Below are 144,179 nucleotides of genomic sequence, written 5' to 3'. Positions count from 1 at the left end.
ATCAATAATTTGTGAATAGTCATGTTGGTACTGGTCGAAGGGTTAAGTGTTCTGCACACCAGGGGCAGATCTTTTGGGACTGGAACTCTTAGTCAACTGTTAGGAACCTGATCCCCTCTGATGCGTCTTTTCAAAGTACATGCTGCATGTCAGATCTCTGCAACAGAAGCAATGGAGCCTTATTAGCTCAGGGATTTAAAACCTGCTCTAAGAAATGTAACAATATATTTTGGTTAAAAAGTGAAGGAAAGATAGTAGTAATATGAAAGGGATTTTTATGTACTGGGCTAAATGTGATCTTCCTACAATTTTCCTGTTTGCCACCATTTTCCTTTTTCATATGAGCTATTAGATTACTACTCCCCTGCAGATATACAGTGAAGCAAGAGTATGGCAACAATAACAGGGACTTGATTTTGAAAAATATAAGTGAATTCTGTGGCCTCATCTGATACTGGCTAAATCCAGCTGAGGCCAGTGACAGCAAAGACATAGAAATCACCTCCTAGTCTTTTGGAATGACCTTTTAGAAGCTCTCAGAGCACTGTTTTTTTTACCTAGTATGAAAATCACCTTTAAAAACAATAGATTACACTCTTAGTTCATGCCATGCTATATAGAAGGGCTGCTAAATCAGCATGAGAGAACATCAAATCATTGATTTCAGTATCCTGTCTTCACAAAGCAATGGAAGAAATAGATGGTAATGCCAGAAGACACTGAATAAGTTTTGTACATTTTTAAATTTTAGTTATGTCCATATTCCTCAGCTGCACCCAGGTTAAAAAGAAAAGAAAAACAATTCATGGCGGTGCAGGATGACACTTCATATGGAACCTGCTCCCTAAATTTCTGTGCATTATTTGGGAGAAGGGGGATCCATCTTGCAGGATGAAGTTCACCTGCTTTGAGCAAATTTCATGTACAATCATAAAATCATAGGATGGTTTTTGCTGGAAGGAACCTTAAAGATCATCCAGTTCCAATCTCCCTACCTTGGGTAGGGACATATTTCACTAGACCAGATTGCCCTGAGCTCCATCCAACCTGGCCAGGAACGCTTCCAGGGCTGGGGCATCCACAGTTTCTCTGGGCAGTCAGTTCCAGTACCTCACCACACAGTAAAGAATTTTCTCCTTATATCGAATCTAAACCTACTCGTTTTCAGTTTGAAGCCATTTTCCCCTTGTCCTATCACAACAGTCCCTCTCCGTCTTTCTGGTAGGGTCCCTTTAGGTACTGGAAGGCCACAACAATAAGGCCACACCAAAACCTTCTGTTCTCCAGGCTGAGCAATCCCAATTCTCTCTGCCTTTCCCTGTAGGAGAGGTGCTCCATCCCTCTGATCATCTTCAAGGCCCTCCTCTGGAGTCACTGCAGCAGCTCCCTGTCCCTGCTGTGCTGGCGCCCAGAGCTGGTGCAGCCCTGCAGTGGCTCTCAGCAGAGCAGAGCAGAGGGGCAGAATCCCCTCCCTGGCCCTGCTGCCCACGCTGCTCTGGCTGCAGCCCAGGACACGTTTGGCTCTCTGGGCTGGCAGTGCCCATGGTGCCTCATGTGCAGCCTCTCAGCCAGCAGCACCCCCAAGTCCCTCTGGGCAGGGCTGCCCTGGGGCTGCTCATCCCCAGCCTGTGCTGAGACTGGGGCGTGCCCCAACCCAGGAGCAGCACCAGCACCTGCTCTTGTTAAACCTCAGGAGATTGCCATGGGCCCGCCTTGAGCTGTGCTGTAATGGCAGCAAGGACAGAGATGTCAGGCAGCATGGTGTCCTCCAACTCCTCCTGTTTGCATGCTGCGTGCGTTGGGGTAAAAAGGCACCTCAGCTGGGCTGTGTGAGCTTCCTAGAGGCACACCCCTTCATTTCTTTGAGTTATTTCCTTTGTGTTTCCCTGTTGACTTCTGTTACCCCAGGAGTCCCTGGGTGGCCTCCATAAAACTGCAAGTGGGCTGCAACGTGGCTAGCATAATTTGTGTGGACTCTCACAGGAAATGAAAACATCCAAAATACACACCACTTGTTTGCTGCTTGATAATCAGCTGGTTTTGCTTGTACTTAAACATCCTGTATCAGGGCAGTTTAAATAACTGTCATCATTCATCTATAGCCACTATTAAACCTCAGCAAACACAGTCACTGTAACCCTTTGTCCTTTACTTTTTTTTGTTTTTAAAATCAACTTGGCATGGCATACAACTGAGCAAGCATGCCCCATACATGATACAAAAGGAAGGACAGTTTTGAAAATTTTTGTATTCAAACAAAGAGTTACATATTTAGAAAACCAATTCATGACCAAGGCTTTTATTTATCTAAAATGATATTTTGAATGAGTAAAAAGATATAAATAGTGTCTTCATTAGCTTTCCATCATTAAGAGTATACAATTAGTATTGGAAGACTTAGAGTCATATTATAACAGGTAAAATATATAGCTGTCTTTTTTTTTTTGGTTTGCTATAATTTCATAGGTTGCCATAGATCTACTAATTGTGTGTTGTCTTCTGTAAGACCTCAGAGAACAACTTTACTGTTTTAGAAGACCCAATCTCTGACTTTTAGAGGAAGTTTGCATGAGCAGACTTTTATCCACAATTTTTAAGTGTATAAATATGCACATCTAAGTTGCACTGCTTTCATATAAAACTAATTGATTTGTAAATGCAGTACAATATTAGAGGCATATGTCCCAGATTTTTATCCACATTTCATTTATACACATAGGCACTGGCAATAGAAAAGGCACTGGTCTTTAGGAAAGGTGGCTCTTCCTGGTTGGCAAGCAAGGCCGCTAGGGCGCATTCAAATGTAAATATTTATGGCTATTTTGGCCACCTCAAATGCACTAAAGAATGGAGTTCTATTTCCAGATAGTCCCACTTTAAAATTCTCCCTTTAAAATGTATACCAGGACTTGTTTTGGTAGTTTTTAGCACTGATTTGGAGCCTTTAAGCCTGTGCATAAAATGCTAAAGTCTAAAATTGTATTTTCACAATTGTCATTGATGAAAAAAATAAATGTAATTTTAATAGGGTGTAATCAGTGATTTTGAGGTGGCTTGTCTTTACCCCTTCCACTTTAAGCCTTCAGAGTCAGCATAGCCACAAAGTTTTCTGAAGTCAAATTTTTCAAGAAAAATGCTAGTTGATAGTTAATTACCTGGTCACTGCTGAATATCTGTAATACAGAGAATGAGTTCCTTTTTGCACACAAAATGGAAGAAGTTATTTGACCTTTGAGGTGACTGTTGATCTTTGGCTCTCCATTGTCAGTCTTCACCTCCAATGACCTCCAATGTCAATGATGCTAATACAAAGGGAAGCCAGCAGAATTTCAGAAAACTGGTACTATCTTTGTAATATTTTGTAGGCAGCATTGCCATTATTACATTAATTTGTGCTACTGCTGCCAGATAAAAAGAGAGTTTTGGCTTCAGTGAATACAATTGCAAAATTCCTGTTTTATCCTGGATGAGGTAACACTTTGACTGAACTGCCTATTCGCAGTTTCACAGGCAGTGACGCCAAAAAAAAAAAAAAAAGCTCTGACAGTCTGCAAGTTCTGCCCTCTTTACACCCTTTCTAGCCAAGATTGCTTAGTGTTATAAAGAATTGCCATAATCCCAGAAGCTGCTGACAGAAATACGTTATTGAAACAAGAACCTTTGCAGGCTATACCTTATCATTAGGAAAGTGTCTTTTGTGGGTCATTCAGTGGATTTTCAGTAGTTTTCTTTAGGGTTCTCTGTGGCTTCATTTCTAGCATGTTCACTGAGGCTGAGCACAACCAAGAATATCTTGATGGCAAGTTTAAATTTTCCATTCTTTACTTTTCTTCTGTATTCTAATTAGATCATCTCAATTATTAATTCTGTTCCCATAATGGACTTTTACATTTGCAAACTTCTACCACACATACCAGTCCCTTTAGAGCTTCTCGTAGCCAGATTCTGTATTTTTAGCAGTTTGAATCTTACTGTAATTCCAGATATTCAGTCATATATGTTGCCATTCCTGGACTTACTCCATCATGTCTTCAAGATGGCATGCATCCATTGATTACAAATTGAAATGAAGTTCATAATGTTATTAAAAATGGCCCACTTTAACTTCTTCTTGTTTTATTGATGCCCCACAATGGGACTTGAGAGAAGAGTTTCATTTACAGATAGCTATGTGCTGGTCAGCCAAATATCAAAAATGACAACTGAATTTCAGCTGGCCTTTTGGTATTTTTACTACTGCTCTAGTTCAGCTCTCTGTATCTGTAATCAACAGACCACTCACTCACTAAGGGCTGAGAAATATGCATTTAACTGTTTTGCTGAATTCTGGCCTTAGGCAACAGCTCAAGTTAATCTCAAATTACTCAAAAAGGAGGTGGGAGATTTTCCTTCTATATAAAGTGAAAATTTAAGAGTTGTGTTTCACTTTCTTTTGTTAATTGCTACTCCACAATAATTTTCAGAAAAGTATTTAGAAATCATTCTTAAGAGATAGGACACAAGACAAGGGGGACTCATTAGTTGTTTTGTTTCTATTTTAGGACTGCAAGAATACCTTGAAAAATATTTGGAAGAGAAGACGCCGGCTCTGATTTTAGTACCTGTGGTGGATTTACCTGACAAAGATGTTATTCATATAACATGCTGGCTAAGCTAGCAGTTTAAAGGAGATGAGTTGATATCAAAACATGCATACATTCCATCTAGGAGAGAACAAAGAAAAGAGCTGATACTAACTCCGTTGGATATGTTCATGAAGCAATATTGTTTGATTTAAGCAAAGCCATATTACCTTGTTAATGATGCCTCATGATATGTGACAGAGTCGGGTTTGTATGAAGAATAAAGCTTTCTTTTAAAAATAATGTACTTTTGTCTGACTTGTTTTTAGATGTATGCAGGTTAAAGTAGGTGGCCTCTGGGAGATGCAGTTGGTGTGATCACATTGGTTCTCTGTTTGATATATTTAGGTCTGGTTACACCAATTATACACCAATTATAACTTTATATCATTTGGATGGAGGTGAAACTAGAATATTACCTCCAATACTGTTTTAAGGACTGTATTCCTTTCAATTCTATGTTGAATTTACTCACTTCGGGCCAACTCATGAAAACCTTATTTGTGGCCAGATTTTAACCATTTCCAGCACTGAGGAAGAATTATTCAGAGTGGTATTTAGGATGCACATTTTACTGAAACAAATAATGGAAATGATGGCCAGACAGCAGGATTTACCACCTTGCTTTCTAATCCAGGAGTATTTTTGTGTTTTATATCTGGTAGACAGGTGTTATTAAAGAGCTACCAACATTCAGGTGACTACCAGCTACCAGTATTGACAGCTGTCATAGACCCCAGGCTTCAGTTTTCACCAGAAAATCAACAGGAGTTTTAGCACTGCTTTCACTAAAACAGGCTCAGACACACAGGTGAAGCACCTGTCAATTGCATTACCACTGATACTTTACTCATTAGATAAGGTCAGTACAGAAAAGAAAGCCTTTTGGACTTTGCTTGAAGCAGTAATGCAAGAAAAATCTTACTTTCAAACAAAGGTTATAGAATTAAATCTTCAAGAACAAGTGTCAAACCTTTGCCTTGCCTATATTCTGCATCTGTATATTCTCACTGCTTCTCTTCCACAGTGTGAGCACTGGAGGTAGGAGACCAGCACTCCAAGTTATCCTTCTCTGTCCTCAGCATATATCTGAGATACCCCCACAAAAGTTAACTGTATGGCAGGACATTCACATTGAGGTGACAACAAGGTGGACTTATTACTCCAATTTCATTTTCTTACGCACTCTCAGAAATGCACTTGGCAGCACCTGATATAAAACAAGAGACTAAAGATAAGAGGATCTTCCTCTCTTAGAACTTCTACATGCCCAGCATACTATGCTGATCAGTGCTTGAAATTAGAAACTGTTAAATGTTATTGTTCTTTACAATTGCTTACTAATATAGCAAAGCTGCCATCTTCTTTAGTAAGAATTCCTTTTTTCACAGATGTTTAAATGTTTTTGAAATGGGCAATGCAAAGAGTTTTTTATATAACAGTGTACAAAAAGATGGTTGTATTAAATTTCGTAAGGAAAAAGGGATGAGTGTATTAACAATACATTAGTTGATTAGTATTCAGGATCATTTTTAGGTTAGACTTAAACACATTTCATCCTTTCCCACGATCAGAAAAGGACTTGCTAATACCTGGATGTGCCTGGTTTATTTGAATTCTACTTTTTTAAAAGGCTAAATCACTTTCTCACTTCTCCCTGCAACTACCAGTATTTTATTTCTCTCAGTGCGGAGTGTCCATGGGCCAGAGACACGATGGACTGTAAGAGAAGAAGAGAAGATGGACTTTCAGAGAGATAAGGATGAAGCTTATTTTTCCATTGATGCATATGGAAACCAAAGAGATGGCATAAGTTTCACTGAGTCTCCTGGAGCAGTCATTTTTTTTCACCATGAGTTTAAAAAGATACTGAAACATGTTGATCTTAGCTTTTGTACTGTACTGGATATTTTAAGGCAGCAGGATATTTGCTTCTAAAGAAAACAGCTTTTCCTGTAAGTCTTCCTACAAGATTCATGACTCCAGCTAGCCTGCTTATTTTCTCATTAGAGCTGCATTGAGAAATGGTAACAGAATGGATTGGTCTGAAAAACAGTGTGATCTTTTGTTTTTCTCTCATCTGAAAGCAAAACCTTTTCCTTTTTTGAGAGAGGGAGAAATAGAACTTCAACAGGTTTAAATTGTGAATACATAAAAAAGAACAGTTTGCTGGCTTTTTCTCCTAGAGAGACTTCAAGCAGTTTCTGAGTGGTGTGAATGACTGAAACTATAAGCTCGGTGTACACTATTTTAAGTATGATCAAGGCCATTTGTGCAACATTTATATGCAAAGTAGGTGAGAAAAGTGTGCCATAGAGAGGCCTAAGACTTTTATAATAGAGAGAAAAAGCACAATTTATCTGCCTTAAGCTGCTGTACTTTCATCAGAACTACTGGGTCCTACTATGAATAAGATGTTCAGCAGAGCTTTTTTTGACTTTCTTTGTCACAACGCTGAAGATGTGAGGTGGGGACAGGGGTACAGACATCCACACACACAGACATACACGTGGTTTAGTGAAAAGAGGGAAAGACATCAATACTCAAAATTTATAGGTACAGGGCTGGTTTTTTGTGGTTTTTATTGTGGGTTTTTTCCCACAGAAAGGTCAGTGGAGTGATTACCCCAGCAAGTTTTAATCTTGAGACTATAAATTCCTATATGTGCTAAGACACCAGTTTTGAGGACTTTGTATGCATACAAATTCTTATGTTTCTCTGATTTTTATTAAGCCTGCAGGAAAATGTTTTGTATGCTTATTATGACACAAAATGTTGGCTTATTCCAGCAGCCCTTATGTAATGGGTGGAAAAATGTCTTTAAAAATGTAACCCAAAGTTTTAATTTTTTGTTTCTGTGCTTAACAACTGTTAGAATATGTCTTGCAAATCTTCTCTACTTCCTTTTTTTTTTTTTCAAAAAGTAATCTATGTCCTGTTATAGTTCTCTGTGCCCATAAAATTTTGTCTCCTGCCTCCTTTTAAAAGTCTCTGTATATCAATTTCTTTAATTGCTTGAAAGTATGACCAAATGGCTCTGTAAGACCAAAACTGATTTAGTAACTTTGTGCTGTACTCATTTCAAAACCCAGTGATGGCAACAGTACTAGTGAGCCTTTACAATGCACATGAGTAAGCTGCTATAAAGGCACCAGAGCTGATCTTCCTAAATAGATTTTAAAATGACATTGAGATATTTTAAAAAGAGATTATTTAATTTTTTTCCCTGTGAGTTTTATAGTTAGGTAGTTCAGGAGCTGATTTGTTACACCAGATAGCATGGATGCATCTTTCCTCTTAGCCTTCAGAAGTGCAATGAGAACTGGAAGCAGGATGTCTCCTGAGTATTAGAGAGGTAATCTGAAGGAGCTCTTCTTTTTCAAGGACATCCTGTTCAATCCATTATCTCCTGTCTATGTGCAGAGCCTAGTCTATCAAAAGACAGTGACTGAACAAAAATTTTATTTCAAATAAATGAGTGCATTGGTTTAATAAAAGATTTCTACTGCATGGTGTAAAAGTTCTATAAATGAACACTGAAATCCTAAAATACAGAAACTTTTCATGTGTCCAAGTTAAATCTTTGTTATTTCTTTCAGGATGGCTTTCCTGAAGCAAACATAGTTTGTTCTCTCTATTAAAGTAAAACTGTTCTGAGCTCTCTGAGTACTAACTGGCACTTATTATTTAAGTAACCTGCTTTCACTATTATAAATGTCTGGCATAGAGAATACATATTAAGAATACTTGACAATTTACTAATTTATGATCTTTTTACTTGTATTTTAATATTTCTGGCAAGCCAGCCTGTGTTGATGTATTAGACAAACATTCAAAATACAGACTTGAGATCTTGAAAGCTTCTTTTTTCAACTATCATCTGAACACTGAATATTTTTGACCTATTTTAAATTTTAATTTTAAAAAACAGACTGGGTACCTGTGAATTGAACTCATATGTTACATGCAAGTGCCCTTTTACTGATGATTCACTGCTCACAATTTTTTGGATTTGACTTCTGTTGGATTAATTCATGACTAGGGTTTGCCTGTGATTTCCTGCTTTTATAATTTTTTAGAGCACTGCCTGCTTTTTCCCTACATTCTCTGTCTGGTTGTTCTGAGGCTCTTGGCACAGGTTATTTCACTGGCCATAGGTCTCTTTGCCATTACTTTGGCTCTCCATTTCACTTGCAATGTTTAAAAAACATTTGTTGGATATTTCTGCTCATCCTCCATCTCCTATTATATAGCTATTTTGTCACTGTATCAATCCCTAAATTATTTCAAAATGCTGTTTGCATGATTTAACAGGGTTGATGAGACTGCCCACATTACAAGAGGACAAACTCAAAATAGATCAGATTTCACATTTGCCTTTCCCAGCTTTCAGAAATTCCTCTCTGAATTATAAAGATCCCCAGTTCGGAATAAAACAATGATTCAGAACAAAAAGACAAGCTGAACTAAAAACAATGGTTCTGAACAAAAAGACAAGCCATGAACAAGCTGACAGCTGCCCTTATCTAGTAACCTGTTAGGGCACATATTCAAGTGAGGAGCCAAAGATTGGGACCAACTCCACCCCTTTTCTGGGAAAGTTTAAGCATATCCATTAGATTTCTTATGCCTTTATTTCCATATTTGTATGTTTTCTCACCCTTGTAAAGGTGTTAGCAAAGGGATGCTATGTTGTAGTCATACAACCTGCAATAACAAAAAGTTTAGACTGAGTGAGCAGCACACGAGTGTGAAAGCAATGTTGTAGTGGGAACCAGAACGAATGTGATCACAGACAGAAATTTGCATGAGCACAATCTGGAAAGCTTTTCTCCCAGCACACTGCCTGCAGCAGTCTCAGATCACAGAGTCTATAATACATCTAGTAGCATTAATGATGCATTTTACAGCAGGATTCATCCCCGCTGATCCTGAAGTGCTTTACAGGTCCGTCACATAAAATTTTCTTGGTCCATCACTGGGACAGCTGCACATGGGGCCTCCCCTGCCCAGCATGAGTAGGCAGGTCTCAGGTTATGCTGCTGGGAGAAGAGCTCCTCCACTCTCCACAGTCCCCAAGTAGGGGAATTTGCTTTGGCAGAAGAAGCAGTTTTCAACCTCAAAGGCACATCACCTGCCAGCCAGAGTTACTACTTTCTGTTACTCATGAGATTCGTTCTACTTTAGATTTTGCCATGATAGAGGGAGAAATTCTCTCTTCTGAGCTCTGTCTCTATTGTCTTCCTGCAACTCCTGCTACTGGTAGCTGTTGACTGGTACTGGTACTGGTACTGTCTTACCATAACATCCTTCATACATCACATTATTGCCATACCCTCACTTCACAAGAAAGACACAGTTTGTCTTAGCTAGAACTTGAAGCTATTGCATTAGGAGTGCAAACTCATGCAAGCATTGCTTCCCCTTCACTGAGACCCATGGGTTTGTTGGTGGCTGCCTTGACATTAGTTTATTTTGTTGCTTATAAAAGACCAGAGGCCCAGAAGGAAGAAATACATTTCTCAGATGTTAGAGTTATCTCTTGGAACAAAGTTCAGTCCTACTCCCACACATACCCAACCGTTCAGCAGCAAGACCCAGATACATGCAAATGTAGAGCCTTTTGGAACTGAACCAAATTACCACAGCTCCAGATCTGTTAAGGTTCACAGCAGGAGGTGTTAAAGGATATGAAATAATAGAAAGGAAACACAGACAGAAGTTATTGCCAAAGGAATGGTATTACTAGGAACTGGTGGGGAAGTCAAGCTAAAAAGGCAAACAACAGGTCTAGGGACCTAAGGGGTTTATTCTTTATTTATGGGATGTCTTTGAAGGAAAGGACCCTGGACTGCCTTCTCACTACTACTAGTTCTTACTATAAAAGATTAATGAATGAAGAACAAAGAGGAATAAATAGAGTTGCCAGGAAAGAGATCCAGAAGTGAACTTTAAAATGCATCTCTCATCCCTTCAACAAGGTAAATGCTTTGACTCCTCTAACAGCGTGCTTTGTCTGGGTCTGAAGGGGAGGATGCCTGAAATGAGGGTAATACGCAAGAGAGGCCACCAGCTGTGCACCATGTTAAGGGATATTTCTCCTGGGTACTGCCACCAGCAATGTGGTTAATAGGTCTTGACTGGAGAGTGTAGCTCATAAATGTGTGTCTCATCTGTACCCTTGATCAAGGTGCTACAGTGTACCCAGATGTTGATTCAGGATTCATCTTCATTGTTATGGATCTTGTATAAAACTAACTATTTAAATACTGAAAGTCTGAGTATCTTGTGTTGCAGCTCAGATTAGGCAAGCCAAATGTGATTCTCTTAATGCTGCAGTCCCCAGTGCAGACAAAAAGCTTTCTCAGGTTGAGATCCTGCCACTCACGTAATTATTTAGAGAAAGACAGCTCCAATACTTCAACTCCAGTACTTCACAAGAGGAATGGAAACATTAGGAAAAGTTTTTTCTTTGATGTAGAATATGCTGCCACTTTTTTGTTATTAAAATAGGAGCTAACTTTAAATAAATAAAATTTCGCCTGGAGGCGTCTGAAAACTAATGTTGTGTTTTGACAGTGTCATTTTTCTGATTCCTGAAGGCATTATGTGAGTTAGCTCAGGACTTCAGCATGATTTTTCTTCTATGGTACATACTATGAATTAGTTTTTCAGCTCTGGATTTTATTTGATTTCTCTCTCACACACAGGCAGAGTCACATCACTATGCAACTTTCCTACTTGACAGTCACCCCCCAAAGTTGGGTTTTCCCCTTTTTAATGAACAGGTGGATCAACCCCCTGTAAAGGAAGCAAAAGAGAGGATATAGCAAAGTGGAGGCAGCTACCGCTATTTCTTATCAGAAAAAATGGATGGAAATCAATCATCTTTGAAAACAAACTAAGAAAATTAACAAAGGTCACACAAAACCCCCAAAAGACAGAATTTTTGTTTAAAGAACCCCACACTACCTTCACATGCAAACTGCATGTAATGCTTTTTTAATTGGGTTTGTAGGTTTGTATTCCTCGAATTTCTGCTTTTCTTTAAAGGATATTGATATAAGAATGACATAGGATTTTGAGAACAAGTAGGCAGTGTTTAAATAACAGCTGATTTGAGACCCCCTGTCTTTGATGACAATTTATGGCCCTCTTAAAAAAAAAAAAAAGGAAGAAGTCATTTAGGTGTATTCTCAACTAGAAAACTCAGGTAATGTGTGCTTAGTGGGAGAAAAAGGATTGCTAACAGCACCATGTGTCTCACAGCATAAAGTGCAACCCTAAAATTGCACGTTTCTGAGCATTCTCAATGTGCTGTGAGCAATTCCATACACTGTATTTCAAACACTGAGTGCCCACACTAATATGTACATATATCAAGAGTGGCTACAGTTTTTGCTACATGATTTCAGGAGACAAAAAGAGCTGGCCAATGGACTTCAATTCCACGGTACAACTGTCAGAGTATTTTATTTTCTATTTGAATGCAAGTAAAATGGTTTTTAAATGGTTTGGGGGTTGGGTTTTTTTGGTGGGGTGTTTTTTGGGGTTTTTTTGTTGGTTGGTTTGGTTTTGTTTTTCTTTTGGTCATGGTTGTATTTCGCCCCCCCCAAAAGAAGTATTTCTTTTCTATTGAAAAGGGCAGATTTTCTGTTCAGATTCCTTTCTTTCCGTGGAATTATCCTGAAGCATTGAACCATAGAAAATTTTCTGTTGCAGAACTTGTTGCAATTTACATATTTTAAAATGTTTAGTTGGAATACCTAATTCTATTTAAAAGATACTTTGAGACACATTATTTCAAGAGAGAAAAAAAAAAGATAAAAACTTTCTCTCTGGTGTAAACAGAGTTCAGAGGTGTGAGCAGAATCCTCAAGAGCTCTTACATTCTGATGTTGACATTGAACCTTGCAACAGCAACAAGTTATACATTTATGATCTCTTCTGTCCTGTAAAACGAGGACAGCAGTAATGGGTATGGATTGGATTGTTCTGAAGACTCTCTTTTAGGCAGTGACAGGAATACAGTGAGGCATCCTGTGAGTGGCACATACTGTGGGAAAGGAGAACATTCCCAATGCTCTTTATGCCCACAGTTCATGAGGTAACTTTGAGTCATGAGTGAGTTGTGGCAGACACTTTTTTAAAATACAACACTGAGAATTTTTTTCACTTGCTTTCTGGTCCACATGCAGAGTCGAGGATGGGTGGGAATGCTGTTGCAGGTCAGGTGCAGACTGGCACAGGAGGCCAGGCTTGTCTCCTGTAAAGCTGCAGGGTCACTGTTGAGATTCTGCACTGGAGAGCTGTGTTGTGTAGCATGGGCATTCTTTGTCTCCTAGAGCTACTCCCTCATTGTCATGGATTTCTCTTCAAAACTAGAAAGCCTTGGGTTTAATACCACTGAGATTTTTAGAATATTACTTCTCCACAGAAGCTGCAGAGTTAAGAACTGCAAACAGGGCGGGAGGATTGAGAAAACTGCTTTTTCTCTTCTATCATCAGACATTGTATGCCCTTTGGTCTTCTTCCTCTGTTACCTCTGTGTTTCTCTTCTCTCCTTTCTTTCCCCCTCTTTAGGGTTCCTATTCCTCTTTATTTTATTTAATTTTATTTAATTTAATTTTATTTTATTTTATTTTATTTTATTTTATTTTATTTTATTTTATTTTATTCTCTCACTCCCTGGTACTGTCGTAAAAAGTTCAGTGTGTGTTAAACAAAAGGAAAGCTCCATGTGAACTCTACATTTGCATTCATGACTAAGGACCTTAGAAATCCAAGTTACGATGAAGATCATAAGCAAGACAGCACACAGAAAAAAATGCTGAAACTTGCACCTGGTACCATTGGCATCAGATATATTTAGAAATACAAACTGTAAAGTTTCATAGTTCCAAGGCAAGGTGAGACCAAGCCTTACATTGTACCCAGGTGTCAGCTGCATCTCAACAATGTGACTTGGTAGTGAAACACCATCTGCTGCCTTTACCAAGCCCCACATACTTCTTTCAAAATGACCAAAGTGACTGGGAACTTTGAACAATTTATATTTTGACTGAGTGGAATTTGTGCTCCCTAGTCATGTAAGGACAGACCTACAAAAAGTTTCTTGGGAAGGTAGTATTTTATGATCTGGTAGATTGAACCAAGATTTCCAAAGTTTAGCAAAGCAGACTATATAGATAAAATATAAAGTCAATCTACTGAAAAAAGTGTTAGAAAAATCCTCACTATTCCTTGTCCCTTTTTCCCATGTGATGAAAGGCTTTAAAGGAGATGCACCACGAGTGCCATGCCACTTAGTCTGAATGTTGAAGCCCAGCATATCTTCTAAAAATCTGCACCTTTGCACGGTTGCTCAAAGAGGAACTGATTCCTTCAGTGGTGAAACGCCAGAACAGGCTTCGCAGAGAGGTGGCTCTGTGTGCCAGTGTCCAGGAGGAATGTGGACACTGTGCTCAAGATCACCGTGCTTTGCCTTGCGGCCGCCCTGCGGCGCTCAGGCACCGGGGCCGGCCCTGCATGTCCCCCCGACGGGAGCGGCCGTGCCCTTGTGCCCGGCTCTGCCCCGCTCTGCTGACTCCCTGGGCGCTTTCAGAGCACTGTGCTACTCTGGACCTGTGTTCCGACGTAAGGATTTTCCTAAGAACACGACGGGTCACACGCTTTACAAGTTACAAATCCCGCTGGGGAGCCTTTGTCACCGCTCCCAGGCACAGGTATGCCTGTCGCGGCAGCGGACACCGGCTGCTGGAACTGACCGCATTTTTTAATCTCACGCTCTCCCCTGAAATGGAGAGGCGGTAAAGGCGCGTCCGAGCACGCCGCAGAGCAGCCCTCGAAGAAGGGGCACAGAAAAGGGGCTTTGGTCTCTCTGCTTCCCCTCCCGCGTCCCTCCCGCCCGGGCCTCGGCAGCCGCCGCCATTCCGCGGGCAATGCTGCCCCCGCCCGTCCGCGCCGCGCAACAGCACGGGGCCGCCCGCGGGCCGCCGCAGGGCCGCGCCGGGGCCAGGGCCGGGGCCGGGGCCGGGGCCGGGGCCGGGGCCGGGGCCGGGGCCGGGGCCGGGGCCGGGGCCGGGGCCGGGGCCGGGGCCGGGGCCGGGGCCGGGGCCGGGGCCGGGGTGTGCCGCCATGGTGGCCCCACGGGCCGGCCTGCAGCGCCCCGAGCCCCAGAGCTCTGCTCTCACTCTGCAGTTGTGCAGAAACGGGGCACAGTAGTTACAATTAGTAATAGTAGTAGGTATGGTTCCCGGTTGATGCATGAAGTGTTATGGACGGCAAACATACACACACACCCCTCTTACCACACCATTTGCTGCTTTGCAAACTTGAGGGTTTATTTAAGTCAGTTTTGTGTTTCCCGACCTAGAACTATAAATACAAGAATTACATTCCCAGCAAATACCGAGAGATACAAGTATAATGTATCAACCAGGAGGGAGAGAGAATGAGGCTGCAGCATGAAGTGGTGCCAAAGGGAGAGTTAAAAAGCAGGAAGAGAAGAGAAGTCTGCTCTGCTTTAGACTTTCCAAACCCCTTCTGTCGGCTGCTTTCTCATGCTGCAGTTCTTCCATATGCTCCCTACACCCACCAACACACCCACCTACACACACTCACAATTTACCAACATACTTCATGTCTTTGCTGAATTAAATTCCACACCATCATTCAAATAAAATAAAATAAACAGCTGTTTTCTTTCCACCAAAACCTAATGTTTTCTGACTTGCTGCTTGCGAAGCATTTGAAAGAAGCAGGCTGCTGAAGCTGCTTTAGTACTGGCACATTGTGACACTGCACACAGGGCCAGGGCTGGACCTGGACACTCACCTGTGCTCCTAGAACCACTCTGCTTAGGAAGGGGGCCCTTCCCAGGAGCAAGGACTTAGAAGCTGAGCAAAAAGGAGTAGACTGTCCTAGAAGTCACTGAGATTCCAGAAAATGCTTTGGTTGAGTCTCTGGGCCTGATAAATAGAATATTCAAAGCAGCACAGACAGGCAGGGCACTGCAGAACTACATCACAGGTATTTATTTCACAGCCTCTCTTCCTGTGGGAGAAGTACATCTCCAAGAATGCAGACACCAGAGACTGGCTGGCATTTACCCTACCTGTGTCATTGTCTGTGTTAGCTCCCAACTGATTTTGCAGCTGAAGTTTGAAAGCCCTGTGTACAAACAAACAGTAGGAAGGCAGGGCCCTGAAAGAGTTGTCAACAGGATCCTGTTAGCAGACATTCCTGTGGTTTGTCTGCCGTGGACAAATGTTCATCTATGGAGGTCAAAAGGTTGAAAGCAAGACAACCAGCTCAAGTGGCCACATCAATATGTATGTAAGTATGACTCTGCCTTACCCCTCCTTTCTGACTGTTCCAACATAGTTGTCCTAACAGTTCTGGCAGGAACAGCTCTCTCAGATCATTGATTGTGTTGGTTACAGCTGCAGGAGCAAGGTTGCTGCCCTGTACAGGTGGAAAGCAGATGGAAGAACACTATCTAGCTCAGAGCTGACTTATCAGCCAGCAGAATCCAAAAACCAAGATAATACGCCTGGTTTTTCCATAAAGCACTTTATAAGACACAAATCACATTCTTTAAATCAGCTGTATCAATATGCTAGGATATTGTGTAACCAAGCCAGCAAGAGCAACTGAAGGACTCAGATGCTTTGCTCTCAGCTCAGTGCAATTCAGAAGTCATAGATAGTCAAGAATACTCTCCTCATACTAAACACCCAAGCCAGGTTGGACCTGGCACAAAACCCAACCCAGAGAAGACACAGCACACTCCTCTCTTATTGTGCAGTACAGTTCACTGGGATACAGGACAACTATAACCAGAAGCATTTAAAATGCATGTAAAACCAGAAGAGCAGAAGGGGTTTGAATCTGTATTAGTTGTTGGCATCAATCACTGACCTAGTTAAGTTTCTGGTTCATGATGTAAGTTTTCATCTGTCCATCCAGTCTTGAGTGCTTTGCATCACTGCTGTTATTGGTTACAGCTCTATACCTAGAGAGGTGGAGCAGCAGCCAGTGGTAGAGGATAGGATGCTAAACAGAAGATATTTAATCTCCATCTCATCACAGATCAAATCAGAACTGTCCTCTGATAGAAGCAGCCGAGGCACAGCTTAGCTGTAAGAAGAGTCTTTAGGCTTTTCTTGCCTTAAATATCTTTCTTTTCTTCCTCTGCAGATGTGCTAAGGAACACCAGGGCTCAGGGGAAATCTGTGATGCTCTTATAGGATTTGTGAGATAAATTTTTCTGAAAGTGGCACATGTTGTCCTATCTCTTTTGGTTCTAAGTCAGGCTACATCTCAGTGAACTGTTAGGACTAGAATCCAAAGAAATACCTGATCCTGTTGTCTACCTTAGACATCAAAACCCCTACTCATCCTTATATTGTCACTTTCCAGTTCATGAGAGAAATTGTTTGCCTCAGATGGGCTTTCCCATCTACTTTTTATAGCTCATTTACAGAGCTACCCTCCTGATTCTCTGTGTTGCTGGTGCCAAGCAGCTCTCCCAGAAGCCTTTGAGAAGGACAACAGGAAATTACTTCCAGCAACTAAACTAAATAGGAGAAATGAGTTATTTTAATCCTTTGCTCTAAGGACAAAGACATATGTTCCACTACAGCTGTGAAATGATGAACTCAGCTGGGAAGAAGAGCATTCCTATAAAGTTCATCAATTGCTCTGATGAGTACACAGTAAGATAATGCAGGTCACATTGGTAGGATCTTGTCATGCTGTTGATTAACAATTGACAATGACTGTTGAGCACAAGAAGAACCGTGTTCGTAGGAAAACCCAAAAACAACTAGCCGTGGTTGGTATTGAAAGACTATTGCCTTTTTTTTTTTCTTTTTTTTTTTTTTTTTTTTTATGGTTTTTAAGTGTATTTCAACATCTGGGCTCCCTTTCAGGAATGATCAGTGGCTAATTACACAAGGAACAAAAAAAAATCAAATAATTTTTCTTTCTCTGCTTGTTCTCTCAGTCTTTTCTATTTCAGATACAATCTCCTCAGTACAAAAAAAAAAAAAAAAAAAAAAAGAAAAAAAAAAAAAAAACAAAAAAAAACAAACCAACAAAAACCCCAAGTATCAAACTGTCAGTGTTACTCCTCTTTTCTTATGAAAGCCTCCTTTTCCTTGAGAGATACTACATTGACATTGGGCTGACCTTTTTCTAATACTGATTTACCTGCAAGAATTCATTCCCTGAGGTACAGTAAAATTGCTAACAAAATATGCTTTCCTGATATTAGTGAGATGTTTAGATGTATGCTTATACATTTTGATCAAGGCACCGGCTCTAAAGCTGGAGGAGAACAGTGGTGAAATCTACTGGTTTACTGGTTATGGATACCTTAAAAAAGGGAATGTACCAGGAAGAAAAAGAAAAATGAAGTTGTGGGTAGAAGAGGAGGAGAAACAGACAAGGTAATCTAAATTAAAAGGGAGCAACAAAAGAAAAAATGGAAATGCCAGAAACTACTTTTTTTACCTTGTCAAAGCCACTATTCTTCCTCAACTTGTAGGTGGGGTCAGGCAATGAGTGTTGAGTATGAGGAATTGTACTACCAGGTGAAATGAAAAGAGCCATATTTTGAAATCAGTATTTTCGCTCTTCCATTTTTTTCCTGTTTTCCAGCAGTACCAGTTGTATTCACAATTTATGAGTATGTAGGTTCACTGTAGCTACTGTGCTGGGTCTCAGAGATACTGAGAGTTACTTTATTGCTATATAGTATAGCAATAGCATAGCTATAGCTGTCTTTTTGACTTTGTGGCTAAAACAGTGTTGATAACACACCAGTGTTTTGGCTACTGCTAAGTCCTGCTTGCACAGCATCAAGGCTTTTTCTTTTTCCCAGCTCTGTCCCCCAGCAAGTAGGCAGGACATGGGCATGAAGTTGGGAGGGAACACAGGGGACAGCTGACCTGAAGTGGCCAAAGGGATGATCCATACCATGTGGTGCTGTGCTCAGCAATAAAAGCTGAGGTAAAAGGCAAAGGGGAGATTGTTCAAAGGTGGCTGCTGATTTGGCATCAGTCTTCTTGTTGGAGGTGGTGAGTGATTACCTTTGCATCACTTGATATCACATATTTTTTCCTCACCTATTAAATTATTTTTGCTTTGACCCATGAGTTTTCTCACTTTTGTTGTTCCTGTTTTCTCTGCCATCTCACTGGGGAGAGAGGAAAAATGAGTGAGCAGCTGTGTGGGTGGTGTGGTGCTTGGCTGTTGACCGGGGTCAACCCACCACAGCAACACTAACAAAATTTCATAAAGTCAGTCAAAAAGCCTTGAAATTACTCAAATTCCTCCTTTACACAACATATTCTGACAATCATACAAGCTGCAACATCTTCAGATCCTTCAGTTATCTTCTCAGTTTTGGTTCTATTATCCCTCTCATATAAATCAATTTGTCACGGCAGGAAGAGAACTTTGCATAGTTTTGGCTACAGGAGGACTCAAGGAAAAGAAACCTCTTAGAACAGGTCTTCTGGCATGGACATTAATCTGTATCATTTGTGGAAGAAGCCTTGGAACATGGTGCCTCAGGCCTCTTTTTACTTGAGACACGAGAAAAGTACCTAGTGAAAACTAACAGCAGGAAGCACTCTGCCTCAGGACTGATGACAATAAGGGGTAAAAGAGAAAAAGAGAAAAACTCTCAGCACTCCTTCCCTGTGAATTGGGAACCTGATTTTGGCAGCTCTGCAGGCTCAGAGCTCTGCTAAGATGTGTTCTCTCTTAATATTTTAATGAGCTGAACAAATGACAGTCCCAGCTGAGTACTTGTCTTTGTTGCTGTTGCTAAGCAAAACAATGGTAAAAAAAGCTCCTTTTTCATCTTCTAAATCATAAAAACAACCAAACCATTTGTTTGATATGTGTAGAAATTCATTCTACCTCTATGCCAGCTCAACCCACACACCTCAGTTCAGTCTTTCGTGGTTTTTTATACATCCTTGATCAATTTCTCTAACACATGCCATGACACATCCCGATTTGATTGTCATGCACATCCTATATATCCTTATGGCCACACAGAGTCCATTCAGTTTGTCCTATTCATCTGGGCTCCATCACAGCTCATGGCATTATAGATCAATGCAGGTTTCTGTTCTCTGGATTGGCTGAGTATCTTGCCTTGCTGGTTTTAGAGTTCAGCGATGGCATAAAAGATGATGGCATATTTTTGCATTCTTTCTCTCTTTCCTTCTCCAGTAACTTCCTGCTTTCCTAAAAAAGCTGTTGTTTTTGTTTGTTTTTTTTTTTTTTCCAATTAAGAAATGTTCCAGACTCCCTTCTCTTCATTATATATTTATCAAATAAATTTTTGTATTTCTAATTGTTTCTTTCTCTTTCCTTTCACTCTTACATTTTCTTTAGCCATCTGTCTACATTTCCTTAGCCATGCGAGTTTTAATACACGGGTAGTTTAAAGAAGTTCTAGTCTCACATACATTTTGGTGGGGCCTGATACCCTACTCTTCAATAACTTGTCTTTGCAAAATGTGCCTTGTGATAAAAAGTTTTATCTAATGTGATATTAAACCATTTTGTCTGTAATATGAGTAAGGAAGTTCCTACTTAAAGCATCAGTGAATGGTAACTATCCCTTTCTGATCAATGCTAATCTCTGATCCTGAGCCCTGACCTGTAAGACACAGTTGACAAGCATGTTGGGGAGCTACAGATAACAGTTCCAGTTTGAATGATGAGGGCAAAATAAGCAAGTGATTATTAGCCCTTCAAAGGCCATCGGTAATAGATTTGCACAAAAAGAGGGGAAGTTTCTACCTTTTGGTGATACTGTCTGACATAAGTGCTTTCATGGCTAACAAAGATGCTGAAAAAAGGTCAGTAAGTAGGAGAAAATATTTTCAGTCATACTGAGTGTTTAGCTTTGATGACTCTTCCTTTGACTATGGAGTTCAACATTACAATTGTGCTACTCCCAGGTTTTTAATATAATGAGATTACTATAAAAACACTACCATCAAAACAAACAAGCTCTTAACATAGATAATTTTTCAAGTTCCAGTACAGCAGCATTTCCTTATCCTTCATGACGGAGAACTCTAAGCACTCCTGAGCTCACTGTCAAGGAGCACTTCAAGGGAAGACTGCTGAATCTCAAAAGTGTTTTCTGTGCTCACCACAGTTACCTCTTTGTCTGTCTGCTGGGCACAAATCTTGAGCAAGGTACAATGCTCTACCTCAATTTCAGCAGCCTTTTGCTCTCATCTCGGTAATCTACACCTTTCAAGTGCAGTTAACCGATTACACACGGAAAAGGAATCTAATAAATCATGTAGGCACACTCTAAAGGATTTTCATGCATTCCTTTCCTATGTAAATGGTCTGTAACTTTTTCATGAATCAGGCCCGCAGACTCTTTATTTCACATTTCCATCCTCCTTTCCCTGTAGAATTGCAATTTAAATGATCCTTAAACTTTTGAAGACAATTAAAGGTTAGCTTTGCATATCAGTGACCTACCTGCAATTCCCCTGTAAAGCTCTGATAAATGTACGTTTGATCTACACCTGCCTGATTTCAAGAAGTGTTTCCATGCTGCTCTGAACTCTAGGTAGGGTTGAAAAATAGACTCAGAAGGCACCACAAAATTGCCACCACTTCTTGAAAGCTTCACACTCTTCAAGGACACCATTGTGGATTGCCATGATTTTTGACTTCATTTGAGTTTTGAACAACACATAAACAATTAAAAGGGTTGGGACTGCCTTGCCAGAAAGATTTAAAGGATGTTCAGAAAATACTTTTCATTGGTTATGTGTTGTTTTTCTTACATCAAGCCATAACAATATTTTGTTAGAAATGGTATAGCCTTTATTCCCAGAAGCAGCAATGGAGACATAACTGTGACTGCCTCAGCAGCCCCCTCAACACAAAACCTGTGACTTCTATATTGCAGCAGCCCCATCAGACATGATCTGTGTGGGTTCTTAGAGGAAATGAAGGCTGCCTGACAGCTTGGAATGACCATGTGTGACTTGATCAAAGGTGGAGTAAGATCTACCAAACTGTAGGGACTCAGCACCTAACTAGATTTCGAGTGAATTGTGAAATATTTGAACAAGATTCTTTTCCTTCCTTTTCAGCCCTTTCCAACTTCCTCCCTCTGGAAAAGCACTTTAATACATAGAATATAAATTAACAGAATATAAATCAACTCCAAAAGAGTTGATACACATTGAGAAAATATTGTTGCACAGCATGACTGGACAATTTTGTTCCATTCGGGACAGATTCAAAACACGAAAATTACTGTAATATTGGAGGGTGGAATAGCTCCAAACTCTTTCAGCTTTGTCTGGAACAGACACAGCTTACTATTGTCTTACACAATGACTAAATATAAATATTATAAAATATTTATAAATAATGAGTGCCAAATTGATCACATTGTGGAGTTTTACTGGAACATGTAATTCCTGTTACTAACATGGCATTTATAAATTTTTTACTACTGATCACTTAAGATAGTCATATGTCCATATAGGTTGTCTTATTAAAAAAAACATTAATGAGGAGATGGAAACAGCTTTTTGATTTATTCAAAATCTCTGAGACTGTTTCTGCCAGTGTGTGTGCTGATAAATGTTAGGTTAACTGTTTCTCTGTTTGTTTAACATTCTCCTGAGGAGGACTGGATGTGATTTAAGCATTCTCGTATATTTAAAGCACAGCATTAATATCTAGTCTGTGGTGGGAAAGACAAGGAAAGGCCACAGGTGGCACAGGCACTATTTCACAGTGAATAAAAACCTTATTTGCATCACAAAGTACCACTGGTCTTGAAAATCTTGATTTAGGAAAATGTGTTGTGGAAATTAAATTCTGCATTGCAAGACTAACAACCTAATAGGATTTTGTTTAATAACAGCCTAATATCTGTTTTCCACCTTTTTTTTTTTTGCCTGGGTTTGCATGCAGCTCAGTATACAGCAGCTTTTTCTTAAAGGAAGAAGAAAATTTTTACAACATCCTCAATACACAGAGAGGCACACATTCACACTTGCATCCTTTCAAGCTATTTTCTAGAACAGTCAGTAATACAGATGTGAGGAATCAGGCCTCAGTTGAGATCCCAGTTGCATCCCTGTTTTACAGAGAACATTTGGAATTGCTAAAGTAATTCAAATTCTGAGATTTTTGCCTTATTGTCATGAATATTTGAATATTTGTTATGCCTTGTCTGCATTTGATGGGTATCCAATTGAAATGTAGAAAGCTGAATCCATATGACAGAGAGCCTCATTTTTCTCACTACAGACAGACTGAAAGTAAAAAATTACTAGAGAAAGCCCACTAGATCAAGTAATCCTAGTAAGGTTATGCAAAGGTGTTTGGTGCTCTGGTTTTTTTAGATCAACCATTATAGAAGAAATGCTATCATTGAGAATCAACTATGGAAAACCCAGACTGTTAGAACTTCATTAAATACTTGGTGAAAAGAGCTGATGAAGACTGCTCTAAGTTTTGATTCACCTGCAATTGCCAAAAAACCATGCATCAGGCTTCAAGGGAAGTGCTCTCTCAGAAGGACTTAGATTATCTAAAAGCTGTTAGGTTTTCTTTGGGTGAAATGATGAAGTTGACTACCAAATATGTTTAGTTTTGGATGAGCTGGCTCTGAGGTTGCAGATGTTACAGAAAATGTAACATATTCCCTTCTGAATTACCTTTCATATAATGTAGTGCCTGGTGTGAATAAGTGAGATTACCCTGAGATTTAAATTCCAAAAACTGAGTCTGTTTGTCCATAAATTCAAATAACTTTTGGTCTTTGAGCCCACAGGCTAACTAAAGTTTTCAAAAGAAAGTCAGAGATTCAGCCCTGCAATGCTTTTATCACCAGACATACAGCTGCCCTTATGGCAGTTTCCTGCACTTTCACCTGACTACAAAAAAAATCATCTGACTAAAGAAGCCAAGATTATTTTTTTCAGATAATCTCCTGAAAAAATTGACAACTTTTGGTCCTTTAATATCTTCAATTTGGGATGCTAGTCAGTGTCAGCCTCTAGTAGCTGAATAACTACTCTCAGGTTGTCATTCTCTGGAGTTCAGCGTGAAATATTAGGGCAAATTCAAGTCATGAACAAGAATCCCTAGAAGAGCCTTATTTCTCCTAAAATATTGATTCACACTTCTAGATTATTATTATTATTGTTGTTGTTGTCGTTGTTGTTATTTAACTGAGAGATCTGCCAAAGAAAAACCAGAAAATTTCTGTAATGTTAGCACTGTCATGTTTTTATTTGACACAGTAAAATGTTCATGAAACACAAAAATTAAATCATCTTTCATTGCAATATACTTAATCAGAATATTATGTTATGTCCAACTACACATTGCTTGTAAAGTCTCTTTGCCAAAAGTTCTTTAGAAGTAGAAAGGCAGAGATGACATAACAGAAATAGTTGATAACCTGATGATCCTGTTTATCAAAGCTCTCTGTTTCTCCAGTTTTCTTTCTTCCTCACTTTAGTTGGGTGAGACCAACACTTGTCACTTGCAGATTTAACTGCTTTGGACATTTCTGAATAGGGTATGTTATTGGGGGGTTTATGTCAGTCTTAATTAGTCTGCTTTCAGGTTTGCTGGTAAGTCTAATCATACCACTGTCAAGATACTGTTCTGCTTAACAGGTGCTAAAATGTATCAGGCTGACAACTACTATTGTCACTGAGTCCTTTCTGTGCTTTTGAAGTAAACAGAGATAATTACTTATTATTATTTTCCTAAAGTTTCACAAAGTGAAAATCACAAGGACAGCAATATGTATTTGTTCTGTGCTTTGAAACCTAGGCCTTACTGGCCAACATGCTGATTTCATACAGTCAGTAACACACTGGGATTCATGGCAAACAACCAGCTGCAGCGGTGCAACCACATAAAATATTGCATTTCAGGAGATACAGGAAAAATTCAAGATAGGAAAATTAGAAATGGATCCCCAAAGACATTCAGGGGTTGCAACCAAGTCCAATGAACTATATTAAAAGTGAATCTAATATAAAGGAGTCCAAGGTCTGAACACTCTAAAATTTGTCATGCAATGGGTTAAGCAAAGCTCTCAACTCCAACATAAACACTGGGGACAGCTTTTCCTCTGAGTCAGACAATGAAGAAAGTTTGCCAATATGGAAACAAACCAGAAATGCCACACTGAGGGAGGAGAATTTATGTAGTGGTTTCCTACCATCTCTGGCAAACAGACAACAAAAGAACCTTTGATCTTCTGTGGGGATCTATGGACATTTGCCACTCAGGTATACCTTGGAGTTTTTTGTACTTATAATTTGGGAAAAAAGAATCTGTTGGAGAATGCACATTTAGATGGCATTAAATGATTCAGTTGGATGCTAACATTTGACAGGAGCTCTACATTTTTAACTCCTGAAATAGTAGTTTTCATCTTCTTTCTTTTCTGCATAAGCCACTCCTGAAAACAAGCAAACATGCCCTATTGTTTGTTCTTGCTGCTCTGTCGTCAGCTTCAGCTGGCAGCCATTGCTTCTTGCCTGGGAAGAGATAATAAGCAATAGGTATCCATCCAGCTCCTTCTGGAATGCAGGATGATTTATACGGAGATTACTGTGCCATACAGAGATTTCAATACCACAGTCATTACTACAGTACACAAACTTTGGTCTGCAGTGCATTAAGCAACATATTCCAATATCTCTGTATGAGCTTCATCAGTGATGTACAGCTGGAGTGCCTTGTTCATAGCCTGCTGGTTAGGTGAAATTTGTGACAGCAATTCAGTTACTGATGTATGTCCTTCTCATTCCTTGCTCTTTTAAATAAGGATCAAAACATGGACAGGTTGTCCTGGCAACTGCTCAAAGGATCAAACAATTCCTTTCCCAGGTACAAGCATATGAGGTGATAAGAATTGCTGTGTGGGTCATACACTGAACCTATCTGCTGGTGACCATATTCTTTACCTCCTTTTGCCCTCAGCAAATGGGGTTTCTTCAGACAATTTAAAACACATGCTTTCAATATAGGGCAGGGATATGCAGGAGTTTTTATGAGCGGGATCAGAGTGCAGTGATTAACTATTTTTGTAGTACTGTAAACATACAGAGTTCTCTCTGTTCATCCTAGGATAGGTAACAATGCAATTTAAACACAATGCAGCCCAATGAAAGGGATGAAAGAAACAAAACATGGGGCAGTTGGAAGAGGGCAGAGGTTGTAGCATTGTATCTACATGGTTAGCAAAGGCAAGCATGTAAATGTAAATTTCACAAGGTAAATTTATGAGAATAGAAATAAAATAAAAATAAAATAGAATGAAATAAAATGAAATAAAATAAATAAAAAAATAAATCTGTGTCTTTTATATAATGGAATTTAGTAATAATGATAATAGGTCATGTTATCATTATTAAGAGGTCTCCGTAGTACACCAAATGAAGTTACCCTTGCTGTCAGAATGTCCAATTCAGAAGGAATAAAAGTTAACAACTGATCAAATCAAATTAAAATAGAGAATCCCCAGCATACCCTTTCATCATGCTTTAATGGCATGTAAAAAGCACGTACTTAGATAACCAAGTGAATCTGAGCAAATCTTTATGCACAGATGTCATGGACAAGGACTTACCTCAGCTTCTTACAATATTCTTTTGAAGAGTTGCAAATCTAAAACTAAATCCAAATGCATAATTACTTAGGGATTCTATATCCAGAGAGCAGACTTGGATAATTTGTGAAAGCAAAACCAGTCCAGCATATAAGAAATCTTTGAATTGTACATCCCATTTAAGGGTACACATAAGCTTGTATATGAAGAAAAATATCCAGCTGAACAGTCAAATAAAAAGGGGCAGTAAAGCTAGCCTTTTCTTGAAGCAATGCCTGAGGGAATCTAAGGGAATTGGCTTTGTGGAATTATCTAGAAGGTGGATTCAGAGCATACAGTTATCATTCCAAAATATTCCTCTCTCATGGAATTAAATTTTGTGAATTCATCTTTATTTCTCTGCTAAAAAACAAACTATGTATGTTACTCTCCTCTCCCAGCTTCAAAATCCGGGAGGTTGTTTCTGTCCTCATTAGAGTCTCTCTGAGTTTTGCTCTTAACCTCTAAAAGAATAAGACTTGATTGTCATACTACTTCAGGGGACTCTGAAAATTCAGAGTTGCTAGTCCACTTGTATATGTAAATTACATAAATCATTGATTTATATGGAATTGAGAGGAAGGAGATGCTTGTGATTTTGCTAGGTAGAGAATCAAGGCCTATGTAATTGTCAGCTCTCAGACTTATAAAATTAAAAGAAAAACAAACCCCTTCAGAATGGCATGAGTAAGCAGTTCATCATCATTCTGCAAACTGGTACCTTTATGGGTTTTGCTCTTTTTCTTTTCCACCCCCACTGTTCTTAATAATTCAGTACCTTCTTTCTTTAATCATATTATTAAAGGCAATAGACTGATGATTCATTTTGCTTTCTTTGCTCTCTCAGTGATGTCCATTAATAAAGACTTACTTTTCAGCACCATTGACTCAGTTATCTAAATTATTTTTTTGGTTGAGCAGTTCAGTGTATCAAACTTTTTTCTCACTGTAGCAACTACATATAGCTCAGATTAGAGTTTCATGTTGATTTCCTCTTGGAGAATGTGCATGAAATAGATTGTACTTTAAAATGCCAGAAGTGGCAAAAGCAGGACTAAAGAAGGTGTTGCTAAAAAGACAACAATAATTCCTCTTGCTATAGCAGTTTACATTTGTTCTTCTTTACATTTCGAATGAGTAAAAGACTTTTGAAAATCTCATTTCCTGCTGGTTAGGGTATTGGCCCAAGGCACCAAAGTCAGATATGTATTTTCTGCCTTTTGCACTCAGCACAGAGTATTAGTCCCTGGCCACTCTAAATCAGAGAAAAAATGGATTTTAATGTCTTTCCCACCCAAAGCCTGTACACTAAATCATCACCTCCAGAAGACCTCATGTAAATGTTCAAAGACATAATGCATATTAATAATATTTACTTCACAGAAAATTTTTGAGATACTTCATTTGTGTCAGTGATTTCCCATTGCCTTATTTGTCCTGACTCTCAGGAAACCTGGGTTTCTTGTTGGATATGTTGGTATCGCTCACCTTCATTTTCTCCTACTCTTTTGCTCTCCTATGACCCTCAAATTCATAATGCCTCCTTCAACTGTTTTCACAATTGATCCTACTATCCTTTCCTACTCCTATTTCCTAATAAAAATATTTTTTAAAGATTTAATTAGTTTCTATCTTTCATGTAATCCAGTAAACAGATGTATTTGTTTCTACCCGAATACTTGAAAAGAAATGGTCTGATAAATTCTCTTAATTGTGCTTCATATGACATTGTACAATGTTATTTTCTTTCTTAAGCCTGCATTCATAGACTTCTGCATAATGTTCATATCACTGATTCAAACTCTCCACTGTAGATGAATATTGGCAAACCTGTCAGTCCCAAAAAAAGAAAAAAATATTTCTGTGAAATAATGTTACTTTTGAGGAAAAATATTTTCTTCACTTCAATACAGTATGTTGGGATGATGGAAAAAGCTTTTTCCATTTGAAGCCTGTGATCATCTGGTGGTTAAATTCCTAGGAATATCTGTATAGTTCAGATAAATTCTGTAGGATCGGTGTAAAGCACTTATCAGAGACAAGAGTAGAAACTTTATTGAGTACAAAAGAGTACAAATTAGTAGAAATTATAAAACAAAAATGGAACATGAAATTTACAATAAAATGTGACTACTATTTGGCACATGGAAAGGATCTTTACTGTCTATTTTGTTGCTATGGAGATATACAGAAAAAGCTTTGAATGCATCCAGAAGTAATAGAAATTCCTTGACTTGAGACCTGGTATACCACCACCTGTAGCTATGGGACTCAGCAAAGTCTGCAGAATGGGACTTTGGGAGAATTGACAGAAGTTATTGTATTTTCTCCAGAGAGCAGGAATCTTTGTCCCTAGGCATGATGCAACACCAAGTACAATAGTGTTTCAGCACTGCACAAATAATAACAAATTTTGTTTTAAAGCATTTTTTTGATCAAGAAAATATTTGATCTCTCAATTTTTCAGAAACAAACCAAAGCACAGCAGAACTCTGAAAGTCATATTTTTCTCAGTAGTTGACAATGAAACCATTTTTATGTGGGAGATGAATGGTATTTCCCACTAGGGAAACCTTGGGGTAGCCTCATCTTGTAAACAACTACATATGGGAGCAAGACCATCCTTTAAATGACTAATTTGTAATGAAAAAGAAATTTTTAGCGAACAGACTGAGAAATGTCACTCAGATCCTTAGCACCTATCTTATTAAAAACTAGATTGGCAATGCTAAGTTTTCAGTGTATCCCCTTATTGGTCCTTAATTTCAATAATGTAGAGCTGATTTCCTCCTCATTAGTGCTGGATCTTATTGTACAGTAGAGGTAATAAATACAGTATTTTTTCATTTAACAGCACAGAAAATCATGTGCTTATTATCAAACTCAGTCCAGACCATATAACCCCAATGTTCCATATCCTGAAATCTTCAGTACCATTCTCTACTGAAAAAATTGAGATGAAAAGTGTTTTGACAATGTTTGACTAACGATTTTAAGTAACTTTTATTAAATATTTTCTGAACTTTAATTTCTATAGAATACTTGGAAAAAGAGTTTAATTTTTGAAATATCAATTCCATAACTTCTGAATTAGTGAAGGCACCCTAGGTAAAATTGGAGGCACTTCACAGAGTGAATGCATTCCCAATCACCTCTTCACAGCACAACAAGCTCCTCTCTACAAAAACTTCTACTCAAGATTAAAGACTAGACATGATGCTGCTTATTTGAACTCAAATGTATCAGCAGAAAAAGCAAAGTATATGAAAAAAGGAACAAAATCTGAGGTAGATACAAGCTTGCAGACTTGCATTTACCAGTACTTTGAGAGCAGCCTCAGGCCCCTGCTCCAAGGGATTTCTGTCTGTTCTCAAGGCACCACAGACACAGTGCACCTGCATAATCATGGTTTAGATTGTTGAGAAAAGAGTTGCATGAGAAAAAACTGGAAGAAGGGGCTGCTCGAGCCCTCCTTTCTCAGAAGCTGCTTTCAATTCCCTGTTCTTTCACTTGATCCCTGCCAAGGGTCCTTGGCCATGCCTGGCCATGCACCCCAGTCATCCAGCCTTGATCCTGACTCACTGACTCGCTTTCACAGCTTGGACATGCACTTGTCTGACCACCACAGATTTGTCTGGCAACCCCTGGACTGTTGGCTGACCCTCATTGCCATCACCAGACTTGCTGTCCTCTGCTTTGGGTTTTATGGGACTGGACCCTTTGTTAGTGCAATCACAGCCCTGCACCTGCCTTTGGTCACCCTTGGCTCCCTTTTCCTTAGAGAACATCCCGCTCTTGCTGATCTCAGACAATATCTTCAAATGCCATAAGAAATCATAACCCACACACAAAAAATGAGAGAAAAAAATACAAGACAAACGCAGCAATGGATAAAAATCCTTTGCAGGTCACTTTAGGCATTACTTTTTTGGCAGAAACCAATTTGAGTATTTATTGCCAAGTTAAAACCCATTCAAAGCGCAGGTCAAAATGGAAACACTGACCCTTGCCTACTGCAGGGCTAGTGATCATCACCCCTGTCTAAGTACTTGTAAGCTGCTTGCAATAAAAAAACCTCTTAGCTTCAGCCCTCCAAGTGTCAGCCCTCTGTACTGGTTAATATTATCGAGGGAATCCTTGCCTGACAGAAAGTAATTTAGGATCCATTAAATATGATTACTTGGCCTTGAAAATGATGGATATTGAACAGAATTATAGGATCACTTTACAAAAGAAAGGTCTCTTTTACATCCTTTCTTGTGGGGCATTAAATAAAGTCTGAGAAAACTCCTAAGGGATTTCTGGCATTTATGGGTTACATTTATGAAAAGAAGGATTGATATTCATATTAAAAACTCTAAAAATTTAACAGGGTGATGTGGTAAGCACATGGACAGCTGAGACATGTCTAAAAAGTGAGTGACATGTTCACCAACTGTTTTCGTTGTTTCAGTTATATTAGAGATATGAAAAGTGCCTTTAATTTCAGACTAATCTTTCATGTACTTTATTGGAATATTAACCCCAAGTGGTTTCCTAAGTTCCCCATACTTCTCACTACATCTCTGTTTTTAACTGAAGTATTTATGCCAGAGGCTTTCAAAATTCTTAGGTCACTGTTTTCATCAATGTCCTTTCCTAGCCATATGTTGAAAGGGAACTGTATAGAGTTATATAGAGACTTGATATGTTTGTCCTGCTTTAACCTAACTGAAATCTATTCCTAAGAACATATTTTAGGTACATGGGAGATTTAACCTCTTCATTACTAAGTCATCTGCCTAAAGTTCAAAAATACAATGAAAATAGACAGTTTGATCTTCCTCATAACTAAAATTTTAAACTTTCAAAATATTTTTTTTTCATTTTTATTTTTCCATGAGAAGGTGAACTGGCTGACTTATCCTACTGAGAAAGTAGGAAATGTGGCTCCCAAAAATAGAAAAAAAATGGTTTTGGGTGGCTCCCCCTGAAAAAAAAAATCCTTCTCAAGAATCAAGGAGACAATGGAAAAAAAATTAAGAGAAGATAATAAGGAATAATTAGGTCTACTGCTGTGATCTTCCTCATCTCATTGTTTCCCATAAGAAGCTGCCTTAGAAACCACAGCATCCTGAAATCCCAATCCTCACTCTGATTATTCTCTATAGATAATGGTTCAACTTACAAACAGAAATTCCAAACACTTTATACCTGAATCTTCATCATTAACCATAAGGCAGCAAATTCGTCACAAAGACAAAATGCACATTCTTCATCTACTTCATAGCCATAAACACAACCACAGTTTGGGCACAGCACAAGGCATGGCCCACTGACAAATCTTGGCTTGTGCACTTTCTGTTTTGAGATAAGGAGGAGGTGTAATATATCTTTGAGCTTCAAGCCAGAATTGTCAAGGAATTCCCTGCCAAACTGATTTTTGATTGCAGTGTGTATGTTGAGCATATATTCAGACATTGCAAGACTGGATGTGTACTTTGAACCATTCGCATACACTGGCATTTAAATGTTAGGGTTTTTAAAAATATTAATATATCCACTCAATGACATTTAATCACCCCTCTGGTTTTTTAGATCTGACTGTATGAAGTACACAATGGAAGCAAGTCCAACCCCTTCCAGAGGCAGCCTTTCTGTCACTTCATGTAATGTGGGGTCGCTTGTACCTGTGTAAACATGGCACAATATTTTATGGGACTACATACAGTGTTTTCATTTACACTGACAACAGCTGCTACATGCACAGAGCTGGGGAGATCTCAGGATATCTCAGCTTTTCCAGCAAAGTAGGTTAACTCTGAGCTGTTTTCTTTTAACTAGCAAAACAGCAACAATCAGCAGCTTCATGCCTCAGGCACACATCACATACAGACACATGGGTTTAAATTCCAGTTTTGCCAGTTGCAGAGCACAGCAGTGAAGTGGGATTTTTCCACATCCCCTATGAATGTCTTAGCTATTTCTTTGTTCAGGAAGAGGGGCAGTCTCACTTTCCAGTTTCAGTCAGGAAAAACACATGCTTGACATAAGATAACTTCACCAAAAATGGTTGTGTTAAAACTGATAGATGGGTCAAAAAATAGTTTTAGTGAATGAGTATTTTCTAATTAAAAGGTGGTTTCTTCAGGCAGTTCTCGACTAGTTCCACTAATGTAAGCTTTGCACAAATTTTGGTGAATTTATAATACATTAAAAAAATTAATTAAATTTATATAAAAAATATTTCCTGAGGTATCACTATCATTTCATAATCCTCAGCATGAAAACTGACGCAGCACTTAACCTCTCCCTTTTTGAAAGGAATTTATGGTTACATATCTGAGAATATTTAGAAACATACAAAGTTTCTTTTTTGTTTATTTTTTTTTCTAGTACATAACTGGAATCCTCTTGGAGATAATGATACCTGAAAAGTTCTATCAGCTAAGCATAATAGGAGATGTAGAGGTAAAAAAAAGATATGTGGTTTTAAAGAAAGGAGCACTAGTCAGCCTTTGATCATGATACTAAAAATCTTTATTAACAATGTTCCAATGTATGGAAGTGCACATAAAAATATTTTTTTAATTATGCATAATCTAATTATTCCTCAGACAGCAATCTTAAGTAGCCAGACTAAGTCAGAAACGCATTTTTATGGTGGCAACATAAACGCTGTCAAAACAGGAGCTCATAGTGGAAATGCTAACACAACCTTCGCACTTCAAGTGCAAAGCCTATAATCAAATTTAAAAACTATTTTATCTCATCCATTATGTGTATTGTCACAAGCTGGTTATTCAACAGGAAAATGGATGGTGACAGCCTGCAAGCAGAAGAAATGAGGATCAATTTATGCTGTTTGTTGTATGTATTTTGTAAGTTTTAAGAACAAAATACATTACACATATTTCAGTCTTGTATTTTTTAATAATAAATACTGTTCACTGATGCTGCAGCAATCCAGCAAGTTGTGTTGCAGTATAGATTTTCTCATACATCTTTGCCTTCTCAGTACTGGAAGTGAATATAATGAGAAGTTACAGTACCCAGGCTGGAGAGAACATTTCATTCTGTGAGAGAGTTTAGAAATGTGTCCTTTACTTCACCTGAGTGCATCAAAACAGTATCCTAAGTTTTGTAGTTTCATGCTCTTCCAGGGTTACACATACCTTTAAAATTTGCCAGGTTTTTTCTGAGGGTTAAATGATTTGTAACATCAGGTCTCATCATGCTGTAGATGTGTGGACATATGTACCTAAACATCTTTCCTTTGCATTTCCGTGATTGCCCTGCACTGCAGTGTTTTAAAAACAGTGCTGAATGCCACAGTCATACATCACAATGTTCTGCTGTTACTGCATGCATTGCTGGATTTATGATGTCATGCACTGCTGGACCCCTATCAGAAAATGACAGAATTTCAGACCAGGAATGAAACTAAACAGTTTCTATAACTTCTCTTGTTTCATTCTATCATTTTTCTTTTGCTGTTTTTCTTTCTGCTAGGTACTGGCAGGTGGCCTACAGATCTGTTATTCCTTATGGTGATTAATATAGATAGACTCCTGAACAAATATCTGAAGTTGTGCTGGGACATTAAAACAAAGATGCTGAAGATATGAATGAAGACATGGCTCAGCAAATATTGAGTGAAACTGAGAGGAATCCTATGGTCCACTCAGACAAAAACATAGGATGGTGCAAGACTGGGAAGAGCAGTAAAGCCATTATGAATTGGCCAACATTGACTAGTGCTGATTAGCAGGTAATTACAGCTTTTTTGTTAACCAATCATTCATCTTGAAATTAAGATGTTTATGACTACTGAGTGATCATCTTTTTCTCTAATTCATAAACCTAAACATAAGGGTAAAACATAAGAGGTTCTGTGGTCACTGGTTTTCCAAAAAGAGCTAAGGCAAGAAATGGGATACAGGGAACCATTTTCCTTTCCCTCCAGTAGTCAGCATTCAGTAACAGAAACAAAACCTTCTCTTTGGACTGGTGCTTTGGTTTCTAATCTTTTTATATATTGTACTGATCTCTGCCAGATGACTTTTAGGTCCTGGGATGGTTTACTTTATCTATTCATTGGTGGACCTTCTACAGGGTTTAAAGTCTCATCTTTTTGAAGCTTTTAAGTTGTTACTATACAAAAGATGAATGGAAAAGGTGTAGAAAAAAGTACCATGTAAACTCAGAATTATAGGATGGTAAAATTCATTATAGGATGTGGAATGCTTTTGCTGGATCAAAGACAGACCCTACACAGTGAAGCACCTTCAGCTTTTGACTTACTGAAACAAGAGTTTTAATGGAAAGCTACCAAACTCAGACCACTGAGCCCAGGAAGTTGTTCATAGTATTATTTGCTTTCTGACTTAGGGTTAAAGCAAAAGTTGGAAACTAAAGAATGCATCAGGGTTTTCAGAATAACTGTGCAGTGGTGATCACACTGCAGGGCAGATGAAGTATCAGAGTGAGTTTTGAAGGCAAATGCATCATTTATCCATACTGTTTGACTGTTTAAACCTTTCAGGGTTAGCTGTGGGCAGCACGTTCAGTACAACTAGCAAGAAAGTGTCTTCTTCTTCTGGCTAACTCAAGAAAGTACATTAGGTGAAGACATGTCCTGGAAATTCATGCCTAAGCCTAGCAGCTTACTTATGCCATCAGACTGTGTGCTGGTATCAGATGAATGATGTCAAGCAAAAAAAGTAGTTTGGACTTTGTCCTAGAAAAGACCCAACATACCCACTAGGGCAAGGATAGACAGGGGTGGTGAACAGATGAAATTCAGTTTGTCATAAATGGAAACACAACATAACATATGGTAAAAGGTAGACAATCTATGGGAGTAAGGGATGGGACTCTGAAAAATCAGCATTTCCTCTCTCTCCAATGAAAGGGGAAATAGACAGATGTAGACTGTTATAGTTAAAGGTGTTACACTCTCATTACAGTTCTGGAGTAGTCAAGGAGACACAAGTAAATGTGTAGGCTGACATGAGTATCCACAATGCATTTCAATAACTAGAGGTCTTAGGGGGTGTGTAGAATTTACCAATTTTCTGTTTTCTTGTTTTTATTACTCATGTAAAGGTAATTTAAAGCTGAAGTTGGAAGGGTAAAGCACTGTGAGATAGAAAATATCTTTTACCTTAATATCCAATCCTTATGCAAAATATCTAGCCTTAGAAGCCAAAAGTATATTTTTGTCCAAGCTAATTGTATCCTTCCTGCAATATAACTTTAGTTGACATTATGCAAATCTATTAAATTTCGGCATGTTTATTAAGTTATCAAATAATTTGATGATTTGACAATTTGATTTGTCAAGATTCTCTGCAGTGTAGATAAAACTAATTGTATTGACAGACAGAAGTTTTTGAACAAGTCAATACAGGGGCACTGGAGTTTAAGAATGGAAAGGATTTCATAGCTCATCAAATCCAATTTCCTGGTGCCACAGGTGCTCAAGTGCCTCATGTTCTACTACTGTTGTATTTCTGGAAAAATAAACATACAGCTTTCCCAATTGTCATACTTCAAGCCTTATGAGTTTTGCTGCTACTTAAGATTCTCAGTTTCCCTCTCTTTTCACCTACCTACTGATCCATATTGAAAACTGAGGCAAAATATCCATTGCATTTTGAACCATGCATGGTTTATCCTCCATATCAGGGAACAGGGATGTCACTTAATGTTCTTTTAAATTTATGTGGACAAAGAACCTTTTGTTATCTATTTTTTTAAGATTCATAATGTTTGATTTTCAGTAAATCTTATTTCACCACTACACTTCGCATCACTGATGTTTAGCTTTCCTTGCTGACCACTATGTGGTTTAATTAATTCTAATTTCGTGAAATTCACTCTTTCTTTTGAAATCAATAAACCTGAAGACTAAATTCTATTAAGCATCAGCTAATCAAAATGTTATCTGCATGGCATCACTTAAAAGGTTGTTTTTATGACTAGCTGTTCTTTAGTGCACATACCACTTCAAAAATCAAATGTAAATCAGTTCTAAAATAGAATCAGCTCTATTTGATTCAGTAATCATTCACTATTGCCTACCAAATCTGAGAATAACTGGTTCTGAATATTCTTATTGACACTATTCTCCCAGGGAATGACACTGAAACTGGTCTGTCCAGCAGTAATTTTGACTGTTTTGTTCATAGCTCGTATATTTCTCCTTAACTAAAGCTATGGTCCACAGACCTATAAACAAGCTTAAATGTTAGATCCTGTTGTCTTTCAAACCTGCATCAGCTCCAACTACCTTTAATTTTGTCCCTAATGTCTCTAGTGATGGAGACCTCACAGCTACCTCTTCCAGAGTTTTACTATTTTCAAAGCAAAAAAGTTGAGGATTTTTTCTTCATGTTTAGGGGGAGCACTGGATTTCAGTCTGTGCCTCCTGCCCTTGCAGTGGCGGCCACTGAGAGGAGTCCAGCTCCAGCTTCTTCCCTCCCTGCCTCCCACTTCAAAATGTATCTAAACACATTGATAAGATCCCTGCTAAGTCTTCTCCTTCTGAGGCTAAACAACCACAGCTCTTTGAGCTTCTCCTTCCAGAGCAGATGCTACTTAATCATCTTAGTGCCTTTTTGCTGGACTCATTCCAGTATTTCCAGCTCTACCTTCTACTGGGAAGGCCAGCAGTGGGCACAGTACTGAGCACATGTTTTGTTTTCTCCATATCTGTTTTTGTTTATGTTAATTTTACTAATTCCATGAAAGGAATGAATTTCCATTTAATGAAAGGTCATTTTTAGTTCTTGCATGCATACATATACCTTGGAATTATATTGCACAATTTAATGTTTCAGTGATGTAAGGAATACTTTGTCACTCAGTGTCCACCTAAGCTAGCAAATGGCACTGGATGTGCAAAGTTAGAAACTCAAAACTCACACATTAGACACAGAAAGTGCAATTTTATATTGCATTTTGATTTTTCACTTTTATATCATCAGAAATGTCTTTCAAAATGAAACAAATGAATCTACAGGAAGGAGGTGAAGAGAGGGGAACTTTCTATGGAGTATGTCAATCTGTAGATTAATTAATACATTGATTCTATTTGAGAGCCTGAATGTACCTGTCTTCCCACTGAGATACCCACTGTGCAATCAGTGGTAATTTAAAAATCAATTGCTCTTCTGTAGTAATTAGGTTTGTCCATTTAAACAGATAAAATTGATAGAGCCTGCAACTAATTTCAAAGCAGGGATTCTTAAGGGATTGAAGAGATTAAGAGCTGTGAGCCAGCAATTTGTGGGTTTTTCACTCAACAAATGAACATCTACATACACTGGTTTGTGTATAAGTTTCAAGTACATTATACCAGATAAGAAAATTATTTTGAAATATACTGCTAAACAAAGCATAATATATTGCTAGACAAAGCCAAAAAGTTAATGAAAATGATTCTTAAAGGCACTGAAATGTGATTATTCTTACATCTCATAGAATTAAGTGAGTAGAATGTGTTGTCTTTAAAATTATGTCATATTCTTTGGAAATTTCTCTTTCTTTTCCCTATGTTTTTGTAAGTCTGGCTGAATAACTTTTATTCTTCTCAAAAATTTCATTACAAGTTGTTTTCTGTTTTGAGCATACAGAGAGAATTTATGGAGCTCTTGACACACAGTGCTTAATCAAATACAATATGATACTAGCATGTGTAGAATACATATTTCTGAGATTCATTAAACAACTATCTTCCCTCAAGGCAATTCATTGTTATGCACCAGAGGGCTTTAAGATGGACTATTTAGGGAAAAAAAAAGGCAGAAAATAGGGCAATAGAAAAAGGAAGAAACCTAAGACTAACATTAAATGCATATTCACAGTTTTAAAAGCCTTTGCAATTTACTGCAGCCCCGAGGTGGCATTAATTGACACATTAGCAAGTTATATACTGTGTTATGTGTCTATTTAGCCTATAACACAATAAAAATAACACCAGGGGAATCGCTGTAACACATTGCATATACAGCTTGTGTTTAAAGTAGGGAACACCTTACAAAAGCAGACAAGAGCAGATTAATGATAATGTGTTGCAGTTAACTCACAGACTGTCCCTGCAACTCATGTAATTGAATTGCCAACTGTCAGCTTGCAGAGGCATCTTCACAATATTTTAAGGCAAAATCTTATGCTTCCTAAAAATTAATGGGAACGGAAATCTATTTGAATGAGATCTGGCTTTCCATATCAATAGACTACAGCATATACCCACAAAAAGACTAATCACTCATTTTCTGTTAAAATTGAGACTGAGATGTTAATACCTACTCTAGATAGTGTGCCTTCTACAAGAAGTGGAGCACTATGCATTTAGAATAATAATGTAAAAAATTACATAACTTATGTTCTTGTGTAAAATTTTCTTTCACGAATGAAGGAACACAGCATTTCAAGATCTTGAAATTCAGCGCTAGCCAGTGAAACTATTCTATTGCACAATTTTTATTTAAGGAAAGTTTAGGAATTATTTTTTCATTTATTTTTTTACATTTCCTTTTCTTTGAAAAAAAACTGCTTAAAAAGGATCTTGCACATAACAATATAGCTATCACTACAGCTAATTCTGTAAAACCTCTCAAGTGCCAAGTTAGATAACAATCATGCAGGTTGTTTCAATATGCTCCTGGTTTATTATCTGTTAAATGTAACCTTATCTAGACAAGTAAAACAAGGATAATGTGTATACAAAAGCATGCACATCCTGAATATTCTGCATATTCTTAGCATGTAGAAAACTGCTACAAATGTTAATATTAGTGTACAGTAAGAATGAATAACATCTGGATGTGGAAGCATCAGAAAGAAAAACCAGCTGGAGAATAGTTACAAGAATGGTGTGTACCACAGCACCTCGATTAACAGGTCATCAAGATCCCAGCACATATCTACCTACAGCTTGGAAGCACACAAGATGAGGCAAAGGGCAGCGAGTAAATCCCAATGACTTGCTGAAGTGGGACAGGATTGTGAAAATAACTGTGGTCAGGTTACAAAAAGACATCCACAACCGAGATGTGGGAAGAAGGCATAAGTGAATAGTTGAAATCAGTTTAGATTTAGAAGAAATCCACTTTCCACTCCTAGGAGGTCTTGCATTGTTGCTACAATGTTGCAACATGACTTCCTACAAACCCTGCCTATTTTTTCTTTGGCATCATAAAACCATATAATTGACTCCATGTGTTTGCAGTGTTTTCCACAAAAACATATTGAATTAATTCACCTGTTTTGTTATAACTGGGCTAGGATTGAATTTAGTATTTTTGGATTATATTTTCTGGTAACTTCTAGAACTACACAAGAAGATTCTCAGCTGGTATTCACTGCAACAGCTTTGTTAAAATCAAGAGAGCTACAACAATCTACACCAGCTGTGGGTCTGCTATACTAGCTTGTTACCAGGCACACGCAGAGCTCAGTTGCTTGTGTACTTGCTTCAGACCAGACCAGGGGTTTCATGAGCAGGCTGCTAAGGCTGGATACACTTTAAAATGAAATAGATGCTTTAAAAAGAAAAATATATATATTCAGGTGATCTGGAGTAATTAAATGATGACTAATATTTCTGAATAGCTTTATGAGATGCACACGGCAATTATTATGCACTTTTTATAGCTAGGGGAGGGACATCTAGAAGCCTGAGTGACTTCCCTGTGGCCATATAGTGTTTTCAAGCCTTCAGCTCTAGGCTGTCCCAATCCCCATTTTAACCACAAGACTTGGCTCCCTTTCAGGGAGTAACTGGTTAATATGTGACTGTATGCTACTAAAGCAACAAGCAACACTAACTATGCTGTTTGCTTGAGCATTTCAGCTTAAATGGAAATAAATTTTGTTCTGTAGTGTTACAATTTGGCTCGTGTGTGGTGAATTAGGTCAGATATTATTTATACCACTGGCAATGAGAATAATTTGATTTTTAATGTTGCTAGGCTAAGAAGTAGTGATTGTTCTACAGACATTTGTTCCTAGGAATCACAAAAGGACATTTCTAGGTATCTCAAGAACAGCTCTTCACAGGCACCAAGGCCTGAAAAAATTATCCTTAGGCTAGTAAATGCTGCCAAATTCTCTTTCAATTCTGTATACAACATTCATGAGTAAACAATTACTTTTTTATATATAGAGCAGTTGTTTGGAGTTTCCTCAGCACAGATGGCTTCTACTTGAATTACCAGTAGGACTAGGAAAGAGGGCTTAACACCCAGAGCAGAAAGACAATTTAAGTTACCACAGCAATTTTAAAACTTTACTAATTTACATCTTTGATATTTTGTTTGCTCTGCCCTCTTCTGTTCCTCCTGCTAAGAGTCAGATCCATTGTACCGAGATGGAGTCTCAGTAAAAGGACAGCTGAAAAAAGATGAGTGAGCTGGCAGTCATGTTTTTCTAAGAAATTTATGCTGCACGTGCAAATAATTATTTAATTTCAGTCTGCATGAACAAAAGAAAATAAGCAAAGCTCTTAGGAAAATGCATCTGCATGAAAAAAATTAAACCTCTTATAAGCTTTATCGCAGGGAATCACTTATTTTGTCTTCAGTATTGCAATTTCACTCACAAAGATAGTCAAATCAATTATCAGTGTTTAAAAAGGTGGGGGTTGGTGAACTGTCCCTTTTTTAAAGGAAAAAGGAAAGCATAGAAAGCATCTGTTGGTCCTCTGTAATTCCTGGGATATGGCAGATACCTTAAAAATAACAAATTACAAAAAATAGAAGAAATTTGCAATATGTCTTTATGTGCTTTTGATAAAGAGTTTGGGATTTCACTAATAGAGTTCATATTGAGCTGTAAATGCAGGTGGCTAAGTCAAAAGTCTCGTGACTAGAAATTCTCTGTCCCAACGGGGACCAATGTAACCAGCCTCATCCATGTCCTTGTGTTTTATTAACAGACATTTATGATTAATCTCTTACACTTTGTTGTGTCATTTGCATGTTCTTTTATGAGGCAGAATCACAGAACAGAGTGATTTGGTTTGGCAGGGACCAAACCCAGGTTATCTAGCCTAATCCCTTGCTGTAGATAGGGACATCTTTCACCAGACCAACTTGCTTAAAGCCCATTCAGCCTGGCCTTGAGCACTTCAGGGATGGGGCATCCACAGCTTCTGGGCAACCTTTTTCAGTGCCTCACCACTCTTATTTGTGCAACATTGATTCTTTATGTCCAATCTAAATCTATTCTCTTTCAGTTTAAAATGTTTGCTCCTTGTCCTGTCACTATACGCCTTGGAAAGTCTTATAAGCCTCCTTTAAGCACAGGAGGGCAGCAGTAGGGTTTCCCCAGAGCCTTCTCTCTTCCTCAACAACCCCAGCTCTCCAAGTGTGTCTTCACAGGTGAGGTGCTCCTATTGCTCCTTCTTGCGGCCTCTTCTGACTTGCTCCAGCAGGTCCTGGCTGGGGAGCCCTGAACTGGATGCAGGCCCCGCCTGTAAATGGCATCTGTCCTTTTTTGTATGCCTTCGGCCCTTTGCTGGCCATTCCTCAGCCGGGCTGTGGCCACCGAGGGAGATCTGAGTCCGGCTGGGCCGGTGTCCATCCCTCAGCCACGGCTCCTGCCCTTGTTGGCTCCCGCTCTCCTGCAGAGGAGCCAAACCCGTCACATTTGTGTGCACGCGTAATTGGAGGTGCTTTTAGAATTCCTGGGCAAGCGTCTCTTCTCCCCTTCCCTTCCTGGTACCATTTCCTGCCCTTTCAGGCCAGTTGGTTTGGCTTTGCGGTGCGTTTAACACATAATAAGAGTGTAATTGCCATCGTGCTTTGCTTGCAACCCTGCAACCACCGCGCACTGGTTATGTGCTTTTGGGTGGCTGCAGTAGAAAATGTGTCTTGTTCGTACGGAACAACGTGCCACACCAATTAAAAATGTATCGGCAGGGCCGGGGGCATGTTCTGCCTGGGCATAAATGACATCAATGAAGCCTCCCCCGCCCCTGGTCCCGGCCGCGGCCCAGCGGCGGGCGGGGCCGGCTTGCGGGGGGAACGGAAAGCAGCGGCCCGGGTTTCCCGCTGTCCCGGTGCCATCCGGGGGGAAGAGTTTAGGCGGCAGCAATCCCGGGAGAGATGAGGAAGGTGGAGGTGCGCTAGCTGCTTCTCCAGGTCGCTCCCTTCTTCGTCCCCGGTCGCTGCCCCTTCCCCGGGCCGAGCCCGGGGCACCGTGGGGCCGGGCCGGGCCGGGGGGGTCTCCGTGCGCGGGGGAAGGCGCGGCGGGGCCGGGCGGCCGCGGGCCCAGTAGGGACCCGCTGAGGGAGAGCCGGCCCGGGGCGGGGGTGCTATGTATGTCTGTATGTCTGTGTGTATGTATGTATGTATGTGTGTCCGCAAGGGCCGCCTCGACACCTGCTCTTAGGTTTCTGACTGGATTTACGTGAGTCCTGTTGGGGGAGTGTGGGTGACACGCAGGGCTCTCAGGCCCCTGAAGCAGAACGTACGTTTGTTTTTAAACCAGCCCTGCTTGACCATCATACATCTTTTACTTTGGTTGGCTTCAGGAAGTGTATGGGATAGTTACAAGGAAAAGAGGAGAGAATAAAGGGTGTTAACTTTGAGGAGCCATAATGCCTGTTGTTGATTTCTGTGTAAGTGGCGAGTTAAGGTTCCATTTCTGATGTGATTTGTTCTCCCATTGTAGCAATCCAAACTTTTCCCTCGGGAGAGCTGGTGAGGACATCCAGCGGGCAAAATGTTTGTCTTGGTGCTCAGGTTCCTCTCTCTGGCATGCTGTTTCATAAATCAGCAGCTAGATTTTCACTTTCTTTTTGAGTCATTAGTGTTATCTGAGGCACCTTATGTTTCTTCACATACCTATTATTATAATTCGTTTTCTTATATAATTGTTTCTGGGAGGTTATAAGCATTAGTGTGCCTCAAGGATTTGAAGATATACTAATAATAATGCAGAAGAATCCTCCCTGGAAAATTTTGAAATATATTGAATTTTGAATTCCTAAATGTCTTGTTTTGAATTACAATAAGGAGTCACCAAAAATTAATACAAGAAGATATTCTCTTATGTAGGGTCAGCTGTATGAGTGTGGGAATTTGAAAAATGTTTGTACAACCTGCTTTGGAGACCTCCAATGCAGGCAGAGCAGTCTCCCCATATAACTTATTTGTATGCTCATTAAGAAACACTTTGCAGCTGTAAGGACAATAATATACTTGAATTCTTTCTACAGTAATTTGAAGCCATTTTCATTCACAACAATGAATGGTTTGGGGAACAGCTTATTTCTGTTTCCCTTAAAAGTGATTCTTCTGCTTTGTCTTGCAGGGTGTGTGTGTGTGTTATTTTTTTTTTAATTATGTCTCCTCTTTTTTAGCCTAAATATTCTCAGTTACTTTAATCTTTTTTTGTATATTTTGCATTTAAGCTCAGATCATTCTTGATCCCCTTCTCTGAATTCATTCATTCTGATCAATTCATATGTTTGACTCAATTCAAAGGGCAGTATTCAAAACTAGACTACTCTAGCTGAATTCTAAACAGTAGTAAGTAAGTAGGAAGGAAGATTTATGTCCTCTTAAAGCTTTACATCTGTTCACTCATCCTGGTATGGATGGCAGCCTTTGGCATATTCACCTTCTGTTCCAACTTAGACCCTAGGTCTTTTCTGCACCAGGGGATTATTCTGTCCTAAATTGTAGATCTTGCTTTTCTTATTTAAATACCCTCTTTCCTCTTCCTGGTTGGTTGTTTACTTTTTTATTGGAGCTTTTTAAAACAACAACAAAAAAAAACAAACACTACAATGCAAACTTTTCTGATTAGCAAAGACTGGATTCGAGTTCAGAATTTTCTTCCATCATGGTTTTGTTTTGTTGCAGCTTGCTGCCATCTGTAATATTAAGGAAACAGTTAATTATTAAACAATACTACTTAGGAGGGTCCTCTCTGAACTTTCAGTGGCCTGTGTAACTCCTTGGTTCTATTTTTCTGCATGACCTTGCAGCTAAGATGAAAAGTAGAGACAACGTAATATTAAATTGGAGCTTTGCCAGAAACCAAATCCTTTTCACATAGTGAGGTGTTTTCTAACTCTAATTAGGACAAGGCTAGCAGGAAGCAACATTCCAAGCTTGTCTTTTGCTCTTTGATCTTCAGCAGCAGCATGTTTATTCCTTAGATGTCCAAGGCACAGAGCACCTTGAAATAGCTGTGGAGATGCCTGTCCTTAGTAAATAGGATTTGAAAATATATTTGGGCCACACAGTAATGCTCTGTCTTGGCTCCTTTCTCCTTCCCTTGCATCCCCTTGGTTTAGCTTATCTGAGCCTTAGTCTTTCACAGGGCAAGAAGATCACAGCAAGAAGCTCTGCTCTGCTTTTGACACCTTGTACTACAGAGCATTTTCCTCATTCACCAGATAGAATCTTAAAAAATTTATAAGCTAAATACAAAATCCCTTGTGTAATGTGCCACAGCTGTCTCTTACTTCGGACTTCTTTTCCTTGCATGTCACTGTAGTGTTTGAGCATTTTCCTGATGTCTAAATTAGATCTGCATGACAGTATGTTAACTGAAATTCATCACTCTTTGCAGTTCTTCCTCAGGAGATTTTCTTTCCCTGCTAATGGAGGCTGCCTTGAGCTGCACAGAAACTCAGCAGAGCAGAGGATCTTTTCTCCTCTCCTCAGCCTGCCTGTCTTTAGCTTCGTGGTAGCACCAACTAGAAAGCATTTGGTGTCACACACTTACTCTCTCTAAACTCCCAGCATCCACATGATGTGACAACTGGGAGGAAAAGGGGGTCTCCTAAAAGTGTTCTGTTTTCTTTCATCTTCAAAAGGAGACTGAAACTGAGTAGCTGTTAAAATTCTACAGGAAAAGAGAATTGGAAAGGAAAAAATGACATTCTCAACTGCTTTATCTACCCTGAACTGTTTCAGCGAGATTAAGAAACTCCTCAGTGTAGTGACAGTCACTTCTTAGGCAAACATCCAAATGTTCCTTATTAAGGCCCACAGTTACATAGGAACATATCTGGTAGGGATGGAACAATTCTACCTCATTGCCAGGTTTTCTTTCCATTAAGCTTAAGAAAAATCTTGATTGCCCAGATATTTTCAGTCTTAGTGTATGCTTCTTGAGTCTTGAACCTGGTTGTAACTTGCTTTAAAATGCAGTAGGCTTTTATTCTTTGCAGTTACTTTGAATAGACATTTTGGATACTTATGATTTTTTTTATAAAAAGGACATTATCTCTTTGTGAAGTGAAAAGGGTTTTGGAGGCACTGAAGAAATTAATTTTTTATTCTGCTGGTATGTTAAATGAATATTCAACTTGTAATAACTGTGAGATACGCAAGATATTTCTACTAACTATGATTTGTGGTAGTTAGATATTACAACTCAAGTGCTAACTGTTATGCTCTTGCTTTAAAGTTTGCTCCCTTCATCCCTTTTGTTTTATATTGGTAATATCATAGAGGGTTTTTTATTCTGTTGTTTGTACTGCGCTTGTGGACTGGAATATTTAATCTTTTTTAGATGCTGCAATTTAGGAATGAGGTGACCAACTGAAATTGGTCCAGAGATGATTAAAAACACAGGTTTTTTAGTTGTTTTTTGTTTTGTTTTGTTTTGTTTTGTTTTTGGTGAACCTAAAAGCAGTACTTAGAAAACCCCAGGATTTTCATAGTTTCAAAACAAAAGATGAGAAAGCAGACTTTGAATACATAAAGTAGTGGCAGAGAACACTGACAATAGCTTTGTAGCAAAGAAAGGCTGAGCTGGGTGGAAGGAAAAGCTTCATGAGGAGGTGAAACTTTGAAGCAGGAGCCCTGCTGAGGTTAAGGAACCTCCCTCAGTGAAGTTTTTAAGACCACTTTGGAGGCTGTCGAGACACGGGTTGGCCTCACAGTGGAAGGCTTGGTTGAGGTACTTTCTAGCTGTTCCTATGAAAATTTTAATAACTTTTCATGCACTCAGGAACTTGCAAATTATTTTTTCTTGTTTGTAAGTCATTGAGCTGAGGCACAGTAGCTTGCCCAGCTGTATTCTGTGTTGAAAATTCAAACAAAATTAGAACTATTTCACTATTTTGGTTTAGACTAAAACAATAATTATGATGAATTATGCTGACTACCTTGGTATTCCTGATGACTTCACAGTATATGCATGGTTAGGTATCACAACCCTGATATTCTAGCTTTATGGTGAGACAGCAAACATAGCCTGTGTTTTTTCCATGTTCTGGGAGTTGTCTTTGTTATGGTTGTAGTTTGTGGCTAGTATGTTGCTCTTGCTGCTGGCTCCACCGTTTGCCATTGTGAGAGAAATCAAAATTGATTGTACTGCTGTGTACAGTTGATAAGATGCAGAAACATGAATAGTAAATTTAACAGTATATTGAAGCTAAGTGTTTTCTTTTCACTAACAGTGCATTCATTTAATGTATTTCTGAAGTGCAAGAAATCTTAGTTCTTCTCTTTTTCTCTCATCTTCATAAATATTTTACATAGGCGTTAAAATTACTGCTGTAGAGAAGACATTTATTACAATAAGTTCTTGAATTTTTTAAAAATTAATTTAATGTAGCTGAACTGTGTATTATTTGGAAGAACAGATGCATTTATAGCACAGATGACTTAAACTTGTTTTTCTTCTGGTAAATAATCTAGTTTTTCTGTATCACGTAGCAACTAGTGATTACTCTGTTACAAGGAAAGTATTTTAAGCTAAATTAAATCAACAGTGTGCTAATCTAGATACTTTTGGTATCTTCTGTAGAAAACAAGAGACAAACTTAGGCACTTATGCATTAATATAGGCTAAATAATACTCTTTTTCTTGTTTTAGGAACCAGTGGGATTTAAGAATCTCTCTCCTAAGAAAATTTGCTGCTTGTTCAGTGTTCCATCTTAGTGTGCACTTGATGATTTCACTCGAAATACCTATCTGAAGAAATTAAGAGTAGGCGAGGTGTAATTACCTCTTAAAAATGTTAAAAACTCAGCATTGTGTAGCAGCTGTCAAGATACCCAAGAAAAAGCCATATATTTGTGACATATGCTATAAACAGTTTGAAACCCCATCAAAATTAGCTAGGCATTACCTCATACATACTGGTCAAAAGCCATTTGAGTGTCATGTATGCAATAAAACGTTCAGGCAGTTAGTCCACCTGGAGAGGCATCAGTTAACCCATAATCTGCCTTTTAAGTGTATTGTTTGCTATAGAAACTTCAAAAATGTAATCACTTTCTTAAAGCATCAGCAACTTCATAATGAAAATTATGAGAATGATACAAAGCAAACAGAAAACTATGTGAGTTCTGAGCAGGACAGGGTCACTTGTGGCATATTTCATTGTTCTGTGTGCTGGAAACCCTTTGCAACTGAAGAGAGGTGGATGCTGCATCAGTGTCTCAAGTCAGATCATCAACGTGGTGCCAGAAGGAGAAAGAAGAAAACTCACACTTGTGAATCGTGTAACAAGACATTTCCATCCAGATCCAAGCTAGAAAGGCACTTCCTTATTCACACTGGCCAGAAACCTTTTAAGTGTTCTTCATGTGGCAAATCTTTCAGACAGTCAACACACTTGAAAATTCATCAGCTCACACACACAGAAGAAAGGCCTTTTCAGTGCTGTTTTTGTCAGAAGGGATTTAAAATACGGAGCAAACTCATGAAGCATAAACAGCTCCATGCCAGAAATAAGACTTTCCCCAATACTGTATGCAAAGCAAAGACTCTTAAATGTCCCAGACTACACAACGTGTTGGAAGGAAAATGGGATAGTTTTGAGAATGCTGATACACACAAGTCACAGGAGAATGACCCACATGATGTGCACTCAATTTATATTGTACCCTTTCAGTGCCCAGCATGTGACCAGTGTTTTGAAACAGAGCATTTTCTAAAGTTACACAAATGTTGTTATCCAAAAGACAGCAGAAGTTCAAATAATGGTACAACAGCACGCAGATGCGCAGTCAACAGGAAAAATAAGAGCCTGATGAAACTGAAGCATACTGGAGGAAAGGCAACAGATTTTTCTCTGACTGACAGAAAAAAAATTAAATCAGGTCATGTTGGAAGTCCTGCCCTGGTCACAGCTAGGGAGCAGCGTTGTGATCAGCACGTGTCCACCAAACCTCCCAAGGAGCGCCGGGGCCGGCGTGACGTGCACCAGTCAGTTTGTAGTCGGGTGAAAAGAACGTTTGCTGTGCCATTGCCTTGGCAGGAGTACCCACAGCCTCCTGACGTGGGCAGGAATTGCAAAGATGTGCTTCCTGGTGAAGGCATCTTAAATGTTGGTGATTCACTGGATAATAAAGATGATGCTTTTTATGGTTCATCAAATGATCGTTTTTTTGATAATCCAGAAGTACTTCGCTCTGCTTTTTCATCTTCTGCAAAAAATACACATAACAGACACAAAGTGTGTAAATGTGACAGATGTGAAAAAATTTTTCCATCTTCATCCAAACTTCAAAGACATTATCTTACACACACGGGACAAAAGCCCTTTGGCTGTAATGTTTGTGGGAAGGCATTTAGACAGTCAGCTCACTTAAAAAGACATCAGCTCACCCATACTGAAAAGAGAGCCTGTAAAAGCCCCGTTTGCCAGGTAGAATTTGTAAACCTGAACAAACTTTTCAACCACCAGGGAGATCACACTGAATTTATGTCTTCTCAGCCTGTGGGTTATTCAGGTTACTCTCAAACACCTTCACAGCCATCTGGCTTTCAAGAATTTGAGCTGATTCAGTCAAACCAAGCAGCTGAAATCAAAGTTGAAATTGAATCAGGGGATTTTGTTCTTGACACCAGCAGTAGAAACCCACAGCCGTATTTGTGCAGTAAATTGCTGGAAACAGAGCAAAGCTGTTACAGCTATTGGCATGATTTTTCTGAAAGTAGTGAAAAAAGTGAAGCTGTTAACAAATTATATCAATGCAGTATCTGCTTTAAAACTTTTAAATCTCCTTCTAAGCTTGAAAGACATCATCTAATGCATGCTGGACAGAAGCCATTTGAATGTTTAGTTTGTGGAAAAAAATTCAGACAAGCCCCACATTTGAAAAGACACCACCTTATTCACTTTAAAGAGAGCTTAAAGCTTAGTTCCACTGAGGAACAAGCAGAAAATGTATTAGTTTTATCAAAACAGGATAATGTCCTATGAAATAATTTTAACATTTTTTGGTTGCATAATTATAAAAGATTTATAACAGGCCAAACAATTAACTGAAGGGGATTATATTTTCTATTACAGAGATGACCTGGTGAAGTTAATTTACTGTCTTCAAAACTCTCTACTTAATATAATTTCTGAGATATTCATGTTGAGATGTTTTTTTAAAATGCAACAAACCCACACGCACTTTGCATTCCCCTTGGCTAGATTAAATTTATAAATACACATTCATGTTGTATCAATAGTGTTGCAGTAATCTACAGTATTTCATGAATAAGATAATTATCCCTAAAACTATAAAATACTATATGGGAAAATGTAACACTTTTAAACTATCAGTAAAGACAAAAAGATAATTTTGAGAATATGAAAAAAAGGTCATTTTGCTTTCTTCTGGCTCCCCATATGTTCCAAGCAAAGGATTTTTGCTGTATCTATCCCATACTTAAAAAAAAGGGGGTTTTTTTGATAAAAGAGAAGAGAGTAGAAAAAGTAGAAAAAGGGGAGAAAATTTAGTGAGAAAAATGTTGATGTGTTATAGAAGATTCTGTTTCCTATAGGATAGGAAAAAAAACCTGCTTTGTTATTTACATTTAATGTGCTTGGAGAGCTATACATGAGGAATTAGATAATTTCCCTTTTTATATAAAATACAAGGAGATAATTCTATAATATTAGGATATATAATCAATTTATTCATTTCACCACTTCATTAACTCTACTTTCTTGTAAATCCCTTGCCTTCTCTAGCATTTTTGGCCAATTTATACTTTACTGAGTTTTTTTCTGTAAGAAAAGAAGACAAGAAATTAGCATTAAGGTTAAAAATGGGCTTACTCTGTTCAGTCTCCTTCTAGCATACAAAGTGAACCAGTAAAAGAAATGTTCTCTTAAGATGTGATAATAACTCAGATGAGCAGTTTTGTCAGGAAGTCATTTTCTCATTACATTAAATATAAGAGACTGAAAATTACTTTTAACTGAAATTAAGTAATTCTGATTTTGTATTAATAGAATCTGTAGTTTTACTTTCTGGTAACTAGATGGTTTTGTCCATTGTGCCAATGGGGCTGGCAAGTACAGTGGAGCTCATACATCACAAACAAGAATGAAGTTTGTTTCTTCTTTTTTGTCCTCCGAAAAACTACCTTTTAGGATACTTCCTTTGTTATGCAACTTTAAGTAGCTGAATCCTGAAGTTCTTATTCCTGTTTCTAAATTAACATACCTGTAAGATACATGACAATTTTTTTAGTATTTAAATAGAAACATATTTATTTAAGTAAAATGGGTTTGATTTTTTTTTTATTTTTGAAATGGCATGAATGTTGTGGTACTTGGTGAACATGAAGGGCAAAAGGAGTTTTATTTTCATACATGTTACTTTTCCATTTTCAGTGAGAATAAAACCAAGAAAAATGCTTGGAAACAGTCTGTAGTTACTCTGCCTTTTGTATGACAGACAAATTCAGTATATATTAATGATGATTATAGTTATATATTGAGATTTTTTTTCTCCTTGTGTGAATTGTTTCATATTGAAAGGCAAAATGCTGTATAAAATGTTTTGAAAGCGTATTGTAGAGCTCTTTTAAAATACTGGTAATAAACTATTTTATTTATATGTACTTTCAGAGTGTGCTTTATGTGCAAACCAGAGTTTTGAAACTACCTAACATTCATTATGCAGAAAAGACTGCATCAAAATAACTTTATATGATAGAACAATAGGTGTCATTTCAGATATTTTTTGTTACAAAATATAAATATGTTTGAAGATAATAACATCTTTCTTATGGAGTTACAGTCATTTAAAAATGCTATGAGAGTAATGTTTAGAGAAGACAAAACTTAAACATTTTGAAAATACCAATTTAAGTAAAATGAGGGGAAAGTAATACAAAAATATTTTGAGGGATGAATAGACATTTGCAGGAAGTGTTACTGTCTGATGAATTTGAAAAGTACTGAAATCTTTGGGCTTGGATTTCAGAGTCACAATGTCTATCTGGCTCTCCATCCCTTCATAAAAAGTTTTGTGTCAGTATAAATTAATTATTTTATGGGGATTATTCCATAAACTACCTGAAAAGGGGTTAAATGGTTTCTAAGATTCAGGAAAGAAAAAACCCAAGGTTGGAATCCTGTGTGTTTTGCTGTTAACAGTGAGATTCTTCAGGTATCTTTGAGAATTTGAACTAGAGCAGTTCTCTCTGTGTTCACAGTAACACTTCTGTTGATTAGTATGTCAGTCATTTTCCATAATGCTTCGAGGCAACTTCAAGCCATCACTCTTTAAATATCTTTGGTGGCAGAAACATTGCCTGTGGTTTTGTTAGAATGAACTGATGACTAATAATAATAATCTGATAGTACTGAAGTAGTGGATTTTTTGAGACTATGCGGAACCAAAGCATATTCTACAGAGGAAAACAGTTGGTCCTTCTGTGTTAACCATGAGCTCCTGCTGAGGAGAACTTCTCCAACAGCATGGGTTTAGAACTGAGGTTGTTCTGTGTGGAATAGAAGAAGGGTCAAATATTTTAAAACAAGCAGAAAAAAGTAAAAGGGATTTTTTTAAGACAAATTATTCAACTGCAGTGCTAACTGATCACATCATACATTTGCTGCCTAGATGTGGCTAGGGATGCCTTTAAAATGTTCATGCTGCACTATCATTGCAGTGTGTCACAAATGACTGTATTAGGTTGGTCAAGGAATCACTGGCAAAGGTATCATCAAAAGCAGTTTAATGTAAAAGTGAAAGCACAACAAAGTTTGTTGGCAGTGTTCATTACTAATTGGATGGTTAAAGTATACAGACAAATATTGTTGTAGTTGAGACTGAGACAATGCAAAGCCACACACTCCATTTCCAGAAGGCTTCAAACCGTTTTTATTCTAGCATGCATGCTTTTCATACATTCTTACAAAACTCCTAAGTTTACACTTTACTCATTGGTCATGAGAGACAAAGTGCTTACTCCAATAGGCAGTTGCAGGTTTCTCTTATTTATCCTTTCTTTCTTGGTTTCTATGTCAATGACCTTGGTAGAAAATTCTTTCAGGGGTAAACATGGATCCTTTTATCAAACTTTTCTCTGGCTCTGTAAAACCTCTTCCACAAAAAAACAGTCTAAAATTGAAAATAAATCAATCTATGACTAAAATCAAACTAAAATAATCTGTGTGGATGTTGGTGATGGAAAAAGACAAAGTATGGAAAAGGGTAAAGGATAAAAGAAATAAGAGGGACCCTCCAATTGAGTCACGAGGTTCAAATGGGGAGCCCCTTGCCCCAGACTTAGCCCCAAACTTAGCCCCAGATTTGACCAACAGTTTAAAAGCACTGAATTTAAACCATTTCCCAAAGAACTTATATAGCACCACAGTAACTCACAGGCCTAACTCACAAATTTAACATACTTCAGAATCCAAGAGAGCAACACTCATGGTCTGTTTCCTTCAGCAGATTCACTCTCACACACACAGAGAACTAAAGGAGTATGTCCAGGGTATATACCTGTGAAAAACCTCCCTCAAGTTCAGTGAAGTTCTCACATCAGACGCCATTGCATCTTCTCAGTGGGCAAAGGGCTGCCTGGGGGGAATCAGCCCAATGGTGTTCAGTGCAGTCCTCAGAGTGTAGCAAGCTTGAGAGTCACCAGCTGAGAGCCATCCCACTCAGGCCAAGTGCTGGTTGAAGCCCACTGTGGTTCAGGGGAACTCCAAGGGTCTCACTTAGGACTCTGTTTATAAGGTTGCTAGAGAGTTGCCTTTAGTCACAGTAACTTTTCATCCTGGATGAAATTCAGCTCGGTAACTTTCTTTGAAAGTTTGGTACAAAAAAATTTTTCCACTTGTGTTGTTATGCAGGCAACAAAAATAAGTTTCCAAGGCTGTTTGTTAAAAACCAGGAGCTTGTTAGATAACAGAAGTTCCCAGGAAGAGAGAGTGTTTCTGTTAAGCTCAAGAGTAGCTCAGCCCCACTTCATCAAGGCCAAGGCCTGAGGAGCTGTTCTGAGATCATAGTGTGGCCCAAGGTGTGTGTGTGGGTGGCAGCTGTACCCCCACGCAAGGTTTGCAGAAAGTCAAAACATACACATGTAAGTATTCCTATATGTATCTACAGCAAAATTCAAAAGAGGAAAAAAGCAATAATAAACCACAGAAAAATCTGTTTCATCACTGAAACTGCTTTTCACTGTGCGTTGGGTTTCTCACTCAGCTCTGGTCTGCTCTCACACACCCAGAGCCAACAAAATAATTAGTGAGGGAGATAAACACAAAATAAACTTAATTGAAGTTACTGACACCTTAGGCTTCAAACCAAGACGCTGGATCTAATGTTTAGTTTTCCTGACTGCCTCCTAGTATAAATGTAAAACTCCAAAAGTCATAATCTCTCAATGGTAGCTCATTTGAGTAACACTTACCTAAGTACAGCTGGATGACTCTTAAATCAATAAAGACTGTGAATTCAGTCCATCTAATGGCCCCTTGTAATGATGTTGAAAATGCCCAGAGCTCCTAAATAACTGAAGTGGTAATGGTTCATATTCCTAGCACAAGGTTTTGTGGATTTTTAAAGTGTAAGTTTTAACTTAATAGCCTGGTTTTACGGTCTGATGGCTGTGGATGAGATGTGTCGGAGAGGCAGTTATCATAAAGAAAATTGAAATTACAGAAGTGACTTTTCTATGCTCTCCTATAACGTTCTTTCTCCAGGTTAAGCAAATAAGTTGTATTTCTTCATATAATGACTAGTTCTGTCAAGCAGCTTTTAAACAGCTTTTTTTTAGCATCTGTTAAAAAAGTGAATCTTCAAAGTCCATGCAAGTGAAGGAGAAATCAGTCCTATGACAACAAAATGACTCACAAGAGAACTGATATTTCCTTGTTGAGAAACTATTGTTCTAACGTGAAAGTGTCATTATGCTGAGTTATCATGGGCCTCTGAATGCTGTTGTACTTCTGCTGTCTGCCATTCCAGCTCCTGACTGCTCCCAGGATATCCTTATGTGTGGCTTGACTCTTACACACTTGACATGATTTGGGTATGTGGCTGAAATTTTTCCTCTCTGCTGGAATCCTTCCAGTGTCCCTGGTGCCAGTCTGTATGGCCCTGTAAAACCCCATGTGTGAGCTCCAGTCCAAGAGCCACAGAGCTGGCTGCTGCCCTGTCCTGCCATGGTGTGTAAAGAGTGCCTGAGGATGTGAGGGCAGCAAGAGGTGAGAAGCTGGCTGGTGACGATGCAGGCTGTGGCCTGTCACTCTCCACTCACAGTCATCTGGGTGTGTAGGAGCACGTGGATATGGTGACTGTCCAGCTTTGCCTGTGGCACTGGAATGTGCCTTGCTGACACGGTGAAGGAGGAGAAACAGAATTCTGTGGCCATTGCTATTTAAAAAAGTAAAAGGCTGTTCCTAAACTAAAGAAGCCAGTTATGCATTGTGTCTCTCCTTTGTACTCCTAATACACTGCATTCAAATCCTATTGACATAAAGGAAAACACTCTCTGGATGCTGTAGCATTACTTCATCTGTGCATTTTTTAGGACATTAATTTTAATCCCTAGTATGTGTTTGCAAAAGCAGAAATATCAGATTATTTTCTCAATTTCTAGCTGATTTTGTTTCTAAGATGATTCTGAAAACAAAGCAGAGCAGAGGGATTCCTGCTAGTGACAATAGTCCTACTAAATGAAGTAGAAGTCTGCTAAGCTATCTAGACACCCCAGGTGTAGCAGCCAATTTGAGGATAATAGAATTTTAAGTTCAAAACAGGTTAGGATTTTTTCATTACACTGAGAGCAACCTTGGACCACTATTTTCCCAACATTGTTTGCTGTAGTGTACTATATCTTGTATTTTTACTTTGGGTCTTAAAAATGGCAGGTACTTGGATAATGAGAATAGCTCTGGAGGAATCCTCTCAGATGTTGAATAATGTGTCTGGATGCTAATGCAATCAGTGGAGGAAAAATGTCTATTTGCCAATAAGCTAAAATGATTTATTGGGTAATACTGTAATTTATATTACAGTAGAAGGGTTTTTACAATAAAAGGAATTACTAAAAGTAAAAACTTTTTTTTTATTACACGGGTGTGAATTTGCTGTTTTCCATATGTCTTCTGTTTTATCGCTATTTTATACTCCTTTAAAATCCTGAAATGCTAATGGAAATGTCAACCAAAAACCTAGAGAATATAGAGAAAAGCAAGGATGAAAGCTTTAGGAAACTGGAGCTAGCTCTCAGCATCTTAGAATTGCTGTCTTGAGTTTTTTGCTGCATATTAGAAATGTTACAGTTTTGTCTACAACGTGTATTTTCTTCCCTGATTGTGAGAAAAGAGATGTGACCAAGAATGTACTTTTGCAATGATGCTGCAAATGGACCCAAATTTCTATAGCACTTCTCATGTCAGCACTAGCAGAAAGGAAATTATTTGCCTTAAAAATCTCACTTCAGTGATGAAACTTCTCCATCAAACAGATTTATTTCACATTAATTTTTTCCACACAGAAACATCACCACATAAAAGCCTCTCACAGGATTTTTATCAATATTGCTAGAGCTTTTCTGACCATTGATCTCACCTTCTTACCACTGTTCTCTCTCAGCTGGCAGGAACCTAGCTAGAAGTCTCTGAAGAGAATTAGAATAGTCCTGAGCCTGCTGTAACTTGAGCTGTTACCCAAATGTGAGCCCAGCAACAGAAAGCTAAGAATGACACAAAGTCTCCTCTTTCACCATCTCCTTCACTAGAGGCACTGCTTGCTATTCTGGGATATAAAAGCAGCTGGGTTGCTGAATTAACCATATTTTCCTCTAGTCATGAGCTCAGAATATCCATTAAAGTTACTGTAAGTTTTGCACAAAAATCAAGGGCAGTACATTGGCCAGAATGTGTGCTAAATAAATATTTATACACAAATCAGAATGCTACTGATGGCTTCTTTACACTTTAAAATTCTAAATATTTTAAGAAGCATCTGTTACTAAACTGAGGCATCATTTTTGAAAGTACCCATATTTACTGAGTGGAAGTACACATATTTAATGAGATGAACACAGTGATAAAAGTCTTGGACTAGAAGAATGCACATAAATAAAATAGTAAAACCAATGTGACATGATTGAATTAAAGCTGTAATGAACAGACTGAACGTTTAGTTTATATGAATATTAACTGCTATGAAGGATGAGCTATAACCAAAGCAATAACCCCCTGTCATTGTGTCTAAGCTTTTTACATGTTCAAGGATTCCTCTAATCTTTTTTGAGAAGATTTTCCAAATTTTATTTACTTGAAAGCAGGTTTAAATTAATATATTTTTTCTATAATTTCAACCAGTGAGAGACACAGAGATGTCAGCTCTTCTTTGCTTAATGTACATATTATTCTATTTATATGCAGTTCATCCCCTCATCACTTTCAAAAACTTATTTCATATAACTTAGCAAGAAATATTTCAAAATATTGCATATTAATAATCACTTTTGTCCTTTGATTAGAAGAAAAGTGGTACATGCAAGTTGGTATATTTACGTGATGCATGATGACACTTGAAATTCTCATATGTCAAGATTTCGGTTCCAGAGCTTTTCAGAGGGATGCCTCTTGAAAATCTCATGTGTACGTGCAAAAGTCAATAAACTAAGATAAAAGCTGATTTTAAAGCGATGTGTTCCCTAAGCTTTACAGACTCACTTCACAGAAAGCCTACCCAACATATGGCTTAGTGTCACTCAGGCTGAGATTCATCTGCTTTAAATGAAGGTGTACAGCTGGGCACCTCCCCAAAGCCAAGTGTACACATGTAGTACGATGCAATGACATTAGGCCAGACAACACAGGCCCATACAGCAGCGAGGTGCATGCCAGATATTTCAACCCCCATCCTGAGAAGCATAGTTCTATTAAAAACCACCTCAAAATCTGTAAGTTGTGCACACGGAAAGCACAATTCAGTCACCAAAACTTAGCTGGTTTTGTCTTTCTGCACACAGAGCATGGCTGTCAGAACACTCAGGGCTCACTTTCAAAAAGGGAATGTAAACTTCCCTTGGCCTCTGAGTTATGGTACACATGGGCCAAGAAACACTAAGGGTATTCAGTATATGCAGAAAGGAGAAAAAACTGCTCTCGAAAAGGGAAGTACAGCCACAGTCAATGAATTGGGAAGGAAGAAGAGTCTCCATCTATCAGGCCCCAGTGTCTCTATCAAGAAGCAGTTGAGGCCAAAGACTCAACAGGCTTGGTCATGTACTGGAACTTTATGCCTAGCTCGAAACGTTACAGGTGGACCAGCAGCAAAACAGCTCCTGGATGGGAGAGCATGGGGCAGTACAACAGTGCTGCTGTCAGTGAGCTGCTTTTCTCTTTTATGAGAGTGGTGTTAGCATGCCCTCAGCTATGAGGGAACAGAGTCTTCACCCTGGAAAGAAGGTTTTGATATCTTCAATTCCATCCTATGTCAGGGGAACGTTTGTCCTGCTCCCCTGGCCACCTGGACAGGTGACAGTAGAGCTGTGAAAGTAGCCACCCCATCATTCCAGATCAAAGAGCCAGGAATAGTCACTGCTGCTGTGCTGCAGTGACCAGGCTGAGGCACATGGGGAAACATCTGCCCCAGCAGAATGCTTCCTTGGAGGAGAACAAGTCAGTTGTCCACCTGACAAGATGCCTGTTCATAATTTTGAAAAAATTGGATTACTACAATGGGCAAGATAATGCCATTTTGCATGCTGAGTACAGTGTTGGCATTTTTTACCTGCTTTGGAACCAAACTTTCCCACCAGAGTATACAAAGGTACAAGATGGTATCCATACAGAGTCTTAGAGCAGAGTTTATGTCTAAGAAACTGAAGTCTAAATCTTCATGTGATAGACAAACAGTCAAAAGTGAAACAGTGTTTACATTAGAAGTATGGCCCTGCTAAATCTATGGCACCGCTGAATCTGCTGAATTCAGTGGTCATGTCTCACTGATGACTCTGTAACAGTAACAAACAAAATCAATAAATGTTTGAAATCTTTATCTATGAATTGTCTGGAGTTTTCATTGCCAGGAATTAATATTTTCTGTGGCTCTAGGAAGAATCTAAAATAATCCACAAGGCAGAAAGCAGAGAACATAGACTCAACTCCTGCTGATTATCACTAGGTACTTCCTGTTCTGGTGGAACTGTGCTCAGGAGAGTATAACTGACATAAAACCAATGGCCAGCTCACTGATGACCTTGCCTTACACAGTTTACAAAGAAAAGGAGAAAAGCCTATTTTTCCTGGTTACAATAATATAGAAGGGGAAGCATCCAAAACAAGAGGAGCTAATTAAGCGAGAAAGCAGCATGGAATATAAATTGACCAGGACTGCAGCCTAGGAATGAACAATAGTCTTGAAAACTGCATCTACTCAAATATGTGACTTTTAAATAATACATGTCTTCATTAATGAATTAACAGGTTTTTGAAAGGAATGTTTGATTTTCTTGACATGTTAAGCCAATAAGTATAGAAAGATGGAGAACTTCACAGAAGGCTGCTTGGATGATGGGGTAGAGGATTTTATTTCTCCTCAGTTACAAAGGAGTTTGGAGTGGAAAGTGTCAGATGTGCCTCCACTCTGGGGAAACTGAGCATAGGAATTCAAGAGACCAGTCTTATTAGACAGTTGTGAGCTGGGGTGAGATTTGCAGATGGGGACAAAGGTACAACACTGGGTGTCATTGTGCTTAGTCTCCCACAATTCTTTAGAGGTTCCCCTGCTCTTGAGGATGAAAGCAGTGTATTTTCCAAAGCATTAATTTATACTTTTGCTATTCATTTGTAGTCCTACTGTCCCCAGCACTCTCTAAATAAACAATACCCTCTATAGAGAAAAAAATTAATATATTATTTATAGGGAGAGGATCTTTGTCACTTGATTTGACATTTTCACCGAGGGATGTAATCCTACTGCCTAACATTAGGCATCTAATATTAGTTTCTGATACCAGAAGCTCCTTCAGAGAATGAGAGCACTCAGATTCATTCTGGCTTGCCCTTTGGAAGGACATCTGTTGCCACACTGACTGTAGTGAGGTTGAAGACAACTGACCTCCTCACTGGGACACCCAAACGACTAAAGCTAGGTAAATGTGGATTCCTCCTTGAGGTTTCATAGCTTTGATAACATATAGAAATTTGTGGGTTTTGACACAGGCCTGATGACCCAGCATAACCAGAAGATTTAGGTTAGCCTTGCAAGGCTGTTTGAGAAAATTCACAAATTTTTTTACAAAATTTACAAAGTCCAAAATGCATTTGTCTCTCCTAATTGTCCCATCTTAGCACAAACCAAACTTTTGGCTTCCATCTGAAAGCCAGTTCAGAAATGTTCCTATTTTCAGTCTATATATACGTAATAAAATTACATTCCTTTGTCCTTTTTTATCACTGTTTTGTAGCTTCAATTTCAATCCTTGTTATTTACAAAAATTTTTATTGGTACTTTTGTAAATTTTAAATTTTACGAGTTCTCGTCTTCCTGGATCTTCCAAAGTAAAGGTATGCAGTAGGTATATTTATTTGAATGCAGCCATTGTCTGATCCTATTCAAGGTACTGCCATTACCTTTCCCACTCCCATTGTACATTCTAATTCAACTTCAAAAAGAATATTCAGTTTAACCTCTGCTTGAAGAAATGAAATGGAGATCACCTTGATATGAAAACAAAGGAGGTCATATTCAAACAGACTTCAATGGGACCTGCCTGGAAGTTTAAAGCACTCAAGTGGCAGGATAATGAGCCCACAGAAACAAAGCACAGTAACTTCCCTGGGGAGTCTGGTAATTTCCTCCTTAATTAGTTTACCAAATAGGGTAAGTTAATTGCAAACCATTCTAAAGCATTACCAAACTGTTGACTTCCTTGAGCATGCAATTTTACCCTTGTAAAATTGCACACATTTCAAGAGATTCAACAGAGTACGCTGAGTTGGAAGGGACCGGTAAGGATCATCCCGGCCAACTCTTAAGTAAAAGGCCTTAATTTCGGGCCTGTGGATGGGACAGAGCGCTCAAACACGCTCAGCAGTCGGTGGCAACTGTTTGATATTAAAAAGAGTGTGGGGGTTTTTCACTTTAGATGGACGGGAAGCTGCGCTCTAGGTGATACATAAAATAGGAGTCCCCGTAAGCGTTAGAAAGCTGAGTGTGGCAGCAACGCGGTGCGCTGACAGGCGGCAGGGACGGAGCAGCAGTGCAGGAGGGAGCTGCGGCGGTGCAGGGATGGAGCAGCAGTGCAGGGACGGAGCAGCAGTGCAGGGACGGAGCAGCAGTGCAGGAGTGAGGGAGCTGCGGCGGTGCAGGAATGGAGCAGCAGTGCAGGAGGGGGCTGCGGTGCAGGAGTGAGGGACCTGTGGCGGTGCAGGGACGGAGCAGCAGTGCAGGAGGGAGCTGCAGTGCAGTAGGAGGGAGCTGCGGCGGTGCAGGGATGGAGCAGCAGTGCAGGAGGGGACTGCAGTGCAGGAGGAGGGAGCTGCGGCGGTGCAGCAGCGCAGGAGGGAGCTGCGGCGGTGCGAGTCGAGCTGCAGCGGCACGGAGGGAGCAGCAGATGGCGCGGCCGCCGCCCGCCGCCCCGCGGCCGCTCCAGCCCTCCCGGCCCCGGAAGCGCTCCCGCCTCCGCTGCTCCCGGCCCGGAGGTCCCTCCCTCGGCCTGGCGGCGCCGGGGCACCGGGGCCTGTGCCGGGCGGCTCCAGCGGCGGCACCATGGCGGCGGCCGCGGCGACGGCGGCGTCCTCGGCCCCGCCGAAGAAGATCGTGGCGCCCACGGTGTCGCAGATCAACGCGGAGTACGTGACACAGGTAGGGCCGGCGGCGCCTCCGGGCCGCCTCTGCCGCGGCCGCGGCTCGAAGGGACATCCTGGCGGTGTTTAAATAGCCTTTGCAGGCCGTGGGTGATGGTGACAGGGTCTCGCTGGTCGCAGCTGGTGAGGGATGTACGCCTCTGTCCTGTACGAGAGGTGCTTCCCCCCGCGCTTCCGACCAGCGGGATTTACAAAGCAGCGCTGCCAAACGCATCGGTGCAATGCGCTGCGCATCGCTGTAAGGCGTGCTTTAATGTGAGAAAAGCTGCCGAGAGTTCCTTGTTGGTTAAAGTTCTACGTGATTTCCTACAAGTCTTCCTTCTTCTTTTATTTTTTTTTAATCTGCTCTCCTTCCTCGTCCAGAGCATCAAGAAGCTTGAATAAAGCTGCACAGGAAGCTCTTGTCACCATTGCTCGGGAGTATTGGTGAAGTGATGGCTGCAGCAAAGAGCCTTACAATGCTAGACTTTTCTATATCGCCTCTAGTTACTTGTCACATTCCTCAAGGAAGCATAATCACTAGCCCTTTGGCATTTGCAGTTCCTAAAAGTTTATGGCTTACTTTTGATGGATTTGTTAGACGTTAGTTAAGAATAGGAAGTGTTTGTTAGATAGCAGCCTATGCATCTGAAATTTTTCCAAAGAATCGCATTTCTGTTGAAAGAGGTTTGGGCATAAAAGCCTATAAACAGCAGTGCTTATCAGCCTTAAATAAGCATGGCTGTTAAAAACATGATTTTGTTACTTGTAGTTAGCATAAGCTGAAATTAAGCAAGATACTAGTGAAATAAAGTGTGGAGATGGGATATGTTGTAGAGGTGTTGTGTCATTGACATGAAAATGTATGTATTTAACCTATCTTTTTTTATCCTTGTGCAGTTAGCAAATAAATACTGGGCTCCACATGTGAAGAAAACATTGTCTTTTGATGTAAAGGTAATTACTTCTACTGGAATTTTGTTGGGATCTGTAAAGGAATGAGGATCAACCAGTCTGTGATGTGCCAATATTTAGCATTGCTTATTTTATATGAGACTATTAGGAGACTGCTTGGAAGGTCAGCTGTTGCGTGAGACAATGTAATTTGTTATGTATTTGTAGTTTATAAATGTAGGCACTACATTTACAGGAAGGTATGCTGTAGCATGCAGTTGATTTGTATTCTATTCAGTTTATTTTGGCCTGAAGTTATGAGGGCAAAAGACTTTCAAGCATCTCCTTAGAGGTGAAAAGATGCTTGAAGAGGTTCTACTTTTAGAAATCAAATGGGGATGAAAGATGCAGGTATTACTGAACTGTGTTCTTTCTAAAAGCTTCTTTGGTAAGCTTCCATCGGACAACTTTATTGCCATTCTGGTGGATATGTGCATTTTGAATGTTTAAAATTTGGCATAGTGTGTCAGGTTTTGTGTACTGCAGGGTACTTAAATGTTAAGTTTCTTTTCCTTGTGGATGTTTGCCAAAATCTCCGTTTAGCCTCAGTTTATTTTGTAGTATTTGTGATAGAACTGTAGATTGTTAGGATGTACATCAACATCTGAACAGCATCTCTGTGTCATGTGATGTCAAAATGTGCCAGACTATAAGTCAGTTACGACTTATAGTGCAGGTTCTTTCATTATTGTTGGAAAAAAATTTTGAAAGTATTTTAATAGCTGTAAGCAGAGAGTATCTAATTCAGAGTAAAATGTCTTAATGCATTTTGAATCACATTTCTGGGTATATAAAAGTCTCTTAAATTTTTTCCATAGGTCATTGAAGATGTTTATACAAAAGAAATTGTCAGGTCAAAGTAAGTAGACCAGTTGCTTTCTCTTATTTACTACCATTCCAACATTAACAATGTTGGAGTTGTTTCTAATGTTTGATAGAATACTTTCAAACTTGCCTATATGTTAAAAGCAGATGAAAATTACTCAAGTGCATTTAAGTAATGTAACCATGATGGTATTTCAAAGTCTGAGTGTGGTAACTAGAGAGTTCCTAAGCTCATAAACCTTAAATGTGATGGTTGGAGTGAATATTTTTCAGACCCTTTCCCTGGTGGTCTGTTGTCTTTTATGTTGGTTTTGTTGTGGTAGTTATAGAAGGCTGATCTCTTCTTTTGCCACTAAGCAATGTAAAGAACAAAAACTGCTGCAGAGTGCACTGCCTCCACCTTCCTCCTCTATTCTGGCTGCTCTTACAGATTCATGAAGGGAAAGTGGTTTCAATGAATTGTACTGTTAGATGGGGGAGACAAATCCGAGATACACTGCATTCTGCAGCTGTCTGTGCAGAAAAGAGGTGTAACTGTAGCTGGAGCTTTTTGGGGAAGATTGAGCTCTGCAGAGAATTCTCTGTATTATTCCTGTATGAAAACAATCTAAGAATTTGTCATATGGAGTCAAAGCAAACTTCCATTGCCAGTCACTAAGAAGAAAACACCATTTTGAACAGATTAGATATATAATTGTAGTTTTCCAGGAGATGCTCTCATCCACAGGCAGTTTGTATCATCAAGGCTATTAGAAGTGGTGTTTTCATATTTAAAAGACCTACATGAATCTCTTTAAAATGTGAATTTAATTGCTTAATGAATCTCTATGAACTTGAGCATCTCCAGTGTTCCAGTAGTTGCTTCTGCATTTAAGTGGTTGCTATTGCATGGAAATGTCAGGACAGAAGTAATTCCTGAGTGTTTCTACAAGTTTCCTTATATAATAAAATAAAGGAAAATATAGCCATTTTCCATGCAGCTGTGTGTGGGAGGCTCTCTTTCCTGTGTTAATTGATTAATTTTTCTTTTTTAGGTTTGCCATTAGGAAGATAATGCTTCTTGAATTCAGGTGAGCTACTGGGAGGGAAATTTGGAGTTATATTTTCCTAGGAACCTGTAAAGGTGAGAAGCAAATGCAGGGCAGTAAGACAGTTTGAAGGTAGTGTATTTGTTCATACTTTGTAAGGCCTTGAATTGTGAACTGAGGAAAATTAAGTGAGGAGACCTTAGTTTAAAGAGGAAAGAATTCCATAAATGTAAGTGACATCTCAGACTGTCTTATGATTCTCAATTTCTAGTGTAAGTGGAACACTGAGAAAGAGAGTATGAATGAAATAAGTGAAAAACTTGGGTCTGTAATTTGGAATGTATCATTAAGTCTTAAATCAGAACTCGCTGAAATCAGAGAAGTTTTTGGATTATGTCTCTTAGTATGAGGTTAAAAATGGATTGTACTGCAGCAGCATCATTAACGTTTTCTTCTCTTGAAAAAGAATGGAAATCTGTTTAAACAGTGGTTCACAACTGCTTCAGACTTTCCTGGAAGAATTTACAGAGTATGTCTAAAAATATGTAAAAGAAATATTAGCAATATGTACTTAAAACCACAGTATTTTATGTTCTATTTGGTTCTTATATCTCTCAAATCTTAAGAAAAAATATGAGATTTTTTTTTGTTTGAGATACATTATATGTTTCAGAAAGGCTCAAGTCTCTAAGTTAGTACCAGTAACTAAAGGACAAACTTCCCTCGTTTTTTTGCATCTTAATTAGAAAGAGTGCAGAAGAAAAAATGTCAGTTGTGGTTAAGGGTTTGACACTAACAAATGGCATGCAGTGGACTTCTGGAATTTGTATGTCAGCAGTAGAACAGGGTTAGAGGTTCCTGTCCTTTCTGTGAAAGTGTTAGTGTCATCAGTTACTGAGTCTAACAAGTTTTGCTTCAGTGACCTAGATGAGAGGTAACTTGAGGAACTGCTCACAAACTATGAAGATGGCTTTCGGGGGAAGAAGGGGAAAAAAAGCCTTGTGGATAACTGCTTTTTTAAATGAGTGACAGATTATGTGGGTGGCTGCAACTAATGAAATACTCTTTATCTCTTCACAGTCAGTACCTTGAAAATTACCTATGGATGAATTATTCTCCAGAGGTGTCCAGTAAGGCATATTTAATGTCAATCTGCTGTATGGTGAATGAGAAGTTCAGAGAGAATGTCCCTGCGTGGGAGGTAACTGAGTTCAATTGCAGCTAGAATTGACTTTGATCTGCAAGTTGCAGCTTTTACAGTGTGCTCACTTACAGTGACAGAAGGTGGAAGAGCTTGTAGTGTTAAAAAGGAAATGGTGCCTCAGCTCATGGAATACCTCATGTGGTGTTCCAAATTTTGTGTTCTTTTTTGGAGAAGGGAATGGACAGGTGAAAAATTACTTGATTCCTTCTGCTGTGAAAGTCCTTGGTTCTGCTGTGAGATGCTGAACATTATAACCAGCATTTACTTTTTTGCCACTTGACAGAGGTTGGGTATTTACAGGGAAGTTCTTGTTCTGATATTGAAGGAAAAAGAAGGATTTCTATATCTGTATATTCAAGAAGGCACCACTGAAAGTCTAATGTATTATCCAATAACACCTTGCTACCTTGCTTAAAACGTGCATATTGGTTTCTACCTTTTTTGCTTTATTTTAAAATTATGTCTTACTCTTCTTTTGTGTATATTGTTTGGTTGGTTGTGGTTTTTTTTTTTTTTTTTGGTAATAATAGGTTTAGAAATTATTTAATGTTTCTACAAACAATTCAGGATTTACAGGCCACCTCAACAACAGAAGCCTAGTTATGCATGGCATTATTTCAGAAGCACACTGAGTTCAATGTGTGTGCCATTACTTGAGTGTTGGCAAAGCACAAAGAATTAATAACTTGCTCGTATATTATCTGTGTGCTTTTCTTCTTGCACACGTGCTAGAAGTAAAATGTCAGGTGCACATTATGTTCCAAGCAGCTTAGTTCAATTTATTTGGTACATGACTGCCCTTGTAAAGGAATGACTTTATCTTGGTGATTATTCAGTTTATCTTTTTCCTGCTCACATAGCTCAGTGGAAGTTCCAGAACTATAATTAATTTCTGGTGGTTTTTATTTGCTCACTTTTTGCACATCACTTAAGTCTGCCATAGCTTTGGCCAAAACTTACCATTTATCTTCTAGCTGGGAGATGTTAGAGTATTTCTGTGCAGTCACGAGGTGAGCATCCCCACAAGGCTTCACCTGTGCTTCTTGTTTAGTTTGTCCTGTGCATCACCTGTTAGACTATGCAGTAGTTATTAGGGGGAGGATCCCTTTTCAGAAGGATATCATTAGTCTGTTTTGCTTGTGCTGCCTAGTTAGAATAAATGAAAATGAAAAAAAATAATCCCTTCTTTTATAGATTTAAATGGATTTAGAGAATTTCTGCTATGTTATGTGGATGAAGATTGAAATTATTTCTATCAACCTGACTCAAAGTTACCTTCCTCTTCTATTCCTAGACATTCAAAAAAAGGCCAGAACATTTTCCTTTCTTTTTCAAACGCATACTGGAAGCATCACTGGTCGAAAATGAGAGTGAGTACTCTCTGCATGAACAGACAGTCCTGCTGCTTTTCCTGGATCACTGCTTCAATAGTTTGGTATGTTAAAAGTAAATGTAAATATTTCCAGTGTGTTTATGCTGTTTTGTGTTTGTAGCAGTTTAGTTTGAGCAATTTCTTCTTACAAGACAGGTGAAGCAAAATTCTGATTTAATGAAAACACAGCACCAGAGGGCTTTTACCCTCTGTTTTGACTCTGACTCATCTCTCTCTACACATTTGCTTTTCTCTGGTATAAGGTCATAGATGAGACTTGCAACTGAAGGATTGGCAGTTAGACAATTAAAAAACAGGATTTAATATAAATTTTTGTATTAAAAATGGTACTGTAAAATTTATGTATTTATTTTTGAAAAGATGCTTCACATTTAAAACCGATTAGTTACTACTGTGCTCTTTTTAGTTTGCCTAAGAAATAGCACAAAAATTATTTCCATTAATTATTGAGAAAGACAGTGAGGCTTTTTTCACTTTTGAAACCAGGTTTAGATACAATTTTTATCTGCAGTTCTTCTGAGTTAGTTTTAAAAAAGCATTAGACCCACTTGTGTTCTCAATCTGTGGTTAAAACAGAGTTAAAGATCCTAAGTAGCAAGCAGGAAGAACACTTTACCTGTTATATGTAGCAGTGCTCTCTAACCTCTCTTGCTACTGGGCTTTTTCCTTACTTATAGTTCATGTGGGGTGTATTATCCAAAATCAGGGTCTGCACAAATAAAATTGTCTCTCAGACAAAACAACATAGAAAGTGTATTAGTTGATTTTGGGAATGATTTTGGGAGCCAGTAACCATCTTGAATTTTATGTGTATAGTTTATTGAGATAGTGTTTTTCTGTAGTGGCCACAATGGTAAAATGCATCTTCACTTTACATAGTTTGATGGTGACTACAGAATCCTTCTTGTAGAGCATATTTCTGGTAAAACATCATAGGGAAACTGTTGAAAATGTTCCTGTGGAAGCACACTGTTATTAGAAGCTGCCCTTCTTTGTGAAAGGCAGAATGGAATAGTCACAGTAGGGTTTTTAGTGAAGAGCACTGAAGTTTGAAGTTTCAGAATGCTGAGAATGGAGTATTTGTCCATGAAGACGTACTTAACATGTTAATTGAAATTTTTCAGTAGCTCAGGAAAGAAGGAAAACTTTGTGGATCCAGATCATAGGCATAGTTGGAGAGAGCACGTTTGAACTGACATGGAGAAAATGGTTTGTTTCAGACAATGGGAAGAGTGTAGAAGTGAGAGAAACTTGATAAATTAAGGGCTCCAGGAGACAAAGAACAGCTTAAAAACAAGTAGAGAAAGCACGGTGGGTGAGTTCAGGAATAAGAAATGCTGGAAGAAGGAACATCAGTTCTCAGCAGCTTTTGTCCTAAAAGTACTTGCAGGGATGGGGCCCATGCTGAAGTGTTAAGAACTGACAGACTCCATGAAAAGAACCTAAAGTACAGAGGTGTCTCTGGGTAGGGTTATAGTGCAGGTTCCTCTTAGGAAGTTGTGAAATCTGATAAAACAATATAAATGTTTTTGTCAGATTTGTACATAGATGTATTTTGTAAGACAGGCATATCAGAAAACATAAGAATGTTCTAAAATTTTTTATCATCTGTGACTTTCTAACAGGAAGTGGATTTGATCAGAGGACAGGTGCAGCAGCTGATTTCCTTACCCATGTGGATGGCTCTACAACCTGTAAGCATAACACTGTTAACTGGCAGAGCAGTTTTAAGCAGTGTCCAAATCCTGCACAGTGAATTCTCATGTTGAGGAACTCTAATATTTACAGCATTGCTGTGGAATTACATTTTTGTCTGCTTTGCTAAATCCTTTTTGGTTTTTTGTTGTAAATTTCCATGTAATAATGTTTTTTATGAAATTTTTCAGAAAACTGAGCTTTGTTGTTTATAGCTTCTTCAAGCTATAATTTGTAGACAAGGCCAAGGGAGGCAGTCAAGTTGACATCTAGTCATGGCTGGACTCTCTAGCATTATTTCCTTTTTGTTTCACAGTGATACTTAGTGAGAGTAGACAGAGACAGTTCTTTATTTCAGTTTGTTATATATTTTTTCCTTTTTTTTTTAATAAAAAGACTGGACTGTATTTTTATCTCATGAAAACAAGGTTCCTTGGTGACTGAATATCACTTTAACATTACAGAATCGATTGGAACAAGAGTTGAAAAAGACACCAAAACTAAGAAAATTCTGGAATCTAATTAAGAAAAATGACGCAAAAATGGATGAAGAGTCAAGAATGCAGTATGTACAGAAGCCTTTTTTCCTTAATGCATTCATTGTGTTTCAGCTAAAATAAATTGTTTCAATGAAAAAGGTGGGTTTTGAATACCTGTGGCCAATGAGAATTCATCATACATGGTCTCCTGGAAGCTGTTCTGTTTTTCAGTAGTCTTTATGCAAAATACTGTTATAGAACTTCATATTTTATTTGGTCAGTGAATTTGTGATTTCAAATCTTAAAACTAAAGGATGAAGGCACAAAAGAATATTCATGTAACTTCTCACTTTTTTTCACGACCTTTAGCAAGTGTTTCACTCTTAGGTATATATAGCTTATGCAAGAATTTCAGTAATGTGTGTCTGTCTCACCAAAATTAAATGTTCCAATGCTTTGTGCTAAGGTGTAGGAGGGGACTGACTTCTCCTTGACACATAAGAAGCATAGGTTGTTAACCAGTTTCTGTGCCCAAAAATGTAGGCTGCTAATCTGTCTTCCTGAGTGCAGAGAGAAAAGTTTTCATCTAAACAGTTTAGGTGTGTTTCAAAGCAGCCTACTATCAGTATAATAATTTTGAGGCAGCTAACTTTGTATTTGTGAAAGCTACAATATCCTTCCAGTCTGCATTTAAGGAGTATTAATTATTTTGTCTTATGTCCAATTTTAGAGCATATCGAGAGAGAAGATTTCTTTCACAGCTCATTCAGAAATTCATTTCTGTTTTAAAGTCAATACCTGTCTCAGGTAACTGTGTTTCTTATGTTACTTTGTTATCTGGTAATCTGTTTGAAAATCTTTTTGTGTTGCTGAGGCAACTAGTCCTTAGGATAGCAGCCTGAGGTTGGGGACCTTATTCAGATGAGCCTTGTAGTGGGCACTATGCCTGTCTGCATGGATTTCATATCAAAATGAATATGCAAATCTGTATAAACTTTAAAAATTAAACAGTAAAAAGCTACTTTAAACCTCCTTCTATTCAGTATGTACTTAGTAAAAACAATATTTCTGGGAACTGATATTCTTTACTGTGTGCTTAGAGCCTTAAAGCATTTCATACTTAAGTACCTTATTAAATAGATGGTATAAATGGATATCATAAGGCTCTGTCTGTTCATACTGTTGATTTACAGTAAGAACAAAAGCCTAAGTGAAGTGAAATTCTGTAAGATTTGACTGCTCTTGAGTCATTGTGACAAGCAAAATTATCTCCTTGCCTGATTTAGAAAGGAAAAGTGTTTGTGGAGGAAGGTGTTAGCCTTTTAACAGAAAAGGGTTATTATGCTCTAAGCACAGCACAATTTGGGTGAAATCAGTTCCCAGAGTTTTCCTTTCTCTGTTAAACTCTTAGCAAACTTTAGCTCTTACCTAAGCTGTAAATTTTGTAATGTGGCTTCCTCAGAAAGGATACTTATCCCTTCTGATTTCCTAATTATACTAAACCTGTTTTAGATGTACTTCAACATTTCTTTGGAGGCTGTAAGAGTTGGAAAGTCATCAAGGGAGATGTGGTGTGTTTTGACATGATTCTAAAGGCTCCTTAGTAGTCACCTCTGAGTACCTTTGAATATGGTCAAGGCCTTTTGCACACATCTTGTTTGCAGCTTTTAAAAATGTATTTTTGAGTATCTGGCATTAAAAGTTCTTAACAAACATAATGGGCAAGTGATACCTTGTGGAAGTGAGCATTTTTGCTTGTTATTCCAGGTTTTTCAAAGCAGATAAAATCACTCCTGAAATTCTGGTTCTGTTACTCTTTCATTGTTAACCAGAAGAATTTTTAATATAAGAAAGGATTGTTTTAAAAAGAGAATAATATTTTAATTAGCTTTTAACAAGATTAAAATTAATACTTTTATATTTGTAGCATTTATTTAGTTTTTAAGGAATTGTTCAAGTGTAAGTATATTGTGATATGGATCAATTTAAACTTCTAAAAATTTTTTTGTCTAGGTCCTATTTCTATGGACAAAGTTCATTATTGTGAGAGGTTTATTGAACTCATGCTAGACCTTGAGGTAAGTTTTTAAATGGATTCAGCCAGTGTCCAGGTGTACTTTTCTAGGGTTAAAGTGCATAAAGTAATTATTACAACCTTATTCCAAATAGGAGGTGATTATGTCACAGCTGTGCATGTGGTTGTTTAAAAGTGATTTAAAAGTGATTTTCCATCTGTAAATAAGAGGTTGTAGCATTGCATCCAAACTGGGAGCTGACCAGCAATGTTGATAAGCCAGCAGACAAAACTAGGATCCTAAAGTGCTTAATGAAGAGGATTTAATTGGAATAGAGGTAATAATACTGGCCATTTCTGAAAATGTGTAATGCTTTAATTGGTAGGAATAATTCAGAATTATTCTTCCCCCAGTGCATAACAGGTCACTTAAAGTCTCTTTTGTGTTGTTGGGTTAAATCCCAGAAAGCAGCAGTAGTCTGAAATGCAAACTATTCCTGTTTGGCTAGACTTCATTATTTAGAAGTACCAGGGCTGGGGATCTGCAGTTTATTAGAGTCATAAGGCATGGAGCAAGGTTTTGTGAAGTTTTCAGCAGATACCAAGGAAGTGAGACAGTTTTAAGCACCACAGTACCAGTATTAAAAGGCATTCATTTGCAATTTTTTGCATGAGTAATTATTTTAGAGTAACTTCAGATTCAGAAGGTGCTGTGAAATAAAACAAGCATTTTTTCTGAAACAGTGTCACAGGGAACTTTAAAATGCTTTTGTGGTGAATTTCTGCAGGCTCACTCTGTTAAATCACTGAAGTAGTCTGTTCTTGTAGTTGTAATAGATTGAATAATTTAAATTAGATCTTGCTGTCTTATGTATGTAATATACTCTGGTAAGAGAAAACGTGTTGGGAGGTGAACTAAAGTCTGACTTAAAATGCTTAGAAGCATTTCTAAGATTGGTTCCCTCTAGGTATTATAGAAAGATCAGAATTCAGACAGGTTTAGAAAGTCTGTTCAAGTGACTGTAACAAGCAAATGAGAAATTATCTGTAAATTCAAGTCTTTTTGCCTTTGTAGCATGTGGGCTACATGGGCGCTTTTTACTTGGCTTTTTTCAGAATATTACTGTTTCATATTACAGTGTATATGCTGCATACCAAAACTGGTGATTTGATAATTTGAAAGTAATAATTCAGTGGAGAGTTCTCAAGGTTTTATGAGTTTGTTTTCATCATTATTGTACAAGGCAACCAACATTTTCTATTACAGATTTTTTTATTTTTTTCATCTCAGTTCTAAACATCATACTGATGGCTTTCTGGCTTTCTAAATTCAGTCTGCAGAGAACAGCTCATTTTTCACTTAAATTGTTGTGGTCTTCTGTATGCTGTTCAACATTTGCTACATATAGCAGCTTAATCTATTTATTATTTCTTTATTGAAAAGAAAAGCTCTCTATTTGTGTTGTTATTAAAGATTTGAAAAACAGTTGAGTATTTTGCAAAGAAGAGAAGATACCCTATCATATTTAGAAGAAGCAGTTGGCAATTTTAAAGACCTCAAGCTTAAAATTAATTTAATTAGTGTAGAAAATAGACATTTAAAACAACGCTGAAGCAGTTTGACTTATCATTTTTAGCACACAATCATTCTGTAGACATTTAGTAGTAGAATAATTGCTTTATTTAATTTACTTTTTGACTGGCAGGATGACTGCTCACTCATGGCAAGTTCATGCCATGCTCCTGTTATATAAAGGACTGTTCATAGCAGCTTACCTGCATTAACCCAGTGTCTTGGCATACATAACTGCTGCTTCAATACCTTTGTGAGGGTATTAGATATGCAAATAACTGCAGCAATCTGTCTTAATATCCCTTCTTGCAATGGAAAATCCTGAGAAGCCAGGACTTCTTACTTTTTGAGGAGCTGCTTGTATTAACATGATGTTATTTACCACAGGCTTTGCTCCCCACACGGCGCTGGTTTAATACAGTGTTGGATGACTCCCATCTTGTTGTTCACTGTTACCTGTCTAGTCTTGCTAAAAGAGAAAAAGAGGGTCATCTCTTCTGCCAGGTGAGATACAATGTTCTTGAAAATAACTTTTTCATTCCCTTTGTTTCTGAATGCTGCAGTTGGTTTCTTTTTTTTTTTTTTTAACAGGCTTTTGTTTGATACAAACTACATCTTTATTTAAATCTTTCACACAGTATTTTTTCTTACCTGTACCTGTGTGTGTAACTACTCACATAACTTTTCATGGAATCACAGAGTGGCTTGGAACAAACCTTAAAGATCATCCACTTCCAATGCCCCTGCCATGGACAGGGACACCTTCCACTAGATCAGGTTACTCAGAGTCCCATCAAACCTGGTCATGAACACCTCCAGGGATGGGGCATCTGTGGGCACCCAGTTCCAGTGCTTCACCATCCTCACAGTGAAAAGTTTTATCCTGCTGTCTAATCTAAACCCACCCTCCTTCAGTGTAAGGCCATTCCCTCTTGTCCTATGACTACATGTTCAGTGAAAAGTCCTTCTCCATCCTTGTAGTTCCCTTTAGATACTGTAAAGGAAGCTATAGGGTCTCCCTGGAGCCTTCTCCAGGCTGAGCAGTCTCGACTCTCAGGCTGTTGTTACAGAAGAGGTGCTTCAGCCCTATAGTAAACTCCTCTGGACATTTTCCAACAAGGTTTTTTAGTGTTGGAGACCCCAGAGCTGGACACAGTACTGCAGGTGGGGTCTCACCAGAGCAAAGTAATATTTCTGCTTCTGATTTTGAGTTCTTAAAAGTACAAGCTAGAAAGCAGTGCAGCTTCTGGCATGCTTTACCACACACATAGCAGAAGTTGTCCCCACTGCATTCTTCTCTCGTTCATTTTGACTTCACCCTGTTTTGCACTGCAGCTGTTTTTCATTTCTGTCCTTCAGTTTAGTCACTCATAGCTAGTACATTGTTTTTTATATGGCAGGGTCTGAAGATCTGTTCCCTTTCCTGCATCTCAGCTGCTTTTCCTGCTGCTTGCTGTCCCCCATCTCTGCCACTTGTTCGTTTTTGCTGAGGGTCAGTATTGATGGTACACAAAGGCAGCAGCATATCTGAATTATTTTCTTCCTCCAAGTTAAATAATCCTGTTGGAAGGTCAGATGAACTTCAGAGCTGCCATCAGAGAGGGCAAAAAGGCACAAGGCCTCTCCCTTTTGGTAGCAGGAAGCTGTAAGTTGGGTTCAATGACAGCCTCTGGCTAGGTCACCTTACTGTGATGAGTTTCAATTTCAAGCCCTAGTATATCAAGAAACCATATTGCTTGTGGACTATACTGAAATTTTGATGGCTTGCAGATGAGATACCTAACCAAAACTGTTTTGTGCATCAGCCAAGTATAAAATTCAGATACTATTCCCAGTTCTTCTAGAACTTTGAGGAGCTCTTGTTTGTGCATTTGCCCTCTTGAACTGTGGTTTTGTTTGTCGTGTTTGTGGGGTGTCTCTTATTGTTAATCCACTAATTTATATTGATGATGTCTCAGCTTTTAGATATGCTCAAATTCTACACTGGCTTTGAAATCAATGATCAGACTGGAAATGCTTTGACAGAGAATGAGATGACTACAATTCACTATGACAGAATTACTTCTCTGCAGGTAAGTAGAGGATGAAGTGCTTATGAGAGACAGAGGATTTGGTTTTGCTGTTGTAGTCTAATTTGCATTTGGGATAGGCAGGCGGTTATTTCCCAAATCAAACCCTTTATTTTCCCTCTTGAGTTAGAGGAATAACTTTAGCTTGGCTGTCTGTAGCAGTTGAAGATGTGTAGTGGTGGATGAGACTATGACTAATTAATATGCTCTAGCAAAACATCAGCATTTTTTGGCCTTGTGTTACCAGAATGAACTGTTCCTGTTGAGTCTGTTAAGAAGGGAAAGCAGAATGCTGTAGGATCCTGTGGTGATGCAGTAGGTGGCAGCATTTCCTCAAGATCAGTGTGCACATAGGGGTCCCTTGTACAAATTCACTCACACTTTTTAGAATTGTTTGCATCAGTTTTAACAGAACAATTCAAGGAAACATAGTTAAGTTAAACTTGTTCCTGGCTTTTCTTAGTTGCTTGCAAAGCTGTGTATCTGCTTCCTTATGTTTTATTTTAATGACAACAAATGGTGGTATAAGGGTGAAATAAGGAAGATAGTGTGTCAGAAGTAGAGGAGTAACAAATAGATGGTGTTAAGAAAAACAGAGATTCAATCTGGCTTGTATTTCTATCCTGGTGGGGTCCGTAGAGTGGTTCATGTTATGAACCAGAAGAAACTGTGCTTTTTTCTAAGTATTTAAACTGTTATTAAATCATTTGATTAATATGCTTACATCCACTTTCCATGCATGGATCTTTTGCAGAGAGCAGCGTTTGCACATTTCCCAGAATTATACGACTTTGCACTCTCAAATGTAGCTGCAGTAGATACTCGTGATGCACTGGTGAAGTTATTTGGACCTCTTAGGTAAGTTAGCAAATTGAAATTGAAGTTCTTGGTTTTCAGTGTGATTAAATTTAACAAATTTCCAGCCTTTTTTTCTTCTCACTTCTCATGTGCATAGCCAGTAGTTAATGTCTAACTTGTTTAGTTTATTTTTTTTACTCTGTTCTGTAGAAGAACTACAACAGAAATCATGAAAGCATGCCACTGTGTTAACTGTACTGCATTGTAAATGCTGTGAGTAAAAGGATAGCAGTATGTATTTTGACAAAGGCAGTGTATGCTTTGTTGCTTGCTTCTGTGTCAGGTCTTGAAAAAATACAAAAATATCCACCCCTTGCCATGTTATTGTAGGTGAGAGGTTCAGCTTACACCTTATACACAAACCTCACTTAAAAGCCTGACCCGTAATTGTTTAGCTCTGGTGGAATCAGACGGCTGGAGTTGTCTTTACGGAAAAGGCAGCTGCAGTAAGTGAGTGCTCTCCCTGGTTTCAGTGTGACGGAGGTTTCTTGTTTTCCTTTCGCCGTGCAGCTCCAACGTTCTCCACCAGGTGGCGTCGTACCTGTGCCTGCTGCCGCCGCTGGCCGAGGGGGAGGACACGAGCCACGAGAAGGAGTTCCTGCTGGAATTGCTGGTAAAAACATGAATAATGCTCCTTGCGCTTCTTCTATTCACAACTCAAGGCATAGCTACATCCAGCAGCTGCACTGCAGTAAAGTAGTCGTTTAGAATGTTTTCTGAGCCACCTGTGAGCCACAGCAGTGTTGTGGCAGTAATTGGAATGTTAAGATGGGGTTTAAAACTATATAAATTAAGTATTCGAAAATGCCTATTCATAAATATAGTTTCCATGAGAAATTATATTTATGTGTTTTTTAGGTCAGTAAGCAGAGCCTTGGAAACAGTTTTGAGTTCTTCTGAAAAAGTTTTTTTCCCATTTAAAAACAAAAAGATCTGCTAAAGTAGATCTAGATATTCAGTATCTATTTGGGCCCCAAACCAATTTGAAATATTGTTTGATGCACATCATGGTTTTTTGGATATTCAAGGTGTAGCAATACTATTGTAGGCTTCTAATTTGATATCAGAATACCGTAGCTGTTTTTTGAAATCTCCTTCATGAGTTTGTTTCGTGGTTGGTTTCATGGTTGGTTTTTTTTTAAATAGTTCATGTGGTTTTCTACGGTATTGAAGGTAATGATATGCCTATGGCTGCCATGGAAAGATATTTGTTCAGATAACATATTATAGTATTGGATAGATTTTTTTTGTGTTCCAAAGAGGAAACAAAGACTAACTGTTACTGAATGAGTAGTATTAGTTAGGTACTGACCATATTTTTAATGGAAAGTAAAGTAAGTTTTATTTGAAGTTGATTCTCTGCTGAGCCTTGATTGAGTATTTTCAATTCTGTTGTGCCATTTTTGGTCTGCTGAATACCCAAAGGATTGTTTGATTCTTGTACTATGACCAGTAGTTGGACTATGTCTTTGTTCATCTTCTGATGTCACTGTTTGCATTTAGTTATATTAAAGTATTTAATTAGAAAAATATTGATGGAGAAAACTCAAGTGACCCCCTTATGAATTATTGTCTGTTTCAAAAGTATCTTTATTGTTCCTTTTTGACTCAGAGATTTGAAATGCTTCCTTTCTTTAGGTTTCCCGTCATGAGCGACGAATATCTCAAATTCAGCAGCTCAACCAGATGCCTCTCTATCCCACAGAGAAGATTATTTGGGATGAAAATATTGTGCCCACTGAATATTACTCTGGAGAAGGTATGATTAGTAGTTCAGTAAATGCTGCAATTAAAAAAAGGAATTCTGATGTGTTCTGTTTATTCTGTCCAAGAAACTTGCACACGGTACTTTGGCATCTTCCAGTATCTTAGAGTAAGATCAGGGGGTATCACAGGTTGTTGTGATGCTCTGAACCATTCAGGTTCTAAATGCAGGTCAGAGCAGCTCTACTGCCATTCATCCTGTTCTGGGTGGTTGACTTCTGTGTGCTGTGGGCTTATGTTTGATCAGCCAAATATATTTATGGCAATATGGGTTACAGAGGGGGAGGGAGGGGAGGGCAGGAGGAGAAGGCAGGTCATCATTGTGACTTTTTAATAGTGCATTAAAGAAATTTTGTTAATGATGAGGTGTAATTTTGTCAAGTAACACTGGTTGCTAGTGGAAACATTTCCTCCTGTGGTGAACACTTTTGGAATTATGGTATTGATGGTGCTGTTGTGAAGTATTTCTTTTGCTATCAGACTGTTACTAGTATTTTTTTTCTATTTTGCTTCTCTTGGTTTAGTTTACACTTTCTCTTTTTCATCTCCATGTGTTCTCCTGTCCTGGTTTCAAACAAAACAGTGTTGGTTTTGTGGTCTTACAAAGGTTTTTTTGTTCTTAAAAGTAATTAAATAAATTTGGTCTACAATTTACGTCAGAGTAATTTAACCCAAGAATGTTAGGAGTATTGTTTCTGTTTCCTTTTAGAAATGAGGTAAGAAGAACGTCTCTTAGATGAACACTGTGCAGCCTTAAAGAGGTGTTGCTTCACACCTTGCCCTTTGTGCATATAACTAGCTTAACAGGACAGGGTTTCTTACTTGGTGTTGGGAAATGTGTTAAAGTATTTTATCACCATCAGACTTTCCACAATATAAATTACTGTGCTCTGCTGCCTTTCTTCATTGCTGTTGTTTCTCAGTGCCTGTGAAAGTCAGTGTGCAGTAGCTATACCAGAGAAAGGTTTCAACAATGATATTGCAAGTTTCAAAAGCAAGATGCTTTCACAGGTCTTAAACATAGATAACAAATTGTAATAGTAGTCCAGTAATGTTAGATGAGTAACTTATAGGAATTAAAATTATGGAAAATTTTCATTCAAGACTATCCTAAAACAATGGAAAAAGCTTTAGAACCTGTCTATGAGTTCTAATACTCCTTGTGTAGTAGGATCTAATCTTCCTCTGTTTTTCTTTCTCATTTAAAAAACAAAGCAGTAATACAGACTTTAGAGATGCGTGTTAAAATTTGATTTTGTGACTTAAAGCTTTTTTTGTACATTAATGGTTTTTATGGCATCTAATAAACATAAGGCATGGGAATAGGGAAATTGTTGGATGGTTTTTATTATTTTATTAGCCTTTTTCATAATTTTTTAATGCTAACTTAATTGTTGCACTTCTAAAGACCATTACTTGGTTGTGCATTTGATTTTCCTAAACTTCATTTTGTTGTCTGAATACATTGATGGATTTAGTATTTAAGTAGTTCACTGTAGTGCTAGAAGGATGAAAATTCCTTCAATCTTGTACAGGATCTTTTAGAGAGAACCTGAAAAGTACATGCTTTTTAGAGGTGTGTATTGATAAAAGGGGTGGTTTTTAGAATCTCCAAGGATAACTGCGATGGCAGATGTACAGTAAAGTGTGTGTCTATGTATGAATTCATAGAAACAGTGTATTAATTAATATTTTTTTTTTTGTTTGTCCATCATCCCTTAAATCCTTAGGCTGTCTTGCACTTCCCAAATTGAATCTACAGTTCCTGACTCTCCATGACTACCTGCTGAGGAACTTCAATCTTTTCCGCTTGGAGTCCACCTATGAGATCAGGCAGGACATTGAAGACAGTGTCAGTAGGATGAAGCCATGGTAATATTTATTAACTGGTGCAAGCCAGTCAGTTCCCTTCTAATCAAAGTGTGTTTAGGAATCAAAACCTGATACTGTGTGTATACTAAGTACATAGTAACAAAGGTGTTAAAATTATTACATAGATACTGTGGTTTGTACTTACTCCTTCCATAAGGTGTTACCATGCCAAGGGTTGATATTTTAGGGGTTTGTGGCTATGTATCCCTGCAGGTGTGTTAAAGGCAGCATGCTGGATGCTAACAAAAAGCCTTAGTTGTGTTAAGATGGGCGAGTTAATTTTCCATGGCTGACTTGACAAAATACGCAAACGTCATAAACTCCTCTGTTTGGGGGGGATGTTACTGAGTATTCTTGAATTTGCTATCTGCCACATTTTAATCTTCTTTTGGTTTAAAGGGTTTATTTGGTGTGATGTCTTTTATACTCAGTACTTGGCTTTTTGTTACCTTTCCTTTATCTTCTGTCTCTGTGAGTTTTTTGAATAATGCTAGCATAACTTGCTTTTGTTTTTTGAAATATAAGTCATGTTATGCTTCGATTCTAAAATGCAGGATTGCATGAATCTAATTCAGTAACACATAAAGTTAAGAATTCTATATTTTTCTTAAAAGTTACTGTGGGGTAATTTTTTCGTAGTTTAAAAAAGAATTGAATCTATTATCAACTAATGACTACCAAAATGTTGGTGTTTATTTCTTAGGTTATCAGAATATGGAGGTGTGGTCTTTGGTGGATGGGCTAGGATGGCACAGCCCATTGTCTCTTTCACAGTGGTGGAGGTGGCCAAGCCCAACATTGGTGAAAACTGGCCCATGCGAGTGCGAGCAGACGTTACAATCAATTTGAATGTGCGAGATAACATCAAAGATGAATGGGAAGGTACTTAACGCGCTTTGAAATGAAGCATTCAGAATAGGTGCTCATCAAAATACACTTTGATGTAGTCTGTTTTGTGAGAAAAGGAGGTTTTAATCCATGGTACAGATTTGTCAATCCTGATACACTGTTTAGAGGACAGTTACTCAAATTCCAAGTTTAAGGGGTTTATATTTTCATGAAGTAAAGTTTGAAATAATTACTTAGATGTTTCATTGGGATCTGAGTGTTTATTACTTCAGACTAATGTCAGTCAGTGACCAACTGTAAAATGCTGTCCTTTACAGGACTGTGGAAAGTTAACTTAGCATTTTAAGCTAAAAATGTCATATTGAAAAGTATGGGGAAGGTGATATCTATCTCATACACAAGTGGAGAGGACAGATTTTTATTTACTTCAAACCAGGGCATTTCAGCAGTTTACATTGTGTTTGAATATTACGAAGTGCTGACTGTACCAAATACTGTTTCTTGTAAGTATCCGCAGGCGACGCTTCTTTTGCTTGGGGATTTGAACTTTAGTTGACTGTGTTGGCAAGTGGCATAGAAGCATGCAGTTGTACTTGTGTTATCAGTAAATGTCACTCCTTTCTCTTTTGTTAGAGAAACCTGATAAACGTGCTGGAGCTGCGTAGTGTGATTGCAGGTCACATAGCACAAATGCTAAAGCTGGACTGTGTGACAAATGAGCAGATGCCGCTTTGGGGCTGTAGATTTCTCTTAAAGTAAAAAATCTAGGAGGATGGCAGAGAATTCACTATAATGAAGGTATCTATATAGTGATGCACTTAGCTTTTTAAGTACTAAAACAACCTTTATGATTTGTAAAAGATAATATTTTAACTAAATCAAAACTGAGATGAAGAATTCATAAATCACTGCCTGACTTAACAGAATCTTGATGAAACTGCCTTCTGTTGAACAGTATCTGGTGCTTAATGAGGAATTATTTGTCTCATGAAAAATACAGCATGTTTTCTGAGCTTTGAAGGTGTCTTAGATATCTGAGATTCTGAAGGTGTGCTGGAGAGAAAATTTAGTGTTCAGAATTATGTTAGTGAATTGGAGAAGCAGCATTTTACGAGTAGGATATAGTTTAGCAGGGATGATTATTAAGCAAGAACAAGTCACTGTACAAATACATGTTGGGGGAATAACTTAACAGGCAGTACTTCTGCAGAACAGAAGGATCAGCGGTCATCTTTGCTCACAAGTGAGTGTGGTTCCCACCATTGTGTTAGTACGGAGGGAAAAAGACAAAATCTCAAGTTGTATTGGAATTTATAAACTGGAATGTAACAGTAAGCAAGTAACTTGGTTAAGCGACCTTTTACTTTATTAAATAGATAACTAAAGTAACTTGGTTTAGGGTTTTGTGCCCAGTTCTAGGCACTGCACTTAACTTGTTGTAAAAAACAGAAAAAAAAGGAATTGGAGGTTTGTCCAGAGAGAAGCAATGAGAATAAGAGATTAATGCCACACTTCTTAGAGATAATTGAAAATAATTAGGTAAAAATAACTAGAGTAAGATTATTGGGAGAAGAATAATCTTGAAATAATGTTTGTTCTTATGAAAAAAGCATTCAACTTCTACTTTTCATATCTATTATATCACAGTGTCCTGTGGTTTTGTATTCTCTAAGTTCAAGGTGTACTTTGAAGCAAAACAAAATATATACAGGTGGGATTTTATAAAAGAAATATGAGTGCATTCTTTTATATACATATGCTAAGGAGTTGATGAGGACAGTGGCGTTCAATCAAATCTCTGCCTGCTCCTTTTGGGGCCCAGGTCTGCGCAAGCACGACGTCTGCTTCTTGATCACGGTGCGTCCCATGCAGCCCTACGGCACCAAGTTTGACAGGAGACAGCCTTTCGTGGAGCAGACTGGCCTGGTCTATGTCAGAGGCTGTGAAATTCAGGGCATGCTGGACGAGAAGGGGCGTGTCATTGAAGAAGGTATGATAGCCCAAAACTTCTTCAAGAGATTTATCTTTCTGTCTCTGTGGGTTTTTTTATATTTAACAGGCTAATTGATAATTTTTCTCTCTTTTAAAGAATGCTCATTGAATTAGTTACATACATGGAAAAAAACAAACCAATTCCATAAGCAGCCTGAGAAAGGTCAGCTAGTTTCCTCTGGTAAAATCTGATGTAGCTACATTAATTAAATAAATCCAGTATTGAGTTAAGGAGTAAAAGAGATTCTGTTCAAAAACTATTAGAATAATGCAGTGAAAATGTATCCATTGCTATGCAGAAATTAGTTTCATCATATGAATTTGTCTGAATTTCATTTGAGGAACAATTACGGATCACTTATTTGAATGATAATTTGCTTTTAACACTGAATCATATTCTAACCTTGTTGTTTCATTATGGGCAGGACCTGAACCAAAACCAAGACTTAAAGGTGATTGCAGAACATACAGAGTATTTCTGGACCCAAACCAGTATCAGCAGGACATGACCAACACAATCCAAAATGGAGCAGAAGATGTCTATGAGACATTTAATATAATAATGAGAAGAAAACCAAAAGAAAACAATTTCAAGGTAAGATACTTGCCTCTTAGCTCTTAGGTCAGAAGGATGGAGCACCTCTCCTGCAGGGGAAGCCTGAGAGAGTTGGAGTTCTTTAGTCTGGAGAAGAGAAGGTTTCAGGGAGATCTGACTGCACCCTTTCAGTAAGGGGGCTTATAAAAAAGATGAACACTAACTTTCTAATTGTGGTAGTACAAGGGGTAATGTTTATTAACTAAAAGATGGTAGATGCAGCCCAGATAAAAGAAAACTATTTCATGATGAGGGTGATGAAATACTGGAACAGGTTGCCCAGAGGTGGTAGATGCCCCATCCCTGGAAATTTTCAAGGTCAAGTTGAACAGGGCTCTGAGAAACTTGGTCTGCTTGAAGATGGCCCTGCTCATTGCAGCAGGGGTGGACTAGATTAAGATTTAAGATTCCTTTCAGCCAAAACTATTCTATGATTCAGCCTCAACAGTGCTGAGCAGAAAGGAAGGAGCCACTTCCCTTCACCTGCTGGGCAAATTCATACTGTAGCACAAGGTGCTGTAGGCCAACCTTCACTGTGAGGGTGCATAATTTTATACACCTAAAAATATTTCTCACTCAGTTTCTTTGCTTTTTAGACCTCTAAATCATTAATATTCCTTGAATTTTCCATTTTGAAAATGCAGCATGAATGAAAAGCTACATTTCTTTTGGTGCCTTAAAATCATGCACTGCATAATTGAAGTGATTTTCATTTTGAGGGATTCTGTAGCAGGTTCTCTGTAAATGGATTAACAAGTAGGCAGGAAGACTTTTTTTCTTTCTGTATCTAGAAAGATAGCTCTGGTGTGAAGCAGCAGCTTGCAGCCTGCATGGACCATTGTGGTGCCGTCATTTCTGCTGTGTACTGCAGCTAATTTACAGACAAATCCCAATGCAAGCCATTTTATGCTGGCATTTATGAAAGACTCACCTTGGATTGTCTTGAAAAATGAAGGTATATTTCCCCATTTATCACATTGCTGCCAGTTTAGGTGCATGCATTCCATGCCATTTGCAAACCTTTCTAACTTCAGCTGGAGGAAAGAAAACAAGATGATGCTCTGATTAGTGTAGACAGTGTATGCAGCAGATGGAAGGCAGCTTGAAGTTTAAAGCTGAGCTTGTAGGAGAGAAGACAAGAAAACTCTTGTGCAGTCCTTGTAAATTAAACAGATGAGACAGCAGAGAAAGTGCAAATACAGTGTGTTTGCTGGAGGTGACACCACTGTGTCACTACAATTGGTCAGCAGTGTTAGTTTTTACAAGAATGAATGTTACTATTTTTACATGCATATAAATTACTTTTTGAAAAGCTGAAGCAAAGTTTTTGTGATGTAGAAGCACCACATTTGCAGTTAGGAACATATTTCTTGCTTCCTCTTAGAAACTGATCACTGGATTTAGAAATACTACCTGAAAAAAATGTGACATTTTCTGATTTCTTTGTGCTTTTCTGAGCACAAACATGTTATGCTGTGCTCAATATATGTTTGAGCCAGAAGTACTTGTTCTATATTTGCAACAAAAATATAAAAATTCTTACTTAATATGGGCCTTGTCCATCCATATATCTTTGAAGTAATTCAGGCTTCAGAAGTTCTAAGATGCCTTCAACTTCATAGCTTTGCAGGTCTGTCACAGAATCCACAGCATAATTGTGACTGGAAGAAACATATTCAGAGAATGGTTAAGGTTGGAGGGACCTTAGGAGTTGATTTAGTCCAAGACCTATTTAAAGCAGAGTCAGCTAGAGCAATTTGCTCAAGATCTTGTCACTATGTAGTTGGAATTGGATATGTCCAGTGATAAGAACTCCCTAGCCAGTCTAGACAGCCTGTTCCAGTGTTGCATTACCTCTACAGTAAAAATATTTTAGTGTATTTAGGTGGAATTTCCCATATCTCAATTCATGTCCATTGCCCCTTGTCCCTTCACAGGGCACTACTGAGTGGACTCTCATTCCATTGACCTAACTTCCTCCCAGTGAATTTTATTTATACAAATCACTCAAATTCTCCAATGCTCCTTGAGTTTTGTGTTCTTGAGGCTGATCAATCCCAGCTCTCTCAGCTTGTCATACAACAGATTCTCCAATCCCTTCATCATCTCAGTGGCTCTTTGCTAGAGCCATTCCAGTGTGTCTGTGTCTCCTGTCCTGAGGAGCCAGCACTGGACACAGCCCTCCAGATGTGGTCTCACCCATGCTGAGTAGTGGGGAAGAACCAGGACCCTAATAGAGGTTGGCTGAGCAGGGATGGTGGTCACATTACTTGACTCTTTCAATGATACAGCACAAGCAGGAAAAGAAAAACCTACCCTTTGGAGATGGGTATATAAATGTAGACTATCTGAATAAAATTCTGTACTTTGATTTGACTGACTGTTCTTTTACAAGTTTGGCATTTAGAGGTTCTGTATTTTATTCTGGCATGGACGGCTGATGCACCGTGTTTGCCATTCATTTGTGTCCATGTTTGGTGGCAAAGGAAGTCAGAGGATCTGGAAATCAGTGCAAATACATAGTGACCAAATGCTAAGTTTCAAGTGAGATAGTTCTTCAAGCCTTGCCACTAAAGTAGCCCTTTAAAAGGAAGGCTAAAATTCAGTTACCTCTTAGTTAAAAAGCACACCTTCTGTGCAAGTCTAGGGTCTGGAGCTTTGGTATTTTCACAAGAGGGGAAAGGAGAGAAAACTTGTATAACCACAGATGATTAGATAAATTAATTTGTGGGTGAAGAGCAAATGCTTGAAGGAAGGTTTAAGCTGACTGCAAGGGTGAAGTTTATAGGCCTGTAAGAGGAAACTTTAAACTGCATGAGGATCTTCTATGTGTTTTTCCCTTGCTATGAATGTTCTGGGATGAAAATGTTACTGATGATTACGGTCATCTTTACTAGCTCTTATTTTATTCTTAGTTTAAGAATCCTGTGCTTTGATACTGGTGTTTTGTTGCATATATACACTGTCCATATATTGACTCAATCTAACCAAACACTGTCAATTAAAGTGTTCTGTTCTATAGTCTTAAAACAGATTTGATTGATCTTCAGTATGATTTTTACCTGATAATAAGTCAGTCTCTTCAATCCTGTTTTTTCTGGCTTTTCTTATTTACAGGCACTTCTGGAGACTATCAGGAACCTGATGAACACAGATTGTGTGGTTCCTGACTGGCTGCATGACATAATTCTTGGATATGGAGACCCAAGTAGTGCACACTATTCAAAAATGCCCAATCAGATTGCAACTCTGGATTTTAATGACACTTTCCTGTCCATTGATCATTTAAAAGCTAGCTTTCCTGGGTACAATGTTAAAGTCACAGTTGACAATCCAGATCTGCATGTACCCCCCTTCAGGTGATCTTACTATTTCAAGTACTTCTTGATATTCTTGCTGAAACATGTTTTCAGGTGGAGTTATGTTCAGAGGTTGAAAGGAGATGCTCTTTATTTAAAAAAAAGATGGAGATGTGTTTAGATTATGTTTAGATATGTAAGATTTAGATAGTTACATGATAGAGTTAACTGTATGACAGCAAGACCCAGGACCAGCTTCTGTTCGCTTCTGTATAAAAATGCATCAGAGCATTGCTTGTAGATCAGCCTACAGAATATAAGCTAAAAGTCTCCTCAAGAATATATGCATCTAGTCTCCTCAAGATCAGGCTAGAGAATTTTGATTACGTCATTTCCTTACATGTCTCATTACAACAAGCTAAGAACAGCAATTTCAACACCAGTTAAGATTTGAGCTTTTGGAAACACTGTTCAATCAACATAAAGGATTAAGTCTGAAATCCCATAATGCTTATTTTTAGAAATGATTTCTGAAATAGGATGCCATTGGCAACTAAATGAGATTTACTTGTTTTGTTTTAGTGGTGCTGTTATTCAGCAATTTTAGACCTGACAATTCTGTCCCTCCTGGTCCGGTTCCTTGAATTTTGACAACTGAGTTTCACAGTGCATAGTATTGGAGAACAGTTCCTTCAGCTGAAGAGACTACATCTTTTCCTTGTAAAGGAATAAATCTGTGGAGGGAAAAGATGCCTTTCCCCTGCATCAGTCAGCTTTTATCATGGCTAAACTGAATCTTGAAAAGCAGGGAGGTAATCTCCTGAGCTTTTTTTGGAAACACTACATGGGGAATTTGTGTGGAGAAGGCACTAACACTATATAATGATATAAAAATAGTCTGAAGGTATCAGGAAAAGATCTCACACAGTTTTCCTCAATGACCTGTTGTTCAGTTTCAGTTCAGAGATACTGCTCTTTATGAATAGCTGTTGCTCTTCCTACTGCTACATTTGTCCTGTAAGAGATTATTACTGTTATAGATATCTACATTTTGGATGGGCATTGGGATTTCTTCACCTGTGATTTGTTTCTGAATTAGAGAAGCTTGCTAATATGCATAGAAGGCTATAAAAAATTGAAATTGGAGGATAAAAACCTTCATCTGTTGGAATAGTTTGGAATACTGACACAGCTTATATTCCATGATAACTTTTCTCCTGTCCCTTCCATTTTCACTTATGAACTCCTTGTCTTCAGTGTTCTTCCAGCTGGCTCTCAGCACTGCTCCTGGCTTTTCCAGTTATGAAAAGAGTGCTTTTGACACACTTTTTGTTTAATCGGCTTCATCATTTCATTTGGCATTTCTCTTCTTTATTCTCCTTAAAACTTTGTCATTTGCAGCACTTGTTTCCCTGTTGTATGAGAGTTTGTCTTAATGGGGAGAAAAAATCTTTATCACCTTCTGAGACAGTCCATGTCATAGTGAACATGTTGAACTTTAACCTTAAATTATGTGTTGCAGAATAACTTTCCCAATGAAGGAAGGTAAAGGAACGAAAAGAAAAGAGGATGGAAGTGAAGAAAACCCTGAAGAAGCTAAAACACTGATTGTAGAGCCTCATGTTATCCCAAACAGGGGACCATATCCATATAATCAACCAAAACGGTAAGAAATTGATGGGAACTTAGTTTCAAATGACAACACGTGCATAGCAGTTCATTTTCAGAAATGAGACTGGTTTGTTTTATATTTGAATCAAAATTGTCCCCCATCTGTGAAAAATTTATTCTGTTGTCCCCCATCTGTGAAAATAGTCCCTTGAAGAACAGTGAGAAATACTGTCTTCTAGTGATTTTTGTCTCAGGAATTTGAATATTAGGAAAGTAATACCTAAATAATTTTACAACATTCTCTGCAAATAATGACTAAAGACAAACAGGCTTTTAGATGGAAAGAGTTGTCACATGGACAACATGATTTACTGTCTTGCTCAGAAATTTCAAGACTGTTGTATCTATAAAAACGTAGTTCTAATGCTGATTTAATTTGTGCAGAATTTTGTAAATGTGTTGTTCAGGAAAGATATAAACAATTAATTGAAATAAAACTTGTTAAAACAATTGCTTTTACAAAAATCGTTGGCAAAGTCTATCAATTATCTGATGTCGTTCTGCTTTGTTACAGCAATACTATTCAATTTACCCATACTCAGATTGAAGCCATCCGTGCAGGAATGCAGCCTGGACTAACTATGGTGAGGATGTTTTCAGGGATTCTAAACTCTTATTTTATTAATTCTGGCCTTAGGTACATTCAGTGAAATCCTAGTAATGCCCCTTTCTGTAGCCTTGCTGAGGTAATTTCTATTAATAGTTTAAGGATATGAAGAACTAACTTTCAGAGGCTCAACATGCACCAATCCTCACAAAATCATAGAGCAACACATCTCTGTATCCTGTGTTTCCGTGGCAGAATGCTTTCCACAGCAACTGAATTTACTTTTGAAGTGGTTGGAGAGTCTTTAAATAAAGCAGGAATGCTTTCATAGCATTTTGTAATTTTATGTGTAGATGCTTATGAAAACTGCTATTCTGTGCTTCTTAATCATGCAAAAATTGTTTTGAGATGCTTTCTTTATAATATTTGGATACCTTTAAAATGTCTGAGCTGTCAGTTTTGGAGTGTTTGTAGAATTGAGCCTATGAAAACATTAATTGTTATTATATGTCTATATCATCAGTTGTAGATTTCTGAGTAAATAGAAGGAATGAACTCTCTCTTTTTTAAAATTTTTCCTGTTCTTTATGTCTGTTTCTCCCTATTGTTTTTCACTTGTGTGTCATGATTCTCTTTTCGCTGTTTCTCCCCTGTTAAGCCTGTTCTGAGGCTAAACTGCCTTTTTTCTCTGAGAACATCTGTTTTCTTATTAGTACTTCCTGTGTTGGATTACCATATTCCTTTTAGTCAGGAATCTGCCAAAATAGTCTAAAGGAATCTTTTATAATATGTTGTATTTGGTCTGAAAGTTCACCGGAGCCAGGAAGCAATGTGTAATGTCAGTGTCTTGTGAGATTGTTCTGGGTTTTTTCTTCCCCAGCCAACTCTTGTTTTGCTTTATTTTGTTGAAGTATTCTGATAAATTGTGATTAATTTTTGTTTGGTTTTACTTTTTGTGTGTGTGTGTGTTTGATTTTAGGTAGTGGGTCCACCTGGTACTGGAAAAACCGATGTAGCGGTCCAGATAATCTCCAATCTTTATCATAATTTCCCAGAACAACGAACTCTAATAGTTACCCACTCTAATCAGGTAAAGTGTCAATCATGTGTGGAATTTTCCTGTAATTGCAATGTAGAAGAGCAGTAGGTGTAGAGATCAGTAGTTTGGGAATTGCATTTGTCTCCTAACAATGGAAAATTGAGTCAACTTACATACAGTTTTGCCAGTTTGATAATGAGAAATTAAATTTTTGAATTTCAAGTGTGTAGTTCTAAACTATTTACCTGAAGTTTTCAATGTGTTTAATTGGTTGGAGGTCAAAAATAAGAAAGTATTTTTGAAAAAGTATCATTTGGTGAGGAGTTACAGCGTGGAATAATACAGGCCAGTCTGCAGTGGGTGGCAGGAGAGTGACAGTTGGGAGAGAGGGTTGAGAACATTGAGAACATGTCCATTGAGGAGAAAAAGAAGGAAATACTTCGAGGCAGATAGAAGACTTCTTAGTAGACAAGACTTTAATGAGGACATTAACTTGAAATTGTGCCCTGGGAAATTAACTGTATCTCAGCAGGGTACATTACCCATGCTTTGATGCTGCACTTTAAGATGTTTACATCAGTTGCAGCTGCAAGTGGAGCTTGTTTGTGTTTATTCTTATTTTCAAAACTTGATGATCCAGTGCTTACAAGCTTGCTCCTTTGAAATAAACGAGTTAGTTGATAGTAAGCCACCAGAGAACTGAAAAGCTTAAGGTAGAAGATGTAGCACACCTAGAAGTTTAGTTGAGCAAAATTCAGTTATCCAAAACAGGATAGAGTCCCAGTACCTGACAGCCAGTACCAGATCATACTTCTCTCATGTACAGTAAAAGTTAAATTGTTTAATATCATTGTACAAAAATTGATGTTTGTGGGACAGTTTTGTAAATTGATGGCTTTATCAACTGAGTTAACTGTATGATTACAATTTCAAAATTTAATTCTAAATCAAATGTGATAGTTGTATAAAGTATGCAAATAAAAGAGTGTTAGTAGGCTAATTTCCTTGTTGTCAAGATTAGGAGTTTCAGTATTAACTTTGTTTTGTTAAAACAAATTATTTTTGTTTGTTTAAGCTTCCATTTATACTAAATTAGGAAAAATCTCTTATTTTACTTACAAGTAATTCCTCCATTTTCCCCTGCAAGAGCCTCTGAACTTCTAAAAACTACCTTTTCTCCTGTTCTTGTCAATCTTTAGGCTTTGAACCAGCTGTTCGAAAAAATCATGGCTTTAGACATTGATGAGCGTCACCTTCTGCGTCTGGGTCACGGAGAGGAGGAATTAGAGACAGAGAAAGATTTCAGCAGGTGAGGAAGGAGATGCTAATGATAAACTCCCTTGTATAAACATGGCAGCAAGATGTCTCTGTCGAATCCCCTCTGCCTCCCAGGCGAAGGAGCGGTGGTGGACAAGTTTTACCCTTCTCATGTTATTCAATCCCAGTAACACAGATTGCACTATTTTTCAGTACCAGGTTTATTAATTTTGGTTCTTACTCTGTACAGAAGCTGTGCTTCCTTGAGCATCTAGAGACAGACAGTTGCTTTTTCACAAAATCAACTGCTTGAATAATAGATATTTATATACTTTTTTGACCCTCATACCTTCATACAATTAATCTGTGAGAGAAATTAGAATAATAAGGTGGATTCTTAGAGCTACAGTTTTTTTGTCCAAATATGGTATCACTTCTACTGTCATGGTGATTTTTGCATTAATAAACAGGAAATTAAACTTTCTGCTTTGAATTCTTCTTCAACTTTGCTTAACATCAAAGTTGCTTATTTCATTGATAACACATTTTGAAGTATACATATGTAAGGAAAGCTATGAACCCTGTGTCAGTACAAAGACTTAAGAACCTGTTCTTCTAAATATTTGTGCGTTTGTCATGCGTTAGTCCAATTGACGTCAGTAGGATTACCCACATTCATGAATGTAAGCAGGGTATAATGGTCGTGCACTGGAAATATCTGAACTGTCCAGTACTGGATTATCATAGCAATACTTTGACTTCAAAAGCTGTAGTAAAAATTATATATAGTCACTAGAAGCTACCCACATATACATAGTTCAGTATTTAGCAAAATAAACGCCTTGTGATTTTTTTTTTTCTTTTGAATTGAATGCTTTGGCATAGTCAAATTATTCCAGAAATTTGATAGCCAAAAACTTACTGAATGATGCCATAGCAGATATTTATTTAGTACTATCCATAGTTTAGTATATTCCTTGAACTGTAGCATTCATTGTTAAAAGGAATTTTCTTTCTGACACTATGTTGTCTGTTTTCACACTTTCTCAAGGTAACTCCAGACCTGTGGGATATTTGTGCAAGCACTATGGGTTCTGGTAGTTCAAGAGGGAGGGGTAAAGGTTGAGGAACATATTTGAACATGGGCTGCACTACTCTGAGAACTTAATTTCTCATTAGCTTGGCTTTGTGAATTATTAGGGTTCAACTGATAAAAATAGTCAGCATGTAACAAATTCTTAGGCTTTGAAACAGGGTTGTACTTGTGACAGTGTTTTGGCAGGGCGCTGGGGTTTTTTGTGATCTCTCATTGTGATATTGAGATACTATTTTGAGTTTAATAAAAATTATTATTATATATTACATATGTTATATATAATCTCTTTTGTAGGTATGGAAGAGTCAATTATGTGCTGGCTCGAAGACTTGAACTTCTGCGAGAAGTTGGGCGATTACAAGAGAGTCTTGGAGTCCCAGGAGATGTATCTTACACTTGTGAAACAGCTGGCCACTTTTTCTTATACCAAGTAAGGACTGAAATACTTTTGCAGAGACTGTATGACCTAAATATGTTACGAAACACTGTGTAAAACTTGCAATGAATTTTTCAGAGTTGAGAGTAAAAGCAAAAAGCATTTTCCTTGGTGATTCACAATACAGTAACAGCTAAAGTTAAAATTGCAGCATGACTTGCTTGTGTTGCTATTGTTTTAAATCCTGCCTGCTGACTCACCAAGTCATTGCTGCCCTTCATGAATGCTGGCAAAGATTCTAACCTGAAGCTTCTCCTTCAGATAGGAAAATCTGTGGGCTGCTTTATATTTTGGACAAGCATTAGAGCAGCTACTTGATGGTCCTGATAGGAGGCTTTTATAGCATTAAATGCCAGTGTGAAATTAAGTGTACGTTGTACAAAATGGTATGTTGCATGTCCCTCATTTCTCCTCCATGTATTTTTCAGTGATGTAGTTTACATTTGCAATTAGTGTTGCATAAGGAGGTTTACAGAGTGGAACTTAGGACTGAATGCACTTACTTGTGTATGTTTTTACAGCAGTTACTCTGGTCTAGCTTTAGTGTGGACCTTAACATTAAATGGACATTAGATGTTGAAGAGTGCAAGGAGCACGGCTAGAGGTCATCTTCTGGTTCAGTTTCCTCTTAAATGAATCCCACTTGGTATTTAAATCAAAGTAGTGTAAGTAGAGATAATAAAGAAGGTTACTTCTGTACTGGGTTTATGTGGCAAGGTTTTGGTAGTAGGTGGCTGTAGGAATGCCCTCTGAGAGGAGGCCAGGGGTTGCCCTGTGCAGGACCCAGGCAGCTCCAGCAGACCCACTGCTGAGCAAAGCTGAATCCATAGTGAAACTGGTGGTGTGTCTTTGAAAACCTCTTTGAGAAGAGGCCAAAAACCAGCAGCAGCCGAGGGCAGAGAGGGAAGTGTGAGAAACAACCCCATACACCCAGAACAGAAGAAAATGTGGGGGCAGGAAGTGCTCCAGGCCTCAGAGCACAGATTCCCCATAGCTTGTGGAGACAGCCATGGTAAAGCAGGTTTTCCACCTGCAGCCAGTGGAGAGGCTGTGGCAGAGCAGAGACTGCCAGTGCAGCCCATGGAGTTCCCCATGCTGAGCAGGTGGGTATGTCCTGAAGGAAGAGGCAGCCTGTCAAAATCCCATGCTGGAGCAGAGAAGAAGTGTGAGTAGGAAGGGGTGGCAGAGATGTGGTGTTGTGAACTTGAATGATCTGTACTAGTCAGGGTAGGGAGGAGGTAAAAAAATTGACAATGAAATTAACCCTGGGAACAAAGAGGGAGTGGAGGAGAAAGATGGTTTTAGTTTTGTCTTTGTTGCTCACAATCTTACTCTGTTTTTAATTTTCAATAATAATTTTCCCTGTTTTGTCAGTGATGCTACTTGCTAAGCAATCTCCCTGTCTTTATCTCAACCTGTAAACTTTTCTGTCTTAATTTCCCCCACTGTCCTGTTGAAGAGGGGGAGTGGGAGAAACTGGGTTGGGAGTCTGGCAACCAACCAGGGTTGAGCCAAGTGCAGCCCACCACAACTTCAAAAATGTCTTTCTGACACAAGGTCAAATTACGACATACCTTACTTCTGTGATAATTTTTTTAATGGTATGCTGCAAGCCTGTATATTGCCAAATACCTTATGATATAAACCCACCTTGCTTTGTCACAGGTAATGTCTCGCTGGGAGGAGTATATCAGTAAAGTGAAGGTTAAAGGTGGAAAATCGCCAGATGTTGCAGATGTCTCCAGTTTCTTTCCTTTTCACCAGTATTTTGCAAATGCTCCTCAACCAGTTTTCAAAGGCAAATCATATGAAGAAGATATGGAAATTGCTGAAGGGTGTTTTAGACATATTAAGAAAATATTCACTCAACTTGAGGTAAGACATGTAACTGTTAATGGTAAGTGAATCTGGCTAATCTTGTAGAAAAATTACACGACTCCAAAATTCTCATTTTCCCTATTTCCTAGAAGAAATGTACATGTCGAAACAGCTTCATTACTTGGCAAGGTGGGAATTTCCACCTTAGAGTAATATAGGTATGTTACACAGTAGGAGCAAGGGTCTGGTCTGTTTTAGTTGGATCATGGGAAGCAGCCATTCTGCATCCATTTTCACTGATGAGGTTACAAGGATTGGTACACCTGTCACCACTCCTCTGATCCTCGCAGGGTCTTTGTATTTACAGTGAGATGCCTTTAATCAGATAACCTAAAAGTAACAGATTATCTTCTGGTTTTGCCAGAATTGCTTAAGAGGCTATTAAATATTAGGATAAAGGTGATCTGTGATAATTTGATTTTATTAACTGTAATGGTCTTTCTACTACTGAATTTGATGTCATGTTATGATGCAGTAAAATAGGAAACAAGAAGATATATTAAAAGAAAATTTTGGGGGATTCTGAGAGGGTTCCTCAGAATTATTTGAATATTTGTCTGTAAATTTATACGTACTTACAGGTTGGAATAATTCTTTCATAGGTTTTTACAAGATTGTTTTTCAAAATGCACTAAACCTGGAAATGACAACAAATTACTCAGATGGGATTGTTAACAGTACATAGCCTCAGAGCTTTCTTGTTTAATTATGTCAAGAAGGTAGCCACAGAGTTTGAGTGGATTTACTCTATAAGTGATATTTTTTTCATATTCTGACTTTCAAGACTTTTCTTTTGTCCTCCATAGGAATTCAGAGCATTTGAACTTCTCCGCAGTGGCCTGGATAGATCAAAATACCTGTTGGTGAAAGAAGCAAAAATCATTGCAATGACTTGTACTCATGCTGCTCTGAAACGACGGGACCTGGTTGAATTAGGTTTCAAAGTAATGATTTTACTAGTGTTATTGTACTGCTTGATTTTGGTGTTGGTTCTCCCCTATTCCCCACCCCATACGAATCTTTTTATCTGCCTCAAATCTAGGCCAGCTAGATTATTTAGAGTTGCATTTTTTTACCTGTATGTTTCAATTTTTTAATTTTACTGAAGAAAAATATAACTTCTGTAAGTAAAAGATTAAATCACTTTTGACTTACTGTATATACTAAAATTGTAAATAGTGCTTTTTTAAAAAAGTCAGTTTTACCATATTACATGATAAACAGCAGTGATAGGATTAATAAAATAGAGATAGAACTGGCCTCTATGGCCAGTAAACATGACCTTTACAGCTTTGTTTACCTAAAAAATCAACAATTTGAGGAAAAATAACTATGATGCAATACTTTTTTTTCATTCCGAAGTGGTAACTATAGCTGTTAATTTAGTGCAGTCTTTGTTTCTGACAAAAGCCAGCCACCAGTAATTCTTCAGTATTATTTTTCACTGATCATGTACTGTATTGAATCACAAAATGGCTTCTCTTCAGCTTCAGTGCAGAGATACCAAATCATTTTGCTCCACTGCAGAAAACTTTTCTCTTGGTTATGGCATATAGGAAGCATGTAATGTAATTCAGTCTTGGATCCCTTCTAGGTATAAGCCCTGACTGGTACAGAGAGTTCTGCCATTTGTGTAGTAGGACTTCACCTATTTGGTAATACTGATATACTCCCTATAAGGTGAAATCCTCCTGTAACCATCCCACCTGGAAAAATCTGAAGGAGTAATAGATGCTTTCTTTTGGTAGGCTGAATAAATACCTTTATTTGTGTTACTGTGTTTATGGACATCTCTTTACTTTTTTTTTTTTCTCAGTATGACAACATCTTAATGGAAGAGTCTGCTCAGATTCTGGAGATAGAAACCTTTATACCTCTCCTGTTGCAGGTTTGAAACATAAAAGATCTTAAATAAGACTTTGTGCTCTTGAACACTATTGAATATTAAAATGAAAAATACCATGTGCAGGAAGTAACCCAGAACTGATATTTGCTAGTAAGACCTTTCACATTGATTTGACTGATTTGATTTTTAATTATGAAATTATTTAATGCAATGAAGTAACCATCTTACATTTTTTTTCAAACTTTTAAATGAGCATTGATTAACCAGCTGCATCTGGCAGTTGAGGGAAAGTAGGTATATGTGAGCAATGCAGAAACTGAACAAGTTTGTATAATTAGAGTAGACCATTTTACCATAGAGGCATATTCTGAAGGATATTCTATGAGTTTATTTATGTGAGGCATCCAAATACTCTTTGAAAATTGAGTGGGTTTTAATTTTAACAAAACCTAAGGATCTAGCCTTCCAGAGCAGCAGTAGTTGATTTTTTTACTTGCAATTCAGTGAGAAATTTTTAAAAACAGAATTCTGGGGGACCTCTTTGTCCAAGATTTAAATGGCTGGTACATCCAGAAAACTATATAGAATGCTTCATCATGTGCAAAGAGGAAACTTCCAGGAGTGAGTAAAAAAAAAGACAGTAAGCTTTGGGTTTTTGTGGGGTTTTTTATTCTTGCTAATAAAATTTTTTCCATACTCTTTTTTTCTAAGATGTTTTCAGGCTTGGGGAGTTGGAAGTCCAGAGTTCAGTTTTCTTTCCTTGATGTCTGATCAGAAACTGCTTCAGAGCTCTTCCACTTCAAGTGTCAGGAGAAGGAGCTTTATGCTCTGTCTCAAATAGTGTTCCCATAAGAAAGGGAATTATCACAGGAGTGTGTAATGAGGATCTGGCAGCTGGAAGTCTCCAGGATGCTAATTGTGAAGAGCATTCAGCCCAAGAGCCAAGATGGGAATTAGTTAGGGGCACATCCTGGTCATGGGAGAAGCTATTTGAGAATTACAGAAGTAAGCATGATCTACAGAGACACTTGAAAGGCAGGTTCAGTGTTGCCTCAGACATCTGAACACTAAAAACTGTTTCAGATGCTTCATATTCACTACCTCAGAATCCAAAAATAAAGTTCAGAGGGCAGTTGTGGGTTGACTGCTGTGACTGAAGTAATCAGGGGTTTTGGCCTTTAAAACAATAAAATAGGATCTTTATTCTGATATTTCTCTACTCATTTTAGTAGATAAAGGTACTTTATTGGTTTTTATTGTTTTATATGAAAAGAGACTTTATTTACAATTATACTCTCTGATTGGATGGAAGCTAGCAATCTTTAAAAAGACTGAAGTTCAGTGTAGCTTAAAAAGAAATGTTGAAGGGCTAAGACAAAGGCAGACAATCTGACTCTTAATGTGTTTTGAGTGCCTTGATTATATTGTAATGGTTGCAATGGTGTAACTGTTCCATTCTAGAACCCCCAGGATGGATTCAGTCGTTTGAAGCGCTGGATTATGATTGGTGACCATCACCAGTTGCCACCAGTCATTAAGAACATGGCTTTTCAGAAGTACTCCAACATGGAACAGTCTCTTTTTACACGGTTTGTTCGTGTTGGAGTGCCAACTGTTGATTTGGATGCACAAGGAAGAGCTAGAGCAAGGTAAGACAGGAAATCCTTTGTCTGGCTTGTAAGAAAGTAACAAGTTGAAAGTGAGAGAGCACACACAGCTAGGGAAGCTGGTTTTTATTGTTAGGACAGGAGTCTGGAATTTAGTTCCATTAATTTCAGCGTAGACTAGGAAGGCAGATTCTACTTCTCTTAAATGCTATCAGATTAATTTCTTCATTGTTATTTTTATATAGTAGTACTCTGCTGTTGCATGAGTACTTTAATGAAAATTGTATTTCAAGGTACTTAATCATCTTAGATGTTCAGGGTTTTTTTACAAATGAAATTTTACAGAAGCTTTTTTTTCTAAACTAATGTTTAGTATATTCAAAGTGAAATAAAAATCTGATTTATTTAACATTGAATATATAATAATTCCCTTAAAGACTGTAAAAGGCTGCTTTTCTGTAGTATTTCAGGAGAGATGCATCCAGAGGTTGGGCGGATTCAGGTTGTCCTCGTGAGAACAAAAAGCCTTTTTTACAGTAAAGGAAATACTGCAACTCTGTAGTGTAATAGCTTTTTTTTTATCTATGTATTTGTCATTTCATGGTAGTAATTTAAACATCAGATTTATTGATTGTGTAAATTGTATATTTGTGGTGTCATGATAAGAACGAAAAATAAAACCAAATAAGAGAAAATTACTTCATATAAAATCTTGCTACTCTAGGTTTAGTTCTAAATCTTTATTTTAGGCATAAAGTGTAGTCAACAATATAAAGGATAACTTCAATTTTTTCATGTAGGAAATGCTTGGAATCTAGAATATTATTTTCTAGTCTTATGAATGACAGTTCAGTATGATTTTTAAAATTAAAATTTTATCTGAATGTGCTGGTGAATAAAGTTTATTTTTCAAAATCTTAGTGAACTTCTTAGTGATAAGAGAGCAAAAGTCTTTCACTTTGCAAGTAATTTCTTGATCAAGAAATTACTTCCTGTGCTTTGTCTTTTGTGATCATGGGTAGCTTCCCCCTAAGCTATCTGCTTCTTGGTCTGGTCTGGATATTGTTAGGCATTTGTGAATGAGACATTTTGTTAGCATTACTGTCTCTAGAAATATCAGGAATCGTTCAGAATTAGGTAGATTTTGTTTGTTTCCATTCATGTCTTGTGTTAATACTAGGAAATACACAAAATAAATAAGGAAATCAATTTCTTTTTACTGTTAGAAAAAGTAAAAAAAGTAAGAAGCTTTACCACAGTTAACGCAGAAAATACCATTTTCCTTATTCCTTCTGTTTTGTAAAGAAGGACTAATATTCCTTAAGTTTTGTTACCCATCAAAGTTTTCGCTAGAATTCTCAAAATTTGTAGCTTGATTTGTAGACTTAAACCCAAGTGTGCCACATTGGCATGGCATCTGAAGTTTTTCAGTGAGAGAGAACAAAACAGAATCACAACCTAAAAATAATATTGCTGGATAGATTGTTCAGGTGTGTTCGTTTATATATGTACAGGCTGCCTAGCAGAATTACTCTTTTCACTGAAATCCTACAAAAGCCTTGATCCCAAATGCATGTGAACTGTCTGGGATGAGTGGAAGAGCCTGCTGTAGCTCACTGTGTGTGCTTTGTGTCTGTGTGCTTTTGGACAGTTTGTGTAACCTCTACAACTGGCGCTACAAGAACCTGGGTAACCTGCCTCACGTGCAGCTTCTGCCAGAGTTCAGAACAGCCAATGCTGGCTTCTTGTATGACTTCCAGCTTATAAATGTAGAAGACTTCAATGGTGTAGGAGAGTCTGAACCCAATCCTTATTTCTATCAGGTAAGGGAGGTACTACATGTGTTATTTATTAACCTCAATAGGGTTTGTTAGATCTGCAATGAAGACAGACTATCAAAAACAGTAAACTGACATTCAGTTCATATTCTCTGATAATTGAGTCATGTGTATGATTTTTTCCTCCTTTTAATGAGTTTTGAATGTTGAAAATGAAAACATTGTGTTGGGGCTTTTGCTCAGTGAATTACTTTGTTTTCTCATTGTTATGGGAAGGATGAGACTTGGTGTAATTCATTACAAAATGTAATTTTGGCCTAAGGCAAATTAAAGGCCATTGTAATTCAGCTGTACTGCCATGATAGTGGAAAAACAGTAGCACTTCCCCTGAGCACAAAGAATGGAAGCTTGCTTGGTTGCTCATACCTGAGTTTGAAGAGTCACTGTGTTATTTGTGCTATAGGTAGGAATGCTAAAATGCCCATTCATTAAAGAATAAAACAGTACTGCTAGTAATATACATAAGAGGCATAGAGACATTGAGGGTGAAGTAAATTGCCAAAAAACCTTTAATCTTGGATTTTCTCAACTAAGTTTTGAAATGTTCAACTAAATTTTGGAATTAAGCCATCATCAACAGTCTATCTGTTTTTCTTAAATTAGGAAAACATTTTACACTTGTAATGAGATGCTTATATTTTCAGTCCTTTTATTTTTCTTGTTTTAAAAACTAGTGAAACAAACTATGGTGTCTAAAATAGCAAACCTGGGCTTTGGAAAAATAAGAGCTGGAGTGATGCGCAAGTTAAGGAGTTTAATTCAAACATGGAATCAACACCTTATACTTTGCTCAAAATTATGGAAATCAAACAATATACTTTATGATAATAATATTCATATTCATTTTTTCCTCTGAAGATTAGTGAGACTTATGTGAATCTCTGTTTTTAAAAAGGTATGAAATATATTCATAAGTTTTGCTTGGGTTCTTCTCAGCGCTTTTTCAGTACAAATTAGTGGGCTGCTAGAGAAGAAAGCAATGGTTAATCATAATCATAATCCACTTTATCCCATTGCTAGATTGAGGACAGAATTGCTTGGAGATACTATTTTGGTTTTGTTTTTGAAACTCTAACATGCGAGTAGTAAAAAGTTGTCCAGTGGAACACAAACAGCTGAAATGAGTGCCTCATAATTTGGAATGCTAGCACTGCTTTAGACTACTCTTTGGCTAAGGAAGATTAAGAACACTGACATGAGGACACAGAACACACTTCTCATTATATCAGCACTCTCATGTGCACACTCTTCTAATACTTCCTATCATTACTTTTTTTTTTGTGATCTTGATAATTGATGTGATAGTTAGCAGAATATGTTGGTGGCATTCTAGGTTTTTCATGAGATAAAGATTGTTGTCATGTATAATTCTCTTTGTGAATTTTGGCTTTTCTTTCCAGAGTTAAAGGGGATTAAAATTTGTAGAATAGCTTTACACCCACAGGTGTTTGATATGCCTGGCAACTGCATTTTCCAAGTAATGCAGAGCCCACTTAGTAAGAAAAAATAAATGAGGCTGGTATGTCCAGCCTATTCAAACATACGCCAAGTGGGGATAAAATTCCTTGTATAAATAGAGCAGGAGTAAATGTCAGCATTTGAGAACAACTTTTTAACCTGAAAGATAATTTTTGTTGACAGAAAATGGATTTAAATAGCCTATGAATAACATCAGTCTGGAAATAGAACAAAGCTTCCCATAGCCAGAAGAGTAGTACTTTGGAACAGACTCACAAAGTAATGACAGAGAGAGAAAGTTACAATATACAAAATAACAGCTGGTAATTTGTAATTGAATAGCATGGCCTGCAGTGGAAATAACTGGATTTGATAATCCAGATGTCTGTCTCCTAAGCAATACTTAAAAAGACTTTATACTAGTGTAACTAGTTCTTACTTTTAGTTTACTGGGGAGTGAGTCATTGCAATATTTTTTGAGTAAATATTGCAAAGTTTCAATCAGTGACTAACAATAATATTGATGTAGATATTTTAACAGTTGTCTGAGAAGGAATGAGACTGAAGGTATTAAACCTAATTGTGGTTCTTTCATTCTTTCAAAGTGGCTTGTGTGAAGTGAGCAAAGAATCATCAGATCTAGGGACATTTCTCTCAGCACTAAAATATTTGTCTAAATACCTGACAGTGTTACAGGTGTTATTCTTTGTAACCTTACACGATGAGTAACCATTTTTTTTTGTCTTTTTCTTCATGTCTTTTTCTTTCATTTAAAACTTTAGAATCTTGGTGAGGCGGAGTATGTTGTGGCAGTTTTCATGTACATGTGCCTGCTTGGCTATCCTGCAGACAGGATAAGTATCCTGACAACATATAATGGACAGAAACACCTGATCCGTGATGTCATTAATCAGCGATGTGGAAACAATCCTCTGATTGGAAGGCCAAACAAGGTGACTTTGAAAGTGTATCGTATCAGTCATTGCACTAGTTCTGGTTTCTATTGTCATATTTTTCTATTATCATATTGTCAATTGTCAGTTTCTGGTTTTTAAATTGTCATATGGCAAATCTGGCTGATTTAAGCTATACTTATACAGGTATTTGTGGAAGTATTTAATACATTAATAAGTATTTAACCACATATTTATGAACCTACATTCTATGGAATTTCATAGATTAGTGCCCTTGTTTTTGCCTGTGGATAATTTGACAGAGTGAAGTTGGTGAAGGTGAAAAGACTACAGGCTGTGTGGGACAGAATAACTCTTTATTTATAATTTATTTTTTTAATCACAAATGATAAAAAATAACATCATTCCCCAAAATCACACCATTCGAAAGATCCACCCAGAGTGGATCTTTGTAAAACTGTCTTACAAAGCTAATGGCTTTCCGTAATCTTTTGGAATTAGCACCTTACTTCTCTGTCCAAATTTAAATAAAAAGAAGTAAAAGAAACAGTGTACAGTCAGACAAAAGCTCCTCCCAATATATTCCAAAAAAATACGGCTTTTTTTTTAGAAGCCAGCTAAATCAGTTAAAGAATTCTCTTTTCATGTTTACTGCAATCTCAGACCAAAGTCAATGTTAAACTTGTGGTGTCATGTTTTAATTGAAATGGCAAAGATTAACCTATAGAGTTTTTTCTTTCTTTTTGAATTCTTTAGGTAACAACTGTGGACAGGTTTCAAGGCCAGCAGAACGATTATATTCTGCTTTCCCTAGTGCGTACCAAAGCTGTAGGCCACCTTAGGTATGTAAGAACATCTTCCTGTAGTGCCATAGCAGTACTTGAACTCTGTATCAGATACAGAAAGGTTTATGGTGCACTGTACAAAAAATTCTATTGTATGAGTATGTAGTAGAAATTAAGTTCAGTGCTATGTATCTAATGAAGTTCAGAGAGACTTCCTTTTATAACTGCTTGGTACCCTCTTCTCGAGCACTTTATCCTTTGGTAATGGCTCTTACCCTGTAATTAGTTTATATTGCTGCAGATAGGCTGACCTTGGTTTCACCCTAGGTGAAGGATAGAACTGTAGTTCTTGTTGAGCAAATGCAGGCTTAAATTTTCTCATAGGTCCTTTCCTGTAATCAAAGTTTTTATTTATTTTGCATCAGAAGTGTTTGATCATTGCATAAGTTGCATTATTGTGTGTAGTTTTAAATGTTTGCACTTTTGCTTTGGGATGTGATGGAGAAACAATCTTAGGTAGATAGATGAGTTCTCAAATTCATCTTTACTTGTTCAGATGCTGAAATGCTATTGGCATTTTTTCTCAATGTCTACTCTCAACTTCTGAGGTGTAGGAAAACAGTAGAAGGTGGTTTTTCATAGTGGTATTGGTACAGTGAACCAATATATTTATGTTTCTATATAATGGTACTAGGATTTGCTAGTTACTGGAACAATGTGTAGTAAAAAAAACTAAAGACAAGATAGTATTTGGGCAGGTGTTTTTATATTTCTTTTAATTAAGACTCATGTCTAGTTATTTTTATTGCAAATGTGTCATCGGTGGAAAATAATGTTTGATTTTATTTTCTCAAGGGATGTCCGGCGATTAGTCGTTGCCATGTCAAGAGCTAGACTTGGACTTTATATCTTTGCAAGGGTATCACTATTTCAGAACTGTTTTGAGCTAACTCCAGCTTTCAGCCAGCTCACAGCTCGACCACTTCACCTCCATATCGTTCCCACTGAATGTTTTCCAACGGCAAGACAGGTAGGGACAGCTGCACTGGATTTTGGTATCTATAATGGGTGTTTGTGTTTGCTCACTTTTTTTGAGTAGGCTGAAAGAGGTGAAACTGTTTTCTCTGCCAGACTGGTGCATTTGATTCTTGGCATTGGACCAGGCTGCCCAGGGAAATGATGGAATCACCATCCCTGGCAGTATTTTAAAAAGGTGTGGATGTGGCAGTTGAGGGTTTAGTGGTGAACTCAACAGTGCCACTTGATGATTGAATTTTGTTGATACTAGAGGTCTTTTCCAACCGTAATGATTCTATGAATAACTCCTTGGGGTGATCTTTTGTCATGATACATACCAGATGTTTCCACAAAAGTTAATTATCAGTATAATTTAATTATCAGTAGCTGTTGGGCCTGCTTTTTCCTGAGTTCTGCCTGTGTGAATGATTTAGTATTCTTTTTTTTGTGATCAAAATATTTTTTGAGTTCTTATATGTTTTTGGTCATATTATGAAACCAAATTGCACTATTTCTCAAGCAAAGCTACATAAAGCTACTCATTTCTCATTTAAAGAGGTAAAATTACATGTAATTCAGGATTACAATTTTTTTTCTCTTTGAATTGGTTTCAATATAATGAGAGTTTTGCTGCTGAGATAGGTTCATAAGTACAAAAACCTAATTTGTAATAGTGCACTAGATCTTTAGGGGAAAGGTTTGTATGGAGGGTCTAAGCCCAGGGCACACAGCAGGATGCTCAATGAAGACACAAAGGAGCATGTCTGCTCTGCTTTCTGAAGCTTTGAGAAGGGATGCCTGCATGCACCCAAAACTCAGTTACAGCTCTTTCCCTGGGCTTAAATGCTGTTGGTTTGGGAGGGAGCCCTTTCAGTTTAAACTTTCAGATCAACTGTGAAACAAGAATGCAACAAGCGTGGTCAGTGAGTGTGAGCAAGGAACTGGGCTGCAACAGGCAAGAGGCTAAATCCTAATCTGATCATAACCAATTTGTACCTTTAATATGTTAAATTACTCATGTCCAAAATGTACTTCATGGAGTAAGAATCAGACCCCAGCCTCCCCTTTTGAAGTTTCTTCTCCAGGCTGCATTGTCATGATTGATTCAGTTCCCCAAAATATAAGACCTATGCTTCTGAACTTTCCAAAGAATTCACCAATTCTTTTTTCTTTGAAAAGCGTTATTTAATTTCTTGGGACTTTTGACTTCTAGTATAGTTAAATAACCTTTGAATGGTGGTTGTTTTACTTTGTTTGCTGAATGTCAACTTTTTTCCCCTTCCTTAGAATGGAGAAAGACCAGCTCACCAAATACATGTTATTAAGAACATGCCTCAAATGGCTAACTTTGTGTACAATATGTATATGCACATGATACAGAGTACACGCCACCATCAACAGGTGAGGAACTTCTAAGTTTTGGAATGCATTTAAAATTAATCATTTTTTTGTAAATGACATGAGAAGCTGTTGAGATTTTCTGTTATATTTAAAATTCAAGAAGTATTCATGACTGAAAGAATATTGAGGTCTTGTAAAATGTTGCAATAGCAAAAGATGTATCTTCTAGTAGTGTAAGCCACAGTTTAAGGCCCCAAACCTATCAGTAATTGATGGCAAGTGCATTGATGGCTCTCTCTGGGCCAAAAATGCTGTTCATTCATACTACAGAACTGGCTTGTCCAGTACTAATGTGAGGGAGACTTGTGTGTTACCTTTCAGGTAAGTGTGGGATTTCAGCTAGTTGGATTATAACACCACTGCATGATGTAATAATGTTCTGTAAGGGAAACACCAGATCATGTCTTGAAACCTTTTTGATCCTGTTGAATCTCCCTATTATCCAGATTGGTTTACAACTGTAGTGTTCTTTGTTCTGGAGCAAGTTTTTTTAGCCATACTTCAGCATTAAGGAGAATTGCATGGGGTTGGAAGCCGTTGTAGACACTTCTGTACCTAGTTTTGTCACTGTTTAATCCCTGAAGCAGAATTCAGAATCCACCAGAAAGTCTTTGTAGTCTCATGTAAGTGAGTGGAGAATTAAGGTAGCTTAGATAGTGTGCTGAGCAGAAAGCTGCCTTTACTCAGCATACTTGGAGCTGTAAAGCCTAGAAGTGGTTAAACCAAAAGGGAATGGTCTTAAATGCTCCCCCTTAACTGCATCAGCTTTCACAGAGTGTCTAGGGTCTGTCATCTTTATATTACCTATATATTATTCTTCATATATTATATATGTTGTATTACCTATAATTTATTCTTTCATGGTTCTCTGAAGTTCCCTTATTGGTTTTTGCTCTTCTGAAAGATTTCCAAAAGTGGACAAAATTGATGTAAAAGGACATTGCTTACTCTATGTTAGCTGATTTTGAGAAGAGAATGTGAACATGATTGTCCTTGAACAGATAGTCTAAGAAATCTAGGTCCTGTTCTTTAATGCAGGGATGTCTCTGCCACATCCTTTTTTTCTTTCACTTCCATGTTTCATCTAATATGGAACAGTGTAATCAGTGGAGATCAGAACCCAAAAGTAACTGAATGTCAGACTTCCCAAAAATTTATTTTTCTCTGCAGTTCTTACCCAGTGACTTCTGGATTTTATTTTTATTTCTGAGAGAAAGCTTCAGCCAAATTTGAAGTGTTTTGTTACCCAGAAAAATCCTTTTCCAGGCTGAACAGAGAGGATACTTTCTCAGTGTTTTGAAGAAATGCTGTAATCACCTGTGTGCTATAAAAAAATGGGGATATACAAAGAGGACACTATTAGAATTTCTTCTTACTGTAATTTTTTTTAGTAGTAGTGAAGTAAGCTCACACTGTTTTTTTAGAAACCCAGTCCTATAAGCATCTGACGAGACTTGCTTTGAAGCCAGTTTGTGTAATATAGTTGGTGATCTTTCAACCATGCAAAATGTTACGTGATGAAGACTTACTAGATTGTGCAGTAGATTGGCCACATTTAGGTATAAATTAATAGCACTGTCAAACCAGGGAAGTGTATACATGTCCTGAAAATCAGATGATAGCACCTAAATTTTACCAAAAAGCATTTGCTTGACACTTTAATCAAATGTGGACACATTTCTCATGCTAATACCTGTTACTCTTTTTGTCATCCTAATCTTATCCATTGCTAGCTAAAATTAGTTACAAAACTGCTGTTTTCCTACTGTGACAATGAATCACGTTCTCCTTGCAGGAGAAGCTGAGAAGTGAACTACTGAAAAAAGCAAAGCTGGCACTAAATTTCTTTTGTTCTATTCAGTACAACATTATTATTTTCCTTTTCTTTTACACTAGTCCTTACAGTAGTCATCAGAAAGCACAAGGTGCATCTAAGTAAGTCACAGAAGTCTGAGTTTGTCTCAAACATCAAGAATGTATTTTTGTAAGATCTTTGTTTGGAACTACACTTTCCTGTGTACAGATGGATATAGAGACCAGTCTGATAACTTCAAAGTCTATAGAAAATGCTTTTTATATCTCTGCTGGTAATCATAATTGATTTGTAGATTTGCCTATGCAAATTTGTAATATTAGTGTCATCTAACTGAAAGTAAAACTTCACTGTAATTAAACACCTAATTTGTCATGTGATACAAAGTTGGTTTTTGAGCAAAACAAATGGTCAAGTTTTCAAGATTGCATTTCATTGAAATGGTATTCTAAAGAAATACCCATCATGTCATTGAATAATGTCAGGCTGCAAGAAGTATGAGTGCTTCTGTTCAGCCTCCAGTTGAATAGCATTCATCCATACTCATCAGCTCAATGTATTCCTGGTATTTTTTGTCCAGTTGTGTTACTTGGCTACCATTCAGCCTAGAATGTTTTACAAACTATTTCTTTGGTAAGCACAACCCTGTGAATATATGAAATTACTTTTTCAGAAGTATTGTGTGAAAATATTTAAGCATTGTTTAACTGCTATTGAAACTTGAATTGTGTAAGTGCAGGTAACATTCATGTAGTATTTTATAAGATGCCGCAAGGGGAAATTATGGATATGAGTTGTTAAAGACAGACCTGTTGAAGGCATCAAAACCAAGTTAAACATGTCTTGGAGTGTGAAATGGTGACAGATGAGATTTGGGTAGAAATATGCATATTGCTCCAAGTAGGGATTTACCATAACCCTATTACTTGTCTGACTGTTTAAGATAATGAAATGTGTTTTCTGTCCTTAAATTGGAAGTCCTGAGATTTTTTACACCCTCCTTTCAAAAAAAACAAAATATCTAAGATGACTGTATTGTGACCATTATTCTAATTTTTTTATATATAGGCGTGAATTGCTTACAAATCATTACGACTTGTAAATTTTAAGTGTTTGTTGTTAATGCAAAATTCCAAATATGAGATGAGCAGTTCAAGCTAAAGTGCAAAAACTTTAAATCCTTCCTTTTTCAATCATCCAGCATTTACTGCCCCCACCTGCCATGATTGAAGAACCAGAACCGACACAAACTGGGGAGACTGAAGCAGAAGGTGAAGTTCAGGGCCTGCAGGAAGATGCAGCAGAAGAAAGTGAAGTAGTGGGAGAAATGATGAAGGAAGGAGAATTGAATGTGGATGAAATTGATGAACATCGAAAAATGCCAGAACACCCTGGAAGAGACAGTGATAGTGGAGACAGTGAACCTGAGAATGAGATTGAAAAGTGATTGATGGAATCCTTGTCCTTAATGCATTTTGGGAAATTGGCAGGGAAAAGAGCAGTTGGAAAAATAACTGCTATTTTTACATTGACTTTCATTAAATGGTTGCCTTTGTAATACCTGGTTGGTATATTTTTCACTGAATACTTTGTGGACAAGCAACATATTTGGCAAACATTCTACTGAGTTCTTGTCACTATTGGTAATGTAATTTGTTTAATGGCCTCAAATTATATGCATTTTCCTTTTTATAAGTTGCTCAGTAAAGATGCTTTTTATACCAATTTTGAATATTTGACTCTTAATTCAGTCACCCAGTAAACCTCACTAAGTATATTCAGTATTGGTCAGACATGCTTTATGGTTTCCTTAGTATTTTTCCATGGAGAGTTCCTCATGCAGGGCTGTGCTTGTATACACTGAGATGGTATTTTAGGCATAGGCTCAAGGTCATTAAGATATCTGATTGTATGTCTGAGAAATGTGAATTGTCATGGGACTTGGAAGTGATCAAAAGCTTTATTGAATTTTTACCTTATTGGATTCTCAGGATCCACATAGTGTAGCAATTTCTTATCATTCGTATCATTCTTCTGTTGTTGTTTTTATTCTGTACAGAAGAAGGAAGGATGCAGCTTTTCAACAGCACTGGGTTCTGAATCAGTGTTTTGAAATAAATTTCTCTTGCTTGAAGGAGACACAGTAATTGCCCAGGCTAAAGCCACACGAGGAAGAAAAGAGAAAGTAGTTCCCTGAATGCAGGATACGTAAAACACACAATATTTATATTAATGACATAACGGTTGAGTGGGGTTTTTTTAGGGTAACTTCTGAGTGTGCACATTTCATAAAGTGATCAGAGAAATGATTTGCCCCTGATTCATTATGAATACTTGTCATCATGTCAAATTAGTCAGTGATTTAATGAGACTTAGGAATTTCCAAGTAGGTTTTCAAGCACAGCAATTACCATAAGAACGCCTTTTGCTGGCAAAGGGAAAACTCTTGGATTTCAAGTGTTGCAGTTGTGAAGCTGCCAGATGGACTTGCTAGAATGATTAGAAAATAATTAAGTTCCAAGCTTTTTTAACAGCATTGAAGTTTAAGTTTATTTCCTTAATATTTTTAAAGTATAGTACAGGAAAAAACAGTATGAAGTTAAGTGTATGCCAAGCTCCTTGAAGTTCATCTATTACATACCAGTCTGTGTGTGCTGGGATCTCATCTGCCCCTCCTCCTGAAATCATTCTCTCCCTTCTCTCAGAGGCAAGCTCAGGAGTAGCAGACCTTAGTACTTACCTTCAGTACACACTGTTCTGTAATGTTCTCCCTTTGCTGAAATGAAATTTTCTCAAACAAGAAACTAATAATAATGCAGAATTTGTGTTCCATCCTTGTTTTGTGTTTTGATTTAAAGGATGGTACTGTTTATTACTGAATTGCCTGCCTTGGAAGAACTAATTGTGTTGAACATATGGGTATTAAGTTTCATGCAGTAACAATCATGTTCATGCAGAATTTAATAATACTCAGCCTTCAGGCCAAAAGCAACTAGCTCAGATGAGGGTTGTCATCTTTGTTTTCCAGCTAATTTTCTATAAATACCGAGTTTGACAATAATTTACTTGGTTTAGTATTTTAGGAATTTGAAAAGGACTCTCCAGTTGTTTGGGATTTTTTTTCTAAAATGAATAATTTAACTGGCAGAGGTTCCATAAAAAATTAGGGCAGAATGACTCTTAATGAACACCTGAAGCTGAAGGGGGCTGCAGAGACCTTTTTGAGTTGTGCGGTTGGCCGGGGACAGCGTCCCCAGCCGGGTGTGCCACGCTGTGCTCTGTGTGCCCGCCCCAGGTGTGCCTGGCCACTCTGGCTCGGTCCTTGCAGAGCAGCAGCCAAGGGTGGAGCTGTCGCAGACAGACCTCAGTGGGGCCCTGAAGGCAGGAGAGGAGTGGCAGCAGAGGTTGTTTCTGGCTAAAGTGCAGGAAGAGCCAGTGGAACTGCAAACAATTGTAAAAGCTTGAACAGCTTCAATGTGCAGCTTTCTGATGCACCAAGCACCACCTATAAAAAAAAAGTGGAAAGTTTTGTTGAGGTAACTTGGGCAGAGCAGGTCATTCATTATCCTTAATGCCATCTTCCACATGTTAAAATTGCCTTTTTTTCAGAGACATGTTAGGAGAATGCACCCTCAGGAATTTGGGAAAATCATGTTGCCATTCTAGCGGTGGTTGGAAAGTGATTCTTGAGGCTTTGATTTGGAGTGTGAGGTTGGGTTTGGGGCCTTTTACTTCCAAAGCTTTTTAGTTCTGTTTTTAATTTTTGGTAAAGGACGAATTTTGTCTTTTCCACCAAAATAGTTTTTTATGATTGATTCGCATTTTCTTTCAAGAAGGATTAGGTGGGGGAAGTGAAAGAGTCTAAAACTGTAATTTTAATCTATGTGGTTTGCTTTCCAGTGGCAATGTTTGTTTAGGATTTAGCATCTCTGTTCAAGTGAACAACAATATCCAGTTCTTAACTAAATGTATTGAAATTTAAAAAAAAAATACACACAAATTTAATTACTTTAAAAAGACAGAATCTTTAACAAAATAATTTTTAATTGTTTAAAAAAAGTCTCGTCAAACGTTATTGCAAAGATTATAGCAGTGCATGAAAACCTAGTGAAGAAAATTAACATCTTTCTGAGGGCAAGATTCCCTAAGAGTATGAACTGGAGGAAAAGATAGAAAATTGCTTGATTTTATTGTCCAAAGCTAAAGAGTAAGAAATCCATTAAGGACATTTGAGTGAAACTAAAGCGCCATTAGGGATTTTTCTTCATATTTATTTAGCCAACCCTTACATGAATTGCCTCAATTTCCTCTTACACTGAACCTGTAAAACAACTTGGTTACTACTTTCCAGACTTGCTTAGAGACTGGTTTGGAAACAGCTGAACCCTTGGGTGCTGATGTAGTGCTAAGGCAAAAACGATACTGTAAGGCAATGTCCTGTTCATTTCTGTAATAGCCAGAAAAAGGAAGGTAAAGAGCAATTTACTTTGGGCTCTGTCATCCATATGTAGGTGAAATAATGCTATATAAATGCAGACTGTTTTCTGTCTGTGACTGAAATAATGCAGGTTTTGCTATTATCAAAGAAAATGCCTTGGTAACTCAGAGCATGGTTTGCTTTTGCTTTAGTTTTTAGTATGGACTTTGAGAGGGCTTGGCAAAGGTGGTGGGTAGGTCAGGACTACAACATTCAGGAGCAGTTTTGCCAAGGGGAAAAAAAGGGACAAGTAAATGTAAGACATACAATACATATAATCTGTAATATTAAATATACTAATATATTATAAACTTCTAAAGACAGGGCCACTTTTTGCTACCCTACATTGTATTTACTTTAGTAGTGTATACCAAGTACTGCTCTTTGTGTTCAGTAAGGTAGAACCCAACTTCTTTTGGAGGGGAGACAAGCACTGGCAGTTTCCCTTCCCTCTTGGAATGGATCTTGCCATTTCCTGGCATGTAAAAGGCTTTGAATCCTGAAGAAAAGTATTCTCACAAGGAGTAGAAATTAAGTTTTTTTTGTTTTTTAACAGAATGGCTTTGCTGACAGGACAAGGGAGACCAGCTTTCTGAAATCACTGAATTCTTTTGAAAGAAGGCCTAGAGGTGGTGACAATCACATGCTGGATAAACATGGTGACATAAAATTCTATTGAAATGGGAAGTAGGTAAGGCTTGAAATCTTGTAGCAAGCAAACAAAAAGGAATGTCCTGGTCATCAAATGAATCACAACCCACAGCAGTCAAGAAGCTGTGAGTGCTGTTAAGATAGATGACACCATAGTTTCCTTTGCCAAATATGGTAATGCTCTCAGGAGAGAAAATCAATTGAAAATGAATGTTTTTGTGGCAGTTTTGGAAGCTGTTTTTATGGTCCTTAGTGTTTCCTTTGCTATGCAGTTTCTCAAGTGTAGTTCTTTTGCAATCCTTTTCCTCAAAGTATTGGTTGCTTAGGTACCTGTTGGAAAAGCCCAGTAACAGTGTAATGTTCATATGCTATAATGTTTTCAAAGAATGCTGTTTCCATTGCAAATTGCAGAACATTCTTGAAAGACTTTCAGCTAAGTATCCTCTGTAAATTATGTATTTTCCTAAGTTTTTGGGAGGTATCTGAAAAAGTACAGTACACAAACTTCCAAACCTTGCAAACATGAGCATCTACAAAATGGCTACATTGAAGAGAAAAGCAGAGAGAGAAACAACAATTATAGTTACTCCCTCTCAGTTTCTAAATAGTAGTATTTCTGACTAAACACTACTACAGTAATGAGAAAGTGATTTTTTTCCCCCCCACACTTACGGTAAGTAAGAAGGACAGATCATCTCTCCAGGCCTTGCTCTGGCAGGGCTTTAGCTTAATCTAAACAATATAAGGCACAATGTAATATGTTGCTATTAAGAAAGATAATGTGTTTTATTTAGCTGCCATTATGATTTTCACTCACCTTGAAAAAGGAGCAAGGGCAAGGATAATTGAATCAAGTAATAGCATTAATTATGTGTAATACAGAGTAGCCTGTTGCTGTATCGCTGTATCTGGAAAATGAGATTGAAAAAGAAGGTGAAGAGGAGTTGTTTCAGCTATAGGTAAGAAACTTCCCAGAGTTCAGGCATTATCTTTGTGCTTTAGAAATACTGTCAGAGCAGAGTATGTTTCTGTACAAGTATGTTCTGACAAAATGTAGACCTAAACCAAAGGTTGAGCCAGCAGCTGACAATGACAGTTCACCTATAGATGTCAGTGAGAAAGCTATATACAATAACAGTGCATGTTTGCTTCATCAAACATTAGAATTTTGTGATTCCAAAGAACAGCATAGAAGAAGCAAGCTGGATTGCCAAATAAGGATCAGGAATACATCAGCCCTGGCACCATTTGCAAGAGATAAAAAGAAGCCGCCCATATTGCATTTATCAAGTGTGAATTCCTAAATTGCTGCAACCCACTGTAAGAGAAGCCCTGCTACACATCTAGAGACGCTTCAGCATCCTGCTGTGCTAGTCTGACATCTCTTGTGTGTCAAGAGCACTTATTTTTAGATGGGACAGTCCTTAGGGACAGAACGTGTCTTAGCTGCTGTAAAGGAAGAAAGGAAGTAGTTCAGGGGCAGCAGGAGTGGGCAGGGAGAAGCTCAGTACAGAGGCACAAAGATTCTGTTTCTGACCATAGGCCACAGCAGTTTAAGCTTGCCCTATTTTTTCAGATTGAATTTTGGCAGCAGCAGCCATGTCCTATTGGGCAATACCTGTTTTCTAAAATGAGACCGTGTTTTGCAGGCTGAGTCAGAGAGGGGAGAAATCGACTCGCCGATAATCTTCCTCTGCTGAGGACACATTCAAGAGCACTGGAGCAGCACTAACTGGGATGAAAAAAAGTCCAACTGTGGAAAGGTTTTCTTGCTGTCTGTCACTGACAACCCCTGGAAATGTGATCAGGGTTAAATAAAAAAACTGCTCTATTGTAATTATGTAATGTAATGTATGATCTAAATTTGAAGAGAACTCATGCAAATCCAAATATTGCATCTGTATAGCTCTGAATTAAACCTAAGAATCACTAAATTTAAGATAAGAAGAGATAGTGGTTTTGCATATGAGAAAGATATTCTGAAAATTACTATTCTTTGATTAAAATATTTACTAAATTTCTATTAGGAGTTCTGTGGTTTCATACAGATTCTAGAGGAGAATGCTACATATTCACCTTCGAGAAAATTTTGAGTCCTTATTTTGCAGACTGTTTTTTTACTGATAGCCTACTGTGTATTGATCTGGATTCTCTTATCTCTGTTGATGTGTAGTCGTGAGAAATCTTGTGAAGAGCAAGGCCAGAACCCATGGCTTCCAATTCAAGTCTGTAGTATAACTTTGTATCTGAAATATTGCAACATGTGTATTACATAAACTTTAAGTGATGAGCTATGGGTTTTCAACCAGAAAATAAATTACATTCTTTGGAAACTCCTGTGGGATATTGTTTTCAAAAATAATGGGGTTCTAGACTTGAAGACAGTTTTCCCAAAGTGATGCTTTTCCCCAAAATATTGCAATTATGTTGCAATTTGTTGGGCATTTGTTTAAAAACAAACAACAAATAGAAACTGTTCAAGCACCTTCCTTGTATAATTAATGGAAGGGAAAAGTACATTTCTTTTCCCTTCCATGAATTATACATTTTTAGGAAGTCAAGGGATGAAATAGAAAGTAAAAGGTACAATATTGAAAAACACCATAGGCAAACAAAAAAAAAAAAAAAATCAACCAATCAAACAAAAAAACCCACCCACACCAAAAAAAACCACCCCAACACAATTGACTGTTCAAAATTTCTGTTGTTTTGTTTTGTTTGTTGATCCAATTAGCAGTGAAAGGAATTTGAAATTTGAAGTTTCACACCAAATGAAAACATCAAAATATGACCAGCTCTGGTCAAATAGGTTTGAATATTTAACCATTCCTGCACTACCACTTGTTCCCCAGTTTTGGAAAATGGCCTATCTCTTTGCAGAAGTGGGTGATTCACTATGACCTTCATAAAGTTCAAGCTATTGGAATTGTCCTAAAAGCCCTGCCTTCCTGTCCTGGTAAGAGATGTAGTATCATACTGTTTATTTCCTTGTCCACTCTGTCCATGTTTGAGGCACCTGCTAGTTTTACTCAGAGCTAAGAAATGCTAAGAAATTTTCACAGGCTCAGTCCTTTATCTCATTTGATCTCCAGTGTGCTGTGAGCTGATCTTGCTCCTGCATGCACAGATACCCCAGTGGTGGGACAGCTGTCCCGGATTGCTCCCTGCTCCCGCAGCGCTCCCGCGCTGGCGCTCTGTCAGTCTGAGCTGCGCAATGAGAGCAGACACCGAGCACAGCTGCTGCTCCTGGCTCATCCCAGCGCTCCGTACCTGCTGTAACTCCGAGCTGAAACAGTCACTGTGCACTGGAAACAAGTACTGAGCAAACACAGCAGGTTTAATGCTTTCAATTTTTATCCGTTGAAACACAAATATCTGTGCAAGTACACATGCATACCTTCTGTAGTGGTAAATTTATATCAAGCTGATTCTAAAGAGAATTTCTTACTGTTATCACAAATGTGTTCAGTTTTGCCCATATAAAGCCTGAGAGTTTATCTAAATATAACTTAAAGCCTATTTTGTAAATTATTATTTTAAACCAGCTTTTTGATACTATTTTATTCTAAGGAACTGAGTGAATATGCTTTCTTCTTATGTAAATATGCAAAAAGCCTTTCAATTTAAACAACATAAAAGGGTTTTTTCCTGCAAGTTTAAAGTTATTCTATTTGCATTTATTTTATTACATTTAGAAATTATGCCTTACAGTGTTCCAAAATGAGTACAGTGGAATAAAGGACCGATGCAGGTTATTGTTATTGCTAATGCTTCTCTAGCATGTGAAGAAGGCAAGAGAAGGCAATCCCTCTCTTACATTTTGGAATTCTGCCAGCAAAGGAGAGTACTAGAGGAAAGCATGTTTCACCCAAGCTAATGAGGCTTCTGATCAAAACTACTTATCTTGATTCTCCTAGACCTTAGAGAAAGATGCCAAATTTACCCATGTATAAATTTGTCCTAAAAATTGCTACCCAAACCTTTTCATAAGGGGTTGCACGGGTGTGAGTAACTGGGACCTGAAAGGCAATAGGTACAAGCTGGTGAGACCATTAGATCAGAGGTGCATGATATGCCATAAGCACAGCAAGAGGAGATGCCCAGTAATGTGTAGCAGTGAGCTAAATGTGTACCTCAGTGGTTTAGCTTTAATTTATGAATGTAACAACAGCTCCTTGTTTCTTCTGGCAACATCTTGTAAATGAGCTATAAATACATCTGCTTTGATAAAATATTTTCCCAGCTGGCACCTGTCTGCACCTTAGGCTACTTTTCTCCTTTGAGAAGCAAAGGCAACTGTGTTTGCTACTGTTTTCACACTAATACCTGCAGAGCCAGCTCTCATCCTCAAACCAACCAGAAAAGCCTTAATGGGAATCTTCCCCTACCCTCTGCCTTCTGCCTCAGTTTGCTCTTGATAGGAACTTCTCAGCTTGGAAACTTTGCTGAATGGGTTTTACAGACTTTTGCACTCTAGGTAGGGCCACATTCAACTCACAGTTGAAGGGAAAGACATAAGCTGAACCTTGCAAGGTGAGTCTCTGAGAGATTAGTGTGAAAAAAGAAAGAATTTGTTCATAAGCAGAAATCTGTAGAGGGTTTATAAGTGCAACTGTAACACTAAAGTGTCAAACTGCCACTGCCTGACTCAATGTCAGCCATGCACATCAAAGTCTCTCCTAAGCCACACAACCCTGTTGCATTAGGTAAGAGATATATGCAGATTTTCAGGTTATGGATTTTGATTTTGATGTTTACGTGCTGTTGTATTCACAAAAGTTTCGGTTTGGATAGGGGTTTTTCCTTTCAGGTCTACCTCTATGTTGTTATGGGTATCAGAATCTTTTCAAATCAGCAATCTTGAAGACAAGGAACAATTATTTATAACAATCATTTGGGTAATTCTGAGAAAAGACTTGAATGTGTTCATAATGTTTTCATTAATTTTTTTTACTATCACCATTTCAGATGCCCTTGTAAAATCTGTTTAAAATAGGGAACCCCCTCACCCAATAGAACAAAAAAGACTATACATTCTTCTCGTGTTCTAGCCTGATGCCAGATTTGAGACATCATAAATATATTCATAACTGAGAACTTTGAAGACAGATTTAATTAGCTATTTAATTGTTTAGGAAAAGCAATCAGAAATTAGACACTAATTTGCAATGGTTTCTTTCTGTGTGTACATGTTCAGTGTGAAGGGTTTGTTTGTTTTTGATTGGAAGAAAAAATTCAGACCATCTCCAAATTAGTGTTAAGGGCCTATTCAGCAAATATGAGACTGAAGGTACAGTGCCATTATTTTGCTGTGTCCAGTGCATTTTCTTTATTTTAATTTGTTTTTTTTTGCTTAAGTTGACTGTGTGTTTAAAATTTCAGCTGACAAGCTGTCAGGCTTGCCAGCAGCATTTTAGCTGTGAATATCATGAAATCCATATACTTAGATTTTCAACAAAAATATTTGTTTTGCAACTTCAGTGATGGAATAAATTTATGGAAGAAACCTGACTTCTTCATATACACTGTGAAAAAAAAAGTTGACATAATTCAAATCAACATATATTTACATTGACTATAAGATGTTTTGTTAAACTAAATGCTCAACTCATTTTGTGGCAGAGACTTTCTTTGAGATATCTCCACAAGAAGAGAGTTACTTAGAATATCTTACAGCATTTCACTCTGATGTGATTTAATATAGTCTAAGTGAATTTTAACAGAATTTTCTGAAGCATAAACATTGTTGAATTATAAAAAAGCTGTCTATACAAAAGCATTTGTTAAATGCCTTTTAAAAAATTACCAAATGTGCTAACAAAAATACAGATTGAACATTCCCTGGAAGCCATAGAATGTTCTTGTCATCTAGCAAAATGATGGCAAAGACAAGTTAAATGGAGGATTTGAGGAAGTGCTTGTATGATGAATAAAAACAGAAACTTTCACATAGGGTTTTTGGGACATGTTTTCCTCCCTGTCTGTTTGCTTCCTGTTTGTTTCCTGTTTCTTTGGTATGCCTGTACCAAAATCACAGAATCACAGAATATTTGGGTTGAAAGGGTCACTGAGTCCAGCTCCTGGCCCTGCACTGCACCATCCCCAAGGCTCACCCTGTGCCTGAGAGCAACTTCCAAACATTTCTTGAGCTCTGTCAGGTTTGGTGCTGTGACCCCTTCCCTGGGCAGCCTGCTCCAGTGCCCAACCACCCTCTGGGGGAAGAACATTTTTCCAATGTCCAATCTAAACCTCACCTGATTCATGCCATGTGAGTGACATGAAGAATATGCTGTTTCACTGTGATCACAGTGAACTTTTCTGTAAGATCACTGCAAAATTTTTCTAGTCCTCTTTATTTTTCTATTCCTGTCACGGAATGAATGGAGGGACTAATTTTTTATATCTTCAGGTGTGCCATGTCTCTCCTCCAGAAGTTTTCACTAATCGAAACACAGCATGCACATGCATTAGTGTCTGTTTTTAGTTTCCTTGCCTCGTGTTTTTGTAGCTGAGATCAGAAGAAACTTACTGTATTCACTGAAATGCCTCTGCCAAACCATAGCTGAGGCTGGAAGCTGCATCTTCAGCTCTTCAGAACAAGTGACATACAGGGGTCTTACCAGGGCAGCCATCGATGCCTCTTGGGATGTGCAGTCTCTGGCTGATGCTGGTGACATCTGCACCCTTCTGTCCTTGCCCAGCAGCTCCAGATAGCCCAGCCACCAGCTGGGATTCCATGAGCCAGCACAAAGATATTTCCTGCCACGGTTGCTGGTTTACAGGTGTGAGTGTTGGGGAATGTCAGGCTCAGGACCCCTCAGCTCCTGAGAGACATTTGCTGGCCACAGAAGTCCCTCTGTCCCCTGCAGCCCTCCTGAGGCATGGGCCACTCGCTGGGACCACACCTGTGCCTGTGGCATGGCTGTGTTTTGGCTACAGTGGGGTTGGTGGTGTTCGAGTGACACAAGAGGAGACAGCAGGGTGACAAACACTGTATTCTCATTGGTCTCCTGCTTTGGTGAATACCCACTGGAGAAAATGTGATCATTTAGAAAGCCATTAATCTGTGCTGTCAAGGTAAGGAAGGCTGTTTCCCATATATTTTTCTGGTTTTACTCATAATTGATAAATTTGTGTACTTTACAGTATGACATCATAAGGCACTAAAAATTCAGCTAGTTAATCCACACCTTCTGATCTTTGAGCACTTCCTTGGTCCATTTTCATTAACAGGAATGATGAAAACTGCATTAGTATGTTAGTTAGATTAGCATGTTAGATTTTGTGATTGTGTTAGTATGATCAGTGTGATTGCTATGAAATTTGCCCACGAGCAACACACTCTAGGTAAAGCTATACTGTTCAAGAAAGCATTCTTTCTGATCATATTGATCATATTTTAAATGCTTTATAAGCAGAACTGCAGAACTTGTCTGAAGAAATGGAACTGTGTATGTTGCCCCCACATCCAGAGATACTCTTATTTTTCATGTCACTGTTTACTTTGTCATGATTTTAAAGAGGTGCCCCCTGTGTGTTGTTCATGTATTCCATTAACATCTGAATTGCAGCAATCTGTTTAACTCAATAATACTGTACCATATCCAGCTATCTATCTCTCATTAGACTGAGAAATACTACTTTTTACTACCCCAACTTTTGCTTCTCTTTCTCTCTCCTTGATGTTTAACCCCTTTATCACCTTGTACATATAACTAGTTAACAGCAGTCATCTGATAACCAAGAGTGTACAGAGTTCTTGGATTCTAATTTTAAAAGAAGCTTGTATTTTTACCATGAAATCTCAATTATGAATTATTAAAAAGGAAATATTGAGAAATGTCTCAGTATTTTAGATATGATGCTTTATTTTTCCATTGCATCCTTTTTTTAGGTTTATTTAGTTTTTGGACCTCTCACAAGAACATCAGAAAATGGCAGGTTGTGTTTTCAATTGTGTGGTGTTATCATAAATATATCTGCAATTTTCCTGTCTGCTGAAAGAATGAGCAAGGCAGAAATAAAATACTCTGACAGCCCACAACACATCTCAGTCATTGGGGAGATAGCTGTTAATATTCTTAGTGGATAATAGGCTTGATGGATCTGTTAAATAAAGCACATAGTCTCAAAGCTCATCACAGGGAGTAGGTGATAATGAAAAGAACCAGCAGACATGCAAACTTAATTAACCTGCTACTGGTTGATTGTGTGCAACCTATTCCTTGTTAAGCCAGAAAATAAGCAATGCTGTCAGCCTGCAATGTACTGAGCTTTACGGACTAGCCATAGTCTTATTCTTGGTATTTTAATAATGCATTATATTCCAAATGTATTGTCTTCCATACATTAATTTTATTCTTCATCTATAGCAATATTTTGTCATGCACTGAAGGGACATTGAAAATTATCTCTGTAGAGCTGTGTTAAAAGTTTGCATCTAAGTCCTTCTGCTCTAGAATGCTACTCATTAAAGTGACTCTGGTATTTTCCTTTCTTCCTCAGGAGGAAAGCCCAAAAGGCATGTGTGACTTGGTATTTTTTAAATTAGGCTTTTGTTAAATAGAGGAAACAGGTCTTCCTTGGCTGAAAATATCTGTCACTCTCTTGCTCAAAAAAAAAAAAAAATCAGACAAAAGAGGTCTATCTATATATCTCTATAGGCACTCACAGTCCAAATCAACCCTTCTTTTCCATGTCAGTGGTTTCAGATGGCAGAAACCACTGCCATCCGCATATCACGGAGATTATTTTGCCTCATGCCTTATTTTGCTGGTGTTTCTTGGCTGGCCCATAGGTGCAGCCCTGTGTGCCCTCCCTGGATTCCTTTCTCGTCCCTTGGCTCAGCAGGAGCTGATGAAGGAAGCAAAGTGTCGCTGAAGGGCGCAGCGCTGCTGGGGAGGCAGCGTGCCCACGGTGCATGCAATGGGCAGCTCCTGCGCCAGGCAGGGCAGGCAGCTCTGCACCACAGCAGCTCTCAGCTGCAGGCTGGTGCATTTCAGAGTTTACTCTGTTAATCCTTGTTTTTCAGGTATGAGCAACCTTTCTCTTGAGCATGTCACAGAAACCTTAACAATCCAGAGGTTTTGTCTCCTAAAATATACAATGGAAGCTATTGTAGTGAAACTGAGTAATGATACCGTGTGCTTTCAGAAGGTAGCTTACTTGGGAAAGGTAGATATATATGCATTTATCAGGTTTTGAACTCAGTGTCAAAACCTAAATAATTAGAAACAATTGAAAACAGGAGGATAGGGCAGCCAAGATGGAGGTAGACTTGAATGCAGCAGAAAGAATGAGGTTATAGGGCTGATGAGATGTTGTTGAAAGATTTATAGGAAAACAATGCACCCAGGAATGGTACTTATCTCTAACATGGTTGTGGAAACACACATATTACTGTGACAGTAATACTGGTGAAAGTAAAGACCCAAACCTCACTGAGGAAAAAGCATTATGGTGCTATATGATGTCACTTCTGAATTTCAGCTTCCTTAAGTCTCCCTGAAGACTTTGTGCAAAGACAATTCAGTGAAAGTATACGATGCCTACAAAGTCAAGAATCTAAAGTAAGGAATGTTTCTCTTAGTGGTTATGTAAAGTTAAATGACTGCAAATATTCTCTTCAGCAGGGGTTTTGGTATCACTACAGGGATGTGCTTTGGGTGTGATGCTTCAGACTTTAATTTTATATGAACCTATTCCAGAGCTTTTCATATGTGGAGATTAATGTACCCTCTTGTTCTGCAGGACCTTTGGAAAACTCTGCGGTGAAGAAGAGTGCAGGAAAATGTCTGAGGAAACCAGAGTCCATCTTCTCCTGCCGACAGCTTAGAGAACCATCTCCAAGGCTCTTTTCAGTATTTATGTAATGCAGTTACTTTTTAGCTACTGAAAGGGAAGGATAGAGAAACAACCCCCAAATATCTCTCTTGATATCTCAAATATTACCTCTTTTTGATGATGCACTTAATCATCAGGGTATAGTGAGAGATTCAATCCTGTGCACAGCTATCCATAATTACTCTTGTAAGAGCTAGAACTGCCTTGAACTTGGCTCTGAGAGGCAGTGACATATATTTCTACCTCAGTAGGAAAACAGAAGGATTACATACACTATTTGAGAATAAGCTATTTATGAATAAGCTTCTGCAATTAAAAAACCTTTGGAAAATAAAGTTGGCCATAACTGATGCATTTTTAGCCTTTAGAAAGTGGTTTCAGGCTGTGAATACTGAAAACTGGCAAAAAAGAGCATCTAAGCTTTGAAGATGAATGGTATTTCAGAAATACCCTTGTCCTCATTTAGCCTCAACCTTCAAGCATCATCTTATGCTGAATTGGGTGATGATACACAGGAGAAATTTAATATTTTAGAGGATAGGACCAGAGAATACACAATGCTGATTCACTGGGGTTTTTTTTTTTGCTGATTCTGTTCTCTGAAACATTTAACTTCCCCTGTGTATTAACATGGGAGCTGTGAATTCTGCTAGGGCAGAGCAGACAGACAAAACTTAGACATTAAACATTCATCTAACATTCATGTTAACACATCAGGTGGAAATATGAGATTTAGATTGGGCGCAGTATGTGTTTTTGATATTAAAAATAAGAGAAATAAGTACATCCAAACTCAAAACCTAAACTTTGTATGTGGTTCATGTGAGGGACTCCCTGTAGGTTGGTTTTTAAGTGCTGGAATGAAAGCATATTTTTTGTTTGACTTATTTAGCACAGACAGGATGACTCAGATATTTTCTCTTTTCTCCCTTTTTTATAGCTCCATAATGATCAAACAGAATTGAGAAAAACTTCTGAAAAATCAGATATTTTGAAATACCTGTATGTGTTAATTTTTGCTCTGCATAGAAGTCCACTTTCTAAAAATCAATCTTGTAATTAGATCTCCTTCTCAATCACAAACGTTGCTGTGTGACTTCCAACAGCGATTGCACTGGCTGGTAAAATGGAACCTCCAATGCACAAACATCTTTTAGCTACTCAAGCCTGGCAGGTGCTGCTTGGGAGCACTGGAGCAGCAGCTGGCTGGCTCTTTGTGTCACTTCTGTCACACTCCCAGTTACACACCCATGGGCACCAACGTGTCGAGGCTGTGTCTGTGGCCCAGGGCCCCAGGAGCATTTGGGAGACGTAGACTGGGAATCAGGATGCTGAGTGATCTCTGTGAGCACCTCTTTAATTTGGTCTTCCCTCTCCTCAAATAAAAAATTAGCAGGTAATTGTTCAAAAACTTTTGGATTGCAATGAGTTTTGGAGCCCACCAATCAATTCAGATGTGAATGTCGGTCATTCTTTTCCCTTCCCTTTCACTCTTAATGTGTTATCCATCTTTAGTCTCCTCAAGTCATTCCTCTATTTTTCCTGTTTTGCTGGCTTTTTCTTTAGTTCATTGTAATTTTCATCTTTTTTTTTTTTGTAAGATTTTTAATTGTTTTTTTTTAATTTGAGATTTTTTAAATAGATTTTACTTTCTTTCATTATATTTTCTACCTTCTCCATTACACTCTTTACTTTGTTAAAGTCCCTTTTATATTTAAAAAGCTGCTTTTATGCCTGACATAGCAATTGTAGAATTCCTTGTGCTGAGTATGTCTTGAGGGGTTGTTGCATTTTGTTTCGTGTTGTGGTGCTTTGGTTTTTTGTTGTGTCTTTTGGATCACAGTCTGTTAAACCTTATGTTATTAAGTATTCTTGTTCAGCCATCCTTGATCAGATTTTTGGACTACATCCTATTGTTTATCGTTTCCTAGTTGGAATGGGCTTCCAGCATTAAATGTTCCAGGCTGGTGGTCTCCAAACTTTTTTGATTGCACACCTCTGTCAGTAAAAATTTTAAGTGAGCACATCCAATCTATGTGTATTTATTAATGTATAACTTATGTATGAGTGCTACTGTAATAATACATTCTGTACACTATAAAACCTATTAAAAAAAACAAAATTAGAGAGTGAATGAGATAAAGATTAAACAAACACAATTTAAAAAATATTTTTATCTTATCTAATAATGGTACAATGAATATGTTCTTCCTGCACCCCAGTGGATTGTCTTGTGCACCTCCTTTGGTCCTTGCATCTCACTTGGACCCCACAGAATTTACTTTTTGTAACATTCTTTTCCTTTATTCAAATTTCTAGGATAATTTCTTCAGTCTTCCTTTTAGAGTTCACCTATCTCACATGTTTTTTTTCCATGCTAAGTAATTAATCTCTCATTATATCATACAGGTTGTTTTGCTAGCAGTGACATTTTTATAACCAACTACATTCTCCCAACAGTTCCAGAACTAGGAGGTAAACCAAGAATATATGTTAAGCTGTGATTTTCAACCCCTTGTGTTTCTGTGCTCAAGATTTTTTTTTTTAATTTGAATAATGCAGAGATAATTTTCCTAAAGGTAAAGCCTCCAGTATTTAGTTTCCTTTTTATTAATAATTGAAGGCAGAATCTTACTGCTCTTTGGCTTCAGGTGGGTATAGCTGCTGAAACCAGCAGTACTTTCCAGGGCTTTCAAGAAGATCAGCTTGGAAAACATGGCTGAGCAAAGGAGTTTCCTCATGCTGACAATTATGCCATCATGTTAAAGTCATCTGCAAAACTGCATGCCACAAAACACTCGAAGGAATGGGGGATATTTAGAAAATTTGAGGACTGTAGGACTGATGCTTAAAACACTGGAGTGGTACTTCTAAGAAGATTTTTTCCTATTTTTGGGTTGATAAACAATTTGTTTATCAATAAATCATTTAACCTGTATACCTCATTGCTTTATGCATGGAAGCCTCACAGGAGTTTTGGGAATGTAAAATTCACTAAGAAGCATGAACATCATAGTTATATCAGACCAGAAGACCTCTGAAGAGCCAGAGAACTACTGACTTTAGGACAGAGACAGGCTGTTAGCTAGCCCAAGAATGTAATTATAGTGCATATTCTATCTTTTTCTCTTAATGTTCAGGCTTTGAGAACTCATTTAGTTTGTATGTAAACTTTCTAGTGTATATGCTCCCAGGCCAACTGGAATTTTCAGAGTATATTTAGACATTATATTTTCAATATTCATCCTATTATTTATTTAATCTTGAATTTATTTCATGTTTGTATGGAAATGCATCTTCTTCCTGGTGTTACGGAAATTGACTCAGCACAATAATATGTCAGCTGCTTAGTTCAACAGGAATAGTCCAGTTTCTGCTGTGGTTTGAACTCTTCCAGTATCCTTTCAAGGTGACAACCTAAATTAACAGTTTTGTAGGCTACACAGTAATTCATATTTAATGACCAGAGTAAACATGCTAGTTATATTTCTATCAAACAAATATTTCTTTATCCTTGGGCATTTATGCCTTCTACATAACTATAAATAGCTGTTGTGTCCTTCTTAATTTGATAGGAAAGAAATACACCTAAATGATTCTTCTTGGACATATTCCAAAGCCAATAAATTCAGTGAGGGACTATAAAGAATTTTAGTGCAGTTTTTATGAACTCCTTAAGCTTTCTTCTAAAGATTTTCTCTCAAACACATCATGCTTCTGAATTTCCTGGAGTTAATTCCCATTTTTCTTGGACTGGAGTACTTAGAACCTGCCTTCTGAGTGCAATGGTTTAATTGTTTAATTCTGACAGCAGCCATTTAGATAGCTTCCATCTGAGCTGTCCTAGGGTCCTCACTGGGAATCAGCTTGACCATGAATGACACAAAAAGGAACCAATGAAGATGAGTCTTACAAAGTATTTCTTTTCAGTTTCCAAAAGCTTTAACAGAATTTGCATTTCAGGAGAGATTCTTGTATTTAAGGCCTTTAGCTTTAAAATTGTATCTTTTTTGAAAGCATCATAGATTTTAATTGTTGCTTTCAGAAAAATAGGTGTATTGTGCTAAATGTAAGGAAAGCTGGGGGTGCTGCACACCTAATTCTTAGCTGCCTCTCACTCAGCAGGAGTCTAGAGAATTGGCATAGGTGTCTTGGTTCCACCTGCAATACGTGAGATGGCTTGGAACCCTCAGCAAGGAACTGCTCTTTTTTACTACTTTTTGCTGAATCATTTGTTTTAAGGCCATTTTATCTCATTTTGAAATGCAGTGTGATATATTTGAATTTTTTTTCATGTCAAGCTACGTCATGAAGACAGTACAATCCAAGATAAGACATTTGGCACTGGGAAACAAATGCTCATCATGACAGCCTTTCCTCTGAGGGCAACCTTGTAGTTGCCCTGGCAACCTGGTAGTTTAGATACCATTTTGCAAAGTATTTAGATTTTCCTTGTGGTCCCTGCCTTTGGTTGTACTATGTATATTATTTTCAAAAATATTTTATGGGGAAATAATTGCTTCATGAACCATTGAATTGACCTTTCCTTTTTTCCCCTGAACATCTACTATGCTTAAGGCAATCTATTAAAACCATGTTTTCAGCAACACTTTCCCCAACTGACTTAAATGATGAACTTTTGCCAGTGAGATTTTACTGATTTCCATCTGGTACTTTCTCTGATCTTGAATTACTGAGATTTTTAGGTAGATTACCTGCTCCTTGAATAGGCATTTAACCTTTCAATTTTTAACCTTTTAATCTTTTTTCCCAGAAGTTTCCCAGAGTTTTGCAATTATTCAAACCCCCACCTGCAATGGATCATCGTTCCCAAGCTTAGAATAGCTCCTGTTAGTCAATTCTTTACTGGATGAATGACAATCAATAGAAATTTTCGCTATGACTTAACAGCATTTTAAATGGAAAATTCTCTTACTGGTGTCTACAAATCCTACCTGCAGTACATACTGGACAACTTCATACAAAATACTAATTGAAATTTGTATTTTAGATACCTTTGTAGCAAGCCTAAATGATGATTAAGTTTGATGAGCCAGTAACATATCTTCCTATGTTAAGGACGACAGTACCTTGCATAAAGTATTCCAATACCTTGGAAATCCAGTTTTCTGTTCTACAATTAACTCAGAAATGCCATGTTTTCTATCATGTTAATGAAATCTTGGCAAATGCTTAGTCTTGTATAAAACAGGGCTTTTTAGCAAGAAAAATGAGGGACACCCCGACTTATTTTTTTCTGTAGTTGGGACTTTGAATAAATAAGTGACAAAATAAGTACCGGTAGAAAATATTTCCCACTGTCATTCTAGAATACTATTTAGAAAATTATTAAACCCTGAATGTAATCCCCTCTTAGTCCACTGGGGATTTCCCATCACCAAGCATTCTATAATGATTTATAGAATCATTTTTGTTTCCATCACCAAGCATTCTATAATGATTTAAAATGTGGTTTTGCTATTCTCATTTCACTCTGATTTTTTGTTGGGGTATTGGTTTTCTTAGCCTGTAGGTACTCAATAGGAGTAACTCAATAATTGCTGTCTGAGATGTTAAAAGTCTGTCAGTACTGTTAAAATGTTGCACATATATTTTATTGGTAAAATGAAAAATGTCAGTCTGCTATGGATTCTTATTAGTTGTACTGAATATATTATGGAAATTCTGGATTGGAATTAAGATTGCATTACTGAAGACAGCTCACTGAAGGACATGGATTTTGTAAATATTTGGGTGCTCTTTATTAAACATGCTATGCAAGTAACTATTGATAAAATCTGATAAAAAGCCTAAGCCTACCTGCACAAAAAATGCAGCCATATTATCAGTTCCCTGTGAAAGCAAAATTCGTGATCCAGTGGCTGAGTGAAAATTCAGGAAATGGAACCCATATTACATAACCATTCCTTCCCTGGTAAGTGTAGATTTTTGAATTATGCTTTCTGTCTCAATCTTTCTCTCTCTCTTACTAGGCATAAGGAGAAAAAATGGGAAAAGTTGAATAAAATTTGCATTTGTAACATGATATGCAACCACAATATAAAATATTTGAATTTACATAAAATACAATATACAATATATCAGTTTACTCTTATAAGATTTTGGTTTTCTATTACATAGACTCTCTTTATAAGGTAACATTATGGAAGCTTCTTCAATCTTGGAGCCAGTTGCCTAATTGCTAATTGTTCAATTTTCAAGGGAGCTGAAACTGTTATGTTAATTATTAATTAATTAATATTCTTTATTATTAATTTTTCATCTTTTGAAAACAATGAGACAAAAATAATTTTTCTACTGAATTTGTCTGGGGGACAAAAATATCAAAATACTTAGAAACAAAATTTGGAAAAAAATAGTTCCCATCAAAAATTTTTTTTCTTTGCAATTCACATAGGGTTTTTCTGCAAAGTAAATCTGTAGCTTTCTGGATTTTTTAAAATTGTATGAAAGTAAAATAACCTGACTTGGGAGCATTCTTTGAAAAATGGAGCAACAAACTTCTGGGGTAAATGTATTTTGATGGAGGTTTGGTTTTTTAGCAAGATAAATAATTTTTACAGAAAGTTCCAAGCCGGTCTCTGCATCATCCAGTTCTACACCTGAATCCACTTTCTTCAACTCCATGTAACACAGGGCAGCTACACCCTCTATTAATAACTGAGATTTTTTTTATCTAAATCATCTTACAGCTTAGCAAAATTGTATGTGGGAACCATCACAATTTTATGAGACTCATCAAATATCTTTGTGTTCCTTATAGCACCAGCAGGATCCACGGGTCTTGGAACACAACTTTTCTTCAGAAAGATGTATCTGTGAGTTGTGGCAAAGCCAACTCTCTGCATATACCACAGATTCTGAAAATTGTATGTACTCATATCTGAGAGCAATGGAGTGCTTCTTATTCAATGGCAGAACTGGTCTTCAGGAGCTGCATTCAATTCTTACAGAAACTGCTGATTTCCACTGTGACTTCGTCCTGCTGAAGCTCTCATCTGTAAAGCATCACTTCCTTCTCTCCTTAGCCTATGCAGATTAAGAAATGTTGGTCCTCCTGCTTTCACACACAGTACAACCAAATGCATGTAAAAAGGTTAAGAGAAAAGCAAGTATTTGATGGTTTTCTCTATTAAAGGGTAATTCTTTAGTCAGAATCCAATTAAAAAAGACTGTTAAATTGCTGCTTTTGTAGTAATCATGAGACATCTGTCTGATTCTGGAGAACAAAAAGGCAGCTGAGAATGGATGCTCTCACCTTACTTTGGAGCAGCTGGTAGATTCAGGGTCCTTTAGTTTCAAATTAAAAGAATTTCTTCCTAATGTCTAATCTAAATCTAGTATCTTTCAATTTGAAGCCATTCCCCCCCGTCCTGTCACTCCAGGTCCTTTTAAGAAGTCCCTCTCCATTTTTCTTGTAGGCTACTTGCAGGTACTGGAAGGCCACCATTAGCTCACCCCCAAGCCTTCCTTTTTCCAGGCTGAGCACTCCCAATTCTCTCAGCTTTTCCTCACAGGAAAGCTGCAGAATGGGTGTAAGAATCCCATCCTTTCTTTGGAACTGACATTTGGCAAATAGTACTCCTGGAGAGTGAGAGACTCAGAAGAACAAACTCTTTGACTGCCACCCCCCTCCCCGTAGGCTGCCCGTGGCCAAACCTCTCAGCTTTGTGACAAGAGGTTTCAGCTGCACGTCTGACTCCCAGCGCCCACCCCACCATTTCACCCTTTCAGCGCACACTTAAGATGTTTTGGGTTAATTATAGAAGTGCAGCAGCACATGAGTGAGTGAGAGAGACTCGCGGGGAGATGATAAGAGCCTGCAATTATGTGGAGGGTTTAAATGCTGAGGAGACAAGGAATATATAAGGCATGAAACATGGGCTAGTACTGGGGTGGATGAGACATAACTAAGAAAAGGGAACACCCAGTGAATTCTCTGGAAATTTTACCAGATAATGTAATTATTAAACTGGGAGACTCTTCTAGGAGAAAGATTTCTTACTTGGAAGGTTCAAGACTTCAATAGTTTCATAGGGAATAATTTCAGATTTGTGTTGACTGCAGAACTGTCTTCTCTGGCTTCTCCTGGTATGTCTGCATTCACAGGGATATTCATAACTGCACAGACATTGATAACAACACATGGCTCCTTCGTGACAGTGACTCCTTCATGACAGTGATTTTCATCATATATTGCATGTTTGGCATACTTATCTCATCAGGACTTCTGCCCATCAACAAGATTCTGCTGCAATGCTGCCTATATTTCTAAAGACCACATAGTTCCAAACAGCTGAGACAAAAGAGACAATAGAAAGCCTGTCAGAATGGCATTTGCTTCTTTTTCTTGAAAATGTTAAGTTTCTTTCAAAGACTACACTGGCCTGAGGCTTAAGAGAGGTAACATTTGGCTTTGTGCTAGGACAGATTTTATATGTCAACATCCATTGGATTTAGAAAGAGCAGATTTTAAGTGAGAAGTTGCTGTAGAATCTGATAGGTCAGGATATACTGTATATAAGTTTGTTTGGTATATTATGAAAAATTTGTTGATTTTATTGGGAAATTTACAGAAAAAAATAATAAACTGAAAGGCTGAGTTAAAAATACAGAGAGGACCCGATTCTACACATTTGCAATTTCTGAATGCATTGCTAAATACTGTAGATAATCTGAAGGCTGTTGTAATAAGTGTTCTAGGCTTTAAAGCTTTTAAAGAATCATGGCTATATTTTTAAGCTGTTGTATTTAATTTTAGTCAAAAGCTGAATAGCAATTGTGAGATTTCTAGGCCTCACAAGATCACAATGTGTTTGTTTTTGTTCACATTTTTACCATGCAGAGGTAAGGACTCGTGTTCTCATTTTGGCTGCAGCCACAACAGTGTCTTGTTGGTTGAACAACACATCCAGTATTGCCCATATCCAGGTGTCTCCTATATATATCTATATATATATATACACATCTCTATATATATATGTACACAGACATACATGTATTTAATTTTCCTCTCCTATTAATAATCACACAGATTGAGGCTTCATGCTCCTGTGTGCTCAGGCTGTTGTGGGGACATGCAGATCACGTCCATGCAGATCTGTGTGCTCTCCAGCACCCTGCACTGCCTGTGTTTCCCCTGTCCCTGGGGTCACTCCCAGCAGCCAAGTCATGAGAAATGTACACAGCATGTGGGAGCCCTGGTCAGCCAGAGCTGCTGGAGTGTTATTCCTGTAGATGACATTGCATAACATACCTCAGTAGGTTTTTCCTTCTCTGGTTTACTCAAGCCTGTGATGACACTTCATTGCAGAAAGCAGAATTATTTCGGCCCAAGGAATAACTTTAGCTGGGCAATTTTCAAGTGGCTACAAGGAAGGAAATGATATTTTGGAATTATGTATGTTGTGTGGTGCCCTTTTCATTTGACCTTGCAATATATGGGAGTGAGTTGGTGTGTGGACTGATGAGTTCTCAAATGGACCAGGATGCTAACTGTGAGTCCTGCTGGATTAGAAATGTAAAACTTGAGGAGATAGTGCAGAAAACAAAAATTTAGTTTGGCAGTAAACAAGAAAACACAAACTGTTTCATAGATTTTTTCAGTGAGAGTTGGCTCTGTCTCAGTTTCAGGAGAGTCTGTCTCTCCCTAGCCAGAGGGAATGTAGGATGTGTCAGAGAGGGTCTGATTGGGGAGGAATTCAATGCAGCTATCAGCAGTGGACTTCTATGTAAATACTGCAACACCTCTGAACCAAGCAACAGCTGAGATAACACTGTAAACTAATCTTAGTGCTGGCAAAGCTGGTCAATCCCTCACATTATATGGTTTCTGTAGAAAAGATGTGCTAGGGAAAAAAATAAGCAGATTTAAACTATATATGGCAACTTACCATTGGGTAAAATATGCTGACTTTTTCAAATTGAAAGCGGCATATGGTGATATTTTTTTCTTTGAAAAATTGCTCTGTGCCAGGGTGTATATACTTAGAAATACTTGCATCTGTATGAATTCTTGTATAAACAGGCATCACTATCACCAAAGCATTTCCAAGTGTCTGTTATGTGGGCTTGATCAATTTAGATAAACATATTCTTTAGATAAACAAATTCTCGAGGTCCTTATCCCACCAGTATTGATTTTGGTTGATTTTCCATCAAGACAAAGCAAACAAAGAGCCAAAGCTTGTCCAGAGCAGAGGCATTGAATCACAGTGTTTTGCTGCTTTGACCTTTTGAGGTCACTGCATTTCACAGTCCTACACAGCCTTTCTTAGGTAGCTAAGAAAAATAAAAAAGCAATATATAAATAAAGACATATACACACAGATAAATACGTGCATATAAAATATATATGGGCATATATATTTATATATACTGATGTATTAAATAAACATACAAAACTCTGTACAAAAATGGTGTCTCACCTGGAACACGTTCCCTTTCCTTTCCTTGCAGCACTTAAAGAAAAGCAGGAGCTTATCCAAGAACTTTCCTGCTACCATCTCTTTCAGAGCTGTGATTGTAATTTAGCACAAACCCAAGATAAACTGGGGTTGGGGTGGAGCTAACCACCTCATTAATTGTGCTAGAAACAAGGAAACTGATGCCACAATCTCTGATTTCAGAAGAAATCAAAGTCTGGGGGTCTCTGACGCCCCCTTTGGATATTGTTTAGAAACAAATATGGATTTCCAGTTGTTTGTGCTTTGTCAGAGCTAAACCACCATGCAGATTGCTCTTCCCCAAACACTTCTCAAAGCCCCCGACTTCAGGTTGTGTAGCATTCACAAGTTCTTTCCTTCCGCATAATTTAAGATGTATACATCCATGTGATGTCTGCCAGCCTTTGTAAGGCATCTCATAAACTGGACCTGTGTTTAAGCAGCTGATCCACTTGAGTGTTCCTCTCTTGGCTTTGAATCTCACCATCCCCTCCTGTCCCAAACCTCAGTTCTCCCCGCTGCATCCCAGCATTGCTTCACAGGCAGACACGGGGCACTTTACAAGATGAGCTCCTGGAGGACACTGCACTCCACATTATAATGAGTTTCTCTGGGACATGAGTTGACAATCTCTGCTTTCACATACCAGGCCAAACCCACTCAAGGGATGCCTCTCCAGTCTTTCTATTTTTAACAAACAAAAAAGTCCTGAAGACACACGGATTTTCAAGGTTCCACCGCTGCAACAAATTATCAATGTGGATGTTTCAACAACTGAGCAGGAAAACAACTGTCACATTACATTAATACCATAGCTGGGTTTTGTCCAAGCTATTTCCATATCTCGTTCTCTGCCCTAGACATATCACTATCCCTTACTGATCTGGTGTGCATTAAAAGAGCAAAGAAGAAGAGTTTAAGTATATGCATAGTAACATAAGTGAGCATATCCCATTTTGCGCTATAGATGTCAGCCAAAAGCAGAGAAAAGGGTGGTTTTTACAGCATGTGCTCATCAAAGTTTAAAAGAAATCGAGTGTGCACTGCTCCTTCCTAAGGCAGCACAGAAGAGCAGATGCCGCCCCCACGCAAGAGAGGAGCCTCAGTTGTTGGCACCGAAGTAACCTCATCACTCGTTGGTTGAACAGAAGCTCGACTGGCCTTTTATTTTCGGTGGAAAAATGAAAACCCGGGGGAGAGAACGCCCGTGCGGCTTCCCTCGCACCCTCCGCCAAGCCCGAGCATCGCGAGTTGGCGGCGCCGCACCAGGCCGGGCACGGGCGGCTGCTGACCGCGGGGGCCGAGCGGGGCTGCGGCCCCTTCCCGGCCCCTTCCCGGCCCCTGCCCGGCCCCTGCCCGGCCCCTGGCAGCCCCTGCCCGCCGGCGCTGACCCCCGGGGGCTGCGCTGGGCTCCCTATTTGGCCATGCGGCGGCCGGGGCCGCGCTGCCCCGCGCCTGCCTTACATGGGCCGGGCGGCCGGGGCTGGCCCGGCTCCATTCATGGCTGCGCGGCCGCTCGGGGCCGCGGCAGCGACCAAATAAGGAGAAGGTGGCTGCCCCGGCCCGCCGGGCCCCGCACCTCGCTGCCCCTCGGCGGGTATAAATCGGGGCGTCTCCGCCGAGCCAGCAGCCCGGGTCTCCTCCGCTGCGCCCCCGCCGCCGGTGCCGGTCTGGTGAGCAGCGCAGCGCCGAGGGGCGGGCCGGGGGCCTTTGGGTGGGACGGGACGGGACGGGGCGGGATGGAGCGCACGGGAGGGATGGACGGGAGGCGCCGCCGGTCGTGCAGGCGCGGCCGGGGCCGTGCAGCTCCCGGCTGGCGCTGCTCCTGCCGGGGACACCGCCCGCGACGCGCTCCGGGCCGGACACATCTCTGCGATTTAAAAAGCTTTCCCTCCCTTCTCGATCTGCGGCCAGAGGGATCCGCTAATGACGCCCTCATGGAGCATTTTGCAAGCTGGGGCGGCTTTTGGAGCGCGGAGAGGCCGGCGGCTGACGGATCCCGTTTAGAGCCGCGGAGCATCCTCCGGGACAGCTCGAATTTCCCGCTCCGCTCCCGCCTCAGCGAGCCGGCCGCGCTCCCCGGGATGGCGGGCGGGAGGGCGCGGAGGGGCTCTGAGCCGGCCGCCCCGCTGTTTTCCAGGTTCGTGATTCCTCCCGAAGATGTGCGACGACGAGGAAACCACCGCGCTGGTGTGCGACAATGGCTCGGGGCTGGTCAAGGCGGGCTTTGCCGGGGACGATGCCCCCAGGGCCGTTTTCCCGTCCATCGTCGGTCGCCCGAGGCACCAGGTAAATTCAGAGGCAGGACAGTCCATAAAAATGGGTTTTTAAATGAAAACATTTACAATCTGTATTTTTTTTTTAATCCTGGATAAATTACTGCTAAGGTTGCAAAGTAATATGAAGTATCTGATCAGTAGAATGCTAGTTTCCCTCTGTATTGTCCTGTTTACAAACTCCTTTTCCTGCTCATGATATTGTGCAGTTTACTTTCAGTCAAATTTTTGAAAATCAGAAAGAAACACATAAGAAAAAAGAATATGAACATAAGAAGTGTATTATAAATGGGGGAAAATCTATTAATCTCATGGAAGGAAAAAAAAAGATTTTATGAGAACACCTCAGATTCTGTTGACATAATATATTAATAATGTTAAATTTATTTTCACAAACATCTTTTCAGGGGTGTGACTGCTAGTACCTTTCTTGAAAATAAGACAGTTAGAATTGTAGAATCATAGAATATCCTGACTTGGAAGGGACAAACAAGAATCAACAAGTCCAATTCCTGGTCCTACATGGGAGTCACACCATGTGCCTCAGACAGTTGCCCAAATTCTGCTTGAATCCTGTCAGGGCTGGTGCTGTGACTCCTTCCCTGGGGAGCCTGCTCAGTGCCCAGTCACCCTCTGGGTGAAGAACCTTTTTCTAATATCCAGCCTAAACCTCTCCTGACTCAGCCTCAGGCCAGCTGTCTGTGATGTAGTTGTTTGGGCTCTGTGTCATTATTTGTCTTCCTCAAATAATGCTTTTCTGTGTTTTCCTCTTTTAGGGCGTTATGGTTGGTATGGGTCAAAAAGATTCCTATGTGGGTGATGAAGCTCAGAGCAAAAGAGGTATCCTTACTTTGAAATACCCAATTGAACACGGCATCATCACCAACTGGGATGATATGGAAAAGATCTGGCACCACACTTTCTACAATGAACTCCGTGTGGCCCCTGAGGAACACCCTACTTTGCTCACAGAAGCCCCCTTGAACCCTAAAGCTAATCGTGAAAAGATGACCCAGATCATGTTTGAGACCTTCAACGTACCTGCTATGTACGTGGCAATCCAGGCTGTCCTCTCCCTGTATGCTTCTGGTCGTACAACAGGTAAAACAAACAAATAAACACTGTTTAGATTCTGTTTCCTTTCAGGAACTCTCCTTCCTTTCCATTCTAAATAGGAAAACACACTAAATTTACAGAAAAATAGGTCTTTTTGGTTTATGGCAATTAATGACAACAGTAGCATAAAAGCCAGTACAAAATAGGTCCACATTGTTCTTTCCACAGACAATTTGCCTTGCTTTTGGAGAGGCACCATGGAACTGGCTGTCCCACTGCTTGTTGTGGTGCAAATGAGGAGACATTCCTGTAGGGATACTGCAGTCACAAAAGTGTTACACCAGTTTAAGGGTTTAGACTGGACCAAAGATGCCCATTATCAGACCAAGACAATCATTATTGCAAATATTCTTACTGCTCAGTATAGTAGTAGAGGAAGGCAGGTTTTATGGATTATCCTAAAATATGTGTGGAGCAACTATTCTGTGTGAAAATTCACACCCCTCACAAATGTCCAGGCAAGCAAAGGCAGAAAGAATTGGAAAGATCTTTGTGACTGAAAAAGAATTATGCTACTTTATACTGCCTGAAAAATCCTTTATTTTGTTGTATTTCTTGCTGCGTCCTGTGTGTAAGGGCTCTAAGCATTCTCTAGGTGACTGCAGCTGCTCTCTGACATTTCTCTCCCAGGTATTGTCCTTGACTCTGGCGATGGTGTCACCCACAATGTGCCTATCTACGAAGGGTATGCCTTGCCTCATGCCATCATGCGTCTGGATCTGGCTGGCAGGGATCTGACTGACTACCTCATGAAGATCCTCACGGAGCGTGGCTACTCCTTTGTGACAACAGGTCAGTCCTTCAGCTTTTCTCTGCTGTGAAAACCCTCGCGTCTCTCTTGGCCCACCATCTTCTCTAGTGTTGTGCTTATCCAAAGCTTGATTTGATTCTCCTGTATCCACAGCGGAACGTGAGATTGTCCGTGACATCAAAGAGAAACTGTGCTATGTTGCACTGGACTTTGAGAATGAAATGGCCACTGCTGCCTCTTCCTCCTCTCTGGAAAAGAGCTATGAATTGCCTGATGGTCAAGTGATCACAATTGGTAACGAACGTTTCCGCTGCCCTGAAACCTTATTCCAGCCATCCTTCATTGGTAAGTGTTCCAGGAAATTCTCCTTTCTGTAGGAGGTATGAATGAATCAGAAGATTTGGAAGGTGCCCTGGTCCTCTTCCTGCTTACCTAAATTTAGCACAAAATCCGACATGAATGAATAATAATTTAGATCATTTGGTTCCTGTAAGATGGGCTTGATGTGAGCTCATCTGGTAATTAGCTGAGTTCCAGGCTCTTGCTGCAAGGTTTAGATCAAGTTTTAGGGTCCCAGTTTTTTAATGATAAAACATACAATTACAATACCATCATTAAGGAGTTGGACTCCGTGATCTTTATGCGTCCCTTCCAGCTCAAGACATTTTATGATTCTGTGTCACTGATGGCAAGAATAGCCTTCAGAGCTGTATTTGTAAGGCTTACACTCGAAACAGTATCTATTTCCATGAAGAAGTAAAGTGTCAGAGAGGGGAAGGACATGGAGTGAAGGTGTGTGTGTATTTATATACACTCTAATTAACATTGCCATGGTCGAGATGGTAAGCCTTGCTGGTCGTGCACGCAGCTGACGGATGCAGCAAATGTTACACTCTTGAGTCCCAAGTAGTACGTGCAGTTGTTCATCAGCTGACTTCTTACTGTGGATCCAGTGTCTGCCCTTTCAGGAAGCACCTGTTAAAATTAACAAATTGGAATGCAACCTACAACCACTTGCTTCTTGTTTCTTTTTTCTTACCATCAAGTACGAATATCTTAATTCCGTGTCATGGTTAAGTCTTGCCTTGATGATTCTGAGTGGTATAGACTACATTTTGAGTAGACTGAAGAAGTTACTATTATATTCTTTAGTTCTACTTCAACTATTTTTATTGTCTTCATTTGCTGTCTTTACTATATTCAGCTAATACTTTCAGTGAGACTGATGTAAACCAATAGTCACGTTTTCTGTTCTTGATACCCTTCTTCCACTGACATTTACTAAATGAGTTTATCTCACATGTCTACTTATCTTACTTGTTATATTTTGAGTCTCTTGCCTTTGCACATGCATTATGATTCTTACCTTTTCTAACAAGTAATGTTCACTTCCTAAATTAGTTTTGTAATTCTCTTTTTAAAATATTTTTCTGTAACACTTTATAACCAGGAAACATTTTTACAAGAAAAAGGCCAAAAAAGTTCATGTTAACGATGATCAGGAATGCCAATGTTTCATTTAATGGAGACCTCTTGTGTAATTCACTGGCCTACTGTCTTTTTTTCCTCAAGGTATGGAATCTGCTGGTATCCATGAAACTACCTATAACAGCATCATGAAGTGTGATATTGATATCCGTAAGGACCTCTATGCTAACAACGTCCTCTCGGGTGGTACAACAATGTACCCTGGCATCGCTGACCGCATGCAGAAAGAAATCACTGCCCTGGCTCCTAGCACTATGAAGATCAAGGTAAGGAACTTGACTCTGTGTTATAAATGGTGGATAAAGGTGCAGACAATGTCAGCTTCATTAAACTGGGATGTGGGAACAACTCAAAAATGAGATCAAGAGCTGATGGGCAGATGAGCAGAAATTCCATTTAATCAGAATAATTTTCTTGGTTAGAAGAGAAGAAAATATGATTACAGATTTTTTTAATACATTGCATGTATTTTAAGAGCTGCTGAAGATCAATACCGTTATAGAAATGTTCTTTACTTTCTTGAGGAAATATCTACTGGCGTGTAGCATTGCAATATGGATTCACTGTTCAGAAATGAGGATTTTGTTGCTTTTCTTTATCCTAGATCATTGCTCCTCCTGAACGCAAGTACTCTGTCTGGATTGGTGGCTCCATTCTAGCATCTCTGTCCACCTTCCAGCAGATGTGGATCAGCAAACAGGAGTATGATGAGGCTGGTCCATCCATTGTACACCGCAAGTGCTTCTAAGCACTCCCTCCTCAATTTACTTCCCACTCAGGATGACGACAATATGCTTCTTGGAGTCTTCTGGCAAACCTTCCCGAACTCTTCAGTCATTGTACAGTTTGTTTACACACCCGTGCAATTTATTTGTGCTTCTAATATTTATTGCTTTATAAATAAACGAGATCTGGGACTTGCAACCTACAAAATATTGTCTTTTGTCTTATTTCAAGTATTTTTTGGTCAGAAAAATGAGACTAAACCCCTGGGATTTGGAAACTCCCATCAGACCTATGAGTACTTTTACTGCATCCTAACTGATATATGCATGTTAGGTCATGGTTTTCTGTAAGAAAGAATTTACACTTTATAGTTTTAATTTTGAAATTTGGAACAAAAGAAGCAATCTGTTTCAAGGCTTATAAAGAAAAAGCCTTAGGGCTGACCCAGTAAGTGGAAAAAGTGAAAGGAAACCTCTCATACTCACTCACTCACTTAAGAAAGATTCTTCTATCCCATTTATCGTAATGGGATTTTAATATTCATTTACTAAAAGCCAAAGCTTCTGTAAAAGAATTATGTTAATACATTTAGAATGTGATTTATAAATAATTAGCTCAATCCTAAAGAGTCATGCAATTGTTTTCCATGGGCTATAAATATTTATGGCAAAACATTAATTGAAACTGACAGCTTACTCATCTTCCCCTATCTCTTCAAAGCCAGAGATAAAGAAGTGAAGTCTTTATTGTACTAATGCACAGGAATCAAACTTCTGTTGTATAAACCCAGAATTGTTACAATCGCAATTATTTTCACATCATCATTCATATGTCTTAGGCAATTTTTAATCCTTAATCTTTGCTATCCTTTCTTTGCCATTTGACCCAGATACTTCAATCATAAACTGCACACTTCTGTGGCCGTTTGTGTTCCTCACCACGACTTCTTACAACTGGGCTCCTTGACTTTTTTTCAAAAAGTAGTAGCTAAAAAGGGAAGTACAGAATGATCTGGGACATTTTCATAAAAGTAATGGAACCAGTCAGTGTCTTAGTTTGAACTACGTACAGACTGGAATAAGCCCAAGTTTGATTTAGGAACTCAGTTAAAGCATGTATCAAACTGTGTATGCAGTTAGCTGAGTTTCATCAGAGCTGTTTGAAAATATAAGACTTTATGCTAACTTTATAATCTAATGTTAATTAAAAAAAAATGTACACATTTGTTGGGAAACTTTCTGTTCCTCTTTGCTCTTATTTTCTTGAAAGGCATTAAAAATAGTCATTAGGTGTGATCTGTAATTATATAGAAATTATTTTTTCAAAAAGATGAAGATGTATTTAATGTTTGTCCCCAGTTTACTTACCACTAGGAGGTGTTTTACTGGGGGACCACTGTAATTTCCTACCATCCCCTTACAATCACAATATTAAAATATTTCTAGATATTTTTGGGGTTGGGCAGAGAAGTTGGATGGAATTGTCAAATATAAAGAAATTTAAACACAAACATGACGTAAAACATTTTTCGGTATGGACATTCATTTAAATATTTTAGGCAAACAAAAATGAAATTTTAACAATACAAACATTTAAATATAAATGTGAAATACTCATTTTAATAGTGCACACAGTATTATTGAAATTTTGCCTCAAATAAGCCTTTATTAACCTGTGAATCTGTTAAGGCAAAGTCAACAGCCTCCACTGCTCTTAAGAAGGTTCCCACCGAAGGTAAATATTCTGAAATTCATACCATGAAGAAATTTTTTGTGTCTTGAAAACATGGGAACTCTTCCAGATGTCTGACCAACACAGATGTTTGCCAATGACTTTTGCGTATCGCTGTTTAGAACCATTGCACTTTTTTCACTTGACTTGCTTGCTAATTTGAAAGATTTGGCTGGGCAGAAAGGTTATCTCAGGTATTAGTGTGAATTAATAGGGTGATACTGGACATAAATTGCAACTAATTGGAGCTTAAAATGTTAAGCAAGTATGCAAAGGGCGTGCTAAGGCAGCCCCAGTGGATGCCTGCCTCGCCTGGCTGTGGCGAGGAATCAGGAATGGCAGGCAGCCCTTGGCACCACACCCAGCTCCGACCAGGGACTCACTGCTGGGCTCGTGGGCATCAGCAGGGAATGAGGGAAGCCACTGACTACAGGACTGATGGAAACATTCCTTCCACAGGCATTTCGGGGCTTGTAACTCACAGTTTGCGGAACTGGATAGGAGCAGCAAGGATTGTACAAAATAGTCATGTGCTTGCATATAGGTAGGACAGGACTAAAAAAAGTATCAATGCCTTACCCTTTTCCTTTTCTTACAGAGTTTTTCCAGATGCATTAATTTTTAGCGTAATTATTCTATATTTGGCCATATATAATTGAATATTATATATTGCCACTCAATGCAGTGAAAACTAGTAATTCATGAATATGGGAATTATAATAACTATTTCTGGAAGCAAAGCTAGATCTAAATTGATTGATTGAAAATTGAATATTGAGTCTTAATCTAGGATTCAAAATACTGATAAGACAGGCTACTGTTAAACTTTGCCTTCTGTTTACATTTTACAAGAATTAATGTGTTATACATTTTGCGTGCAAAATGAAGATGGTGAAATGAGATGCAGAAACTAACTGCAGAGCACCCATATGATAGGTAAAATTACTTTGGATATTTCCTTGAAAAAGGTAGATTTAAAAATATCTGTACCCAAGATCGCCGTGGTAAGCAATCTTCACCTCTGAAATGCCTCACCTAATGAAGAAATTGACATTAATTCGAAGACTAAAGGAACCCAGCCAACCTTCACAGCTTTGGGTGAGATGCCCTTTCAATGGAAGAACAAGAATAAATGTTTAGCCAAATTATGGATTCAACACACATATTTTGAAAAGCAGTGTGAACACGTGGCAAAAGGTCTGTCTGCCACTCTGAAGGGTGTCTGGTTATTTGACTTTGCAGCTCCTTGCTGCTCTGTGTGTAAAATGGAGAGGAAGGAATTCTGTGGAAGTTAGTCTGATGTGATTTTTAAGCTACATAAAGGAGGTTTATTCTGTAGGAAGGGCTACATAGTATTAAGAAGTACTGACATACATCAGTGAGAGCTGAGACAAAATCTTATTTCCAGTTCTGGCAGCCAGAAAAACACTGCCCAGTACTTATGCTTTTGACTGAAAGGCATTGAGGTATTACCACTGCTGGCTGACCCTCAGATCTTACAGAAATCTTTCCTTGTAGACTGATGACCACGTTGGCATTTGAGGAGTATTGATAATTGCCATCAAAACACAATGTTTTTAATATCTCTGCTAGATGTGTGCTAAGGAATCATTGAGATTCTGCTTAAAAAGATGGATTTTTTTTTACAGGAAATAAAGAGATATTTCAGATGTTTGTTTGTGCTTAAAGTTTCCTTCAAAAATTGTTAGCAAAGTCATAAATTTGATAGAGTTGTCTACTTTGTACTAATCTTTTTTTGAAAGGCTGTTTTAGCTAAAGTGTTAAGAAAGTCAGCCTGAGGGGTAGCACTAATAGGAAAAATTTTGGCTTGAATAATTGAATTCTGCAGAGTGATAATTTTTTTAATATAGAATGAGAGGGTTTTATACTTAGTCACATCAAGTGACTCTAAATATATGTGACAGTCAGATTAACCTACAATACTAACACTAAAATGGAAAAAATAGATAAACTCCTGCTGTTTGGATAACTGTATATGGGCAGAGAATGATGCTTGCTTCCAGTAACAGCTTAATCCTGTCCTACCCTGAAGCAACCTGTGGCAGAAGTCTTTGTCATTATCAAGATATGAGAAAGAGAATAAAATAATATAAAATTGAGTGATTATTAAATCTCACTCATTACCCTTCAGAAAGAAGCAATTCAGGCAGTTAATATACTACCAATTACTTGGCTTTTTATCCTGAGGACGGCTACAATTGCTGAAACATAAAAAGTAAGCAATCAGATATGTTAATTTTTAGAAGAATGTTCTAATGCTGTTATATATTTAAAGGATGGATTTAATTTATGATTAAGCTGCCCATTGTGAATAATAGTGAATGAAATTAATATAGTAGGCATTAAAACAAATTAATATATCTGGTGGGAATTTTATGTTGTCATAAAGGTAGAATTCACAAAATTCAAGTCTACAGTGAAAAAGTGCCACAGAGATACTATACTAGATATGTTGTCTACCAAAAGCAGGGTAGTGTGCTCTTGTAGAGGAGATGAATTGTATTTTAGAAACATTTTTTTACCAGGAGATATTTGTTCATACAGAGAAAAAAAAAATGGATGAGGCATAGCTTAAAGCTTTACTGACATAGATTTGTGTAACATGTAAATGATATAATAAGTCTGGGAAGGTACAAACAAGATGAAGGGAGCAAGGCAGTACGAAAGAGCTTAAAGATTAGTTCTGAGTCTCTAAGCCCCTCAGGTTTAGATCACCAGAAAGGGTGATTAGCATTGTCATTGACATTATCATTGTCAATGATAATGAGGGATACATCATCCTTTCTTTCCAAAGGATCCCAAATGCATTGGGACTTGCAGTGGGGCTTCTGGACATGCTTTTGCAAAAAAAAAAAAACCAAAAAAAACAAAAACAAAACAACAACAACAACAAAAAAAAAAAAAAAAACACCCAAAAAAAGGTGCTCAAAGGGAAATCAAGGAATTCCTGAATTTTAGAGGGAATGTTAGCTCTTCTAGAGAGAGTGGAAATGCAGCAGCACAGCAACTCCTGCCACACAGGTACCCCCTCTGCAGCTCCCTGCCGCTGGGTGTGACAGCAAGCAGGTGAAACGTGGAGCTGATGCCTTCTGGGAGGGAAAGGGTCTGGGAGGCACATACTGCTGGGCCAATAGCTGTGGGGAGCTCTTCCACAGCATCCAGAAACACAGTGATTTTACAGTATCTGCTGTCAAGGAAAGAATCAACATTTAGGGAATGCAAGCCATATCCTCATGTAATAGATGAGTTCTGACACTAAATTTCACATTAAATCTTATTTATGTTTAATTTTGATGATATAAATTATTTCCAAGACACAGACTTCCATCTTCAAAAACAGTCACTATTTTATATTAAAAAACCAAACCCCAAACACAAAGAGAATAAGAACCATTAACCTTAAACAAGAAAATTTTCTACTCTGTGTTTACAATGCTCTGATTCTCTGATAAGTCAGGGAGGAGAAGAGTTCTTGCAGAACTAGAAATCTCAGCAGATTTTAAAGATAAACCACTGAACAAGTCATAAGAGAATAAGAGAAAAACACTTCTTATATGTATATATTAGAAGTATATATATATATATACATACATATATATATACACACAGACACATACATGCACACTGAAATATGTTTTTACATATTTGTGCATATATATGTATACCAATTTTTTCCCTAAGTCTTCTCTTTAACTTTTGCATGGAAGAGCATCTCTGACTCAGTAACAAGTTTCGGAGACGTCTGTACCACACAGCAAATGGAAAGGAAAATATTTCTGGTCAGAAACATCACAGAGGTATTTCAGTGAGACAAAAATGTGCATATTTTGTAGCCTTGTTCCTAAGGCAGAAGTTAATTCTTGATTTATTTCTGTGCTCAGAGGAAAACCTCAGAACTTTGGAATTCTGAGATCAGAACTTAAGTATTTTTAGTGACAATGTGAAATACTCTTTCCTTCTTACAATCTACAGTCAAAAAGTGCCACAGAGATAATATACTGCTAAAAGTGTAAAAAATGTCCAGAGAAAACTTTTGTGATGTCTGGTGTCACATTCTGCGTTATAATGGCTGCAGCAATGGTTTTGCAGACTTTTCCTTCTGATGGAACATATTGTCACCTGTTGTCATCAAACTTTTTCTGCCATTTCAGCTAAGATCATGAATTCTGTCCATTGTACTGGCATCTAACAGAAATAGGAAACTGCATTCTGACTTTATTTTTGTAAATAA

General features: G+C 38.2%; 4 protein-coding genes and 1 long non-coding RNA gene across 13 annotated transcripts in view; 4 read left to right on the top strand and 1 right to left on the bottom strand.

Annotated features, from left to right (window-relative positions):
- DPH6 (diphthamine biosynthesis 6) overlaps positions 1-4,865 on the top strand; it is a 184,615-nt gene extending 179,750 nt beyond the window's left edge. For all 4 annotated transcript variants that reach the window (XM_063160467.1, XM_063160466.1, XM_063160469.1 and 1 more), the window contains exon 15: positions 4,542-4,865. In XM_063160467.1, the coding sequence (XP_063016537.1) occupies positions 4,542-4,657 (116 nt within the window). In that variant the 3' untranslated portion in view covers positions 4,658-4,865. The remainder of the gene's footprint in view (positions 1-4,541) is intronic.
- Positions 4,866-42,306: 37,441 nt separating this feature from the next.
- On the top strand, positions 42,307-51,126 carry ZNF770 (zinc finger protein 770). Of its 3 annotated transcripts, none has more exons than XM_063160463.1 (2): positions 42,307-42,446; positions 47,149-51,126. In XM_063160463.1, exon 2 carries the CDS (start codon positions 47,291-47,293, stop codon positions 49,484-49,486), a length of 2,196 nt encoding a protein of 731 aa, XP_063016533.1. In that variant the 5' UTR covers positions 42,307-42,446; positions 47,149-47,290; the 3' UTR covers positions 49,487-51,126. The 3 variants fall into 3 exon arrangements, with proteins under 3 accessions (XP_063016533.1, XP_063016534.1, XP_063016535.1); XM_063160464.1 differs by having other exon boundaries at positions 42,317-42,425; XM_063160465.1 differs by lacking the exon at positions 42,307-42,446 and adding an exon at positions 42,600-46,227.
- A 10,115-nt stretch (positions 51,127-61,241) lies between these two features.
- Positions 61,242-108,127, top strand: AQR (aquarius intron-binding spliceosomal factor). The gene is made up of 35 exons (XM_063160461.1): positions 61,242-61,355; positions 62,237-62,293; positions 63,109-63,149; positions 64,150-64,185; positions 65,224-65,344; positions 66,642-66,782; positions 68,366-68,434; positions 68,900-69,000; positions 69,645-69,721; positions 70,928-70,992; positions 72,889-73,005; positions 74,460-74,573; positions 75,325-75,428; positions 75,939-76,041; positions 77,067-77,187; positions 78,923-79,064; positions 79,768-79,946; positions 81,736-81,903; positions 82,331-82,500; positions 85,618-85,859; positions 87,322-87,465; positions 87,985-88,054; positions 88,997-89,107; positions 90,256-90,365; positions 91,704-91,839; positions 93,511-93,720; positions 94,530-94,667; positions 95,540-95,611; positions 97,031-97,218; positions 98,828-98,999; positions 101,255-101,425; positions 102,143-102,228; positions 103,027-103,201; positions 104,476-104,589; positions 107,604-108,127. The coding sequence occupies exons 1-35, from the start codon at positions 61,260-61,262 to the stop codon at positions 107,847-107,849; spliced, it is 4,407 nt and encodes a 1,468-aa protein (XP_063016531.1). The 5' UTR covers positions 61,242-61,259; the 3' UTR covers positions 107,850-108,127.
- A 253-nt stretch (positions 108,128-108,380) lies between these two features.
- On the bottom strand, positions 108,381-130,764 carry LOC134420357 (uncharacterized). 4 transcript variants are annotated; one of them, XR_010028320.1, is made up of 5 exons: positions 130,651-130,764; positions 129,400-129,690; positions 112,348-112,438; positions 112,203-112,262; positions 108,932-109,907 (listed from the first exon to the last, which is right to left on the bottom strand). It is a non-coding gene; the product is annotated as an uncharacterized LOC134420357 (long non-coding RNA). The 4 variants fall into 4 exon arrangements; XR_010028317.1 differs by lacking the exons at positions 129,400-129,690; positions 130,651-130,764 and adding an exon at positions 108,381-108,558 and having other exon boundaries at positions 109,620-109,907; positions 112,348-113,926; XR_010028318.1 differs by lacking the exon at positions 129,400-129,690 and having other exon boundaries at positions 112,348-113,322.
- Positions 130,765-133,411: 2,647 nt separating this feature from the next.
- ACTC1 (actin alpha cardiac muscle 1) lies at positions 133,412-138,403 on the top strand. Its single transcript, XM_063160460.1, has 7 exons — positions 133,412-133,512; positions 133,980-134,128; positions 134,892-135,216; positions 135,862-136,023; positions 136,136-136,327; positions 137,555-137,736; positions 138,075-138,403. Exons 2-7 carry the CDS (start codon positions 134,000-134,002, stop codon positions 138,216-138,218), a joined length of 1,134 nt encoding a protein of 377 aa, XP_063016530.1. The 5' UTR covers positions 133,412-133,512; positions 133,980-133,999; the 3' UTR covers positions 138,219-138,403.
- Positions 138,404-144,179: the final 5,776 nt, after the last annotated feature.

The sequence above is a fragment of the Melospiza melodia genome, chromosome 6 (assembly GCF_035770615.1).
Source record: "Melospiza melodia melodia isolate bMelMel2 chromosome 6, bMelMel2.pri, whole genome shotgun sequence".
NCBI lineage: Eukaryota > Metazoa > Chordata > Aves > Passeriformes > Passerellidae > Melospiza > Melospiza melodia.
The sequence above is the reverse complement of the archived record's forward strand: the minus strand, read 5'-3'. Positions and strand labels throughout refer to the sequence as shown.

Bases quoted from the DNA above. Each gene is read 5' to 3' on its own strand.
- ZNF770 (XM_063160463.1), top strand. From the start codon at position 47,291: ATGTTAAAAACTCAGCATTGTGTAGCAGCTGTCAAGATACCCAAGAAA.
- ACTC1 (XM_063160460.1), top strand. From the start codon at position 134,000: ATGTGCGACGACGAGGAAACCACCGCGCTGGTGTGCGACAATGGCTCG. The intron at 136,024-136,135 runs GTCAGTCCTTCA...CTGTATCCACAG, and splicing joins CTACTCCTTTGTGACAACAG to CGGAACGTGAGATTGTCCGT. The intron at 136,328-137,554 runs GTAAGTGTTCCA...TTTTTCCTCAAG, and splicing joins ATTCCAGCCATCCTTCATTG to GTATGGAATCTGCTGGTATC.
- AQR (XM_063160461.1), top strand. From the start codon at position 61,260: ATGGCGGCGGCCGCGGCGACGGCGGCGTCCTCGGCCCCGCCGAAGAAG. The intron at 79,065-79,767 runs GTAATATTTATT...TTTATTTCTTAG, and splicing joins GTCAGTAGGATGAAGCCATG to GTTATCAGAATATGGAGGTG. The intron at 104,590-107,603 runs GTGAGGAACTTC...TCAATCATCCAG, and splicing joins GTACACGCCACCATCAACAG to CATTTACTGCCCCCACCTGC.